Source organism: Bos taurus, chromosome 1 (genome assembly GCF_002263795.3).
Source record: "Bos taurus isolate L1 Dominette 01449 registration number 42190680 breed Hereford chromosome 1, ARS-UCD2.0, whole genome shotgun sequence".
NCBI lineage: Eukaryota > Metazoa > Chordata > Mammalia > Artiodactyla > Bovidae > Bos > Bos taurus.
Window position 1 is genome coordinate 101,511,666 of NC_037328.1, and position 144,179 is coordinate 101,655,844.

General features: G+C 36.0%; 1 protein-coding gene and 1 pseudogene across 1 annotated transcript; one reads left to right on the forward strand and one right to left on the reverse strand.

The window, feature by feature from the left end:
• Positions 1–11,088: 11,088 nt before the first annotated feature.
• On the forward strand, positions 11,089–89,490 carry BCHE (butyrylcholinesterase). Its single transcript, NM_001076906.2, is given in 4 exon segments — positions 11,089–11,198; positions 17,574–19,098; positions 76,217–76,383; positions 88,883–89,490. Coding segments are annotated over 3 exon segments (1,809 nt in total). The 5' UTR covers positions 11,089–11,198; positions 17,574–17,581; the 3' UTR covers positions 89,008–89,490.
• A 23,348-nt stretch (positions 89,491–112,838) lies between these two features.
• LOC112448261 (phosphomannomutase 2-like) lies at positions 112,839–113,677 on the reverse strand (annotated as a pseudogene).
• Positions 113,678–144,179: the final 30,502 nt, after the last annotated feature.

Here is a 144,179-nt window from a genome sequence, read left to right on the forward strand (position 1 = left end):
TAAATCCTTCACATACCGCTCTTATCCTAATGGTGAAGAAATGCCTTGGCAACACATGGGAGAAAATAGGATGAAAAGTAATCACTCCAATGAGACTTTGAAGATCTTGCTTTATTTACAGAGTGATCTCGTAAAAAAAGGATACTGTTCTTTACTTGGATAGGATATATATGTCATTACTAGCTATGTCATTACATAAAATGACATTACTGAAAACTCTGAGCTCATATTTGTTCTTTCTCACTTATATATATGTGCAATGTTTCTTATGGATTCAGTTTCATCTCTCAGTGGAGCCCTCTATAACTTGTCTTCAAATTTCTGAACATAAAAGACAGCACTATTAATAATTATGCAGAGAAAGCAAGCTGATACCAAGAATGTCCCAGGCAAAGCACAAGTCTGCAATTTGAGAAACCTGTCCCAATTAAATATTGTAAGATTCAAGAAAAAAAAAAAGGTTCTTACTAAAATGTTCTCAAAATACTGCTAATAGTTTACTTTCAAAATATCACAGATACTTGGCTGTTGTTAAGCTTGGATGTAGTGAAATTGTACACAATTTTCCTTGATGTAAGAATAGTAAGGTGTTAATTTCAATTATAATCACTAAAACATATGAACTATACTCATGATGTACAGCCCAGGAAGTCTCTGTTACTGTGTTTCATGGTTACCACAATCAGAATAATCTGATGTGGGAATGTGTGTGATTAGTTCAAGTTACATATCCCTGAATATGACATTCCAGATTTTCTATTCCTTAGACAAAAGATATATGCCTAACTTTCAAATAAATCACTCCATTGGCTATATCTGGCTGGAAAACCACTGGTTCAGAAAATACCATGGGGAAAGGTACTGGCAAATTCCTGTAAGAGGTAACCATCAATAATCGATGAATGGCTTCAAAAATTATTCCCAAATATACAAAAAATTTCTTCTTTTTAAAGCAGTGTACTTTCTGACTGTAACAATGAAACTTTTAGAGTAATAGGCACACTGTACATTTAAAATGTTTTTTGAGAAAAAATAGTCTACATATTTTGTACATTTATACATTTAATTATACATTAAAACAACTACCAAATTTTTATAAAGTATATAATAATAATACTATGTGCCAAGGGATTTACAAAGTACTGCCAATACAAACATATACAAATGACTATGCATTTTAGAAACAAATATAGGAGGAGAGTGACACAATAAAATTAACACTGAAAGAACAAGAATAAGGTATTTACTCTAAAAGCACTCCCTCTCTTTTTTCTCTGACCACTTACCTTGGCTTATTCAGATCAATTTAACTGAAGTAATCACTGAGTATAATAGTCACTTTAAAATGACTATTTGAGTGATATAGATCAAAAGACAGAGGAATAGGAAGAGGACTAATCATCCGTCCTTCCATACACATTGTCACTTCAAAAGTAATAGATTCTTGGAATACGGCCAACCTTCCTCATGACTGTTGTGATTGACCATAAATGTACTTATGTTTGCTTTTATAGTTTGATGTTTTTGAAAATCCTCCACCGATAGGCTATGATAACAGAGATTGGGGCATTTCTTATTTCTCTAAGACCAAGTAAGAAGATCCAGACTTTGATACTGTTGGTGAGACAATGTTATTATGCTTTGGGGAACAAAGAATGAGTAAAACAGAAATCAAAATGTTTTCTGGTTATTTATATTTATAAACTATAAAATAGAGCTATGCAATGATATAATTTATTATGTGATTTCCCATACATTTCTTTATGATTTTCCCCCAAATTTAATGAAATACACAAGGCAGGAATATATAGTCTCTCTTGAAAGTTCTTACTGTCTTTACTGTATCCACCTATATGGCTTATAAAAGCTTATCAGTTCAGTTCAGTCACTCAGTCATGTCCAACTCTTTGCGACCCCATGGGCTGCATCACACCAGGCTTCCCTGTCCATCACCAACTCCTGGAACATGCCCAGACTCATGTCCATTGAGTTGGTGATGCCATCCAACCATCTCATCCTCTGGTATAAAAGATTATACATCCACAATTTTAACAATTACTGGATAAAAATAATTTAGATGTGTGTATATATTTGTAAAAGAATACTCTGTAAGGGCTACAAACAGGTTGTCCTTTCAAGTCATGTTTCGACTTGTGTCATGTTGATTGTTTAAACAGAGTCAGAAATTTGACATTAGAATAATTATACAGAGGACTAAAGTGCTGTATGATGGATTTAAGGAGAATGCCAAAGGTAGAACCGTTACTTGAAGGCAACAAATTATTTTAATACAAGCTTTCTACTGGCCAGCAAAACAACATTCTCTATACTTAGGCATATACTCTGAATAAAATTCCTTTGTATGATAAAATCATTCTGTGAATGTGATCACCAAATATGAACAGACCGAAAAGCAATATTAAGATACAGATTGTACTGATGTAGCAAGATTTATTACTAGTTGCCTGATTATATTTAGTAACTGTAGTAATGCACTGGCAATCCAGTGCTTTGCTAATTAGTCAGACAATTTGGCATTACATTTGTTGAAAACCAGAGGTGAATGTCAGCAGTTGAAAAACAGAGGTGAATCTTAGCAGTCCAGAGATTTTGCCTTCTGCCTTTTGATTCTATTTCTCTGTAAATACAAGACGAATTTTGGCATTTGCAACGTCATCCTAGAGAAATAAGTTTCAAAAAAAAAAAAAAAAGGCAGAAAAGGAGGTATCATAGAAGACAGAAGATTTTCAGAAAAAATACAAGACTGAGGAGAGATTACCTTGGAGATGAAGGGAAGACCATTCTGGGGAAGATGCCACTCATTTCTCTTCTTTTAACTCTTGTTGCAGAGGTCTTGGCTCCAAAATGTGCTACTAGAATGATCAAAATTGTTTAATAAAAAGCTTATTTTTATTTAAGCATGTTACATGCAGTTTAGGAAGCTTTTCAAGCTATAGAAATAGAGAAAGAGAGCAAAGTGTCACTATTTCCAACTTCACAGATACCACAGCATAACTGTTTTATATACTATATAAATCTCTCTCTTTTTTCCTGTCTAAAGTCCAGCTCTGCATAATCTTGTAGCCAGTATTTCTCTTATTCTACACACACATATATTTGCTCCAGAATCATTAAAAAAAAATCAATGTTAGTCCCTACTAACAATTTGAGGATTCTCAGGAGGGATTTACACTTCACAAATATCTACCTTCCTAAAAGTCTTTCCTACGTGCATAACTCCCCCACCTTTCTACTCTTTAAGGTGATTCCCAAAATCTCTCGCTTTTCTTTACCGTTCATCTGCCTCTCATCTTATTTAACCAACCTCAACATAAATCTCTTTGCTCCAGCTTCTTCAAACTACAACTTGTCTTTTTTTTATTACCCTTAACTTGTTTTTCATAAAGTTTATATCTTTTCAATATTTCAGTATCACATGGTTGGCTTTGCCTCTTCCCAGTACTCTAAAACAATTAGTACAAAATAAAGTATATTGTTAGATCACCTGAAATGAGGTGCTAAGTGAAAATTTTGACTGCTATTTATTTAAATTTGACTTTTTATTTATATATATATATATACATGATGATAATAGGAACTACTAGTACACTTGCACTATTGAAAACTGGAAAATAGAGCAATGAAACGTTTAGAAATATCCTATACATTCACTAGGCAGTAATAACCACCATTAATATTCTAATACTTATCCTTCCAAATCTTTCTCTCTGTGTATATTTGTGTGTACACACCACAATGGAGTTGATTTTTTCATAGTATACTACTACCTACTTCTTTTAATCAAGATATTTTGCCACAGTTATTCTCATCTAATCTAATAGTCAGAATTATTTAGATTTCCAAAATTGACCCCCCAAATACCCTTTCTGATATTCAAACCCATTCCTAGCCTGAAATATGCTCTTTGCATCTGACAATGTCCCTTATGTGTGGTCCAGTCTTACATAGAAATTTTCTTTATTATTTTGTTGAAATAATTAGGATAGACTGTCCCACTTTCAGGAGTTACTGGATTATTTATTATGATATAATTAACTTTGCTCATTTATTTTCTTTATTTCATACAAAGTTTGTCAGATCTTCAAGCTTAATGATAAAAAATGCAATTCAATTAAAAAAAATTAGATGAACTAGGTCCTGTTTTGTTCCCAATATTCCTTAAATTTGGCCCTCTGCTTAGGTCATGAAATTCTAAATGTAATGTATGTGATTTTTAAGGAATATCAAATATGTAGTTCTCCATCAATCATATACTTAATAATTTTAATAACAGTTGTTAATTCTTGGCTGACCCAATTTCACCAAAGATTGTTATATCTTTTTTTTCTAACATATTATTCCTTCTACATATATTAGTTGTCCTTCTCTAAATTGGATTTGTCCCTCAATAGCAGGGCTATTTAGTTTTGTATTATATTTATCATACTGCTGATTGAATTCACTTGTATCTACAGCAGGTGAATTTCCATATATCTTAAAGGAGTCAGTTCAGTTCAGTCACTCAGTCGTGTCTGACTCTTTGCAACCCCATGAATCGCAGCACACCAGGCCTCACTGTCCACCACAAACTCCCGAAGTTCACTCAGACTCACGTCCATCGAGTCAGTGATGTCATCCAGCCATCTCATCCTCTGTCGTCCCCTTCTCTTCCTGCTCCCAATCCCTCCCAGCATCAGAGTCTTTTCCAATGAGTCAGCTCTTTGCAAGAGGTGGCCAAAGTACTGGAGTTTCAGCTTTAGCATCATTCCTTCCAAAGAAATCCCAGAGCTGATCTCCTTCAGAATGGACTGGTTGGATCTCCTTGCAGTCCAAGGGACTCTCAAGAGTCTTCTCCAACTCCACAGTTTAAAAGCATCAATTCTTTGGCACTCAGCCTTCTTCACAGTCCAACTCTCACATCCATACATCACCACAGGAGAAACCATAGCTTTGACTTGACGAACCTTTGTTGGCAAAGTACTGTCTCTGCCCTTGAATATGCTATCTAGGTTGGTCATAACTTTCCGTCCAAGGAGTAAGCGTCTTTTAATTTCATGGCTGCAGTCACCATCTGTAGTGATTTTGGAGCCCAGAAAAATAGTCTGACACTGTTTCCACTGTTTCCCCATCTATTTCCCATGAAGTGATGGGACCGGATGCCATGATCTTCGTTTTCTGAATGTTGAGCTTTAAGCCAACTTTTTCACTCTCCACTTTCACTTTCATCAAGAGGCTTTTGAGTTTCTCTTCACTTTCTGCCATAAGGGTGGTGTCATCTGCCTATCTGAGGTTATTAATATGTCTCCCGGCAATCTTGATTCCAGCTTGTGCTTCTTCCAGCCCAGCATTTCTCATGATGCACTCTGCATAGAAGTTAAATAATCAGAGTGACAATATACAGCCTTGACATACTCCTTTTCCTATTTGGAACCAGTCTGTTGTTCCATGTCCAGTTCTAACTGTTGCTTCCTGGCCTGCATACAGGTTTCTCAAGAGGCAGGTCAGGTGGTCTGGTATTCCCATCTCTTTCAGAATGTTCCACAGTTGATTGTGATCCACACAGTCAAAGGCTTTGGCATAGTCAATAAAGCAGAAATAGATGTTTTTCTGGAACTCTCTTGCTTTTTCCATGATCCAGCGGATGTTGGCAATTTGGTCTCTGGTTCCTCTGTCTTTCCTAAAACCAGCTTGAACACCTGGAAGTTCACGGTTCATGTATTGCTGAAGCCTGGCTTGGAGAATTTTGAGCATTATTTTACTAGCGTGTGAGATGAGTGCAATTGTGCGGTAGTTTGAGCATTCTTTGGCATTGCCTTTCTTTGGGATTGGAATGAAAACTGACCTTTTCCAGTCCTGTGGCTACTGCTGAGTTTTCCAAATTTGCTGGCATATTCAAAGATAAAGGAGCATTATGCCTGCAAATAACACTGAAATAACTTAGGAAAAATAATATTCAATATATGCACATACATATATATTTCAGATGAAGAAAGAGATCATGTTATTGAAAATATGTGAAAATAGTAGCATGCAGTGAATCTGGGGGCTTCCCAGTGGCTTTAGTGGTAAAGAACTTGCCTGCCAATTCGGCAGATGTAAGAGACAAGGATTAGACCCCACAGTCAGGAAGATCCCCTGGAGGAGGGCATGGCAATTCACTCCAGTACTCTTGCCTGTAGAATCCTATGGACGCAGGAACCTGGCAGGCTGCAGTTCATAAGGTCGCAGGGTGTTGGACGTGACTGAAGCGACTTAGTATGTATGCATGTGAATCTGGGTAAATGTATATGAGAGTTCTTTACAGTGTTTTGAAATTATGTCTAAATTAAAATACTATATTTCAGGAAACTGATAAACACATGATTGATCACAGTAACACCAAAATAGTTAAATATAAAGTCGTAGTTTATCAAGTGAAATGGAGAAACAGGAAAATACATAATCAGTTGTCTTTTAAACATAAAGCAGATACATTAGATCGCCAGTGGAAATATAAATTGATTTTATATATTTATAAAAATATAAATATAAAAAATATAAATTTTTCTCAAGAAAAATAAGAAATGTATAAAAATATCTATAATTGTTATGCCTATTTTTATGTTACTATTTCATGATAAGTTTAAAGAAATTTAACTTTACAAGAACAAAAAAAAATGAGTTAGGTAAATTATAGTACATTGTAAAAACAATACACAGGCAATGAAATTAAGGTGAAGAGTATTTATTTGATAGACTTTCAAATAGTATTTCCAATAGATATATTTCAAATAGTACTTATTTGAAAATAGACTATACAATATTACATTTGATGCTTTTCCAAATTAGCTAAAGTAAAAGGTGTAATTACATATGAGTAGATAGAAAAAGATAAACCATAAATATGAGAAGATAACAATTTCCTAAGGAGTCAGGAACCTGGCCTCTGCCACTTGGTGTGGTCTTTGAACTTCCTGAGTCTGTCTCACATAGGAGGCTAGTTTAAATATCTGAACCCAGGATTTTTAAAGAGCACCAAGATTGATCCTGTGGCATGCTAATGTACGCTTTTTTTGTCTGAGCATAGAACCAAGATTAATCAAGGGCTTGGTAAGACTAAATTTAGGTCTATTCAATAAATAAGATTATAAGCCAAGAAAGGTACTGCTTTTCTCTCTCTTTTCATGTTAAAAAAAATTAATTTCTCCTTTCTTTGCTCAAGCCCTGTGTAATTTAGTTTTAGAGCTTATTTCTTTACTTTGATCCTTTTTGTTTGCAAATTCCATGAAATTGGGCTTCGTATTTCCTCAGAAGCTGTGGCTTATTATTGATCTTCTAAGAGTCTAACCTTCTAGACTGTAATCAAATTTTGGGGGCTTATAAGCCTCTTTCCATAGCATTTTACACGAACTACCCATATCCTGGGCTTCCCTGGTGGCTCAGATGGTAAAGTGTCTGTCTGCAATGCAGGAGACCTGGGTTTGATCCCTGGGTTGGGAAGATCTCCTGGAGAAGGAAATGGCAGCCCACTCCAGTATCCTGGAGTAAATAGCATAGAGCTAGTTTAGACTTCCCATTATTCACCCTCCCTTAATTCCAAGAGATCTTTGCTTTATCATTCAGGATAAAAGAGGAACTGCCTGCAGGCACTTCCAATATTAGGTGTCACCAAACTCTTAAAGAATTATATTGCTTGTAGGACTGGAAACTTTTAAAATCTGTCAAGAAATTTACCTTTAAATACCTCACCTTGCCACATCCAGAGATGAATGTCTAGTGTCCTAACTTCAGAGACTTGTTCAGATTTATTCCTATCAAGAATATTTCTCCTTTTGCCAGAATTGTTAGAAGCCTATTCTTATTCAACAGTCTATTGAGGACCTCAGAAAATTCCAAAAACAAAATAAAACAAAAAACAAAAAAAATCTAACTACATTCTACTAGTTATGTTCACTTATTCCACTTCTGGGAAAATAGATTAAGAAAATAAACAAAAGTTGCAAAAATGCCAATTGTGAGTGTTTACATTTAAAAAATTAGAAAATACTTTCATTACCTGTATAACGTTTGGTAAGTTACTAAAACGCTTTCTGACTAAATTTCTTTAACCAAAAAATAGGGATAATAATAGTATTTACTTAAAAGGGGGTTTTGAGTTTTGAATGTTAATATATTCAAAGTCCTTAGAACAATGTCTGTAAGTAGTAGTGCTTGCAAATTATTTTATCATCATATAAGAAACAAATGGTGCAAGAAATTGTAGTATAATCATTGATAATGTATCGCTAGGTCATTAAAACATTTTAATAAAAATTAATATTATGAAATAAATTTTGAAAATAAGGAAAATTTTAATAACCTAATTATTGTTTTATATATGTCTGATTATAACTATGTTCATAGTTTTTTTTTTTAAGTAGAATGGAATATATCAAATGACCTTTTCCATCTCTGTGATACATAAAACATTGGGTATTTTTTGGTAACCCATATTTTTTTAGAGAAGGCATTGTTCTTGTAAAAAAGAAAGTATTAATGAAAGATTAGGGCATTTTCATAGCATGAGTATGCCTAATAAAGACTAATGTATAATGTGATATTACTATTTCCCACGCTGTGTCAAATCTCCTTCAGAGCTGCTATCTAGAAAACAACCAGATAAGTGGTAATTAAGTAACAATAAAATCTTAAAAGTAAAAACTCTGTGTGATAGACTAACTGAAAATGTTCATTCAAGACCATAAGTCTTGCCAGACCTTTAGCATACATGGTTGTAAAACCTGAGCGGTATTAACACCATTTCAACACTCTTGTGGTATTTGAGCAGTATTACTTAGGAGGCAGTCTCAACATTTAACAATATGATCATGAACCCTCAAGGGTTCTGTCAGGTAATAGAACAACCCTTGCCAAATAAGCTTGAAACAAAATTCATTTTGTGTGACTAAGTCCTCTTGCTGGGTAAGTGTGAAAAAATACTGGCATCACAGAAGTAGCTGCTATATGTTGAGCCACAAATGAATAAAACCTCCAATAAGACAGGCAAAAGAAATGCACTGAAATAATGCGTTAAATAGGATGGCATGTCTGAGGACTGGTGAGGGTAAATGAAATAAAAAGAGAAAAAATTGCCAGATTTTATCAGTTGACACTGCTAGTCAGCCAGTTTAAACATGTGTTAAAGATATAAGGATAAAAGATTTTATTGTTTACTTTCCTGTTTAAAGATGAAAATGAAATATATTAATATCTGATGTATTTTCATTGTGATGTGTTGATATTACATGCAGAATGTTCTCCTGCATTTGCTAACATCAAAAACATCACTCAATAACTGCAGGAGAATAAGATCAACCACATGTTAACCCAGAACATTGCAGTGCAGCTGTGTTGGAGAGAAGAAATTTGGCATTTCAATGAAAAAAAAGGCACATATATTAAACTAATCTGTTCCACATGGATTACTAGAATGACTATATTTTAAACAAAAATGCCATCACGTTACTATTCACTGTGTTGTCAGTGTACTGTTTTTGAAAAAAATCTTTTTTCCTTTAGATAAACCATTTACTCTGTAACTTTTGTGTTACTAGATTGTCATTACTTAAACTATATTCTAAATACAATATAAATCACTGTGACTGTGAAATTCATTGTCTAATAAATACCTCCCAAGGAGCAAATTTCCCAGAAAAGATTATTTAAAAAGGCCAAAGTGGTTGGTATCTTGGGAACAGTTGACATGGAATGACATCAGAAAAATCTAGGTTAAAATTCTGATGCCAATTCCTACTAGTGGTAAAAAATATATATAGCCAAGTTTCTGATCTTTAAGAGCTTCAGTGTCCTCATCTGAAAATGCAATTAGTAATATTTAACTTATATATTTGTTGAAATAAAATAAAACAAGTTATGTAAATTGTCAATTATAATGACTGACACAAGACAGTATTAATAACAAATGACAGTTCTTACATTTGCATATTTGAAATCTTAAACATGTTTTAAAAACAAAACATAGGCTTATCCACAATTACATGCCTACTGGTTAGTCCATGACAAGCCCCAAAGCGAGAGACTTAAAAGTGAAAGTGATCGTTTGTGGGAGATAAAGACTATAACTGCAATGAGAAGTCAGGCATTAAATGGTTCATAAAAAAAAATTTTTTATGTGTTTTTTCATTTGCCCGAAAAGCCAAGTCAGGGAAGATAAGGTTGAAAGATGCATATACATCCTTGAGAGTTCACGCAGTTTCAGCTGACAAGTGTGTTTTTCTATAAAGTATAGTGATGAATGTTCATTCTATTTTATTTTCCTCGTCTCAAGCAGAAATTTTGTGGCTTCTTACAACACTTGACTGCCTGCAGGGTCCCCAATTAGGAAATTATCAAAGCTGATATCTGTATGATTTACATGGATGTTGGGGTGTAGGGGCTGGAAGGACATACATATCACATTCATTCATTGATAAAACTAGTCTTTTGATTTTCATAGTTTTACCAGAATAGTTTCCTATTTAATTTTTTACACTTCTTTATAACTATATGTGAAGAAGGAAATGGCAACCAACTCCAGAACTCTTGCTTGGAGAATCCCATAGACAGAGGGGCCTGGCAGCCTACAGTCCATGGGGTGGCAAAAGTGAGTGGGACGCAACTGAGGGACTAAACAATAGTAACACAGCTAAGTGCTTGACACAGATTGAAGGTACAACAATTTCAACAACATTTCTTTAAAGCAACATATATATATTTAAATCAAAATCAGCATGAGAAAAATGTAGATTCCATAAAGGAGAATAAAACCTTAAAAGTTCTGGAGGTGTTTAAAAAGAAAATGAAAACAAACGATTAAAAAAGAAAAAAAAAAACCCTGTGTATTTTCTGTTCAATTTCAGTATCTGCTCTGTAGCTTTCTTTTTCTTCACTCTAGATGAGTGTCTGCAATCTTAAAACACGACTCCGGTAATACTTTTGTAAATGAATCACTACAGCATTCATACAATTAGCCTCTGAACAGATGTCAGAAAGTAAAGATTGGGTGCTTCTAGATCAAGTTGCCGCTGCCAACTCTCGCGAGCTTTGTCAGTAACTGTTGATTGTAATGTCAGTGCAGTCCAATTTACAGGCTGGAGCAGCAGCTGCATACTGCATTTCCCTGAAGTATTATATGATTTCCACTCCTTGCAAACTTTATCATCTTTGTTGCAGTGAGTCGGGTAAGTTGCTCCGAATTTACGTCTTCCTGTAGGGATGGAAGTTACCCTGAAGCTCATTCTGTAAGAGGAATGTGATCCCTTCACGTGTTTGTTGTGCCCCGTTGGTGCTCTGTGGGAGGCAGTCATTGGAAATGGGACAGATGAAGGGAGCAGCCACATACATCAAACCTTCTGATTATTCAGGAAACAGACTGAGTCCACTTAACTGCTAAGGAAACAATGAATTTGTTCAACTTTGTATAAAGGACCATAGCACTTAATGGGATCACCGCAATGTATGTTCCTAATCCACCCTCTAAGGGAAAACATTTTATGCTGTGTTTTACATTTAAATGCTCTGTTTGGTGAATGTCTCCTTAAAAGAGAAACAAAAGTGTTTATTGACCAATCTTACTCTCTATTTTTTTCTTTTTTTAAAGTGGTTTGAAATGAATAGTTCTCTTATTGTCTGGTTTTACAGAGTACTTAGCATTTTGCCATTTGAAACTTTAGCAAAATCAATTTGCAAAAGAAAGGTCTAAGTTTGTTTTGTATAAAAGGAAAGATCTACTTCTTGATTTGATTTACAAACTTTTGTCTAGTTTGCCCTGTTTATTCTTTTTCTAATATGTGTATTTATAGAAAAGTGTTTTACATTTGCTGTTATTTTTATTATTATAGAAATAATAGCAAATGCACACTTTCTGCTCATCCTATAATTTTGTAAATCTACCTTTATTTTGATATCAATTCTTATTTCACCAGAGGATTTAGCATTGAGTTTTTATAAAACAATATGAATGATTAAAAGTGAACTGAAATGTGAACAAAATTATTTCACTATTTATGATTTCTGTTTGTAATTTAAAAGAAAATAAAGTTATTCCTTCCAACTTTTTATGAATATATTGAATAATAATAAACTCAGGAGTTACTGTTACTAGTCTGTATAATGCCTTCCATAATATGAGCTATCTCATAGCTATGATAAATATAATTATATGTCACTTATGTAGTTATTAAGGATAAGCATGAGGTTTTAAAGAATTATTTTTACTTTAAATGACAACCTTTGGAATTCTCTGTGTGTTTGAAATAGAGTGGTCTTTTGGATGCAAATTAAATTTCTAATTGAATTTGCAAAGTTCTGTTTTGTTCTCCTAGACATATTATTGTCCTTAGTTTTTTAATTATAAGAAAATATTTGGTGAAACTCCAACTAAAAATCTTAATATATTTATTTGAAACAAAAATTTGTAATATATAGTGGAACTATACATAACATTGTTTTGTAATTTCCAAGTCTCCTGTAAATGTGTTAGCATATTTTCAGAATTTAAAAAAATAAAAAAGAAAGCTAAAAAAAGAAAATATAGGGATCTACTCCATATTTCAGCTTTTCAAATATAAGCAAATGATATCTTATTTACAGATTTAATTTATGCTTTGATTTATTTCTTGGTAACAATGAATAATGCATGCTTAAATTATATGTCTTCATTTTAATGCTTTCTTGCCAAAATCTGCTCATTCTTATCAAAACTGAACGGTTCCAAATGGAGAATTATAAATGAATAGATGTCAACCTAAGAACAGATTGAACTTTGCAAGAAGACCCAAGATATCTAATATTAAATGTTCAAATTATTCACACAATAAAAAGTTTGTAAAATGTTTTCCTCCTTGAGGAGAGTTATAGATCTGTGTTTCATACCTAATATAGTGTCTTCTATCTATACATCCTTTTAGTGTCTATTGGGTATCTGAAGGATCCCTGGAAGACAATGCTGTAGTTTATAAACAGACTTCCTCAATTCCCCGCTTCACTTAGCCTACAACAAAACAAGCTTTTTAGGTTTGATATAAAGGCTCAGTTGTTTTAATTGGACTATCTACATTTTAGTGGCCCTTGTTCTAGATCATATTATCTAGATGGCTCTTTTCCTACCATTTTAACAGTCTTTATTTTTATATAGAAGTATACATTCTACTAAAACTTTCTTAAAAAGACAAGAAAACTACATTCAGCGAAAACTATTAACAGGTTTTGCTTGACCATCCTTTAATAAGTCCTTGACTGCCCCATTATTTAGAAAATTTGGTTGATATCCAATTATGACAAATATATGGCAAATAAACAGCTTTTTATACCAATAATTTTATTATACTCATATCTTATACCATTGAATATTTTTAAAACTAGTCAAGGAATTTTGATACTACTTTCAAAATTGAATTAAAAATGCAAAAAAAAGAAAATACATTTTTAATTTTGAAAGTTTTTTTTTTTTTTAAGTTGAGAATCATTTCCCCAAATTGCCAGTAGATTTTGATATCCTGGAGCATTTGATAAACTTGGAACACTATAGTATTCATTATTTTCCAGGTTTGTCTCCCTCCTCACTCCCATCAATTTTCTTTTGCAATTCCAAACAAAACTAATGCCTTTAATCAAGTATTAAATATTATTACAATAAATTAGTTGATTTAAACTGAGTATTTCTAAATTCATTTACTCAGTTGTCCTTGGTATGAAAATTTACCCCATTCTTTGTGATAAACATGTTATGTGTTCTCAGAATTTAAATTGTTTAATGTACCAGTAGTCAATTTGCAACAGAATTTATAGGATGAAATAAATGAAATTTTGTTGAATACTTTAATTATTAATAAACACTTAGAGATACAGAGCAATAACATTTTTTAATCTCCTTTGTCTACTTTTTGATTGCTTATCATGTGATAATGTATATTAAAAACATAAACATCTCTTAATGGTAAAACTACAGTGCAGCATTTAGACTAGAAAATACTAGATTATGAAAAAAAAATTATTCTTACTTAAATAAAGGACTGCAGTGGCTCAGCAGTAAAAAATCCTCCTGCAATGCAGGAGACCCAGAGTTCAGTCCCAGGGTTGGGAAGATCCCCTGGAGGACGGCATGGCAACCCACTCTAGTATTCTTGTCTGGAGAACCCCATGGACTGAGGAGCCTGGCAGGCTACAGTTCATAGGGTCACAAAGAGTTAGACATGACTGAAGTGACTTAGCATGCATGCAAATAAATATAAACATATTAGCCTACACTAATAATGAGTATGCAAATAGAAGCATATGTTCATGCTAAAACCTAGATTTAATAATATAGTATTTAAAATTATTCCAACAGGTTAACACCAAGGTGAATTAGAATTATATTACCATTCTTGCTACAAACACAAGCTTATATGATTGAATGTTACTAATTACATTATTTACAATTACAAGGTGTAAGTACTTATATTAGTAATACCAAGGTGATGACTCATAGATATCACTGTTGAAAAAGAAAGATTATTACTCATATAAATCATATTATATAACATTAAGTTCTACTTAGCACAAAATATAAATAAAAGCATGCAAGTACTTATATAAATCAATTAAGTGACATGGAATGTTATTACAACCTTTTAGATGTTATAGCAGCCTTTCATAATACATGCAATGAATATTATTACATTTATTAATTACATACAAAAACAAAATATGTTGGTAGTAATTTTATATTCGCTATGGAATAAAATTAATAAACAATAGAATGAAAGTTTGAAAACTGTCAGAAACCAAAAATTATCAGGATCTGTTATATGGTTTATGTAAAACCAAACAAAAAGAATACAATCTTTATTAGACTTAGTAGAGATTGATTGAGCTAGGCCAAATGCCTACCTCCAATTTAGAAGAAATGTCTTAGGATTTATCAGAAGGGGGAAAAAATAAAACTGTAGTATGTGTTAGCAGTATCTCTAAAACTCCTAACTCTCTGAAATATAAAATTTTATTAGAGTCAAATTTGCTACTGCTGCTGCTATTTAGTCACCAAGTTGTGTCCAACTCTTTGTGACCCAATGGACTGTAGCCTCCCAGGTTCCTCTGTCCATGGGATTTCCCAGGTGATAATATTGGAATAGGTTGCCATTTCCTTCTACAGGGGATATTCCTGACCCAGGGATTGAATCAAGGCTCCTGAATTGGCAGGCAAATTCTTTACCACTGAGCCATCAGGGAAGCCTCAATTGTCAAGTTTACAGGCATCTTTATATTACCATGCTGTTGCTGCTGCTGCTGCTAAGTCGCTTCAGTCATGTCTGACTCTGTGCGACCCCATAGATGGAGCCCACCAGGCTCCCCCATCCCTGGCATTCTCCAGGCAAGAACACTGGAGTGGATTGCCGTTTCTTTCTCCAATGCATGAAAGTGAAAAGTGAAAGTGAAGTCGCTCAGTTGTGTCCGACTCAGCGACCCCATGGACCGTAGCCTACCAGGCTCCTCTGTCCATGGTATTTTACAGGCAAGAGTATATACCATGACATTATATTTATTATTTTTATAAAAAATTATATTTAATTTGATTATAATATCTAAATTTCATAATAGAATATATATAGTGTTAAAATATTATATACTTCAAAATATTTTATTGGTAATAACAGAGTCATTTATTTCAAAATTGAGAGCATAAAAAAATCTCATGGCTTAATTTTTTAAAGCCTTACTATTATAGCAATCATTATGTATAAATATATATGTGTATGTAGGCATAAACATGCAGATATAAGTAGAATTAGAGATAAATATATTTATAGACATAGCCATAATCATAGACAAAGAGACAGAGATAGCAGTAGAAATGGATATACATCTATAAGTACTGTACATTGAACAAAGTAGTGTATACAGTGGATTAGTTTATTCATATATTTTGGGGGATCAAAAAATACCTGTTGGTTACTAGCTGTCCTGTGAGCAGTGGTGAATGAGGCTCATTAACTGTGAGGATCATAGATCTAAGACAGTTATCTTAATAGGTAGTGCCTAAATCACTGCCTTCTAAGACAATCTAAAATTTAAGAAAAAAAATAAAAAATCTAATACAAATTCTCAGTGCTCACAGGATTAGTTTCATGGACACATAGTTTGGATTTATTATTACACTCTCAAAACATAATGAAGAAAACATTTTGTACATGTATGGAACTTTGCTATTGTTTTATGGATGAGAATCAGTGTTTGTATTTGACAATTTTAATCAGATTTTCTTTTTTTTCTCAGTTGTATAAAGATATTAGTTCTTTCAGATGATATCTGCATTACATTTTTCTATTCTTTGTCACTTAGAGTTTCAGAATGTGATTTAAATTTTTTTATTGAAAAGAAACTCAACTGTGCATTATGAATTTTAAATAAAACTTTGATTTCCCCAAATGTTCTTTTCATATTATTAAATAAATATTATTTCATGAAATGTCAAATAGTGATGATTTGGTAGGTATCAAAGATTACTTTTGCTTCCCCCACTTTTTCCAGTAATTCCTTAATTTTAATCTTCTGATTTCACTGTCCACTACCAAAATATAAGCAAATCTGACCATGCTAACACATTTAACCTCCCTAGTTGCATATGCTTTAATAAATTAACAGATTAAGACATGTATAGAGTCATCTCTGAGTGTAAAATTTCTTCTAAATTGATTTCTTCATCCACACATTACATTGTCAGTCAGTCTCTTCATTGACAATATAATTTAGGTAGAAAAACCCTTCATGGTTATTCAGTTCCAAAGGACTGGTATATATCCAGTCTTCTCTATTTCTGGTAGACCTTTATAGTGGTAGATTTGTTTGTTTTCACAATTTGTAGGATTAATGGCAGCTACTGCATTTTTTTTTGTTACTTAACATTTTATGAATTGCTTGTCCAAATTCTCTTCTGACCTTACATTATCCTTATGCTTGTACAGAGGAAAAAACCACTAAGGCAAAAAGGACCCCAGATGGGACTGTGGAAACAGAAAAAGACAGTAATAGGTCTGAAGATCCTTAGAGTTTCTTAACCTACTTCACAGCTCTGTCAAGAGCCAGTCAGCCATGATTAGAACTGTATATATATTCCAGAGAATATGTGAGCTTGTATTTCTTCCTCTAACCAAGGTAGAAATTTAATCTACTATATCTGTCATTAATAGACTGCCACTTAATGCCTGGTAAAATTGTATATATATATATATATATATATACACACACACACACATATATATACACACACACACAGATATGCCTTGGATGAATTTTCTCCTTAAAATACTAAATCTCTCTTTCTTACAGAGGTTTGTAAATGAATCTCTTCAAATTGAAATCATTTCTTTTTCCATTTCCATTTCACTCATTTCTTTCCTAAATTGAAAACTGAAATATGTCCAACCATTTTCTATTGTTTGTAGCAGTAACAGATTAATTAGTTTTCATAATTTACAGGATTAATAAGAACTGCTAAATTTTAGTTAATTATCATCAATAAAATATAACATTAGATCCATGAAGCTGTTAAAACTTCCTGCTTACCTCTCTTGCAGAAACCAATATGCAGAGCCGGAGTACAGTCATATACATCAGATTTGTCTTGTGGTTCCTTCTGCTCTGGGTACTCTTTGAGAAGTCACACACTGAAGAAGACATCATAATTACCACCAAGAATGGAAAAGTCAGGGGGATGCACTTGCCAGTACTTGGTGGCACAGTAACAGCCTTTCTTGGAATCCCGTATGCACAGCCACCTCTTGGTAGACTACGATTCAAAAAGCCACAATCTTTGACCAAGTGGCCTGATATTTGGAATGCCACAAAATATGCAAATTCTTGTTATCAGAACACAGATCAAAGTTTTCCAGGCTTCCTTGGTTCAGAGATGTGGAACCCAAACACTGACCTCAGTGAAGACTGTTTATATCTAAATGTGTGGATTCCAACACCTAAACCAAAAAATGCTACTGTAATGATATGGATCTACGGTGGTAGTTTTCAGACTGGAACATCATCTTTGCATGTTTATGATGGCAAGTTTCTGGCACGGGTTGAAAGAGTTATTGTGGTTTCAATGAACTATAGAGTGGGTGCCCTCGGATTCTTAGCTTTACCAGGAAATCCTGAGGCACCAGGGAATGTTGGTCTATTTGATCAACAGTTGGCTCTTCAGTGGGTCCAAAAAAACATAGCAGCCTTTGGTGGAAATCCTAAAAGTGTAACTCTCTTTGGAGAAAGTGCAGGAGCAGCTTCAGTTAGCCTTCATTTACTTTCTCCTGAAAGCCACCCGTTGTTTACCAGAGCTATTCTGCAAAGTGGATCCTCTAATGCTCCTTGGGCAGTGACATCTCGTTATGAAGCTAGGAACAGAACATTGACTTTAGCTAAATTTATTGGTTGCTCTAGAGAAAATGACACTGAGATAATCAAATGCCTTCGAAATAAAGATCCCCAGGAGATTCTTCGTCATGAAGTGTTTGTTGTCCCCTATGGTACACTCTTATCAGTAAATTTTGGTCCCACTGTGGATGGTGATTTTCTCACTGACATGCCAGACACACTACTCCAACTTGGACAGTTCAAAAAAACCCAGATCTTGGTGGGTGTTAATAAAGATGAAGGGACAGCATTTTTAGTATATGGTGCTCCTGGCTTCAGCAAAGATAACAATAGTATTATAACCAGAAAAGAATTTCAAGAAGGTTTAAAAATATTTTTTCCAGGAGTGAGTGAGTTTGGAAAGGAATCGATCCTTTTCCACTACATGGACTGGTTAGATGATCAGAGAGCTGAAAAGTACCGTGAGGCCTTGGATGATGTTGTTGGGGATTATAATATCATATGTCCTGCTTTGGAGTTCACCAAAAAGTTCTCAGATATGGGAAACAATGCCTTTTTCTACTACTTCGAGCACCGATCCTCCAAACTCCCTTGGCCAGAATGGATGGGAGTGATGCATGGTTATGAGATCGAATTTGTTTTTGGTTTGCCACTGGAAAGAAGAGTTAATTACACAAAAGCTGAGGAAATTTTTAGTAGATCCATTATGAAACGTTGGGCAAATTTTGCAAAATATGGGTAAGTGCCAATTTTTGTAATTGTTCTTGTTTGTTTTGTTTTGCTTAGCTTTGCATGTTCCCCAGTGTAGACTTCATTCAAGGTACAGAAACATTTTGATTATTTATTCTCTTCACACCTTAAGCTGGTTTTGTTTTTCATTATTTAGTACATTTCAGTTCCTTGCATCAGAGTGCTTAAAAGAAATAATCAAAGGACTTTTATGAAAAATATTTTCTGATTTCATTTCCAAAGCAGCATAAAGTACTTTAACAACGTTCCCCAAAGTTTGTATGGAACTAGATGTCCACCTTGCGAACAAGATGTCCACCTTGTCAAGTGCTTTTCAGCCTAAAAGTTCACAGTGTTCACATGTTTAAGAAGGAGCAGGAATATCTCTCTTTTGCTCATGCTCTTAAGCAGTGGTACACTGTTTCCTGATACACAAAGAAAGACATACCATCACAGGAAAATCAAAGGGCAGGATGGTATTCAGGTTGGTCCTCACATCACTCAAAATACAGAATTTGACATTTTATCAACGTTTTTTATTCCCTAATATGTTTGTTCAGAGGTTTTAGGTAACCTTGGTTGAACAAGAGCTGCAAGGCTCATCTTGTTTAGCTAAGCTGCTTTCCACTTGAGTAGTCACAAGGGTGACATTACATAATAAGAGATGCTACAAAAGAACATATTTTCCCTCATATGTTATAAATATTGTGATATTATCTCTTCAATAGTCAGAGGAAAAAATGCTCTTTTAATATCAATATATTTTCTATTTTTTAATACTTCATGTGTATAAAAAATAAGGATTTTGTAATAATGTGTAACCTCAAATTGAATTTTCTACACCAAAAATTTGTATCAGTGAGAATAACCAAAAAAATAAAAATTGGGGCATCTCTTTTTTTGAAAAATGCTTACAGAAACTCACAAACTGATTGATGCATTAATCCAATTTGTCATCCTATCTTTATAATCAAAAAGAATTTGGGGAATGATTTTCTTTCTGGTTTTATTTTCCGTCCTCCATTTGGTTTGTTTTTTATTTTATTTTTTAACTTTACAATATTGTATTGGTTTTGCCATATATCAAAATGAATCCACCACAGGTATGCATGTGTTCCCCATCCTGAACCCTCCTCCCTCCTTCCTCCCCATTACCATCCCTCTGGGTCATCCCAGTGCACCAGCCCCAAGCGTCCAGTATCATGCATCGAACCTTGGAATTCATTGTGTTGATGCTTCATGTTATTGTAGGTATCTTTCTACAAAGTATCTGTATTTTATAACTCCTCTCAAAATGTTTTGACACTTATTCACTGTATATAAGGCTAAAACTCTTCCATCTGGCATTAAGATGCTTCTCTAACCTTGCTACAACCCATTCTCCTTAGTACCTGTTTCTTTGGTAGAGGAATTATCACATGAATATCAAAGATTTCAAGTTTAACTATACCTTAGATCCTGTTCTTGCTGTGTGCCCTGTTTAGAAAATTTACCTCTCTCCTTTTTAATGACACAAGTCCTACTATTGTGTTGTTTTGACCAATTACATGTTTCATACAGAGTAACTTTAATTCTAAGAGTTGTAATTGCTTCAGACCTGTTTTACACTCCCAGAGAAACCATTGACAGTCATGTATCTAAATGCTATCTTTCATTTTATTCTGAGCCTCCTAAACTAGACTAAGATCTAACTTCTTGATAGAGAAGTTATGGTTTTATTGGATACTTATTGAAGTACTGACATTGGTATATGTCCCACTTCACAAATATTTAGATTCAGTAAGAACAAGTTAAAATTTTTTTAAGATATGTAAGCTATTATCTGTAGCTGTACAATATATTACACCTTCTCAACATCAGCCTAAATTTCTGCTTAACAAGGAACATCTTATTTCTAGAGCTACTTTAGAATTATGTATATTTCATTCTGTTCTCTCCCTCAAGGCTTTAATCCACATTAAATCACTTGAATATGTTTTTAATTCTGTCTGACAATTCTAGAGATTATAAATAATTTAGGGGAACTATTAAGGTAATTTAAGGGAAACATCAACATTTCTTCAAAATATTGATGCCTATAATTTTTAAAAGACTTATATCTTACATGTTTAAATCATCAAGAAATATATATTTTCTTATTTCACAATGGAGAACACTGAGAACGAGGTGAAGTATCTATGGCAAATGAGTGCAACAGGTCAAAGAAGAGAATATTTGATAATTAATGGAATAAAAGATTGTTTAATCCTAATTTACTTCTATGATTAGCATACTTTAATAGGGAATAAATGAATATTGAAAAAATTTTATGTAATAGTAAATTCACATGAACAAGATTAAAACCATAAAGATTAAAGTAAACTTTTTAGTGTAGTTCAGTCATAGATACCATTCAGCAAGATACCAATTTAACCAATGAGTTTCTTTATAGTCCATGCTTGCACAATTGGACAGAGATAATAATATGTCATATGCATTGCGATTTGACTTGATGGAAAACATAATGTTAATCTCCTGGTGTGCACTATATTTTTTCAAAGTATACCTATGTAATAAATACAGAAGCTTAGAATGATTAAATAAACTCCATGGTAACAAAGTTGGTTTAAGTGTCAGGTTGGGAAATCTACTCACATTCATTTGCCCACAAACATGATGTTTGATGTTCTCTTCCCAGGGAGATGCTCCCCCTTGGTTTGCCTCCACTCCCCATACCAAGGACATTTAACAGTATCTGGAGTTATTTTTTAATTTTTTTAAATTTTATTTTATTTTTAAACTTTACGTAATTGTATTAGTTTTGCCAAATATCAAAATGAATTCGCCACAGGTATACATGTGTTCCCCATCCTGAACCCTCCTCCCCCCTCCCTCCCCATACCATCCCTCTGGGTCGTCCCAGTGCTCTAGCCCCAAGCATCCAGTATCGTGCATTGATCCTGGACTTGCGACTCGTTTCATACATGACATTTTACTTGTTTCAATGCCATTCTCCCAAATCTTCCCACCCTCTCCCTCTCCCACAGAGTCCATAAGACTGTTCTATACATCAGTGTCTCTTTTGCTGTCTCGTACACAGGGTTATTGTTACCATCTTTCTAAATTCCGTATAAATGCGTTAGTATACTGTATTGGTGTTTTTCCTTCTGGCTTACTTCACTCTGTATAATAGGCTCCAGTTTCATCCACCTCATTAGAACTGATTCAAATGTATTCTTTTTAATGGCTGAGTAATACTCCATTGTGTATATGTACCACTGCTTTCTTATCCATTCATCTGCTGATGGACATCTAGGTTGCTTCCATGTCCTGGCTATTATAAACAGTGCTGTGATGAACATTGGCGTACACGTGTCTCTTTCCCTTCTGGTTTCCTCAGTGTGTATGCCCAGCAGTGGGATTGCTGGATCATAAGGCAGTTCTATTTCCAGTTTTTTAATGAATCTCCACACTGTTCTCCATAGTGGCTGTACTAGTTTGCATTCCCACCAACAGTGTAAGAGGGTTCCCTTTTCTCCACACCCTCTCCAGCATTTATTATTTGTAGACTTTTGGATCGCAGCCATTCTGACTGGTGTGAAATGGAGTTATTTTTGAGTATCACTTCTGGAACTGGGGTGGGCTACTAGCTATATAGAGGCCAGGGATGCTGCTAAACTTCTTACAATGCTCAGGATAGTCCCCCAGCAACAAATTATGCATTCCAGATGTCAGTAATGCCTAGATTGGGAAACTGCAGATTTTTACTCCCATATAACCCCAAAATCACATACAAAGAAAGTAAAAAGTAGAAATAAGAGTTGTAATTATCATTCAGGAAAGTGAATTTTCAAGTACATGGTTCATAAAATGTTTTAATGCCTTTTTCTCCTTAAAGAATGTTTAGTGTATGTTCTATTTCTTATTAGGACTAAGTTCAAAATAATTTTGAACTTTTCTTTGTGGTATTTTATTTTCCCAATGGGTTGTTTAGTAGTCTTTTATTTAACTTTCAGCTATTTGTATGATTTCTAGATAGTTTGTTGTGGATTTCTAATTTAATTCAGTTCTAGTTAGAGACTCTACTCAAGATTTTCCGTTTTGAAATATATTGAGAATTATTTTATGACCCAGATATGATTCATATGGGTGATTATTTTATGTGCTCTTGAAAAGAATGCCTGTTGTTACTTGGTATGATTAATTATTTAGTAAATTAATTAATTCATGGTTTCTCAGGTCTTCTAATGTTTTTGTCTACTTATTTTAAATACTGAGAGAAGGGTACTAACATCTTTCACTATAATTGTGATTCTGTTTATTTCTCCACTTAATTCTACTAATTTTTCTTTTACTATTTTAAATTTATACTATTAACTCCGTGCACATTTAGGATTATGTATTCCTGATTAGTTGACTTTTATCATTTTGAAATGTCTCTGTCCTGAAATTGACTTTGCCTAATATTAAGATAGATACATCAAGTTTCTCATGCTATGTTTGCAAAATATATTTTGTTCCATCCTTTTACTCTAACTCATCTAATTAAAAAAAAAAAAAGAAACCTTTCTTAGATTTAGCATGATTAACCCAATTGGCATTTAGTATAATTACCAATGTGTTTTGTTTAAATCTACCATCTTGCTATTTTTAATCCATCCTTCTTATTGCTCCTTTGCAACTCTTTCCTCTTTAATGTTTATGCTGTTGTATTTTTTATGGATGTTTAGTTTGTCTTTAATTTTTTCCCCAGTGTTTGTTTTAACACTAAAATTGTTTCACTTATAACTATCTACTTAGAGTTAATACTGACCTACTTTGCTGACATTTCCCACTTTCTAAACAATTCATGCTTCCTATTTTCCATTTCACTCTTAACTACTTCACAACTGTAAGAAATTAGCAATAAAGTTTCATGTATTCTCCTCATTTTTTATATTGTCCTATGTTTATGGAATATATAATATAAAATATCTCTTAAAATTGTATTTGTTTCTTACAAGTTATATTAATGTAAATTCATAAAATAAAAAGCATAGTCTTTTATGTTTACTTGTGTGTTCAGTGGGGTTTCCCTGGTGGCTCAGATGGTAAAGAATCTACCTGCAATTTAGAAGACCTGTATTCCATCACTGGGTTGGGGAGATTTGGAGAATGAAATGGCAGTCCACTCCAGGATTCTTGCCTGGAAATTTCTGTGGGCATATATCATTTCCAGTGTTCTTGACCCTTCCTATGGATTCTAATTGTCATCTGGAATTTTTTTCCTTTGTGCTAAAAAACATCCTTTAGAATTTCTCATTGGCAGTTTGAATAGTTACAAATTCTCTCAACATTTTTTTTTTTTAATCTGAAGATACCTTTATTTTCCTTTGATTGAATGAATTTTTTTTTAAAGATAGATTTCTGGTTTAATCTTTTTTTTTCTTTTTTTTCATCAGTTTAAAGATATGTCCCATTATCTTCTTGTCTCTACAGTTCTGATGTAAAGTGGACCTTTATTTGTATGATTGCCCTCTCTATACAATGTAAAAAATTTTTTTCTCTGGTTGATTTCAAAATTTCCTCTTTATCTTTGGTTTCAATTGTTTATCCATGGTATTTCCAAGAATGATTTGTCTAGGGATTTTGTCTTGTTTTGTTTTTGTCTGATGTTTGCTAAGCTTAGTAATTTTTAATATCACATTTGAGAAAATTTGTATCAGTATTCCATCAAATATTATTTCTGCCCCATTCTCACTCTCATCTCCTTCTAGAACTCCAATTATACATGCACTAGATTATTAAATTTTTTCCCGCAGGTCACTAAACTTCTGTTGCCTTTTCTTCAGATTTGCAAATTAGATACATTTTAAAATTTTCTCTACAAGCTCAATGACTCTTTTTGTATCATCTCCAATCTGTGATTGAAGGTAACCAATGAATTTTTTATTTCACTTATTTTAGTTTTCAGATTGAATTTTTTTCAGTAGTTTCATTATTTTGCTGAGTTCCTCCCTGTTTTCTATTTAGATATTATTCTTTAAGTTCCTGAACATATTTAAAATAGCTGCTTTAAGTTGCTCATTCAATATCTAGTTGATGGGTTCATGTACTGTTTTCCTATTTCTTTGCATGTCTAGAAATTTTCACATTTGTACTAGACTTTGTGGATGATGCAGCAGAAATTCTATATTATTTTAGTCTTCTCTGAAGAATATATACTTCCACTGAATGATGGTTGTTTGTTTTTAATTTTACCAGACAGTTCAATTAAGAGATATGTATATACTTCAATTTGTCTGAAGTATGTGTAGACTTTGTTTTATATTTTGAGTGAATCCATGAAAGGTCCAAAATATTTTATAGACTCGTATAGACGAGATACGCAGGTTCAATCTTCTGGGTCAGGAAGATCCCTTGGAATAAGAAACGGCAACCCATTCCAGTCTTGTTGCCTGGAGAATCCCATGGACAGAGGAGCCTGGCAGGGTACAGTCCATGGGGTCACAGAGAGCCGGACATGACTGAGCACACACATACACCATGGTAGAGATAGACTGGGTCTCCTTAATCTGAAGTTATGGCCTTCCACTCAGCTGGCCTGCATATTAATGAGATGAAAGCAAAGTGTTGACAACATTATACTAGTTATTCACTCTCCAGCTGTCCCATCTCTTCTGCTTTCAGCCATGCAGTCTCTTCTCTTTTCCCAGTCTCTCATGTACTTGCTCTGAATATATTCAGCCCAGGCCTCAGCCAAAGATGTGCAGGGAGACCTGTCCCACAGATTCTAGCTACTTCAATACCCCAGAATTCTTATTTCTGTTTTTTAGCCTCAGTGAAGCTACTGTACTCTGCTTAGGTTCAAGCTCCCTGCATCTTGGATAGCCAGTTATCTTCATGTGAGTAACCACAGTAAACATGGCCTCACCTTGAAGTACCTCTTCTCTCAAATAGCATAGACTTGTGTTGCCTGTTATCCAGTTCCTGAAACTCGTCATTTTATTGTTTAGTTTTTTGCTTTTGGTCCAGTATATACTTGTTTATGGTGGGACAGTTAATCCAGTTTCAATTATTCCATCATGGGTGACAATGAAAGCCCAACCCGATTTGTATTTTAAGAGAATCTTAACCTTTATGTACTTCATTCAGTTCCATGAAATTCATTTTTCCAGTTACTTTAAAAACACTTGTCAATTTCCAAGATATAGGTTAAAAAAACAACTTTTAAAATTTCATTTCTTTGCAAAAATAAAGAAAACGTTATCCTGTGAAAGCACTAAATAGTATTTGAATTTGGTATCTTTAGTTGCATGGTTTGAAATTCCTTATAAAATATATACAATATAACTTAAGCCTTAGCTAATTGGAATTAACTACCTATATGCATTTTGCCTGCTTTTGCTTTTCCCTCAATCCCATCTCTAAAATGAATTTAAATCTAGATCCAAATAGCAGGCATGTGCATCACACCCAGTATCCTATAATAGGAGATATTAAAATATCAATATAACATATATATATCCATCAGTTATTCAGCTAGTCAATACCTTGATGACCAATAGATTAGATTAACCAGCACTTAATGATGTATCTTCAGCACTACCTCAGTGATACAGGAAATTGGTGAAATCAAACTTGATTTGTCAAACAGACCAGAACAACTAAAGGAGGAAAATAAGCCAAAATACAATTAGTATAACGTCAGACAGAGGATGGTTATTCCTGGACCCCTCCAATTGCCTCCTGCTGCTGCAGAGCATCATTTGTTTACTGTGTTCTCTCTGGGTGCTATTTTCAGAATTCCTTCAGGGCACCGCCTCCAGTTGAGCTATTCACAGTGCAGTTACATAGCCTTCCCCATCATAAGTGATAGCCCTGATGTGTCCAGTGTTAATCTTACTAGGGATCCTTTGTGTATAATCTCAGCCAAGTGACTTAGCATCCCTTACTGTGTTTTCCTATCTGAAAAAATGAGGCTATAAATATACCTCCCTTACTGACATGTTGAAATAAACCTTATCATTGACAGGAAACTGCATTCCTCTATTTCATTAAAAAATTCTGTTTTTCCCCTACCAAGCATAAACTACTTCAATCTATTCGTATCTAAGTTTAAACTTGGCTTCTTCCTCCAAATGTGAAATTGTTTAACTTCCTGGCTCAGCATTAGTCAAGTTTTCAAACAAATAAAGGTAAACTACAAAATTGAGGCAATTAACTTTCTTCTGTCTCTTTGGTGAGAATTCGTTTATTCAGGATCCTCTAAATTGGTTAATGTTCCCTAATACTTTTTTTTTTTTTTTTTGGCCAGAAATAAATGGTATGACACAAATACTTTTTGTCCTATTTTGATGTCATGAAACCAAAAAGTTACTTAGCAAAGGATTTTTAGTAATCTCACAGCAGTATACCTGCTGTTATCCTCATGTGTCTTATTTATTTACTATTTATTCCCTTGGAGTGTGAGGAACAACTTTTTTACATAGGAATGAAACTATATTACTAAACTTTCAGTCCCCTAGTTTACTGATCTGTATAAAATAAATATGAACAGTTCATGACATTTGTCCTGGAAAGTAGATGAGATTAAATGAATGCTGAGTCATAATTTCTTAGTGCACAAGATTATTTTGAATAATTGTCGGCATTTAAAATAGGCTTGCTTCTGTGTACTAAATTGTAATTACAACCATCAGAAATTTACAGATTTGCCAGATTTCTAAAATAATGAACTTTATAGCTATATTCCAGATATATATAAGATGGGTATTACACATGTACTTCCATAACTTCATTATACTAGTAGGAATATGCTTATTTTCTAATATTTATATAAAGTTTATTTAATAATATTTAGTTTTTAATAGGTGTATTTCTCTTGTGTTTACGTATATATGACACAAGAAATAAAGTAATTGAAATAACACTTCAATTCCAGTTAATTTTCAAACAAATCTGTTTTCTTTGTATGTTCTTTTTCATCTCCTGGAATCATTTTATATTTTTAAAAGGTAATAGAAAACTGAAGAAAAGTTAAAAAGAAAATGTTAGTGGAGAACTAGTGCCCCTTTATTCTAATTCTCTGTATAGGGATGTAGCGTGCATCTGTTCTCATTTGATTGAGTTCATATCCTGTTACCAAGAAATTAATTTTAAAATTACACTTGAGTTTATTTTTATTTTATTTTTCAACTTGAAATATATATTCTAGGACTTAATTACAATATACCTCTTAAGAAGCAATTTCTTAAATATACTAAAATGGTAGCAGTTGAAGATAGTTTTAAAGTGAACAGTATGATTAAACTGACAAGGTATGAAATATATGTATGGTATTATTAGAATGAAAATTTGCTGAAATGATGACACTATCTAACATTTCTGATGAGAAGAGTGTGGTCCATAGAAGAATAGTGAATTGGAGCTAAGAGGTGACAGAACAAAGATTAACTATGACTCAAGACTATTAACTTTCATTTCCTTCTATTATCCATTCACCAGGCTGCCTTCACCATGAATTATTGAAAGCAGTCATTAAATATGCTTACGAAATGCATTTGGTTACAAACTTATAATTTTAACATGTTAGCATGCTGATACTTGCCTGGATAATGTTACAGAGGTAAGGACAGAGAATAAACTAAAATTAAACATCATGACATACACAGACAAGTTTAAGTTTGTGAAAGACTCATCTGGCCATCTAATCCAATTATTGTCAGGCTTGTAATTAGATTTTTTGACAGATAATAGTTCATGTGGCTTCAAGAGTGAGACAAAAAGTCCTTGCCCTCCAATTCTATAATTATTTGTGGTGCCTTATCGTAATTAACTTAACTGAAACATTTTGATGACTTTACAAAGAGGTCAGGGTTCAGATCCTCTGGGATTTATTTTATTGTTATCATGAATGCATCAATGTTGTATCACTTCAGATACTTTTCTCCGCCTTAGGAATTAGTTGGGAATAAAACAATAAATGTTGCCTGCAATATTCCTAAAAATACCTTAGTTTAACAAATATATTATATATGTAGGTGAAATATATATACATATATATGCATTAGGTGAAGGTCGCTCAACCGTGTCTGCCTCTTTGTAACACATGGACTATGCATTCCATGTAATTCTCCAGGCCAGAATACTGGAGTGGGTAGCCTTTCCCTTCTCCAGGTGATCTTCCCTACCCAGGGATCGAACCCAGGTCTGCCACATTGCAGGCAAATTCTTTACCAGCTGAGCCACAAGGGAAGCCCATTTTTGTGTTAGTGTAACCTATTTGAAAAGGAAGAATTATGTTACATGACAACTTAAACCGTTTCAGAGTGCAGTCATATTTTACCATCAGTGACAGTGGAATGAAAAGGAGAAACCAGATTCCCCAAAGAGCTACTACATCTACAAAAATGTTTGACTAAGTGTTTTGAAGTACTGTGGTATTAAGGGAGCTCATTAAAACATGGAAGATCATATTTATATTATAGGATCAATTTACTTAGATTAATGTGATTTGTTCTCTGAGTTTGCCCAAAATTTTTGTGTATTTGGAAAAATTATAACATTCAATCTGCCTGTAAATCCTAAATTCAATCTGAAATTAGAGTTAATCATTTTTTAAAAATCAAAGTCATATTTTCAAGAATGTACATATAAATACAGTACTTCAAAGGATGTGTCAGATAGAAAATAACAACTTCAAAAAAAACCAAAATGTGGCTTTAAATATTTTGTTGTTTAAAATACTATATTTTTCTGATTGTTCCAAAATCAGAAAATATTAAAATGTGTTTGGTTAGATTGATAAGTTCCAAGAAATTATTCTTGCTACAGTTTTTCTCCCAAGTCAATAACACTCAAGATCAGAGTTAACAAGCATAACTCCACTCTCTTAAATTTTCTGCATGTTAATATCTCTCCTGGACACCTTCACATTAGCATGATAAATACTATTAACCTGATGGGATAGTCTGTAAATTTTTTTATACATGAAATGTTAATATTAAATTTTCCACAGACCTCTGTTATGTAAAAGCAATTGAATCTTTATCTTATGCAAATTAAATTTAATTGCTTTTGATGTATTATTCTTTATGAATTGATACATAATAATATCTGTCTTATGACTAGATTTTAAAATAGTAGTTATAAGTTATATATTATCTGATAAACCATTATAAAACAATAACAATTATATCAAAAGTGTTAGAATTACATATTTTTCTTAAAAGCCATAATGCCAAACATGCTTTTGCTGGTTTGGTATTTATGGAAATAGGAAAAATTACACATTTTATGAAACTCCTTATAATAAAAGTTTGCATCTTTTATAGACCTACTAATCACAAGTTCATATTGTTTGTTTAGATAGGTCATTATGTTGATTGGTTTATTCATTCTTCCACTTAGTCATTCAACAAATATTAACATATTTGAAAGCTTATATGAACCAAGTATTACTTAGGTGATATGAATACAGTAGTCATCAAAATATACCCAAGGAAAGAAAGAAAGGAAAAGCAAAACACTGGAGGGAAAAAAAAATCCCAGAGAAAGTTTCTACCTTCAGGGGCCAAACAATCTAATAGAAGGAAAAAGACAACTAACAAATATATAATAAAATTTTATATTGACCAGATTTCTGAAAAAATACTAAGCATAATTAGGGATCTAGAGCCTGAAGTGAGTGGAATGTGACGATATTTGTAGGATTGCCATGAAAAGTCTCTCAAAAGTTATATTAGAGTGAAATGACAGAGTTAATCATGTGGATTTCCAGGAGAAAAATGTGATGTCAGTATCTTGGGAATAAGTTTTCTCCAGAGAAAAAGCAGCAAGGACATGCCCTAAGACTGAAATATTTAGGATGTTGCAGTTCCCAGGCGGTACAGTAATGAATCTGCTGGCCCACTGAAGGAGATTCCAGAGACACAGCTTCAGTCTCTGGGTTGGGAAGATCCCCTGGAGTAGGAAATGGCAACCCACTCCATATTCTTGCCTAGAAAATTCCACAGACAAAGGAGCCTGGTGGGCTACAGTCCATGGGGTCACAAAGAGACATGGCTGAATAACTGAACACAGACACAAGCTAACATACGGAAAGCCGGAAAGCAAGTGTATGTGAAGATAAGTGGTGAAAGGCAAAGTCTGAGAAGTATAGAGGGTCAAGATATATAAGATTTGGTGCTTAGATTGATTTTCTGGAATCTACTCTGAATGAAATGATAAGCCATGGGACGTTTGGGGCAATTGAGTGGCATAATTTGACTCAAACTTTATAAGTAGCTCTCTGACTCATAGGTAAATAAGGGTGAAGCAGGGAGAGGAGCTAGGAGACTCCTATTTTAACAATCCAGGTGATGTCTTGAATTAAGTATTACTGGCAAGGACTGTCAGGACATATTTTGAAAGATCTGATAGGTTTTGCTGACTGGATGTGCATATGAGATAACAAGTGGAGTAGAGGATGAACCAAGGTTTTTGATCTGAGTCACTAGAAGAACAGAGCTGCTGTTTTGTAAGATAGGGATGACTGCGTAGGATAGTGGTTGTGATTGTGTGATCAAAACTGCTGATTTAAACATTTTAAATTTAAGGTGCCTATTCTGTAGACAAGATATTCTGAAACTGAAGTCTGGGATTCAGGGGAGCGGTAGAAGTTAGAGATCTAAACTTTGTATATAATAACATGAAAATGATATTTAGAGCCACAGAATTATATCATTTATGGAGGCAGATATCTGAACTCTTCAGAGATTTGGAGGAAAAGAGTAACCATCAGAGGGAATGAGTAGCCAGTGAGTCAGACGGACAACTAGGAGAACAAGATATCTCTCAAGACCAATGAAGAAAGAATTTCAAGGAGGGTGTAGATATCTGCATCAAATATACGATACGTATAAGGGAAACTATATGAAACTGTATATATAGGTTTGTGGGTTTAGAATTATGGAAGTTATTGGTGAGTGACAAAGATACCTGATGTTTTGATGAAAACATAGAAACTAAAACCTTAGTGGAAAGCCAAAAAACAATGAGAGGAAAATGATTAGACATTGCAACTCGACTCATCTTTTTAAGAACTTTACTCTTAAGGGGAACTGAATCTGGGGATATGAGAATAAGAGCGAACAGGAGGGTTTTTGATTGTTTTTGCTTTTTTTGTGGTAGATATTGCAACATGTTTGTGTGTTGATGGCAATGGTATAGTGATTAATGTGACTAATTTTGTTTTATGTCAGCATCATAACCATCTACCTAATTTTATACTTTTACTTATTTTCTTTTGAGAAAACAATGCAGTTAAATACAACATGCACCCTTTGGATAGAAATCAGGCTGTCAGTAACTTGGATTTTGCAGAACACAAATTAAGGGACTCAAGAGATGGGAAGCAAAGGGAAAATAAAACCACAACCCAAATATTCTGAACATTCAGAAAAAAGGCTGTCGTGAAATACTTCTTTGATATTTATTCCACAGAAAAGATTGTATTTCATTCTTTAGAGTCTATGGACTTATAATGTGCCCTAAATTCTGGAAGAATTATTTCTTCATCTTTTAAGATGAGAGACAAATCAAAAGCAGCAGATTTCTGAGAGCTAAGGCAGGAAGCAAGCAACTTTACAACAAAACTAAGAGGTCACAGACTAAGTCAGACCAACAGCTGTCGGGGTGGGGAGCCTATAACCTCCGGTATGTAAGTGCCTGTAACTAGTGACAAAATATTAGCCTTTAGACAAAAAAAAAAAAATTGTGTAATGCTTTCATTAATGTGTCCTTTAACATCCAGGGAAGAATTACACAATATCCATTAGGAAAATTTTCTTTGTTAAAATTAATGTGGTTACAATAAAAGCAACTTAGCCCTTAAGGAATATGCCTCACACATGACCTATACATAATAATAATTTAGCCTAGTGTTGTAGTCTGGATATTCTTAAGAAGGTACAGTAGTTATTTGGATTAATAAATTTAAATCTATTGTAATATTCATGTTAATAACAACATTAGTTAAAAATTTATTAACTGCTAATGATAAGGACAGAGAGAAGGGACGAAGTAAGTGATTAAATAGTTAATACCACTAGGGTATTTTAAACAGAAAATATATAGGAAACCCCTGAAAGTTAATGATTACTCAAGAAAGTGGATTTGCTTAACCACAAAACCAAGCAAACATGCTTAGCAAAAAAACCATTCAACAAAAGCATGAGACATGCCCCCAGACCATAAAACAAGGTGGCATGAGACCCATGTTCTGCCCAGGGAACTCAGTTCAGTTAAGTTCAGTAACTCAGTCGTGTCCGACGCTTTGAGACCCCATGTACTGCAGCACACCAGGCTTCCCTGTCCATCACCAACTCCCGGAGTTTACTCAAACTCATGTCCATTGAGTTGGTGATGCCATCCAACCATCTCTGTCATCCCCTTCTCCTCCCATGTTTAATCTTTCCCAGCATCAGGGTCTTTTCAAATGAGTCAGTTCTTTGCATCAAGGTGCCAAAGTATTGAGAGCTTCAGCATCAGTCCTCCCAATGAATATTCAGGACTAATTTCCTTTTAGGATGGATTGGTTGGATCTCCTTGCAGTCAAGGGACTCTCAAGAGTCTTCTCCAACACCACAGTTCAAAAGTGTCAATTCTTCGGCACTTAGTTTTCTTTATAGTCCAACTCTCACATCCATACATGACCACTGGAAAAACCATAGCTTTGATTAGATGGACTTTTGTTGGCAAAGTAATGTCTCTGCTATTTAATATGCTATCTAGGTTGGTCATAACTTTTCTTCCAAGGAGCAAATGTCTTTTAATTTCATGGCTGCAGTCACCATCTGCAGTGATTTTGGAGACTCCAAAAATAAAGTCTGTCACTGTTTCCATTGTTTCCCCATCTATTTGCCATGAACTGATGGGACCAGATGCCATGATCTTAGTTTTCTGAATGTTGAGTTTTAAGCAAACTTTTTCACTCTCCTCTTTCACTTTCATCAAGAGGCTCTTTAGTTCTTCTTTGCTTTCTGCCATAAGGGTGGTGTCATCTGCATATCTGAGGTTATTGATATTTCTCTTGGCAATCTTGATTCCAGCTTGTGCTTCATCCAGTCCAGCGTTTCTCATGTACTCTGCATATAAGTTTAATAAGCAGAGTGACGATATACAGCCTTGACGTACTCCTTTCCCTATTTGGAACCAGTCTGTTGTTCCATGTCCAGTTCTTACTGTTGCTTCCTGACATGCATACAGATTTCTCAAGAGGCTGGTGAGGTGGTCTGGTATTCCCATCTCTTGAAGAATTTTCCAGTTTGCTGTGATTCACACAGTCAAAGGCTTTGGCATAGTCATAAAGCAGACACAGACGTTTTTCTGGAATGCTCTTGTTTTTATTTTTTTGATCCAACAGATGTTGGCAATTCGATCTCTGGTTCCTCTGCCTTATCTAAATCCAGCTTGAACATCTGGACGTTTCTGGTTCATATATTGCTGAAGCCTGGCTTGGAGAATTTTGAGCATTACTTTACTAGAATGTGAGATGAGTGCAATTATGCAGTAGTTTTAGCATTCTTTGGCATTACATTTCTTTGGGATTGAAATGAAAACTGACCTTTCCAGTCCTTGGCCACTGCTGAGTTTTCCAAATTTGCTGACACATTGAGCACAGCACTTTCACAGCATGATCTTTTAGATATTGAAATAGTTCAACTGCAATTCCATCACCTCCCCTAGCTTTGTTCATAGTGATGCTTCCTAAGGCCCACTCACACTCCAGATGTCTGGCTCTAGGTGAGTGATTATACCATCATGGTTATCTGGGTCATGAAGATCTTTTTTGTATACTTCTTCTGTGTTCTTGCCACCTCTTCTTAATATCTTCTTTCTGTTAGGTCCATACTATTTCTGTCCTTTATTGTGCCTATCTTTGCATGAAATGTCCCCTTGGTATCTCTAATTTTCTTAAAGAGATCTCTAGTCCTTCCCATTCTATTGTTTTCCTGTTTCTCTGCACTGATCACTGAGGAAGGCTTTCTTATCTCTCCTTGATATTCTTTGGAACTCTGCATTCAAATGGGTATATCTTTCCTTTTCTCCTTTGCCTTTTGCTTCTCTTCTTTTCTTAGCTATTTGTAAGGCCTTCTCAGACAACCATTTTGGCTTTTGCATTTGTTTTTCTTGGGGATGGTCTCAATCCTTGCCTCCTGTACAATGTCACGAACCTCTGTCTATAGTTCTTCAGGCACTCTGTCTATCAGATATAATCCCTTGAATCTATTTCTCACTTCTACTGTATAATCATAAGGGATTTGATTTAGGTCATACCTGAATGGTCTAGTGGTTTTCCCTACTTTCTCAATTTAAGTCGGAATTTGGCAGTAAGGAGTTCATGATCTGAGCCATAGCTCGCAGCCTTGTTTTTGCTGACTGTGTAGTGTTTCTCCACCTTTTGCTGCAAAAAGTATAAAATATAATCAATATGATTTTGGTGTTGAGCATCTGGTGATGTCCATGTGTAGCATCTTATAGTGTGTTGTTGGAAGAGGGTGTTGGCTATGACCAGTGCATTCTCTTGGCAAATCTCTATTAGCCTTTGCCCTGCTTCGTTCTGTATTCCAAGGCCAAATTTGCCTGTTACTCCAGGTATCTCTTGGCTTCCTACTTTTGCATTCCAGTCCCCTATAGTGAAAAGGACATCTTTTTGGGTGTTAGTTCTAGAAGGTCTTATAGATCTTCATAGAACTATTCAACTTCTGCTTCTTCAGTATTACTCATCGGGGCATAGACTTGGATTACTGTGTTATTGAATGGTTTGCCTTGGAAATGAACAGAGATCATTCTGTTGTTTTTGAGATTGCATCCAAGTACTGCATTTTGGACTCTTTTATTCACTATGATGGCTACTCCATTTCTTCTAAGGGATTCTTGCCCACAATAGTAGATATAATGGTTATCTGAGTTAAATTCACCCATTCCAGTCCATTTTATTTTGCTGATTCCTAAAATGACCTCGGTGAACTAAGTAAGTTAATAATCCACCAAAAAACACATAAAAAACCATAATTATAAACGTAGTTTGACCATGCAGAAACAGGAAAATTCTTCTGCTTATCCTGGAGGAGTAACTGATGATGGAAACATGACATCTACTTATGAAAGACAAATAAGTTCTTCTCCCCCCACCTGACTTTTCTTTGATTTTAAAACTTTTGCCCTCTAAGTTCTGTGGTATGGCATTTCTTGCCCACTTACTATTAAGCCTCACAAACATCCTATTCTAATAAATCACTTCTTACCTATCACTTGGCTCTTACTGAATTCTCTGCATTGAGACATAAAGGACTATGGTGCTGGAGCTATCCAGAACCCCCGAAATGACACCAAATTGTTTCTCTGACATGTGTCAGTTCTCTGCATGGGACTTCACTTTCATTAGGACAGACAACTTTCTAAGAAAGTATGATCATCAACAGGTGGTGACAAGGATACTGAGAGTATTTAAAGAACTTAAGCTGCTCAAAATTCCACAGGTATTAGTAAAAACCAGAGCTCTAGTTTGAGCCCTGTGGTCTGATAGAAGAACCCAGGTCCATCTTTTCCACACTTTGCTTCTTTTGTATTAGAATTTTTATGGATCAGTGCGAAAGGGAAAGAGCAAATAACTGAATCTTTTCTGCCCTTAGTTTCCTTATCTTTGATATGGGAATGCTGATAACTATCTCCTAGCTGTCATGGAAATCTGAGAAACTATGTGTAAAATATCTAACATATTTCTAGACACATAGTACTCTTGCCTAGAAAATCCCATGGACGGAGGAGCCTGGTAGGCTGCAGACCATGAGGTTGCTAAGAGTCGGACCCGACTGAGCGACTTCGCTTTGATTTTTCACTTTCATGCATTGGAGAGGGAAATGGCAACCCACTCCAGTGTTCTTGCCTGGAGAATCCCAGGGACGGGGGTGCCTGGTGGGCTGCCGTCTATGGGGTCGCACAGAGTCGGACACGACTGAAGCGACTTAGCAGCAGCAGTGCAAGTAGGATTAATGGATAAGAAACAGGATAACCAGTTAAGTTAGTACATATTGTTTAGTTCAGCTAAACAAGAAATATTTTTTTAATATAAGATTTCTCATAAATCCTCATGGGGCATACTTATACTAAAATAAAGTGATTACTTGTTTAGCTAAAATTCACAATTAATTTGGTGTTCTGTTTTGTTTAGTTTTGTTTGTGCTGAATCTGGTAATCCTAACAGGAAGTCAGATAGCTTAACAAGAATGTGAAGTAACCCAAGGAGCAAAGTTTGGTAAAGCTGAGAAAGGTGTCAGAAATTCAGTGAAAGTTCTGAAGCCAAATCTAGCCTCTGTATCCCGATACCAAATTGATTCTCAGAGACAGAGTTTTGGGTCAAGTGGAAAAGAATAGCTTTATTGCTTTGCCAGGCAAAAGGGGACACAATAGGCTCTAGCCCTCAAAACTGTTATCCTAACCTGGAGCGGTAGTGAGAAGTTTTATAGTAATGGTTCAAAGAGGGTATTATCAGTTTGTGGACATTCTTCTAGTTGGTTGGTGGTGAGGCAAGTGGGGGTTAGCATTACCAACTTCCTGGTTCTGACAGGTCTGGGGTCTACATTCTGGTGCCGAACATACTTTAACTGGGATTTCAGCATCTGCAAACAGCTCAAAGACATTGCTATGTGTATCCCTTGAGGGGGAACCAGGACACTGCCCCAAGACTGCTATATTGTTTCTTTTGACTATTCCCCTTCTGTTTCCACATCCCCTCCCTTCAGTAGTTAGCAACTGTTTCAACCTGCTCATTGGAACTCAGGGAAGGCCAAGGAGGCTGAGTGAAGCCAATTTCCTATAACCAAGAAATGGCGGGAAACAGAAAGGCTTTCGTGCCCAGCAGCCCCACAGGGCGTTTTACTTGGTATCAGGCCCACAGGTTGGTGAGAAGATGAACAAAATAAAAAACCAGATACTGAATTCTGTTGTGAGAATTCATTCTCACAACTGGCTCAGACTAGCAGGATTAGGGAATATGGGCTCTGAAGGGACTCATTGTATTTCTGTCCTGGCTATATTTCTCAAGGTTGGCTCTGGGGTTAGAGAGGCCTCAGTCTGCATGTTTAGGGTTTCCATTATAAGTGAGCTGAGGAAAGTAAAGATCAACATCATAAAGGAAATAGTTGGTCTAAATATTAACTTTATAATAGAAGCAAGACTTTCTTTCCCCTTAACCTAAATCTAAAGCTCTGAATATGCATTTGCTGCTGCTAAGTCACTTCAGTCGTTTCCGACTCTGTGTGACCCCATAGATGGCAGCCCACCAGGCTCCCCTGTCCCTGGGATTCTCCAGGCAAGAACACTGAAGTGGGTTGCCATTTCCTTCTCCAATGCATGAAAGTCAAAAATGAAAGTGAAGTCACTCAGTCGTGTCCGACTCTTCGCAACCCCACGGATTGCAGCCCACCAGGCTCCTCCGCCCATGGGATTTTCCAGGCAAGAGTACTGGAGTGGGGTGCCATTGCCTTCTCCAGAATATGCATTTACTTGTGTTTATTTCATTGTTTATTTTTGGATTTTTGTTTTCTTTTCTTTTCTACTTTAAGAAAAGATAAACTCTGGGGAATGAATGTTTCATAAAATATATTCATAAAGACTTTTAAATAGTATTAATGAAACCTGTAATAAAGAATGAGGGGGAAATGGCATAAACTAGAAAATATGTTATTTGTAGTTTCTTCAAACTAATTCTATTTATAACACTAGACTGCAATCTCAGATTTCATTTTTATTACCTCCAGGAATTATTTACAGTGCTCTATATACTCATAAATGTGTGTTATTAGAAAATAAACTACTCAGACCTTGTAATATAAGAGGTTTTCTTACAAAGTAATCATTGTGGAAGTTAAAGAAACCCAATAATTATAAAAATAATTAAAATTCAAGGATGTAGAAGTCCAAATCTTATCTCCTCCATCAATTTGGGAGTAGAGATATTCTATTAGTTATCCAGGCTTCTACTATGTATAATGTAAGTAAATTTTTTGATCTCGACCTAAATTATAGAGCCATACTGTATGGTTTATCCCTTTCCTTTATTACATTCTTTTTCTACCATTAGTACATTGGAGATCATTATTTATATGTGCCTGCATGCTCAGTAACTCAGTTGTGTCTGACTCTTTTTGACACCATGGACAGTAGCCCACCAGATTACTTGGTCCATGGGATTTTTCCAGGCAGAAATACTGGAGTGGGTTGCCATTTCCTCCTCCAGGGGTTCCTCCAAACCCAGAGATTGAGCCTGTGTCTCCTGCATTGGTAGGCGGATTCTTTACCACTGAGCCACCTGGGAAGCCCTATTTATATGCAACGACTAAGGAACTTTACAATGAGAAAAGTTAACTTCTAAATATGAAGTTGAACCTCATCTTTGCAGTTGCTGTTTCTTATGTGCAAACTTTTACATAAATTTTGCTTAAACCTGTTTATATTCATTTTTGTCAAATGACAAAAATAAAACAATTTAGTAATGAGTTTGGTGTTCAAGGGGAAATAATATATAGATTCAAGGGGAAATAATCTATAGACTGGGGGAGTACAGTGCCTTACAAGCAGTGGAGCCTTCTTTCCAAGGGATGTTTGGACAAGAGCAAGTTTTATACACTCTAGAAGCAGTAAGGAGGGGATAGAACATGACTGACTGGGGTTACATATATGAACTTACTTAGAAAGATCAAGGATCAAGGAAATAAATATGGAGCCCAGAACTGATTTGATGTTTGGAGATTGGCTACCTGGATGTACTGTTGACACTTGAACAATGCTGGGCTTACTGGGACTCAATTTCCTGTGAAATTGAAAAGCCAGTATAATTTATAGGTATCCTCTGTATACATGGTCTACAGCCTTGGATTCAAATAATGGAGGATCTTGTAGTACTGTAGTATTTATTATTAGGAAAAATTATTCCTATAAGTGGAGCTGTGCATTTCAAACCCATGTTGTTTAAAGGTCTAAGAAATCTTTGAACAAGGATATTACAGTATATTTTTGTCTCTTCAAACAGATTATTGATAAAATTGTGTATTCCAGAGTTAGTACCAAAATGTTAAGAATGTATAAAGACTAAAAATATTTACTCATATAAATTTGTTTGTTCCTGATAGAATGATGTGGTCCTTTATCTGTTCTTGAAAGTCTCTATTCATAGAATCTTCAGGATCCACCTTGCAGATATTTTGAACTCTTGAACTGAGCTTCAATAAAAAAAAAAGTCTCTAGAGAATGACAGGTGAGAATAAGAGAAAAGAAAGAAAGAAAAAAAAAATAGGAAGCTTAAGTTTATCCAGTTTCTATCTTTGGACTAATGTGTTCACATATATTAACACATTTAATTTAATTTTCATAGTAAATTCATTTAGAAGGTATTATCTCTCCTAGTTAGATGAAGAGAGATGGTGAATTAAACTGGGCAAAATCAAATGCTAGATATGGTATGAAGTGGGCTTCTGACAAAATTATCTCTGAAACCAAAGCTGTTTTTTCCCACCTGGTCACATGGCCAAATTGCCACTCTATATTTTACTGTTTACTATTATTTTTAAATCCCTATTGCCTATAGTGTCCAGTACTTACAGTTCTGTGTTTAAGCTGAAATTCCACGCACTAGGAAGATAACAATGGTTATTCATGTATCCTACTATATTGTTGAGGGACTAAGAATTCTAAGTTATCAGATTAAATTGTCTTTATTTCAAATTTAGAAATTGAATTTTTAATACTGAAAAGAGTAACAGAATTTTTGAAGAGCAAATCAAAATGATGTCTTTTGTGATTTGAGTTTTCTGTTTCTTGGCAGATGCAGATAATTTATTTATCCCCAGAAATTACCATTGTTTTTTCATTTTATTTTAAACCTCTCTTGTTTTTAAAATAACTTTATTACTTTTCAGTTTATCCTTTATTCATGAATTCCCTTTCCACATTTACACTCCTCTATTTACACATATGTGGGGCATTTGTTCATGAATATATAGGTGTTGTTGCTGGCCAAAAGTGTGGCTTTCTCTGCTCACTCAAGTCAAATAAAAATTATGGAGACAGAGTATGGAGGAAATAGAAAGGTGGCTTTAATTCTCAGTTTGCAGAGAGGGGAATATAGTAGGCTCATGCCTCAATAACTGTGCCTGATGAGGAGTCTAGGGATTTACATAAGATAAGAGCTCACAGTCAGGAGTCTATGAGGAAAAAGGTGTTAGGATCTTTATTTCTTCCTCCTGATTGTTTCAAAGAAAGTTATAGGCTGGCATCAGTAACCCAGTAATTGAGTCTGGCAGTCCGATGGCTCTGAGGCCTTCTTTCTGATATGTAAAAAGAACTATAAGGGAAAGAGTGTTGTAAGGGTAAACACCAGATAAAGGATATATTTTGCATAGAGTCAAAGGAAAATAGGTGCAAAGTGTAGTTCCTATAGAGTTAGGGGGCAGAAAAAAGCAAACTTAGTTACAGACCCTTAAAAAAAAAAAAAAAGCTAGGAATGTTCAGGCCTGCTCACTGTTCTCAGGAGAAAAAAAAAAATACCCTTTTTTTCCCACTATCAATGTAACAGTGTGTCTTCACTTTTATCTCAGACTCATGTCCTTTGATATTAAACAAGAAGAAGAATTAGACCTCCACTGGCATGGGCAGAATAATTTCTGATGTCAATTCTTCTGTGAGGTTTGTAACTGCCTCTTAAATGGAGAGATCTAAATCCCTCCTCTTTAGATTCTTTAGCAGTTTGAGTCTTTGAGCCAAATTGTTTCATTTCTCAGTGGTTATATTATACTAGTTAAATTCAACATTGCTACTGTTTTCATGTGTGTGCTAAGTTGCTTCAGTCCTGTCTGGCTCTTTACAACCCCATGGATGGTAGCCCACCAGGCTCCTCTGTCTGTGGGATTCTCCAGGCATGAATACTGGAGTGGGTTGCCATTTTCTTACTCCAGGGGATCTTCCTGACACAGGGATTGAACCTGTGTCTCTTATGTCTCCTCTCCTGCCACGTTGGAAGCTGTATTGGCCCACATTTGGCTTAAATTCAAAGTGTTTTCAAGGCTGCATCCCTTCTGGAGGCCCTAAGGAAGAATCAGTTTCTTGCCTTTTCCAGATTCCAGAAGCCACACAGATTTCTTGGCCTGTGGGCCTCAGTCTATCTTCAAAGCCAGCAACATTGGGTTGAGTCTTTTTTAAAATGCCATCTCTCCAGTTCCCCACAGCCAGGATTTTGTTGTTGTTCAGTCACTAAGTTGTGTCTAACTCTTTGTGACCTCATGAACTGTAGCCCACTAGGCTCTTCTCTCCATGGAGTTCTCTAGGAAACAATACTGGTGTGGGTTGCCATGCCCTCCTCCAGGGCATCCTCCCAACCCAGGGATCGAACCTTTGTTTCCTTCAATGGCAGACAGGTTCTTTATCACTAGTATCATTCATGGCTGATATTAAAAATTAAACATTTATTGTATCTACTTTGGCTATCAATTGTGTTCAGTTCAGGTCACTCAGCTGTGTCCGACTCTTTGCAGCCCCATGGACTGCAGCACACCAGGCCTCCCTGTCCATCACCAACTCCCAGAGTTTTTTCAAACTCATGTCCATTGAGTCGGTGATGCCACGCAACCATCTCATCCTCTGTCATCCCCTTCTCCTCCTGCCTTCAATCTTTCCCAGCGTTAGGTTCTTTTCAAATTAGTCAGTTCTTTGCATCAGGGTGCCAAAGTAGTAGAGTTTCAGCTTCAGCATCAGTCCTCCCAATGAATATTCAGGACTGATTTCCTTTAGGATGGACTGGTTGGATCTCCTTGCAGTCCAAGGGACTCTCAAGAGTCTTCTCCAACACCACAGTTCAAAAGCATCAATTCTTCAGCACTCAGTTTTCTTTATAGGCCAACTCTCACATCTATACATGACCACTGGAAAAAACATAGCTTTGATTAGACGGACTTTTGTTGGCAAAGTAATGTCTCTGCTTTTTAATATGCTCTCTAGGTTGGTCATAACTTTTCTTCCAAGGAGCAAATGTCTTTTAATTTTATGGCTGCAGTCACCATCTGCAGTGATTTTGGAGACCCCAAAATAAAGTCTGTCACTGTTTCCATTGTTTCCCCATCTATTTGCCATGAACTGATGGGACTGGATGCCATGATCTTAGTTTTCTGAATGTTGAGTTTTAAGCCAATTTTTTCACTCTCCTCTTTCACTTTCATCAAGAGGCTCTTTAGTTCTTCTTTGCTTTCTGCCATAAGGGTGGTGTCATCTGCATGTCTGAGGTTATTGATATTTCTCCCAGCAATCTTGATTCCAGCTTGTGCTTCATCCAGTCCAGCGTTTCTCATGATGTACTCTGCATATAAATTAAATAAGCAGGGTGACAATATACAGCCTTGACTTACTTCTTTCCCTATTTGGAATCAGTCTGTTGTTCCATGTCCAGTTCTTACTATTGCTTCCTGACCTGCATTCAGATTTCTCAAGAGGCAGGTGAGGTGGTCTGGTATTCCTATCGCTTGAAGAATTTTCCACAGTTTGTTGTGATTCACACAGTCAAAGGCTTTGGCATACCCATAAAGCAGAAGCAGATACTCTCTTGTTTTTTCGATGATCCAGCAGATGTTGGCAGTTTGATCTCTGGTTCCTCTGCCTTTTCTAAATCCAGCTTGATCATCTGGAAATTCATGGTTCACGTACTCTTGAAGCCTGGCTTGGAGAATTTTGATCATTACTTTACTAACATGTGAGATGAGTACAATTGTGCAGTAGTTTGAACATTCTTTGGAATTGCCTTTCTTTGGGATTGGAATGAAAACTAACCTTTTCCAGTACTACAGCTTATTTTTATCATTGCTGTGAAATAAATTTCAGTCAATTTATCTTATAACTCTTGAGTAAAATGTAAAACAAAAAAATGCAGTTAATTCAACTGGTGTTTTAGTCAGAGGTTTAATATTAATCATGAATGAGATGTCTCTGCTTGTCCAGAAGTTTCCCTCAGTCTTATATTGACCTTGCCACAGGTTGCCCTTTGAGATGAAAGCACCATACAAGTTCTTCATTTAATGTTATACTGAAGAACAAAAAATTTGAAAGAGATAACAGCTTACATAAAAATCTGCTAAGAAAGCCAATGTCTAATAGCTTGCTCTTAATTTCAAGTGGAGAAACTTGATTCTCCAAATGGCCACTAAAACAGAGCTGATGAACATAATGCATCGTTATTCCCAATGGCATTGTGACTAGTCCTGTTTGTCCTAGTGTCACAACCTAGCTTCTAAGCCATAAACTGGTGACAAAATAATACCCCAAGGACAAAATGGGAACAAATGTTATGAAGTGATAAAGCTATGCAAATATTCAGCGAATCCCTTAAAATACAACATTAGCCCACAAATGAAGAAATACGTATCCTGGAAAACCCACACTTTTCCAGGAAAAACTATATAGTGTATATCAAGATATTTTGATATGGTTTTTCCGGTAGTCAGGTACAGATGTGAGAGTTGGACCATAAAGAAGGCTGAGCACTGAAGAATTGATGCTTTTGAATTGTGGGGCTGGAGAAGACTCTTGAGAATCTCTTGGACTTCAAGGAGATCAAACCAGTCAATCCTAAAGAAAATAAACCCTGAATATTCATTGAAAGGACTGATCCTGAAGCTGAATCTTCAGTACTCTGGCCACCTGAAGCGAAGAGTTGACTCATTTGAAAAGACCCTGATGCTGGGAAAGATTGAGGGCAGGATTAGAAACAAGTGATAGAGGATAAGATGGTTTGATAGCATCACCAACTCAATAGGCATGAGTTTGCGCCAACTCAGAGATAGTGAAGGACAGGGAAGCCTGGCATACTGCAGTCTATGGGGTTGCAAAGAGTTGGATATGACTTAGTGACTGAACAAATAACAGCAAAGATATTTGGCATGGGCATAATCCTCCTAGTAGAGACAATATGGAAAAAATTCATAAACTTTTTGCCTATGAATTTGAATTTGCTGCTAGAAAATCACAAATTGAACATAAAAAAAGCTTATCTATAGCTCATATTGATTATAAGAATAAATAAAAAACCTAATTCTTTTCCCCCGGTTTTATTGAGGAAAAATTAACATATATCACTGTATAGGTTTAAGATATACAGCGTGATGGTTTTCTTTATATATTTTGTGAAATTTTTACCACAATAAATTTAGTCAACTTCCATCATCTCACATAGATGCAATAAAAAGAAAAGAAAATATCTCATTGTAATGAGAAATCTTGGGATCTATTCTCTTCACTTTCCTATGTATAATATCATACAGCAGTTGTAATGTTTTACTAATATATCTTATAACTAGAAATTTGTTCCTTTTAACCTCTTTGCTCCAATTCTCCCTCCCCATTCTCTGCCTCTGATAACCACAAATCTGATCTCTTTTTATCTGAGTTTGGTATGTTTTTGTTTTTGGATTCCAAGTATAAGTGACCTCATACAGTATTTTTCTTTCTCTAACTTATTTTATTTTGTATAATGCATTCAAGGTCCATCCATATCATTGCATATAGTAAGATTTTCTCTTATTTTATGACTGACTGATATCTTATTGTGTATATATATGTGTGTGTGTATGTAGGTGTGTGTGAGTGTGTGTATATATATATATATATATATATATGCATATATGTGACGGTGGTGGTTTACTTGCTAAACCATGTTTGACTCATAACCCTATGGCAAAGTAGCCCAGCAGGCTCTTCTGTCAGTGAGATTTCACAGGCAAGAATACTGGAGTGGATTGCCATTTCCTTCTCCAGGGGATCTTCCTGACCCAGGGATCTAACCTGTGTCTCCTGAATTGCAGGTGGATTCTTCTACCTACTGAGTCTCCAGTGAAGCCCGTGTGTGTGTGTATGTATATATGTGTGTATATATGTATACACACATATGTATATATACTTCTTTATCCATACATCCATTAATGGATATATGTTTTTAAAAATTTAGTTAGCAAGAATATAGCCTACCTAAAACTCATTATTTTTGTCTCCAAAATAAATCTCAATTTCTACAATTAGTGTGAAAGTACAGAATGAATTTAAATCACCTAATACAATGTCTATCATAGAATAAGCATGACTAATAATGGAACATTTTAATATTACTAATAATCATAAACATTAAAAATCTTCTTAAGAACGCCCAGTACTATTGACCACTATAAAATGCTAAACAAATAGGAGTATTTCCAATAAACTATGTTAACAACATAATTTTTATCTAGACAACACCATTTTTTTTTAAAGTTTGACTATGAAGAAATTTAATTAAGGGCCAAGCTCTACTAAACATGCTAAAGTCAGATTTTACTATAATAAGTTTAATCATAAAAGCCATACCAGTTCTCTTAGGTAATTTATGTATATTTTTATATTATGTGCTTTACATTGGCAGATACTGTAAATATGAAAATATGCTACTCTTAGATTATAAAAATGCAGTTGTATAAGTGAAATTAGTTGTAGGGGAATTTACTTAACACATAATTGTCTTAAGGTATCACTGATAAACTTATGCTAAATATGAGCAATGGATTTAAACAGTTATGCATTTGCAATTGTATAGATATACACAAAACGGCAAGTGACATATTTTAATACACCTTGAATGTCAAAAAAATCTTTAAAATCTACTCATTCATCCTAATTTTTTATTGAAGAAGTGAAAGTGTTAATCAGTCAGTCGCGTCCAACTCTTTTCAACTCCATGACTGTAGCCCACCAGGCTCCTCTTGTCCATGGAATTCTCCAGGCAAGAATACTGGAGCGGGTTACCATTCCCTTCTCCAAGGAATCTTCCCAACCCAGAGGGTCAAAACCAGGTCTTCTGCATTGCAGGTAGATTGTTTACTGCCTGAGCCACCAGGGAAGCCCAAATTCTTATTATATAACAATAAACTAAAAGTACCATGTATTTAAGTTGTTATGTCACACAAGAGACCTACAAACATTCAAATTTGATGATAGTTTGATGTCTTGACATAAAAGTTGAAAAATTCTCATAAAATTTTTAAACTGAAACCACATGGAAATTGGTTAAGGAATTTTTTAACCTGGACTTCAGTATTTAAATTGATTGACAATTTTATCCATCCAGCCTCCAAAATAGTCCACAGATAAATAAAGGATAAACATTTTTATAATACAGAAAAATTAAAGTTCATAACAGTTTTGTCTTCTAAAATCTAAGTACTAAATAATATTATGGACACCCATTTATCATAATAACAAATGATTTCATTATCAACTTGAGAAAACTTGTGAATTATATGTTCTTTAATATTAAAGGTAAAAATAGTCTTTAGCTTTCTTAGTGATGAAATAATAAATAATACATGTAAAGTCGAGAGGAATAAATAACTGTAATTCACCTCTCCATAATTGATGATAGTTTTCTTTTTTTCCTACATTTTACTCTCTTAACCACAGATAAGTTTATAGTCAAGATTTTTCTGCAGTATACATGTCTGTTTTGTAGATATAAATGGCATTTTGGAAGAATATTCATAGCAGTCTAAGTGCTTTCAAAATGGCCTTCTTGAGTTGTAGCAGAAATAAACTACAATATTGTCATAGTCTTTGAAATTAAATATTTATTATGTTTATACAATAAGAAAAAATGGTATTTGTTTAATATAGAATGTATTTCCTAATGACAATCTTATCATAATGGATTGATTACATAGCATTTGTTCACAAAATATCACTGGTATATTAGAAATTCAACAAACCAAAGATTACTTTAAAAATTACAAATGTCTTTCACTGTTTCCTTATACTGTATGTAACTAGAATAGAGAGATTAGGTATATATTTGACAGTCTAAAAATTTTCTTGAAATTGATTTTTCATCAGCATTTATGAATTCTTAAAGGGCACCTGACATATCTATCATTCCTTTTCCAATAGTTGGTGTCAGAATACTTAATGTTGTTTAAAATAGGTAGGATTATATTACTTGGTAGTCAGTTTTTCTTAATGAAATACAACTCAAAAAAAACCCCTTAAATCGTAAAAATTTTTCTCTGAGTAACATACTTTTAAAAATCTAATCAAATTTAATATTGATAGGAGTCATTTTTAAAATTAATATCTCAGTGTCTTCTGCAGTGATAACTGGTTATTGAAAGCAATTGTAGCTATTTTATGAAAATATTATAATGTTCCAGTCAGGGAGAATTTCAACTCTATTTCCTAAGGAAACTTATTGGGCAAATAAGCTTCTAAAAAATATTACTTTGCTTTAAAGGTAGCCTTTATCATGAGAAATTAGAGCAAAAAATTTTTAAAGGTCTTATATTATGTCAGAAAAGTAGACAAACATTGTAATTCAACTATAATTTACCTTAATCCATAGGACTTTCATTCTGACTTTATTTGTAAAAAAAAAAAAAAATTACTGGAAATTTTTAATAAATTAATGTGAGGAACCTAATGAAACATTTTAGTTCCACTGTAGTATTTACCTCAAAAAATAAGTAGAAATGAAATTTATATGCTATTTGAGTTTCTGTATCCATTCCACCAACCACAAATATAGTAATGCTTTCTTCAGGAAAATATGATAGATCATAGTTGCTTAAAGTTTTGATAATATCTATTCAGAGACATAGGATCATTCTTTATTTATAAAGTGAAGTCGCTCGGTCATTTACGACTCTTTGTGACCTGGTGGACTGTAGCCCACCAGGCTCCTCCGTCCATGGGATTCTCCAGGCAAGAATACTGGAGTGGGTTGCCATTTCCTTCTCCAGGGGATCTTCCCAACCCAGGAATTGAACCTGAGTCTCCAGCATTGCAGGCAGATGCTTTAACCGCTGAGCTACCAGAGAAGCCCATGTTCCCCACACGTTATAGTATTCTATCAAGCTATTTTTTCTAACAACTGAATTTTTCAGAATCAATCAACACACCCAATTTGGTTATTAAAATAATCAGAACAATATTTCATGTACTTTGACTACTATTTAGGCAGATTAAAATAAATTACATAATCATTATGCTAAAGATATGATTATACCATTATTTCAGCATCTGGTTCTGGTCCCTTTTTGTTGTATCCAATGTTATGAACTTAAGTGATGATTTAAAAAAAAAATCAAATGGTTTATGTTAAATTTTATCTCACTTCTCTTTTAATATTTTATACTCTCATTCATTGAACAAATATTTATTGAGCAACAGTTACAAACCAGGCAATATGATAAACACTGTGGAGTCAGTAGGAATATAGTGTAGAAGAAATTGCAGACTTACTAGCAGGAGGTTACCACCTTCTTCTGGAAGACAGCAGCAAATAAGTAATGTACCATAAGGACTATACCATGCTTAACTGCAGACTTCTCAGACCAATCCTAGAAACCTTCCTGAAGGAGACAAACAAGCCTTTGGGAAGGATAGTGGTTTTTTGTTTGTTTGTTTGTTTTCCCTTTAAGGCCATGCTGTATGATATGTGGACTATCACCAACCAGGGATTGAACTTGTGCTCCTTGCATTGGGAGCACAGAGCCTCAACCACTGGGATTCCAGGGAAGTCCCTGGGAATGTTAATTTGTATTTGCAAAGATCCAGAGGTGATAGAGGGCTTCCCCTAGTGGCTCAGTGGTAAAGGATCACCTGCAATGCAGGAGACACAGGTTTGATCCTGGGTGAGGAAGATACCCTGGAGAAGGAAATGGCAGCCCACTCCAATATTCTTGTCTGGGAAATCACATGGACAGAGGAGTCTAGCAGGCTACAGAGTCCATGGGCTTGCAAACTGTCAGACGCGACTGAGTGACTAAACAGTGATAGAGTGAGAGAAAGTAAGAAAATGAGAGGGTGACAGGCAGGAAGGCCAGGCATCTCCAAGTGGAGGAAATGGGCTGCAAGTGTCAGACATTTCTTTTTGTCTCTCCCTTAAGCGGCTGTTGCTGCTGCTAAGTCGCTTCAGTCGTGTCCAACTCTGTGCGACGCCATGGACGGCAGCCCACCGGGCTCCCCCGTCCCTGGGATTCTCCAGGCAAGGACACTGGAGTGGGTTGCCATTTCCTTCTACAATGCATGAAATTGAAGAGTGAAAGGGAAGTCGCTCAGTCGTGTCCGACTCTTAGCAACCTCATGGACTGCAGCCTACCAGGCTCCTCTGTCCATGGGATTTTCCAGGCAAGAGTACTGGAGTGGGGTGCCATTGCAAGGGCAGGAGGAAACAAACTCTCTATGGAAATGTTTTTCTTAAGCTATGTTCATGAAACTATATATTTGCTTTGGAATTTTCCTTTCTTTGAAATGGTTCCACCTAAGACTAACTTTTTTTTTTTTTTCCTTTTTCAAACCTTGGGCTGATAATAACTCAACAAACCAGTATTCATATCAATTGTTTTATGGCTGGGGGATGATACACCTCATGCCATCCTATCTCAAAAATACATATTGTGGGAGAGGAACCCGGTGAAACTCCTTCAGCCTTGAGGTGTCTCTCTTATCTGATTAATAGCTTTCTAACAGACATAAAATAGCTTGCTATAACTAGGAAGAGTGGGGCACTCTCTGTCCCCCTTCTGATGTCTCTGTCAGAAGCATCTCTGTCACTGTTCTTACTTAAATAAAACTGCTACCCAAAAGGTCTTCAGTGATCAAGCCTGGTCCCTGATCCCGAAGCTAAATCTTCAGAGATCACAAATCCAACATCATTCACAGTAAGCTATCAAAAGGAGGTGCAGAAAGATATGATTCTAGAGAGGTATGGATGAACCAGGTTATACTTTTGCAAATTCCACCAGTTATGGATTATATTCTAAGATTACCATGTGGAAACATTTTGTTTGTTTAAATCAGGGAATAATGCTTATCGACTTTGAATTTTAGTAAGATCATTTTGTTTGCAAAGGAGAGAATGATCTAATGAGTCAGAAAGGTGAAAGGGAGAATAATTTGGAAACATGTCACAATCACTCGGAGCAGAGGCAGCATAGTAATGGTCTCAATTAGCAGGGTTTCATTGGAAATGAAAAGACTTGGTAGAAGATGGCTTTGAGGGCTTCAGTGGACATCAGTCAAATTGTTTGGTGATTACTTAGGTATGGAGAGAGAAGTAAAGTAAATCAAGGAATGTTACCTGGTTTTCTGACTTGACTAGCCAGGGTCTTTTACTGAATTTGAAGCATGTGGAAGATAGGGTTAGATTGATGAGTTCAGTCATTTGTACGCTGAATTAGTGCTCAGGACACATCTATGGGGATATGTTGAGTAGGCACTTGGATATAAATAATAATTTAATTAATCAAACTGGATGTGATCACTAAGATATTTTATGTAGAATGAGAAGCCTATTAGGTGTAGGACCTGACAATCTCCAATGTTAGGGAGAAAGAAAAGGTAAAGATGCCTACAATTCAGAGTAAGAAGGAATGACTAGAAAATTAGAAGGAAAAAATAAGAAATTTGTGGTGTTTATAAAGGCAATGAAAATTAGTTTTCAAAGAGAAATGTGAACAATTGTTGAGCAGGGGCTAAAAATATGACCTTTATAGTTAATAATTTAGGTCATTGGGTCATCTGTGCTGTATTTTAGATCTTCCAGAATCATATGAAGATAGATCAAGTCTGCATATCCCATCTGCCTATATACATATGACTGTGCAAGCATCGAGTTAAATATTCAAAACACATGACAAGCCATATTATGTCACTAAGGAATGTAACCTTGTTTAATAATCTCTTTGAAAATATATTTTTGTTCCTTTAATAATCTATACTGACAAATATACTAATCATATTACTACTTTTCCCAAACCTTCAAACCCCATAAACTGTTCTTTCTGGGATTCCAAAATTCACTACCATTTCAACTTCTTGAATATTTCCTTAACTCCGGCTTTGAATGATGTCTGGCGGATTCTAAAGATTCTATTTCACCTTCAGTCTGTTCAACTGATGGCTGTTTTTATTTCACTATTCTTGTACCACAGAGTTGTATTTATATCCACCTGACTAGTAGTTACCATTTTTAAAACACTACTTCTCCCTCCTCTCTCACAATATTTCAATTTACTTGAAGCAGATTCTGTCAGACTATATTGTACTATGCTATCCACTCCCCGTTTTTGCTGTATCATCCTCTTAAATTCTGGTGAATCCTATTCATTCACTGGAGATTTTTAGCATCTAGCTTACCTTCCTTCTGTCTACCGTAAGTCATATAGGCACTTTTAATCATTTTAGTGTTCATACTAATAACCTATCCAATGTTTTGACTCCTTTATCTCAATATTTCTCATTATCAAGAATCAAAACTTTATGTCTAAATATATAATTGTGGGCTTCTCTGGTGGCTCAGTGGTAAAGAATCTGCCTACAATGCAGGAGACATGGGTTTGATCCCTTGGTCAGGAAGATCCTCTGGAGAAGGGAATGACAACCCACTCCGATATTCTTGACTGGGAAATATGGACAGAAGAGCCTTGCGGGCTACATTTCACGGGGTCTCAAAGAGTAGAACACGACCAAGCAACTAACACTTTCACTTTCATCTCATCTCTAAACGTTAGTGATTCAAAACTCAGCTCTTGACATGTTGTCTTTTCTCTATGTATTTATTCCATAGATGATACCACGCAGTTTCGTACCCACCATCTACATGTGAATGGCTTTCAAAGTTATATCTGCAGCCCAGATCTTTGCCTGAACCCCTGGACATAATGTACCTATCCACTTAAATATATAGTATCATAAACTTTTTATAGCCATAGTTTTCTTTTAATATTTCCTTCCAAGGTTTTCCCATTTCAGGTAAAAACCACTCCATTATTCTACTTTCTTATGCCCCAAACTTCAAGAACTATGTTGCTGTCTCCCTCATCATTCCCCACATCCAGTTTGGTGAATTCTGTTAACTTGACCTTTAAAAAAGTAACCAATCACGCATTTCCCTGGTTGCCCAGGGCTTAAGAATCCACCTTGCAATGCAAGGGACACTGGTTTGATCCTTGGTCTGGGAAAATTCCACATGCTGTGGAGCAACTAAACCTGTGTGCCACAACTACTGAACCCTCATTCTAGAGCCCACGCTGTGCAACAAGAGAATCCACAGCAATGGGAAAACCTTGCACCTCAAGGAAAAGTATCCCTCGCTCACTCCAACTAGAGAAAGCCTATGCATAGCAACAAGGACCCACCACAGTCAAAAAATAAAAATAAATAAATAAATCTTTTTTTTTTTTTAATGTAGCCAATCAAAATTCTCATCAAGAGTGCACACTGTTTACAATTACTAATGTCCATTCAGTTCAGTTCAGTTCAGTCGCTCAGTCGTGTCCGACTCTTTGTGACCCCATGAATTGCAGCACGCCAGGCCTCCCTGTCCATCACCAACTCCCGGAGTTCACTCAGACTCACGTCCATCGAGTCAGTGATGCCATCCAGCCATCCTCATCCTATGTCGTCCCCTTCTCCTCTTGCCCCCAGTCCCTCCCAGCATCAGAGTCTTTTCCAATGAGTCAACTCTTTGCATGAGGTGGCCAAAGTACTGGAGTTTCAGCTTTAGCATCATTCCTTCCAAAGAAATCCCAGGGCTGATCTCCTTCAGAATGGACTGGTTGGATCTCCTTGCAGTCCAAGGGACTCTCAAGAGTCTTCTCCAACACCACAGTTCAAAAGCATCAATTCTTCGGCACTCAGCCTTCTTCACAGTCCAACTCTCACATCCATACATGACCACAGGAAAAACCATAGCCTTAACTAGATGGACTTTTGTTGGCAAAGTAATGTCTCTGTTTTTGAATATGCTATCTAGGTTGGTCATAACTTTTCTTCCAAGGAGTAAGCGTCTTTTAATTTCATGGCTGTAGTCACCATCTGCAGTGATTTTGGAGCCCAGAAAAATAAAGTCTGACACTGTTTCCACTGTATCCCCATCTATTTCCCATGAAGTGATGGGACCAGATGCCATGATCTTCGTTTTCTAATGTTGAGCTTTAAGCCAATTTTTCACTCTCCACTTTCACTTTCATCAAGAGGCTTTTTAGTTCCTCTTTAGTTTCTGCCATAAGGGTGGTGTCATCTGCATATCTGAGGTTATTGATATGTCTTCCAGCAATCTTGATTCCAGCTTGTGTTTCTTCTAGTCCAGCGTTTCTCATGATGTACTCTGCATATAAGTTAATGTCTATTACATATCTTTTAATCTAAAATAGTCTTAAATATAGTCTGGCATTTGTGTGTGTTAGTACTCGTCATGTCCAACTCGTTGTGACCCCCTGGACTGTGGCCCACCAATCCCTTCTGTCTATGGGATTTCCCTGGCAAGAATACTGGAGTGGGTTGCCATTTCCTTATCCTGGGGATCTTCCCAACCCAGGGATTAAACCCAGGTCTACTTCTTTGCAGGCAGATGCTCTAATGTCTGAGCTATGAGGAATAGCAGTCTGGCTGGCTATTAGGTGATTAAAAAATCGTTGTTAAATTTATTAGGTATTACAGTGTTTTGGATAAATAGAAACAATGTCTTTTTTGAGAGGAGGAAGATGCATCCTGAATTGATTAGGTAAAGAATGTGATGTCTCTACTATAGCATAAAACAAACAAATAAATAGAAAGAATTAGAATATATGCAGAAATTAACCAGTCTTGGCTACTTCCACTGCTACTACTTAGGCTCAAACCAACCTCATCCCATAGCTGTGAAAAGAAGGGAAGTGAAAAGCAAAGGAGGAAAGGAAAGATATAAGCATCTGAATGCAGAGTTCCAAAGAATAGCAAGGAGAGATAAGAAAGCCTTCCTCAGAGATCAATGCAAGAAATAGAGGAAAACAATAAAATGGGAAAGACTAGAGATCTCTTCAAGAAAATTAGAGATACCAAGGGAACATTTCATGCAAAGATGGGCTCAATAAAGGACAGAAATGGTAGGGACCTAACAGAAGCAAAAGATACTAAGAAGAGGTGGCAAGAATAAACAGAAGAACTGTACAAAGATCTTTATGACCCAGATAATCATTATGGTGTGATCACTCACCTAGAGCCAGACGTCTTGGAATGTGAAGTGAAGTGGGCCTTAGAAAGCATCACTACGAACAAAGCTAGTGGAGGTGATGGAATTCCAGTTGAGCTATTTCAAATCCTGAAAGATGACGCTGTGAAAGTGCTTCACTCAATATGCCAGCAAATTGGGAAAACTCAGCAGTGGCCACAGGACTGGAAGAGATCAGTTTTCATTCCAATCCCAAAGAAAGGCAATGCCAAAGAATGCTCGAACTACTGCACAATTGCACTCATCTCACACGCTAGTAAAGTCATGCTCAAAATCTCCAAGCCAGGCTTCAGCAATACATGAACCGTGAACTTCCAGATGTTCAAGCTGGTTTTAGAGAAGGCAGAAGAACCAGAGATCAAATTGCCAACATCCACCAGATCATTGAAAAAGCAAGAGAGTTCCAGAAAAACATCTATTTCTGCTTTATTGACCATGCCAAAGCCTTTGACTGTGTGGATCACAATAAACCGTGGAAAATTCTGAAAGAGATGGGAATACCAGACCACCTGACCTGCCTCTTGAGAAACCTGTATGCAGGTCAGGAAGCAACAGTTAGAACTGGACATGGAACAACAGACTGGTTCCAAATAGGAAAAGGAGTACGTCAAGGCTGTATATTGTCACCCTGCTTATTTAATTTATATGCAGAGTACATCATGACAAATGCTGGGCTGGAAGAAGCACAAGCTGGAATCAAGATTGCTGGGAGAAATATCAATAACCTCAGATATGCACATGACCCCACCCTTATGGCAGAAAGTGAAGAAGAACTAAAGAGCCTCTTGATGAAAGTGAAAGAGGATAGTGAAAAAGTTGGCTTAAAGCTCAACATTCAGAAAACTAAGATCATGGCATCTGGTCCCATCACTTCATGGCAAATAGATGTGGAAACAGTGGCTAACTTTATTTTTCTGGGCTCCAAAATCACGGCAGATGGTGATTGCAGCCATGAAATTAAAAGACACTTGCTCCTTTGAAAGAAAGTTATGACCAACCTACACAGCATATTAAAAAGCAGAGACATTACTTTGCCAACAAAGGTCCATCTAGTCAAGGCTATGGTTTCCAGTGGTCATGTATGGATGTGAGAGTTGGACTATAAGGAAGACTGAGTGCCAAAGAATTGATGCTATTGAACTGTGGTGTTGGAGAAAACTCTTGAGAGTCCCTTGGACTGCAAGGAGATCCAACCAGTCCATCCTAAAGGAGATCAGTCCTGGGTGTTCATTGGTAGGACTGATGTTGAAGCTGAAACTCGAATCCTTTGGCCACCTGATGTGAAGAGTTGACTCATTTGAAAAGACCCTCATGCTGGGAAAAATTGAGGACAGGAGGAGAAGGAGACGACAGAGGATGAGCTAGTTGGCATCACCAACTCGATGGACATAGGTTTGGCTGGAATCCGGGAGTTGGTGATGGACAGGGAGGCCTGGTGTGCTGTGGTTCATGGGTTTGCAAAGAGTCAGACATGACTGAGTGACTGAACTGAACTGAACTGAACATGTATTTTTGCATTAGCCTCCTGTCTGGTATCTATTTTCTGTGTTTGTTCAACTCCTATCTGTTCTCAATGTAGCAGCCAAAAGAAGCTATTAAGTTTATCAGGACATGTTAAGTCTTTTGTTCAAAGTGCTTCATATATTTTCATCTTACTCAGAATAAAATGAAGTATTTTACACTGGTTTATAGGCCCCTTGAATAATCTCTTCTCCAACTTCATCTCCCCTACCTTTACCACCTCCATTCCACACCAGCCACACTGATTTCCCTTCTGTTTTGAACTTCCAGGGTAAACTCCCATTCTAGATATAGTCAGAAGATTTGCACGGAGTTTCCTTCAGTGGTCTCTTTTCCTCCTTCTCTAGAGAAGCATGTGAATATAGCTTTCATTTTCTTCAGTTCAATCCAAAATCACCTTTTCAATAGAGACTTTCCTGGTCACCTTACCATATTTTCAACTTTCTGCATACTAAATATCTCCTTCTTAGTTTCTTTTTTCCCCTTAGTTTGTACTATTTAACTGGTTGATCTTATATACCCTCTCTTTATTTCTCTCACCAAAATACTAGCTCCAGAAGAAAAAAGAGTTTTATTTATTTTGTTCAGAACTGTATAATCCAGTACCTGGAACATACTTACACACATAATAAGCAATAAATAATTGCTCAATAGTGAATAATTGAATAATTAAGTGGATTCTTTTTATCTTCCCTGTATTTATAGCTTTCCAGAGCTTTAAATCTCTTCCCTCCTCCTTTCCTATGTGCTTCCCTAAGTAAGATTATCTTATCTCTATGATGTTAAACATCATATATACACTCTTGTGATTTTTCTTTATATCTCTGTAAATATCTCCTATATTTACAAAAGTTACTTAAAACCAAAACCTTTGCTCACTAGGAATCCTTACATTTTCCATTGCATATCAGCAAATTCTATAAGCTCAATCTTCAAAATATATCAGAAGCTAACTCAGATAATACTATTCTCAGTTAAAAACCTAATCTATGTCAGGAGTGTGACTGGGTTTCCTACAATAGCCAGCCTCCCTGGTTCCACCACTACCTCTCTATAGTTTATTCTCCTCAATGTGGTTGCAATTATCTTTCCAAGATGTAAGTTAGATTTTATCACTGCCTAGATAATAACTCTCCAGTGACTTCTTATTTTATATAGAATAAGATCCAAATTTCTTATTGTCTAAAACAGCCTATATGACATGTTCTTTGTCTACCTTGGTTAAAATTTTCTCCCTGCTCACTATACTTGTCAATGTAGTCTCCTTGATACAAGTTATTTGTATGGATAACTAGTCTCTGAGAAGTTGAAGAATTCCATGTAAGTTTAACCCATTTTAGTAGTAGATTGTGGTCACAAAACCTGTGGTTACAAATCAAATATTATGTGTTCCCTTGGATTGTAATGTCACACTGGGACCAGGTTGAGGACATCCACTGAATTAGATAAAGCGAAAAGTATGTACTTTTGTGGAGGTTAAACATAGTGTGGCCTCACTGAGTTGAAGGGAGAGGTAGAATGCTAAATATAGGTTTATACACAGTGGCTGAGATTTCATCACTAGGGTCAAACAAAGTGCTTTGGATGAAGAATATGGAGACAGGCAGGTGAGTTCACTACATACTGGAACAATTAAAACAGAGTGGGTAAATTTGTTAAGAAGTGAATAGAGGCAGAAAGGAAATTTAAGCTTGGAACCATGAACCTTATAAAAGGCTATACCTGGGGAACCCAGAATCTGAATGGCAATTTGATTTCTTACTTACTACAAACCTTTGAGTAGCAAGGTCTTATTTGCCTCTGGAATATTGAGTCACAGTGATAGCGCTTTTAATGATAGAGAATAGGACATCCATCTTCATCAAAGTTTCTAGATAGGTACATGCAATTTTTAAAAGTCCTGCAAATAAGTCTGGCATGATTCCAGATGGATGTGTCTCCTAATTACCATTATTTCCTTCTACCCTTATTTCCCTTTCCATTGAGAATCGCTGATTTATGTTATAAGAAGCAGAAATATTTTAAATTATTTTTCAAACTACATCAATCAGGAAAGGTTAAAAATATAACAGAAAATGATGGCAGTAGCTAAAGAGACACAGAGTAAAAAATAAATATATATTTAAATTAAAAGCTATATTATGGATAATTGTCATCATTGCACAGATAATGTAAATTACTGGTATGTGAGTGTCTGAAAGAATGTACCTTCCAAAAAAGAGTTGTGTTGACAATATTTAAAAGTACAAATACATTTAAAAGATGCAGTGCTTTTAATTACTTTTCAATCCTGAACATATTGAAATAAATGATGCTGAAAATCTAAACACATACTTTAGTATGAACTTATTTTACCTCCACAAAAAATTTTTATAGAGGCCTTTTTTTAAGGCCTCTAACAAACAATGATGCATCAGAAATAGCATGACCTTTAGACAAACACATAGTTGAATTTTGAAAACCATGTTTACCACAGAGTTGCCAAGGTAATTAATTCTGTGTCTCTGTTTCCTGAATAAAACCTATCTCACATCTTAATTGGCAAATCTTGTCCAATAACTTGTGGATCCTACCGTGAGAAGTTGCAAACAGCAGCCAGAACGACTCCGGTGGTTACAGGATAGTGTGGGTTTTGCCTTCGCCACTGCCGCCATCTTCCTCTTCATCATCATAGATTCAATTCATTAAATATTTTATTCAGATTCAAATATTTCTGTGAAATAATGTATAAATATTTCATATTTAATTTACAACTACTCTACATAAAATGCATTAATATCCCTATATTACAAATCAACTAACAATTGAAGAATTTAGGCAAATTGCTCAAGATCGTGAGCTTCCCAGATGGCGCTACTAGTAAAGAATCTGCCTGCCAAAGCAGGGGACATAAGAGATCCAGGTTGGATCCCTGGGTCCTGAAGACCCCCTAGAGAAAGGAATGGTAACCCATTCCAGCATTCTTGCCTGGAAAATCCCATGGACAGGGGCGCCTGGTGGGCTACAGTCCTAGGGTTGCAAAGTCAGACAGTGAAGCCACTTACCATTCATGCATGTCATGAACCACACAACCAGTAAAATTTTAAACAAATACTTTCCCACCTCATTTTATGATATTAAAATTCTCTTTAAATTATGATACCTGCAATAACACTTTAATACTAGTATCAAAGCAAAAACAAAAACACCTTTGAAACATAAGATTATATTGTTGGCAGAAATATTTGTCTTCTTTAAAAATCTACCATTTTCTATGCAGAAAATAAACATTTATCTCACCTCTCAGATTAAGGATATTTTAATAACTTTAATTTCAAAAATCATATTTATATTGCTAAGTCACTTCAGTCGTGTCCGACTCTATGCGACCCCATAGACAGCAGCCCACCAGGCTCCCCCGTCCCTGGGATTCTCCAGGCAAGAACACTGGAGTGGGTTGCCATTTCCTTCTCCAATACATGAAGGTGAAAAATGAAGGTAGAGTCGCTCAGTCCTGTCTGACTCTGAGCAACCCCATGGACTTCAGTCTACCGGGCTCCTCCATCCATGGGATTTTCCAGGCAAGAGTATTGGAGTGGGGTGCCATCACCTTCTCCAATATTATATAGGTTTCATAATTTATATTTCAGGTTTCATAGTTCTGTAGTCATGTAAATTGTTGACAATATGTCTCATCATAACAAGATAAAGATATCTGTAGCTCTAATCATAAAACAATACAATTTAATAGGAAAGGTATTTTTAATCTTTCATTACCTTAATATTTTTGCATAAAATTCATGAAATAGTGTCCAAGGAAACCTGTATTAAATTAACAAATTATTACATCATACTTCCTTAGTGAAATAATTATCTTTGTAGTTTTTGTTATTGTCCATCTGCCACGGACATAAGAAATAGAATCTTGTGAGTGACTTAACTGTAATTCTCAAGTCATTCGGAAGTCATATTCATCACTGTCACTGAGAAGAGTCCAGAAGGTATTGCCTGGGCTGTATTTAGCATCTATGAGAATTGCACAATCCATTGCTTCTCATGTTTGTCTTTCTAGGTAAAAGCCAGAAAGCTGTAGCCAAGAACCAGTGCTGGAAAGAAGGTTTACTTTCATTACCCGTCCTCAGTTTGTTTCACTTCTCCTTTCCATGACGCAGTAGCCAGTTCTGAATTATTGCATGCTCTTTAAAGACATTTGGCCATACTGCTTATCTTTTCTTCATAGTAAATATAAGTACCTGAATTTTTATTTTATTTTAGTACCTGAATTTTTAATAATGTTACTTTACTTCTAGTCCATCTTCACTCATTAAATTGATAAATCTCTGTGATCAGGAACTTTATCAGTCTTGTCACTGCTATATCCATTGCCCATGGAGTTCCTGCTGCACATTGGGCAATAAAATTCAGTAAGTGAATGACAAACAACTTCCTTAAAAAAAAATAGATTTGATATTTTATTGTGGATTAAGGAAAATTCAACATAACATTGGCTATCATGTGACACATCTCCAGATAAGAAAACCTCATTGTCTCAGGAAGGAAGAGATTATCTTTAGTCTGGAGGACAAAAAGAGGTGTTTGGGTGAGGAGATGAATGTATCTGGCTTCAAGTAAAACAAAGATGTGTCAAATTGTCATAAAGAGAATTTGGATATATTCTTTGTGGACATAAACCAGGGAATCTTTGGGTAAAATTCATAGATATGTCAATTTAGCTTAGCATTAAAAAAAGCCCCAAACTACTCTTTGATAAAAAGTGAAAAATAGCTGCAGTGCCTGGAATTCTGGAAGGGCTTTAATACAAATATGTTTTATCAACTAGAGTTAGTAATGAATAAAGTTGTCGGGATTTGGAATGAACTTTTCCAGAATCTGACACACACCCCATGATGTAAAACGAACAAACAAGAAGACCTTTAAGCAGATATTTTATGCAGAATGAAATACTGAATAGGAGATGAAACAACATTACCTCACGGAAATTTCAACTTTATTTAAAGATCATAATATTTATCTCTGAGTAAAAAAAAAAGTTAAAATTATTTAATTAATAAAAAAGCTAGGAAAAGTATCCAGAAAAGAGCCAAAACAATCTAAGAATAGAAAATCTTTGATTATAAAATATTTCCAACTTCATGCCAATAAAATACAAGGCTTTCAAGAGAAATAATTGAGATAAGGATATCATAAAGAGCTTTCCTCATGGCTCAGACAGTAAAGAATCTGCCCTCAATGTGGGAGATCCAGGTTCGATCCTGGGTCATGAAGATACCCTGGAGAAGGGAATGGCTACCCACTCCAGTATTCTTGCCTAGAGAATTCCATAGACAGAGGAGCCTGTTGGGCTACAGTCCATGGTGTCGCAAAGAGACAGATACAACTGAAGTGACTTAGTATGCATGCTTGCATGGGACATCATAAAAGTTTTAAATAATTGAAAATTATGAAAATGATTATTTTAATTTACTAATTAATCAATTAATATGATAAAAGAAGTATTAAAATAGCATTGTTTTTTATATGGTAGATAGCAAACATATAGATTTAATATCAGTTGGATCAAAGGATTTTACCTATTAATTGGATTATACAAAATTGATATTAAATAAGATTATTTTATTTATATAATCATGTTAATAATTAGAAATTCAGTATGCTTTGGTGCTCAGTTTGAAAAATTCATTAATCATGATTTGGGTCTATTGTGTACATATGTGTATTACAATAAAGCTTACTTAAAATATTTATTTCTCCAAAAATAATGTCACTGCTATCACTGAAGCTTAACTTGGCATATTTTTTCCTTCATCTTACTTTCCTTAGAATCAATGTCCTGTAAATAAAATCAAATATACATGGATATTTTAATTTTAGTTTGCAATGTATCATTCATCATATTACCTAAATGTGTGTGTGTGTGTTTGTGCTTTGTACTCAAAATTACATTGGGTTTTGGTACAATCAATCTAATGGTTTACTTACGTAAGCAAGCCCTCTGGTAGGAAAAATCTTCAGCAAGCCGCTTTTATTGAGTACAGACTGTGCTAGGCTACAGGAATGAACAAAACAGGCATGTTATCTACTCTCATGGAGTTTTCCAACCTAATGGAGTTGATTATTCAAACAAAGGAACCTCAAGTGAACGGTGATACAATGAAAAATGTTTGAATTCAAGAAGAAGTATTTTATATACTCAAAGTCTCCCATAAATAAAAAAACTTGCAATTAAGTTTTTATGTAAATTTCTTAGAGTATTTGATTTCCCAAGTCCCTTCTAATGTTCAAGTGTTCCCTTAAAATCAACCTATTTTAAGGATTGCATATGCTACTACAAAACTCAGTTTCCAGGACTTTTTCTTGGCATTTCCTAGGTTTATTCTTGAAACTGTGGGCTTGTTGCCATCAACTTTATGGCACAGATTAGAGCAAACCGACATGAAGAACAAAAATGGTAAAATTTGGAAGACTCAAAAGAGAAGCCAGTGTGTTTCAATTTTGGGGTTATTTTCTCATCCATGATTAATACTAAGTCTGAACTCATTAAAAGAAATATACTCTGTTGACACTTTGTAAAAGTGCATTTGAACTTAATACAGACTATTGCCCTTCTGGGATTAATATGATTGCATCCAAATGATAGCAGTTGCTCTGATGTCACTGGAAGACAGATATAGGTACAAATATAATGCATTTTCACATTAGAAATTTGGCAGATTATCTGGATGCACTTGCAAAGCTAATAAAGAAAAGAAAGAAGGCAGGAGGAAGGGAGGAAGAGAAGGAGAGAGGGAAGAAAGAAGGAAGGAGAGAGGGAAGAAAGAAGGAAGGAGGGAGGGAAGGAAGGGAGAGAGGAAACATTTTTGCTTCTCTTTAAATCAATCTAGTATTCAGTCCAGTTCATTTTTCTAGAGAGCTGGAAGAGGCTAAACATTGCCTGGTGTTTCTCTGTAACTCTCTAGCTAATTAAGCCAACCCTTCTGTTGAAACAATGCAGAGGAAAGAAGAAAGAATAATCCTCTAAACCATGAAAGCTTTGTTCATCCATCATATCAACCATCTAGTGAGAATCTTAGAGATCTTTTGTCTGGCAACCTTTTTCCCTTTCAACTGACAAACAACTGAAGCTGTGCTGTGCAACCTAATTGCTAAATGCAAACTGTGTTCTGGGAATCAATTTGTTTGCGTGATTCTATCCAAATACTTTAGTGAAGCATTTAGGAGACTGGGTTAAGTACAAAAATCTCTCTTAAATACTAATTACAATCTAAATTTTCCTATAAAATAATAGAAAATGTGCTTTAAAATGGGCACCTGACTTTTAGTTATATATTTAGAGGAAAAAAAAGAAACGATGTCTCAGCAAAGGTGAAAATGTGTTGGAACATACAGATTTGGATTAAGAAGAGTAGCATGTTTGTGTGTTTTTAAGATATTTTGAACTTTTTATTTTCCCCTTCAATATGATCGAGTTGAACAACACTGATTGAAAATCTGTGGCAATTTCTTTATTCAGTTCAGTTCAGTCACTCAGTCGTGTCCAACTCTTCATGACCCCATGAATTGCAGCACACCAGGCCCCCCGTCCATCAATTCCCGGAGTTCACTGAAACTCACATCCATCGTGTCGGTGATGCCATCCAGCCATCTCATCCTCTGTCGTCCCCTTCTCCTCCTGCCCCCAATCCCTCCCAGCATCAGAGTCTTTTCCAATGAGTCAACTTTTCACATGAGGTGGCCAAAGGATTGGAGTTTCAGCTTTAGCATCAGTCCTTCCAAAGGAATCCCAGGGCTGATCTCCTTCAGAATGGACTGGTTGGATCTCCTTGCAGTCCAAGGGACTCTCAAGAGTCTTCTCCAACACCACAGTTCAAAAGCATCAATTCTTTGGTGCTCAGCTTTCTTCACAGTCCAACTCTCACATCCATACATGACCACAGGAAAAAACATAGCCTTGACTAGACGGACCTTGGTTGGCAAAGTAATGTCTCTGCTCTTGAATATGCTATCTAGGTTGGTCATAACTTTCCTTCTAAGGAGTAAACGTCTTTTAATTTCATGGCTGCAATCACCATCTGCAGTGATTTTGGAGCCCAAAAAAATAAAGTCTGAGACTGTTTCCACTGTTTCCCCATCTATTTCTTTATTAAGTGCTAGTAAAAAATAAAAATGAAAAGATCAGACAAGGTTCTAACAGTCAAGAAGTCTTACCTTTTATGAAATGTTCAGCTTTTAGACCAAAAGTTTTTTCTTACTTCCCAGGCATCCATTTCATAGTGCCTATCTATCTATATTATATAATAATTGGCCTCTGCTTATTGCTAGAGCTGAAACCTCATCCCATGTTCTGAATGCCTCCAGTTACTACAGTTACTAATTATTTTTAAAGTTAGAAGATGATGTGCAGCTAAATATATCTCATCTTCCTAATGGCATTTTTTTAACTGAAATGTAGTTTGTTCCTTTTTATTAGTGCTGACTGAAAATAAATCTTCCTCTTTTCTTCCTTCCCCAGAAAGTTTAGATTATTGGTGTATTTTGCCTTTTGATCAAATTTGGTAGCAGGATTATTTAATTTATATATTTCTATGGGACTCTTTAGTTCCCTCTTTTATCTTGCCTTCTCTTTTCTCTTCTCTTTCTCTTATAAAAATTCTGAATTCCTATTTCCCTGTGAAGTTGAGAATATATCCCAATTCACTAGTTAAGAATAATGAGATAATAAAATTTAAGAACCAACTTGACCATGGATCCTGTTTATGTAGTATATTTAGATGGAAGAAATAATTTTTAGAGAATTGCTGAATTATTGCAAACTTTTACAGTGTAGTAGTTCAATCCTGCCACCCTGGGTACCCATATTCCTGCCTTGAAAAACAAACCTGTCGAAGTAAGGAGGAAACTTAAATTCATGAAGCTAGGGAATGGTTCTTCAGTAATTACTTCTTTCATTTCCACAGTTTTCAATGAAAATGTCAGGAGATGGGGGAAACAAGTACCAAAAGTGAACTAAATTAAGACATTTGCATTAAAATATAATCCAAATTGTAAGTGATCCACTTATAAAAAATGCTGTATGCCCAAGTAAATTGTTATAAACTCTATATTGCTTTAGTAACATTTTTTTTTTTGACCTTATTACCTCCAGGGAGAAAACAGTACAGTCATAAAAACCTTTCTGATAATGTATAGTGCATCTGGATGGAAGAAATAAGACTTGAAAGAGTTGAGATTCAGTCTGTGAACAGGCTTAAGAGTAACTCATACACATTGCGACCTTCCATTAGCTCATGTAGGACTTTGAAGTGAAATGTATTATTGCTTTAGGCACTTGAAGAATCAATGTACATCTTGGGGTTTTTATTCTTGAAAGAGTAATGTTTACCATACATTTTTATTCATCTTAACCCAAGAGAATAAAGTGAATTTCTCTTTTCATATAGTACTGTGAAAAATATTTAATAGCTCATATTGAATTAATTCAAAATATATCCAAAGTAATGAAGGTTATTCACTTAGTTCTCATTTCAACAAGCATTTATTGAGCATATACTTTTTGCTCAGGATTATTTCAGGTACTGAGCATACAAAAATAAATAAGATATGATTTATTTCAGAGCTCAATATATAATTGTTATTATGTAATTTGGCACTGTTACAGTGAATTGCAATAATATGCTACTATGATATATTTTAATCTTTATGTAAATGATATTTGCTCAATTGGTTTTGGCTTCCTTAATATTTGGGCTTTCCAAGTGGCTCAGCAGTAAAGAATCTGCCTGCAGGCCAGGAGACCTGGGTTCCATCCATGGGTCAGGAAGATCCCCTGGAGAAGGACATGGCAACTTGTCTGGAGAATCCCATGGACAGAGGATCCTGATGGGCTACAGTCCATAGGGTCACAAAGAGTTAGACATGACTGAAGAGACTTCGCATACACACAGGTACATCCTAAATATTTAAGTTGTGTAATACACACACACACACACACACACATATATATATGTAATATACAATAATCAGAAGACAGATTAACCAGAATGTATACATTTGCATGTATATTTTTGAAGAAAACTAGTTTACATTATTTCATTCATCATTGGAGCTTCATCATGGAAGCTTGTAGAAAATCATGAGATTCAGGATAAGAAGTTTTATAAAACTAATTAGCCTAGGCTATAACCTTATAAATTAAAATGCAATCAGTATCCTTAAATTACTGGAATGCATTTATGAATTAATAGTTGTTTTAATATAATTCAGTGGTTATTAGACAATTTTATTTGGTTATATAATTAAGAATAATTGTTATAATTTATTTAATTTAAGAAAGCTATCTTTGGGTCAGTTTTTAAATTGTTCAGATTTTCAAACACTTAAACACAATTAGTAGTGCAACCTGATCAATTTTACAAATGTTACAGTCACAGAAATTCTTCTGGAAGGAATCAAAAAACTACTTCAAAATATATTTAATGCTTATTTTTATCCTAATAAGTTTACCATATGCAAGATGATATGGAGAATATGACCTTGCAATAAACAAGATGGTATTTACCCTTTTCTGTTTGTTATCCTTTTCTGTTTCACCTGTGTCTCCATATTTACTTAAAATAATAGATTCTGTTGGGAATACACATTCCTTTTTATATGCATAAATATGAAGAGTAAATTTGTTTACTATATGAAAATTGCTTTGTCTGTTCTTTATATAAATATGTCAGTATAATAGAAGCAACATGTGAACTGTTTCAAGTACTGCTCCCACTACTAATCATGATACTCACTGAATGTCTCCTTTTTTGAGCTCAATTTTGCTCAGTTGCTTCCTGATTTTTTTTCTAAGGGTCCTAAATCTGAACATCTCACTTTTAAAATATAGATCCTTTAGGCACAGGCTATATGCTATATTATCAATTGTTTTTATTAAATGCTGAATTGCTATGGTAAAAAAAGAATAGTGTACATGTAAGGGGCATGTAAAAACTGTTGCATGGTGTCTTACAGCCATAGTGAAAATTTATTTGATGCAGAGTTTCACATTATTTAGCTTAGCATGTAGGACACTCAGCTGGTGTCAAAGACTTTCTTATTGTTGTGAAAGGGTGGGGGAGTCTTGTGGGACTGAGTCCTTTTCTGTTGGATCTAATGCTCTGTCCAGGTAGTATCAGAATTGAATTAAATTGTAGAACACTCAGGTGGTGTCAGACTAGCTTATTGTCTTGAGAAAAGTGTTCACACAGTTAATGTCTAAAAGGGTCAGTAGTGAAGTGTTCTATGTGATAGAAAAGGAGACTAACAGGAAAGAAATATACGGTAAAGAAAAGCTGCATTTTTCCCCCTGCATAGGAAGGGAAAAATCTGACATTCTTCCTAAAGACCTGGGAAGAGTTGAACTCATGTTATTTTCCTCCAAGTATGCTCTTCTGGATGAGTTATAAGCTGGAATTAAGATAGGCATGAGAAACATCAACAATCTTAGATATGCAGATGATATCACTCTGATGGCAGAAAGCCAAGAGGTACTAAAGACCCTCTTGATAAGGGTGAAGGAGGAGAGTGAAAGGACTGGCATAAGACTAAATATTAAAAAACCAAAATCATGGCATCCCAGCCTCATTACTGCATGGCAAATAAAAGGGGAAAAGGTGGAAGTAGTGACAGATTTCTTCTCAGGCTCCAAAATCACTGTGGACGGTGATTGCAGCCATGAAATCAGAAGACGATTCCTTCTTGGCAGGAAAGGGATGACAAACCTGTTTAAAAGCAGAGACATTACTCCTCTGACAAAGGTCTATATAGTTAAGGCTATGGTCTTCCCAGTGGTCATGTACAGTTGTAAGAGCTGGACTGTAAAGAAGGCAAAATGCCAAATAATTGATGCCTTTGGACTGTGCTGCTGGAGAAGACTCTTAAAAGTTCCTTAATCAGCAAGGAGATCAAACCAGTCTATCTTAAGGGAGATCAACCCTGAATATTCCGTGGAAGGACTGATGCTGAAGCTGAAGCTGAAGCTTAAGCTCAAGTATTCTGGTCATCTGATGTGAACAGATGACTCATTGGAAAGTCCCTGATGCTGGGAAAGACTGAGAGCAAAAGAAGAGGGTGTCAGAGGATGAGATGGCTGGATGGCATCACCAATGCAATGAACATGAACTTGGGAAAGCTTCAGGAGTTGGTGAGGGACAGGGAGGCCTGGTGTGCTACAGTCCAAGGGGTCACAAACAATCCGACAAAACTGGGCGACTGAACAGCAGTAGCAACAACATGCTCTTCTTACAGGATTTCCTATTTGAATGATGGCAGCTCTGTTAATCCTCCCAGTTCCTCAGGCCAGAATTCTTGGAGTCATCTTTGACTGTTCTCATTTCTCTCCACTTCTAATTCATGGCCAGTTATAAGGACTCACCCTTCAAAATATTTGCAAGCTTTGAGCACTTCTCTCTATTTCTGCTACTACTTCTGTGGTTTCACACAACCATCATCTCTCACATAAATTATTCCTGTGGTCTCCTAACTGATCTCCCTGCTTTTACCTGTGGATTCTCTGCAGTCAATACTCAGAGATAATCTTTTTAAAAAGAATAAGTGAGATCTTGTCCTTTATTTGTGCAAACCTTCCAATTGCTTCTTCTCTCCCTCACAGCAGATGTAAAAAGATTATAATGTCCTACAGGTAAATAAATAATATCACCTTCTACTCCTTCCTCCCTGACTGGCTTCACTTGAGTCACACCCTCCTACTAAGGTTCTTGGAAAACTCCAGGCACACACCTGTCTCACTAGCCTTTGCTTTCTGCTTTTGTTAAAATACTCTTCCCTCAAATAAATTGCATGGCTCACTCTTATCCTCTGTCAACTCTTCACTTAAGTTTCTTTGTTTTCAAATATTGCAGAGTTTCCCTACCCAGAGTCTTCCAAAGTCAAGGTTAAGGCACAGCCCTTCAGACTGTCAACGTGTCCCAAGATTTCAGATCTAACTTGCGAGTTCAGAGTCCACATGCATTCCCTCAGATTTGATAATTCACTAGAATGACTCATAGGACTTATAAAAATGCCATAAATTACAAATAACAGTTTTAATATAGCGAAGGTCTTCCCTGGTGGCTCAGATGATAAAGAAAATCTGCCTGTAATGTGGAATACCTGGGTTATGAAGATCCCCTAGAGAAGGACAAGGCAACTAACTCTAGTATTCTTTTCTGGAGAATTCCATGGACAGAGGAGACTGGTGAGCTACAATCCGTGGAGTCACAGAGTTAGACACAACTGAGTGAGTAACACACACACGATATAGCAAGAGCACATAGTTCAGAACCAAAGTAAAAGATACAGAGAGCAAGATCTACAACTAACAAGCTTCCAGATAGAAATCTTCAACATCCTCAGAGACACTTCATCTTCATGGCATCAATTGTGGTAATGTGCACATGGAGAACTGCCAACCCAGAAAACTCACCTGACCTTGAGGTTTAGTTTTATTTGGGTTGCATTAGAAAGTCATGGCACAGTCAATTATTGGCCAAGTGGTTCAATTCAATCTTTAGGCCCTTCCTCTTCCTGGAGCTCAGGCTGATATCAGTTGGCTCAAAGTCCCAACCCTCTAATCACTGGTTAGTTTTTCAGGGGAGGTCAGTTCCTTCCCTAAGATTATCAGTGTGTGCAGCCCCACCCTGAGTCATTGCATTAGCAAAAGCCATCATGTGCACAACATGAATCACCCTGTTAGTATAAACTATCAGGTATGGTGCAAAATCCCAAGACTTAGAGGTTGTCTCACGAGGAAATTTGGACAAAGTCAATCAAATTCCTTATTATACACTCCCTACCTCTGCCCTCCACACACACACACATACTTAACATACTCATGATTTCCTATCATCCCCACTTTCCGCTTTATTATTTCTAGGAGCTATTACTATCCAACATACTATATATTTTTCTTTTATTATTATTATTGTCTATCTTTCTCAAGAATGAAAACTATATGAGGTAGGAATTTTTTTCTGTTTTTGCTGTTGTTGAATCTTCTGTGATTCAAACAAGTTTGACAAAGTATGCTCTCAATTGATATTTGTTTAATGAAAGAATAGGTTTAATCTCTAAATTCAGATTCTTTTATAACCCTTCTATTCTTTAAATTGAAATATAGTTATTTAAGCATGACACGACAGAATATAAATCCATGAATATTTGCATATAAGATATTATCCACTATATAGTATATCCTCGTGCCCTGCTTATGATTGAGGAATATTTCAGGTGGCCTTTCAGTTTACAACTACTAATCATGACTTCATTTTACTAGATTGTAAAGCACACTAAAATATATTCACTTTAAAATAACTGTATAGCACGGGGAACTCTGCTCAGTGTTATGTGGCAGCCTGGATGGGTTTGAGGGAGAATGGATCCATGAATACGTATGACTGAGTCCATTCAGTGTTCACCTGAAACTATCGCAACATTGTTAATTGGTTACACTCCAATATAAAATAAATGCTTAAAAAGGAACCATATATCTTAGTTAGAAATAACCATCTCTGAATTCTTAAAGGAATCTTAATTCCTGTGTTAGGATTGGGTAAGCAGTATTGGAATTTGTATTTCTAAGAAAATTTGATACATGAAGTTGAGTATATCCTAGCTCTTCATACCAGGCACCCTGAGTCAGTTAATTTCTTTTTAAAGATTCTATTCATAAAATGAATAGAAAATGTTCCAATACCCATGATAAGCAAGCAATTTTCTGTAATACAATTGTTCAAACGATATTCTGCATTTTTGGTTAAATAAACCATGTTTTAAAACTTTTCAATCTTACATTAGAGGAAAAGTGCAATGAATGATCTTTAGACTACTTTTGTATAACACATATTAGGAAAAAAACCTGATAACAAAAAGAGAAGAGATTTCTTTATATGATGGAAAGTATTGCATATTTTCACTTTGAGGTCTTAATTTTGTAATCGGAATATAAAATATTTTTTTTAAAAATAGCAAAGTCAGATCAGATCAGATCAGATCAGTCACTCAGTCATGTCCGAATCTTTGTAACCCCATGAATCACAGCACGCCAGGCCTCCCTGTCCATCACCAACTCCCGGAGTTCACTCAGACTCACGTCCATCGAGTCAGTGATGCCATCCAGCCATCTCATCCTCTGTCGTCCCCTTCTCCTCCTGCCCCCAATCCCTCCCAGCATCAGAGTCTATTCCAATGAGTCAACTCTTTGCATGAGGTGGCCAAAGTACTGGAGTTTCAGCTTTAGCATCAGTCCTTCCAAAGAAATCCCAGGGCTGATCTCCTTCAGAATAGACTGGTTGGATCTCCTTGCAGTCCAAGGGACTCTCAAGAGTCTTCTCCAACACCACAGTTCAAAAGCATCAATTCTTCGGCGCTCAGCCTTCTTCACAGTCCAACTGTCACATCCATACATGACCACAGGAAAAACCATAGCCTTGATTAGATGAACCTTTGTTGGCAAAGTAATGTCTCCGCTTTTGAATATGCTATCTAGGTTGGACATAACTTTCCTTCCAAGGAGTAAGCATCTTTTAATTTCATGGCTGCAGTCACCATCTGTAGTGATTTTGGAGCCCAGAAAAATAAAGTCAGCCACTGTTTCCACTGTTTCCCCATCGATTTCCCATGAAGTGATGGGACCGGATGCCATGATCTTTGTTGTCTGAATGTTGAGCTTTAAGCCAACTTTTTCACTCTCCACTTTCACTTTCATCAAGAGGCTTTTGAGTTCCTCTTCACTTTCTGCCATAAGGGTGGTGTCATCTGCATATCTGAGGTTATTGATATTTCTCCCGGCAATCTTGATTCCAGCTTGTGTTTCTTTCAGTCCAGTGTTTCTCATGATGTACTCTGCATATAAGTTAAATAAGCAGGGTGACAATATACAGCCTTGACGTACTCCTTTTCCTATTTGGAACCAGTCTGTTGTTCCATGTCCAGTTCTAACTGTTGCTTCCTGACCTGCATACAAATTTCTCAAGAGGCAGATCAGGTGGTCTGGTATTCCCATCTCTTTCAGAATTGTCCACAATTTATTGTGATCCACACAGTCAAAGGCTTTGGCATAGTCAGTAAAGCAGAAATAACTGTTTTTCTGGAACTCTCTTGCTTTTTCCATGATCCAGCGGATGTTGGCAATTTGATCTCTGGTTCTTCTGCCTTTTCTAAAACCAGCTTGAACATCAGGTGTTCACGGTTCACGTATTGCTGAAGCCTGGCTTGGAGAATTTTGACCATTACTTTACTAGTGTGTAAGATGAGTACAATTGTGCAGTAGTTTGAGCATTCTTTGGCATTGTCTTTCTTTGGGATTGGAATGAAAACTGACCTTTTCCAGCCCTGTGGCCACTGCTGAGTTTTCCCAATTTGCTGGCATATTGAGTGCAGCAGTTTCACAGCATCATCTTTCAGGATTTGGAATAGCTCAACTGGAATTCCATCACCTCCACTAGCTTTGTTCATAGTGATGCTTTCTAAGGCAGGATGTTTACATTTATCTTATAATTTTGAAATGAAAATTATATACTGTTTCAGAGGGTTTCGCAGTTGGCTCAGTGGGAAAAACATCTGCCTGCCAATGCAGGAGATGCAAGAAATGTGGATTCAGTCCCTGGGTCGGGAAGATGGAGGAGGAAATGGCAACCCACTTCATTATTCTTGCTGGGAAAATTCCTTGGACAGAGGAGTGTGGTGTGCTACAGGTCATGGGTCACAAAGTCAGACACAGCTGAGGGACTGAACATGCACAGCACAGTGTTTCCGAATTTTGTACCTGGAAAATATATTGCATTTTACAAAGTTTTTAATTTATACAAATAAGAGAATTGTTTCTCTGGTTAAGTTTTAGTCTTTGGAGGTTTTTTCAAATTATAGAATAAAATGTTTCATCACTTCAATAGCTATTTCAATCACTTTTTGAAAACAATATCTGCATCCATAGGCAAAGGAATTTTATTATCTCTGAACTACAATTTGGAATGTCATGAGTTATTTCATAGGACAAAGTTTGTTAAATGAACACTGGCAGTGCCATTAGTGCTTCGCTCTTGAACTCAAGTACAAGTCAGCTCTGTTTAAGTCACCATTTGCAGAAGCCAGAAATGAATGTGCAGTTAAAATGGTGCCATAAGTTAATTAGAATAGAATTAGAAGGAAAGTGGGCTATTTAGGAACATAAGAATTGCTGTACCGAATCACACCAGTGGTTCTCCTGGTTTAATATCCAGCCTCCAGCAGCTGTACTTGTTAGTTTCTAAAGCTTTAAAATAAAAGAAAAAGACTACATAATTCACCTAGACAAGTGTGCCATCTGTGATCTGGAGAAATTTTCTTCCTGACCTCTTTCAAATAATACCCTAAAGCAAGAGGGTTCAATCGTGTTATGATATTGGTTTAGCTTGAATAGCTCTGGTTTTTAATAATTCTTATTAAATCATCCAGTTCCTACATAAAATCAACCAGTTCATCACGAAGCTATTTATCTCTATAGCTCTTGACTCATGGTTGAATATGTCTGCATCTGTGATAAAATAGGAACTTGTGGTACTTATTCAACACAAGTTCTTGATGGCAAAATCTGCCTCAGATAACCATGCTGATGAATGCCTGCTTTTCTTTCCAAATTCTAGGGGTTCACAGGCTTTTGGCAAGAAAAAAAAAAGAGCTGACTTGTACTTGACTTCAAGAGCGAAGCACTAATGGCACTGCCAGTGTCCATTTAACAAACTTTGTCCTATGAAATAACTCACGACACTCCAAATTGTAGTTCAGGGATAATAAAATTCCTTTGCCTATGGATGCAGATATGTTCTATCAGTACTCCCAAGTTTCTGTCAATAATATATTGAAGTTGTGTCATTAATGGTGAAGAATTTTGTGTGGTATACTTTTAGAAAAGTTCAGCTGGAGATTTTCTTATATGGTTGTGCTTAAGTTAGAAAGGGATGAACTGCATTTGCCTGTCACTTTAATCTTTTTTTTTTTTTTTTTTGATATCAGTCTCAGTGACTACTTTCTAGGTTTCTTGGTTATTCTAGATACCACCTCTAGGTTAGTAATTCTAAACTATTATGTTTATACTAAACCGTCAGGCCAAGAATCCCTCAAGAATCCTAAATGCCTACAAACTAAAGTCTAAACCATTTTCCTAGATTGTCAGATCTTATTGCTATAACACTAATATCTTAAAGCTATTATTCTAATAGAATCTCCTCTTAGAGTCCAAGAAAATAACTTTTATTTTTCATTGCTATTTGAACTAGGAGGAACACAATTTTGTACCTTTTTTGTTTTAGTTCCCTTTCTTTAGTTTTCCAAAATTTTCATTCTGGTTCAGTTTCTTTTTTTTTATCCTTACTAAAGGTAAAATTGCATTTCTTTAGGTAATTTCATTTTCTGACAAGTCATGTTTATGCTTGATTTAGGCTACCAGATATTGTTGGTTCTTTGTTTTCATGGATGTCTTTTCTTGTACTTCTCTGAGGGAAACTACGTTTTCCATATGTATTTGTATTTCTAAAGCCTAGAGCAGTGTCAGACTCATAAAAGTTGCATACAAATATATTAAAGGAAAATCTTTAGAATCACCAGTAACTATCCAGATAGTCACTTCCAGAATGTTTATTCTTTGAGTTTCTGTTTGTGTGACCTAGGCAATAATATATTATTGAATCCTACAAGGTGTAAATGAACCAAAAATCGTAAATTTCTGAAAAATTGAGTCAAGCACTATTGATTTAAAAATCACAATTGAAAATATGGGAAGCATCAGCATGAAAACAGTATCTGAAGGTTCTGAATTGGTTTTTACACCTGATATTAAGAAATGAAGCAAATTCCAGGCAAAAGTAATACCTAGGCAAAGACAGGAGGTGAAATAGAGAAAGAAATCATTAAGAAAGTGTCCCTAATTCGTGTTGGCTGGCTTGCAAAGAGATACCCGAAAGTAAGCTTGGGAATGTGGGTGGCATGTTCACTAATCTTTATCTGATCTCACAGGGGAATTATTGAAGGATTTTTAAGTAGTGAACAAATTTATATGAATGAAAGAACAATTTAAAAGTTAGACCTAGAGTAATACAGTTATTACATACCAAGGAAATAAGCAATCAGTCCCAAACTTAGATATATATGTTCAAATGTAAAGAAAATATTATTATTTTAAAATAGAATATATTTTTCTTCCTATATGTTAAGCATAAATATGTGTAAAAATTTCATCTTTAAATTTTAATTCCTACAATTTTAACTAACATAGTGCTTCAAGGTACTGAAAACATTCAACTAGTTCTTTTATGCTTGATATTATCAAGCAAATCAACATTTTTCTGACTTTTTAGAAGCTCTTATTGATTTCTGAGAACATTATATATGTCTGTGTGTATACACACACCCACACACACACCCACACCCACCCACACACACACACACACACACACACACACACACACACATATATATATATATATATATATATATATATATATATAAATCTATCAGTGATTTCAAAAGAACTATAATGCCTCTCTATTTTTTTAGAAATCCGAATGGGACCCAGAACAATAGTACAAGATGGCCTGTCTTCAAAAGCAATGAACAAAAGTATTTCACCTTAAATACAGAGTCACCAAAAGTAAATACCAAACTACGTGCTCAACAATGCCGATTCTGGACACTATTTTTTCCCAAAGTTTTGGAAATTACAGGTATTTGTTACTTTTTTGTTCTGTTAGTATTTGGTTAAATAATTAGTTGTGGGCTATGTAAAAGAGGAAAATGTTACACAATCCAGGGCAGGGTGATAATGTTCATCTGCGAATTTACAGTTAATTGATTCCACTGTGTACATTATTTAAAGAAAGTAAAACCAGGCATTTTCTCTAGAAGAAAATGAAACCTAATACTGGAACTAAGATAGGGTGATCTTTCTATTCAGCAAATTTTTGTGGAATTATTTAATAGAAATTGAAAAAGTAAATATATAAAATAAACAGCTTATAAAACTGAAAAATTGAACTAGTATAAAACTAAATACAATTGATAATCCAAAAGAGGCAAAAACAAATTTAGTAATACATTGATTGATTTTTAAGGGGAAAAAATCTCTAACATTTATATATTTAAAAACATTATCCAAATATTTCTAAATATTCTGAGCTTGGAAATATTTAAGACCAGAGACATACATTATATAACATAATAAACAAGTAGTAATTTAGTTAGCTATGCTTCAGAAAGTGATTACTTAGATTTATATAAGGAAATATTAAGAAAATGGTTCAGATCATCATTTATTTCAAAATTCACTAGTAAAATATTTAACTAAGCTCAAACAATCAACTTGAGTGATTGCATATTCTCTAAGAAAAATGACATACATATACAATCCATTGCCTTTTGTTGTTTGTTTGCTTTGTTTTGTACTTTTAATGCCCAGCTCTTTATAACTGATGTGGCTCCTCAAGTCTATTTTCTATATTTTTCAAATAAAAGTAATTTACTTTCAACCACTAGACATACTGCTAACCAGTTACTTTAGACTTTACCCTCTGTTTCTCATAATATGCCACAATTTTCAAGCTATATTTTAGATATAACTATATAGCAGCTGTTTTAGTTTCTTCTTTAGAGAGGTTAAGGGTTAGTTTCAGGCAAATAAGGACATTTCAGAGTTGTATTTGAGTGTTTAATATGCTTTTTTATTTTCTCAGACATTACTCACCAAAATTATAATTACAGACTCCACCTGTTTGGGAAGCATTACTTATAGACCAGTTCTCTGTGTACTCCCAAATGTTCTGTGACACAATATACAGCAGAGATGGGCTTCTGCATCCCTTGGCAGAGCTACAGTGCTGCCCTCGTGTCCTCTGGGTGTGAATAGCAATGAGGTAACATGCATAATCTGCCAGGAGACTAGAAGAGGTACCATTTAACATATCACAGATTATATAGTCTCAATCTTTACTTAAAATATCAGTATTTTGAAATGGGAGGATCATAATTTGAAGCAAAATAAGCTGAGAGTAGGGGAAATTTTTAAATGACTACTTTATTATAAAATCAACTTAGTCGTTCAGGTTCAAGCACATGTGGTCTATTGCAGTGTGTGTGCGTGTGTGCTAAGTCATTTCAGTTGTGTCCAACTCCTTGCAACCCTGTGGATGTAGCCTGCCAAGCTCCTCTGTCCATGGGATTCTCCAGGCAAGAATACTGGAGTGGGTTGCCATGTCCTTCTCCAGGGGATCTTCCCAAACTACGTATCAGACCTGTGTCTCTTAAATCTCCAGCCTCCATTGGCTGGTGGGCTCTTTACCATTAGCGCCACCTGGGAAGCCCCTACTTTAGTTTATTTGTGTATAAAATAAAATTTCAATATCAGCAAATTTTGAAGACGTACTTCAAAATCTCTATCTCTAAATACCCAACTTCTATAAAGCAGTTGAATAAATCAATTCCTATGTTTTTGGCTAGATGCTGCTCTATCCTACACAGGGATGAACAACTTCCTAATGAAAAGAACACTGAGCTGTATGGAAATACATATCTCACTCTGGGATACTTCCAATGTGCCTTGAAAACATATTTTATATTTATCACTATTTTTTCAGATAATCACCCAAAAGGAGTTTTATGAAATATATTTAATAAATTTTAAAATAAATGTATGACATAATTGTTATAATATCAACAAATTATTCATTAGTAATAACAATATTTATACTTAAATAAACATAGTTAGTTTGAAATGTCATGTCTTTGAGTTTTATAAGCAAATAATGTCAGAGAAGGCAATGGCACCCCACTCTAGTACTCTTGCCTGGAAAATCCCATGGATGGAGGAGCCTGGAAGGCTGCAGTCCATGGTGTCGCTCCAGGTCAGACAAGATTGAGCAACTTCACTTTCACTTTTCACTTTCATGCATTGGAGAAGGAAATGGCAACCCACTCCAGTGTTCTTGCCTGGAGAATCCCAGGGATGGGAAAGCCTGGTGGGCTGCCGTCTATGAGGTCGCACAGAGTCGGACACGACTGAAGTGACTTAGCAATAGCAAGCAAATAATGTTGAGGGATTTAAATATTAAGAAGATATGTTCTTACCATACTTTATAATTTTCAAGTCATAAAACTTTAAACATTTTACTCTTCAATATTCTGAAAATAGGGTTCTTCAGATGGCTTAGGCTGAAGATTTTATGGAAATACTCCTTTTGGTTTTTTAAAAGCAAGTAAACTTCATAAGCAAAGGAAGATTTCAAAAAATAAATACTGAACAGGACTTCTTAAAAGGAGAAATGTTTACTTCACTCACAATGGAAGTACAATAAGCATAAGTACCTACTGAGCAGTTATTTACATCTGAGTAGTAAATATGCTCAAACAATCCTTAAGATTTCTTTAACACACAGATTCTAACACTTAACTTCAGACTATATTTCAGCACACACCTATGGTCTTATTGCAAGTACCTGCAAGAAATAAAATACACTATTTGTTTCAACTGTTAACAAATTCAGATTTTTGTTGCTAAGAATATAACTACAATATTTCATAATCACAAGAAACGGAAGTAGAGAAATGACCCAATGTTGATGAAATATCAATATTTTTCAATAAAATTGAGGAAGTAAATTCATATAAAGGGAAAAAATTGACCTTCGCATCTTCTCAGATTAAAAAAAAAAAACAGATCCAATTATTCCTCCTTTGGCCTTTGAATAAATCATGAAATACTGCTTGATACAACTAAAGAAGACTAATATAAATTTAAGAGCTGAGATATTATTCTGATTGGTCACATTGGAATCTCATATTCTGCTACTGGCTAATTAGTTAGCAAGAATGCAAAAAAAAAAAATGGTATAGTGAAAAGGTAGTTTGAAGGAAAAATATCAAGCAATTTTCCATATTTGACTTTTCCATGCCTTGTTAAAAGCAAAACAAAGCAAGTTCAGTTCAGTTCAGTCACTCAGATGTGTCCAACTCTTTGCAACCCCATGAACCGCATCACGCCAGGCCTCCCTGTCCATCACCAACTCCCAGAGTCTACCGAAACCCATGTCCATCAAATTGGTGATGCCATCCAACCAGCTCATCCTCTGTCATCCCTTCTCCTCCTGTCCTCAATCTTTCCCAGCATTAGGGTCTTTTCAAATGAGTCAGCTCTTCTCATCAGGTGGCCAAAGGATTGGAATTTCAGCTTTAACATCAGTCCTTCCAATGAACACCCAGAACTGATCTCCTTTAGGATGGACTGGTTGGATCTCCCTGCAGTACAAGGGACTCTCAAGAGTCTTCTCCAACACCACAGTTTAAAGGCATCAATTCTTCTGCGCTCAGCTTTCTTTATAGTCCAACTCTCACATTCATACATGACCACTGGAAAAAGCATAGTCTTGACTAGACAGACCTTTGCTGACAAAGTAATGTCTCTGCTTTTTAATATGCTGTCTAGGTTGGTCATAACTTTCCTTTCAAAAGCAAGCGTCTTTTAATTTCATGGCTGCAACCATCATCTGCAGTGATTTTGGAGCCTAGAAAAATAAAGTCAACCACTATTTCCACAGTTTCCCCATCTATTTGGCATGAAGTGATGGGACCAGATGCCATGGTCTTCGTTTTCTGAATGTTGAGCTTTAAGCCAACTTTTTCACTGTCCTCTTTCACTTTCATCAAGATGCTCTTTAGTTCTTCGCTTTCTGTCATAAGGGTGGTGTCATCTGCCTATCTGAGATTATTGATATTGCTCCCAGCACTCTTGATTCCAAATTGTGCTTCCTCCAGCCCAGTGTTTCTCATGATGTACTCTGCATATAAGGTAAATAAGTAGGGTTATAATATACAGTCTTGACATACTCCTTTACCTAATTGGAACTAGTCTGTTCTTTCGTGTTCAGTGTAACTGTTGCTTCCTGACCTGCATACAGGTTTCTCAAGAGGTGGGTCAGATGGTCTGGTATTCCCATCTCTTTCATAATTTTCCACAGTTTATTGTGATCCACACAGTCAAAGGCTTTGGCATAGTCAATAAAGCAGAAATAGATGTTTTTCTAGAACTCTCTTGCTTTTTCGATCATCCAGTGGATATTGGCAGTTTGATCTCTGGTTCCTCTGCCTTTTTTAAAACCAGCTTGAACATCAGGAAGTTCACAGTTCACGTATTGCTGAAGACTGGCTTGGAGGATTTTGAGCATTACCTTGGTAGTGTGTGAGATGAGTGCAACTGTGTGGTAGTTTGTGCATTCTTTGGCATTGCCTTTCTTTGGGATTGGAAGGAAAACTGACCTTTTCCAGTCCTGTGGCCACTGCTGAGTTTTCCAAATTTGTTGGCATATTGAGTGCAGCACTTTCACAGCATCATCTTTCAGGATTTGAAATAGCTCAACTGGAATTCCATCACCTCCACTAGCTTTGTTCATAGTGATGCTTTCTAAGGCCCACTTGACTTTACATTACAGGATGTTTGGCTCTAGGTGAGTGATCACACCATAATGATTGTCTGGGTCATGAAGATCTTTTTTATATAGTTCTGTGTATTCTTTTCACCTCTTCTTAATATCTTCTGCTTCTGTTAGGTCTCTACCATTTCTGCCTTTTATTGAGCCCATATTTTCATGAAATGTTCCCTTGGTATCTCTAATTTTCTCGTAGAGATCTCTAGTCTTTCCCATTCTATTGTTTTCCTCTATTTCTTTGCATTGATTGCTGAGGAAGGCTTTCTTATCTCTCCTTGCTATTTTTTGAAACTCTGCTTTCAAATGGGTATATCTTTCATTTTCTCCTTTGCTTTTCACTTCTCTTCTTTTCACAGCTATTTGTAAGCCCTCCTCAGACAGCCATTTTGCTTTTTTGCATTTCTTTTTCTTATGGATGGTCTTGATTCCTGTCTCCTGTATAATGTCATGTACCTCCATCCACAGTTCATCAGGCACTCTGTCTCTCAGATCTAGTCCCTTAAATCTATTTCTCACTTCCACTGTATAATCATAAGGGATTTGATTTAGGTCATACCTGAATGGTCTAGTGGGTTTCTCCACTTTCTTCAGTTTAAGTCTGAATTTTGCGATAAGGAGTTCATGATCCAAGCCACAGTCAACTCCTGGTCTTGTTTTTGCTGACTGTATAGAGCTTCTCCATCTTTGGCTACAAAGAATATAATCAATCTGATTTCGGTGTCGACCATCTGGTGATGTCCATGTGTAGAGTCTTCTCTTAAGACTAGAGTTATTTAATGATCAAAGTAACTGTTCTATTTATCTCACTGTAAAAGCATATGGAGACTTCACAAAACCCAGCCTGAGTTATCATGAAAATGAAAGTTGCTCAGTGTGTCCGACTCTTAGCGACTCCATGGACTATACATTCCACATGGAATTTTCCAGGCCAGAATAGCCTTTCCAACCCACAGATCAAACCCAGGTCTCCCCCATTGCACACAAATTCTTTACCAGCTGAGACACCAGGGATGTCCAAGAATACCAGAGTGGGTAACCTCTCCCTTCTCCAGTAGATCTTCCTGACAAGTTTATCATAGTTCACTCTATCTCACCACACACCTCAAATTATAACAGGGAAATTATTGTTTATGATTTACTCCATAAAGAATTATTAATCCCTTTGCAATTTTAATAACTGATTGAAGAACTGGAAGATAAGCAAGTAAAGGGAACAGAAGATATTTTTATGATCTCTTAAAGCACAGGAAATATGTTATTTTTTATTGTAATGTTCAGTACCATTCAGTATCAATATAATTAATGTCTTCTACCTTCATCTTGATTAACAATAACAGTAACTTCTCTTATGTTCTGTCCTAACTCCTCAGACTTGGCTAGTTAGACTTAGCTCACTCTTTTTTAACTGACAAGACAAAAAATTGTTTAATTATTATCCTTCTTTCTGTAGGGAAGCCTGCTGACTTTTCCCCAAATGAAACAAATGTGGGCAAAACAAAGATCATAAAAATCCTGAAAAAGTTGTATCAGTGTGTTATTAAATTACTGGTATTGATCTAGGTCTACAATGATTCAATAAAGAGCGAAGTTAGGAAATAATTTTTGTAACAAAGGCAGTAAGTTCATTTCCAGAGCTCCCCAAAGATGCATATAGTTTAATTCCAAAATGTACACATCATCTCAATTATCCCTCATGGCAACACTGCAAAATAGGGATTACCAACTCCATTTACAGTTGGAAAATTAATTTGAAAAGCTAGTTTCTTTTATACTAATATCATAATTGGTCAACTGGAATTTCAACACATGTCACTCCAAAGCCTATACTGAGGTTCTTTTCTTTATTTCACAATGCAGCACCCTGTTAACTACAAAACAAATAGAACTACATCACAATGATGATGATAAATCTATAGCCACTTAAGTATAACAGTATTCCAGTTTGGGAAGAAAAAGAAGGAGGGGAGGAGAAAAAAAATTCTAATTTTGGTTATGATTTATGACATAGGACTAAGGTTTTTTTTTTATTGTCTTTTCATTAGAGTGTATTCAGTTGCTTTAGATTCTGTTAGAAAATAATTAAATGTTTTGTACTATATTGTCTCAATCAATATTCAGTAATTCTAAAGGGAAAATGTAATCAGATTTACAGAGCATTTTGACATTAGAAAGTAAACTTTGAGTAAGTAAATTGTATAGATATTTGATTATGACACAAGAAGAAATAAATTTATCTTTATATGAATCAATGGATTTTATATAATTCCATGAAGAAAATCAGATATAAGACCTTTTCTATAAATATTAAAATTCATCATCTAAATGCTAAATTACTAGTCATTTATTTGTTATACCAAAAGTTTTATCGTTTCTAAACCAGTCGTTTATTTGTTATAGAAAAAGTTTTGTCGTTTCTAACCTTATTTTGTGTAAATAATTTTAAAACAGCATTTAATTATCATAAAAAAGAACAGAAGAGTGAATCATTTGGTAGGATATTTAATATGTTTCTTCCACATTTACTGTTTTTTGATTCTTTAGAAAAGTTCTTTTATTCACTTAAAAAAATAGTATAGCCATTGACCTTTTCAAAGGCATTTTACCTAAAAATAGGACATTTTTGTCCTATAAACGCAAATATAAATGCACAAATATTTGTCCAATGTCCAAGCACTGTGAACATTTCAAACCTAAATATATCTTAAATTACAGGGGAATCTCTTAATGACATTAAATATTTTGATTTTCATTTAACAAAAAACAAATCACTGAATGTGCTCCATTGTTAATAATATGAAGACATTTTTATGTATACATTATAATGTAGTATGAGATCACATGAACATTCTTCTCCTAATTAGCACCTTACAAAGTTATAATTAATTTCAAAAATTCCTAACTGGAAAGTATATAATAAAAATTGTCAGTTTTTATTTTCACAATAGTTGAAATAACTTAAAATTTTGTTTTTAATTTAATGACTGTAGCTCAGCATCCTAAAGACTTAAAAAGTGACAGAACTACAAATATATAAAAGACCTATAGATTTAAATAAACCATCTTCTAGCTTTACTCAGTTCAGTTCAGTCGCTCAGTCATGTCCGACTCTTTGTGACCCCATGGACTGCAGTACGCCAGGCTTCTCTGTCCATCACCAACTGCTAGAGCTTGCTCAAACTCATGTCCATTGAGTCGGTGATGCCATCCAACCATCTCATCCTCTGTCGTCCCCTTCTACTCCTGCCTTCAATCTTTTCCAGCATCAGTGCCTTTTCCAATGAGTCAGTTCTTCATATCAGGTGCCCAAAGTATTGGAGTTTCAGCTTCAGCATCAGTCCTTCTAATGAACATTCAGGACTGGTTTCCTTTAGGATGGACTGGTTGGATATCCTTGCAGTTCAAGGGACTCTCAAGGGTCTTCTCCAACACCACAGTTCAAAAGCATCAATTCTTTTGCACTCAGCTTTCTGTATAGTTCAATTCTCACATCCATACATGACTACTGGAAAACCATAGCTTTGACTGGATGGACCTATGACAGCAAAGTAATGTCTTCTCTTTTTAATATGCTGTCTGGGTTGGTCACAGCTTTTCTTCTAAGGAGTAAGCATCTTTTCCTTCCATGGCTACAGTCACCATCTGCAGTGATTTTGGAGCCCAAGAAAATCAAGTCTGTCACTGTTTGCATTGTTTCTCCATCTATTTGCCATAGATCCAGATGCCATGATCTTAGTTTTCTGAATGTTGAATTTTAAGCCAGCTTCTAAATTCTCCTCTTTCACTTTCATCAAGAGGCTCTTTAGTCACTCTTCACTTCTGCTCTAAGGGTAGTGTCATCTGCATATCTGAGGTTATTGATATTTCTCCTGGTAGTCTTGATTCCAGTTAGTGCTTCATCCAGCCTGGTATTTCTCATGATGTGCATATAAGTTAAATAAGCAAGATGACAATATTCAATCTTGACATACTCCTTTCCCTATTTGGAACCAGACTGTTGTTCCATGTTCAGTTCTAACTGTTGCTTCTTGATTTGCATACAGATTTCTCAGGAGGCAGGTCAGGTGGTCTTGTATTCCCATCTCTTTAAGAATTTTCCACAGTTTGTTGTGATACACACAGTCAAAGTCTTTAGTATAGTCAATAAAGCAGAAGTTGATGTTTTTCTGGAACTCTCTTGCTTTTTCAATGATCCAAAAGATGTTGGCAATTTGATATTGGTTCCTCTGCCTTTTCTAAATCCAGCTAGAAAATCTGGAATATTGCCAGAGTCCAGCTCCAGCAGCCAGGGAATCAGCCGGAAGGGGTGAGCAGTGTCGGCGGATGATGATATAGCCTCTTACTCATAGTGTGGAACTACATGTTTATTTCAAGCTTCAGGTTTTCTTTTATACTTTGAGAAAAGCATTAGGTCAGTGGTTTGACATTTTTAGATTTCTCCCACCCAGATTTATTGTCTCCAGAAATCATTGTTGTTCTACAGAGTTCCAGCTTCAGGGATTCTCTCAGAATCGGCGTTACTATCTATTATCTACTTTCTCTTATGTGTTCTATACTTAACTTGTGATTACATTGTAACTCATGCTACATTCCTCAGTTTATTTCTTATTTTTCTAAATCCTGTTTGCCCCTAGCATCTTAACATCACTATCTCCTAAAAAGGCTTCTAGCTATTCTTAATTATTCCTAAACCCAAACTAAGCAAACTTCTTTTGCCATAAATATTTCCCTCACAAACAGGTCTCAGATAACAGTCCTTCCCCTGGCCTCAAGCTGCGGCCTATGTGCTCATCCTGGGACATTCTTTGTAAAGATCCTTGAACAAATGTCAACGGTTATTTTATAGATTATTTTCCGGGCACAACTGCAGAAGGCTTTGTGCTTTCTCATGCTTCTCTCAAGCACCTTAACATTCTTTCCAGCCAACTCAACCGAAGAAAGGAAAAAACAAATCAGAATCACAAGGCCTAACTCCTTCATCCCGGGGCCGTGCCTGCAAGATGAGGAGAGGGTGTTGGGGCCATGCCTCCATTTGGTCAGTAATGCCTAATGCAGATCCTGACAGAACATCACAGTTCACATACAGTTGAAGTCTGGCTTGGAGAATTTTGAGCATTACTTTGGTAGCACGTGAGAAGAGTGCAATTGTGTGATAGTTTGAACAATCTTTGGCATTGCCTTTCTTTGGGATTGGAATGAAACCTGACCTTTTCTAGTCCTGTGACTACTGCTGAGTTTTCCAATTTGCTGACATATTTAGTATAGCCCTTTCATAGCATCATCTTTTAGGATTTGAAATAGCTCAACTGGAATTCCATCACCTTCACTAGCTTTGCTCATAATGATGCTTTCTAAAGCCCACTTGACTTCGCATTCCAGGATGTCTGGCTCTAGGTGAGTGATCACACCACCATGGTTATCTGGGTCATGAAGATAACTTTTATATAGTTCTTCTGTGTATTCTTGCCACCCTTTCTTAATATGTTCTGCCTTTTTGAGGTCCATACCATTTCTGTCCTTTTTTTGTGCCTATCTTTGCATGAAATGTTCTATTGGTATCTCTAGTTTTATTGAAAAGACTTCTAGTCTTTCTCATTCTATTGTTTTCCTCTAGTTCTTTGCACTGATCACTGAGGAAGGCTTTCTTGTCTCTCCTTGCTATTCTTTGGAACTCTCTTTCAAATGGGTGTACCTTTCCTTTTCTCTTTTGCTTTTCACTTCTCTACTTTTCTCACCTATTTGTAAGCCTTCCTCAGACAAAGCCTTTTGCATTTCTTTTTCTTGGGGATGGTCTTGATCACTGCCTCCTATACAATGTCATGAACCTCTGTCCATAGTTCTTCAGGCACTCTGTCTATCAGATCTAATCCCTTGAATCTTTTTGTCATTTCCACTGTATAATCATAAGGTATTTGATTTAAGTCATACCTGAATGGTCCCATCACTTCATGGGAAATAGATGGGGAAACAGTGGAAACAGTGTCAGACTTTATTTTTGGGGGCTCCAAAATCACTGCAGATGGTGACTGCAGCCATGAAATTAAAAGACACTTACTCCTTGGGAGAAAAGTTATGACCATCCTAGATAGCATATTGAAAAGCAGAGACATTACTTTGCCAACAAAGGTCCGTCTAGTCAAGGGTATGGTTTTTCCAGTGGTCATGTATGGATGTGAGAGTTGGAGTGAAGAAAGCTGAGTGCCGAAGAATTGATGCTTTTGAACTGTGGTGTTGGAGAAGACTCTTAAGAGTCCCTTGAACTGCAAGGAGATCCAACCAGTGCATTCTGAAGGAGATCAGCCCTGGGATTTCTTTGGAAGGACTGATGCTGAAGCTGAGACTCCAGTACTTTGGCCACCTCATGAGAAGAGTTGACTCATTGGAAAAGACTCTGATGCTAGGAAGGATTGGGGGCAGGAGGAGAAGGGGACAACAGAGGATGAGATGGCTGGATGGCATCACTGACTCGATGGACATGAGTCTGAGTGAACTCCAGAAGTTGGTGATGGACAGGGAGGCCTGGCGTGCTGCAATTCATGGGGTTGCAAAGAGTCGGACACGAATGAACAACTGAACTGAACTGAACTGAAATTAATGGTTTAGTGGTTTCCCCTACTTTCTTCAATTTAAGTCTTAATTTGGTAATAAGGAGTTCATGGTCTAAGCTCCAGTCAGCTCACAGTCTTGTTTTTGCTGATTGTGTGGAGCTTCTCCATTTGTGGCTACAAAGAAAATAATCAATCTGATTTTGGTATTGACTGGTGATGTCCATTTGTAGAGTGTTCTCTTGTGTTGTTGGAAGAGGTTGTTTGCTATGACCAGTGCTATCTCTTGACAAAACCTCCTAAAACCTTAAACCATGAGAGTACTACAAATATATTAAATACCTATAGATTTGAATAAACCATCTTCTGGCTTTATTACATCTATTTATATTAGGAACTTAAATATATGATTTTAAAAGCCTGTAATTTAAGAGCTTCTATTGTTTACAATCTTTATTCTTTAATATAATACACTTCAAATAAATCAAAATTTCAAGTTTTTTTTGTATTACATAAACCCTTTTTGGTTCCTTGTCTCATATTATTTCTGGTAGAAACACTCCTTTCCCCTGACACATACATACACTTTGCAAACTGCTGAAAAACAGAGATTTTCTTGGTCATCTTTCTAATTTTCAAAGCAGTTAATAAACTTCTATGTTACACTATTTTTAATAAACTCTTTTCAATGACCAGGCTTTGTGCGTAATGAAAATATATTCATACAGAAAGAATGTAAGATCTATGTAGAATGCCAATTACACAGTTCTCCTAAAGAATTAATAATACATATTTATATATGAATATTTTCATCAGAAATAATACTCTGCTATATAATTAGATATGTAAAATATATGTATTAAATGAGATTTTTGCTATGCTTAGGGGAGTCTAGAAAACAATATTTATGTATCTTCTCAGAAACTATAGCAAAAATATTTAATATAATTTTACATAATATACAAACTGATGTGTGTTGCATTTTATGTTGAATACATCTTGTATGTATATGTAATTTTCAATTTCATATAGTATATTTAAAATTTATTAGTTTTTTCATGTAGTGAAGGAAGTTGATAATAAATAATGAATTAAAAGATCACTGTGCAGTGTGCTAGGAGAAAATGGTATCTGAAATCAAAATTATTTTTTAATTAACCAACAGATATTGAAATGTAGATTAACACAACTCACTCCGTGTTTTACAGGAAATATTGATGAAGTAGAACGAGAATGGAAAGCAGGATTCCATCGCTGGAACAATTACATGATGGATTGGAAAAATCAATTTAACGATTACACTAGCAAGAAAGAGAGCTGTGCAGGTCTCTAATTAATAGATTTACCTTTTATAGAATGTTCGTTTTCCTGTAGATCAAGGCAAAACTATCATTGGCTCTCTTACACTCCTGGTAAGAAAGCTATTATGTATAAAACAAAAATGTCAAAAGGATAAAATCGATTCCTCTCTTCTTTCACTTAGTATTGTACCTAGCATTCCAAAACCCAAATGGCTAGAACAAGTTTAATTAAATTTCACATTATAAAGTATGACAATTAATTATATGCATATTAAAACAGTTTGCAGCTTCAAACTCTCTCTTTCCTGAATAACTTTAAGAAAGTATTTCCCTAAAATGTATCTGAGTTGTTTCCAATCTCCAACTGATTTGTATTACCACTGATAAAAGATATTTTTAAAAAATGGGTGGGAGGTCTTGAAACATTACATACTGTGATTTACAATATTATTTCCTTTTAATTAATTTATGCATTTAATGTTAATATGATATATTAAAACAAACAAAGTAATTGGCTTCTTTGGTTTTTCTTTTATATGAAGGCAAGAGAATTTATTTAAGAGAATCTTAAAATAAGAGACTTGGTCACTTGAAATTACCTAATGATAGAAACAAAATGTCACAACCAAAAGACAAAATGTAAAAGAATATAATTACTTGTATTTTGAATTTTTTAAAGATGTGTATGCTTATAGTCTTAAAATTATACTCCTGTTTCTTCAATTTTTTTCTTTCTCACTTCCTCACTCGTCAACTGTCCCAAACATGTCCACATGTAAATTACTCTTCCTGTAATTCAAAAACTATGTACTCTCTGAAATATCCCTTGACTGGACCCAGATATATCAGGATTTTAGTAAAGAAATTGTTCAATTTCAAAAAAGAAATGATTATATTTTTTCAGATAAATTATATTGTTTTAATAATATTAAAAATTACAAATTTGCACTTACTAACTTTCATGACAAGGGAATGCATCCCATGAATAAATTCATTGTCTTTCATTAAAGGGGAGATGTCAGGGGATTTTAAATCCCAGGAAAAAGCAGCACTGTTTTTGTTTTGTTTTGCTGTTTTTCTTGTCATTTCTTTTTTTCTTTTTTCTTTACAATTTTATTTGTTTTTCAGGCTGTGCTGGGTCTTCGTTGTTGTGCAGGCTTTCCTCTAGTTGTGGCATATGGGGGCTACTCTTCTTTGCAGTGCCCAGGCTTCTCATTGTCGTGGCTTCTCCTGTGGAACACAGGCTCTAGGGCACATGCACTTCAGTAGTTGTGGGACAGGGGCTCAGTAGTTGTGGTTCCCAGGCTCTGGAGCATAGGCTCAGTAGTCGTGGTACAGAGGCTTAGTTGCTCTTAGGCATGTGAGTTATTCCTGGATCAGGCCCGTGTCTCCTGCATTGGCAGGTGGATTCTTTACCACTGAACTACCAGGGAAGCCCAGGGCAGTGTTGTTGATTATGCTAATTAAGCACTGAAAACTAGTACTCAGTATAAAGTGAGTCTATCAGTCTGCAGACTGTCAGCAGAAGCAAATCTCATTATTCATTGGTCATAAGTATCTCTATGCTGCTGCTAAGTCGCTTCAGTCGTGTCCTACTCTATGCGACCCCACAGACGGCAGCCCACCAGGCTCCGCTGTCCCTGGGATTCTCCAGGCAAGAACACTGGAGTGGGTTGCCATTTCCTTCTCCAATGCATGAAAGTGAAAAGTGAAAGTGAAGTTGCTGAGTTTTGTCCGACTCTTAGCGACCCCATGGACTGCGGCCCACCAGGCTCCTCAATCCATGGGATTTTTCCAGGCAAGAGTACTGGAGTGGGATGCCATTGCCTTCTCCGAAGTTTCTCTATAGTTAGATCCAATAAATATAGATCTGCAGTCCTCAGTGTGTCAAAGATCATGGTATTTTATCAACTTCAGCTGATCAAAAAGAGTTGTTATACATGTCAAGTTAATTCATTTCAGTGGTGCTATAAATGGACATTTTATTTTATATTTCTTCCCTCATCTTGAGGTGAATAAAAAAGCCACACATAAGATAGCCAAATATCCTGGTTTTCTATTATATAACCACCATCTTGGTTTCAGGTGCCATTCTCCTAGGATCTATTATGTTTTTCTGAATCAGTTGAGTGTCATTTTGATGTAGAACACTCTTATTTATAAAACAACTAAATGATGCCTGTTCAACAGCATTGAGGACCCTTTAAAAGTTCTCTTGATGAGAGTAATAATGAATAAAACATAACCAATGTTTGTAGAATACCTATAAATTTTCTTATATGATTAGTCCCAGTCATAAGAAAAGATACCATGGTCCACTTTGTCCTACCTTGGACAACCAACTGCTTCATTCTTGAATTTTACCTAGAATACCACTTGACTTATTCTGAAGCTTTTATCCGTGAGTTTAGTTTGCCTTGCTCTGTCTTATACCTGATGCAAAATCTCATCATTAGAGTCACCAACTGATGAGATAATAAAGCAGCAGGAGTGAAAGAATGATTTGAGAAGTGAATGTTAACACAAGTAACCATGTACACACCACATAAAACCCGCCCCAAAAAGACTGGTTTATTTTCCAGACATTTTCTTAGCCTAGTTTAATTCTTTATGGTTACCCTGAAAGGTGAAAAAATCCAAATTCCCATGGCAATTAACTGCCAGTGCCTTGATATTATCAGATCCATCTCTAGATTCCCAACTGGGAATGTTTGCCAAGTACCATTACACTGGTTAGATGCTTGCTGACTGAGTGATTGGATGGGAGGATGAGATACAGCCGAGCTCAGTTCCATTGTGTAGCAGGAAAATTACATTGTGAGTCCTCCGAGAACCAGGAAGAAACATGACAAAAGTAGAAGAAAAAGATTGAGGGAGGTGTGTGTAGGAGGAGAGCCTTCACTGAATTTGTCCAAATAGACTATCCTATGTATGCAGGTCAAGAAGCATCAGTTAAAACTGGACATGGAACAACAGACTGGTTCCAAATAGGAAAAGGAATATGTCAAGGCTGTATATTGTCATCCTGTTGACAATATACATCATGAAAAATGTACATGATGAGAGTACATCATGAGAAATGCTGGGCTGGAGGAAGCACAAGCTGGAATCAAGATTGCCGGGAGAAATATCAATAATCTCAGATATGCAGATGACACCACCCTTATGGCAGAAACTAAAGAGGAACTAAAGAGCCTCTTGATGAAAGTGAAAGAGGAGAATGAAGAAGTTGGCTTAAAACTCAACATTCAAAAAAGTAAGATCATGGCATCCGGTCCCATCACTTCATGGGAAATAGATGGGAAAACAGTTGAAACAGTGGCTGACTTTATTTTGGGGGGCTCAAAAATCACTGCAGATGGTGACTGCAGCCATGAAATTAAAAGATGCTTACTCCTTGGAAGGAAAGTTATGACCAACCTAGACAGCATATTCAAAAGCAGAAACATTACTTTGTCAACAAAGGTCCATCTAGTCAAGACTATGGTTTTTCCAGTGGTCATGTATGGATGTGAGAGTTGGACTATAAAAAACCTGAGCTCAGAAGAATTGATGCTTTTGAAGTGTGGTGTTGGAGAAGACTCTTGAGAGTCCCTTGGACTGCAAGGAGATCCAACCTGTCCATCCCAATGGAGATCAGTTCTGGGTGTTCACTGGAAGGCCTGATGCTGAGGCTGAAACTCCAGTCTTTTGGCCACCTGATATGAAGAGCTGACTCATTTGAAAAGACGCTGATCATGGGAAAGATTGAGGGCAGGAGAAGGGGACAACAGAGGATGAGATGGTTGGATGGCATCACTGACTCAATGGACATGGGTTGAGGTGGACTCCAGAGGTTGGTGATGGACAGGTAGGCCTGGCGTGCTGCAGTTCATGGGGTCATAAGGAGTTGGACATGACTGAGCGACTGAATTGAACTGATGTACTTGAGAGTTTCAGCAAAGAAGAGGTGATGAGATAGAATTGTAGATATGTATAGTAGGTAATTTCACATTGACATTTGGGTATTTAATTCAATGATTCTCAACTTTAAACCTTGACTACATGTTAGAATCTTGGAGTGGAATCTAGACATCAGTATTTTTAAGTTTCTCAGGTAATTCTGATTTCAGCAAGTGGGGTGGGGGTGCAATATTCATACTGTTTTAGTACTCACAAGCAAATAACCATAAAACTTGCAATTTAACATGAGAAAGAAATGTACTTATTATTGATATCTGAGGACCTAATTGTTTTTCTCTGAACAAGGAACTGTAGCAGATATTACTGAATGCATAAAATAAATTTGGCACACACAGTTTTTTCAATGACCTCCACACCAGAAAGGTATCCTTTCAGGATGTCATTTTTATCATAAATATATACTCTGAGAGGATGTTTGAAAAATAAGAAAGAGTACATGAAATACATAGAATATTTTACAGTTGTTCATTAACTGCAGTTATTTCTGAAGATCATCTTTTTGTTTGAGCTAACCCAAAATTTGCTTCCGTTTCCCTGGTGGCTCAAATGGGTAAAGAATCTGCCTGCAATGCAGGAGACCCAGGTTCAATTCCTGGGTCGGGAAGATCCCCTGGAGAAGAGAATGGTGACCCATTCTAGTATTCTTACCTGGAGAATTCCATAGAGGAGTTTGGCAGGATACAGTCTGTGGCATCGCAAAGTTGGACATGACTGAGTGACTAACACGACACACAGAATTTGCTTACTTGACACTAAGTAACAATAGCAATTCAGATGCAAGATGACTAATCAGACTTTTAATTTTTGTTTCCCATCACACTTTTCATTTTATTTTTAAAAATTTTATTATTATTATTATTTTTTACTTTACGATATTGTATTGGTTTTGCCATACATCAGTATGCATCTGCCACAGGTGTACACGTGTTCCCCATCCTGAACCTCTCTCCCACCTCCCTCCCCATACCATCCTTCATTTTAAAAGTACTGACTGTTTTGTGAACTCTCAAAAATATGGACAAGTAATCATTCTTACCAGGTTCAGAAAGATATGCTACTAGGATTAATTACATAATAATTATTAAACTAGGTAGGTGAATACAAAGACTTGCTTTTCTCCTCAGAAGCATTTGCAGACATCTTTTGCTTGAGGCAATTACTATATTACCTTGTTTTTCTGAGTTAGACATTCTAATTATTTTTTATATCCTTCAATGGTTAGGGAGAAAAAGCAGGAGCAGAGGGGATTTATCAAAGAAGTCTCTGGATAATAAACTATAAAAATGTATTTAACAGTGTAAAACACCATTCTAAAATGCTTGAAGTACATATATCAAGAGAATGATTTAAAAATAAGAGAGATAGAATGATCTATCAATCTATCTATTATCTATCTATCATCTATTAAGGATAACCGCTCCCAATTTTAGTCAAAGGGAGGGATAAAAGCCAGAGGAATGCTACTAGTATACCTAATACAACCTGGAATATAAATGCAAAGTCATTGCCTTGACCAAGACAGCCTTACTGTTCCCCTCAGGTTGACTAAGCTTTAGACAAATTTCTTCCTGGCTGTGGGCCTCTGACTTCCAGTTTCTTAAGAGAATTTGCTTCAGAAATCTTGCCATTGTAAATTCTTTCTCTATCCCTTTGAAATGTATATAAATCTTTCAGCCTCTTGTCAGTTTTACTACCCATGAAATGTCTTTCTCAAGGACCTGGGAACTATTACTTTGAAATTAAACATTAAAAGAGATAGTGCCTCCATCACTCAGTCTCAATGGGAAGATAGGAGCCTGACTTCTTTGGGAGCCAATTAGCAAACACTGATGGCTTAATCCCAGAAGAAAACATTGCAAACTCAAGAATAACTCTATGTGCTCAACATATCCCTTTGGTCAACCCTCCCCCAAAGTCTGCCAGTACTTTTCTACTAGCTCACCTCAACACGTAAAAACCTTCACATCTTTTATTTCAGAGAAGTTGAGTTCAGTCTCTCTCCCCATTTGAAACTGTTGTTATTGTTGTTCAGTTGCTCAGTCATGTCTGAGTCTTTGCAACACCATGGACTGCAGCAGGCCAGTCTTCCCTGTCCATCACCATCTCCCGAAGTTTGCTCAAGCTCATGTCCATTGAGCTGATGATGCCATCATCATCCAACCATCTCGTCCTCTGTTGCCCCCTTTTCCTACCTTAAATCATTCCCAGCATCAGGGTCTTCCTAATGGTTTGTCTCTTTGCATCAGATAGCCAAAGTGTGGAAGCTTCAGCTTCAGCATCAGTCCTTCCAATGAACATTCAGGACTGATTTCCTTTAGGATGGACTGGTTGGATCTCCTTGCAGTCCAAGGGACTCTCAAGAGTCTTCTCCAACACCACAGTTTAAAAGCATCAGTTCTTCAGTGCTCAGCTTTCTGTATAGTCCAACTCTCACATCCATACATGAATACTGGAAAAACCACAACTTTGCCTATACAGACCTTTGTTGACAAAGTGATGCCTCTGCTTTTTAATATGCTGTCTAGGTTAGTCATAACTTTTCTTCCAAGGAACAAGCATCTTTTAATTTCAAGGCTGCAGTCATCGTCCACAGTGATTCTGAAGCCCAAGAAAATAAAATTTGTCACTGTATCCATTCTTACCCCATATGTTTGTCATGAAGTGATGGGACAAGATGTCGGTGATCTTTGTTTTTTGAATGTTGAGTTTTAGGCCAGATTTTCCACTCTCCTCTTTGACCTTCATCAAGAAGCTCTTTAGTTCCTCTTTGCTTTCTGCCATAACTGTGGTGTTATCTGCATATCTGAGGTTATTGATATTTCTCCCAGCAATCTTAATTCCCCAATTGTAATAACCTTGAATGAAGTCTTTATTGACTGTTAAACTTTGTTCAGTGCAGTATTTACTTTCACAGCCTAAACTAAAATTCAACACTTCTTAAAGTGCCTAGGGCACATTCACATCTATATTCATATTCTACTACCATATTAGAAAATACAAGTATTTTCTTGCAGCAGATATTCTTCAGAAAGGGTGATTCCCTATTGAAGAGGGGAGTAAAACTTTAACTTATGAGGTTTTGACTATATACTTTTTAGTAAAGTTTTTCTGATATCTTTTAGACTTTAGTCACATATGATAATTTTCATTCTTACGTTAATCTTGATATTTTGGCATTTTTTGTTTTTAGCATTTCTTAATGTTTCATGATAGATTCTTTTTTCTTCTTGACATCAAATTTAAGTTTTCTTGGTTATATTCTTCTCCTCATAGAATGGCTGAGGACAAATGAATTCACTCATTTGCATGTGGACTTTGTTTTTTCTTCTTTATTCTCATCTTTTTTTTTTTTTTCTTTTCCATGAATGCAGAAAATACAGATTCTTGTGTTGTGGTCTAGGAATCACAGGTGACATAAAGGACTGTGTATATATTTTTAATGCAAATTTTCATTATACTGTTAGGCCTTTGGAATGAAAAATAATATTTTCCAAGAAAAAAGGTATCATGCAGAATAACAAACTTCAAGAATCATACTTGCAAGGACCCCTTTGAAGACACTGTGTGTAATTTTATTTTTGCTAAAGACAGTTTCCAGAAAGACAGGAGTTTCAGGAAGAGCAAAACTTAGTTTAGTTTCTGTTTTTCACTGCATCAATGGAAATGAGTCTTTAGTCTATAGCCTCAGGCACAAAACAACATTTTAATCCAAGAGGACTCTGCCTCCCTCCACTGCCTTTAAAGACATTCCACCAATTTTCTTTAGTTGAAATGTGCTATCATTGTTTTACAACATTGTAATATGCTAATTTTGAAGTTACTATCTTTGTGCAAGGTAATAAGTGAGTAAAAGCTCAAATCCTAACATCTGCTGTGGCATTTCAATTTTAAACCAAATGTGTGTATAATATTCTCTTTGGTAAGTGAATTAACATTTTCACATAACCATGAAAGATAAAATTTTAATAATCTCCCTTGCAGTTTTCTCTTTGAAGTCATGTGCAAAATATTAAGTGAGAAGAAGAACAGAACACTAGTTCTTTCTTATAAGATTATTGAAGTCTTCAAAGACAGAGAGTGAATACCATGTCCTTCTTCTCAGCTCACCTGGAGTTACAGTTCTCAGGTGAGTCACCTCTCAGTCCTGAGAGGCAGCAATTTACTTAGAGTAGATTGAAGTCTACAAAAAATGCCTTAAATTCCAGAGCACCCATGGTTCTTGATCAGTGGTTGACACTGCTGTACAGAATTCTACCCTTTAATGCATATTTTTCAATGCCTGAAAAAACTTTTTCTAGGATGTCTTTCAATCATCTTTTCAATCTCTTTTTGACTGTCACTATACCTCAGGATAAAAAATATTCCAACTATTATATGCTAATGTCTTAATGAAAAATATTTTATTTATCATATTACATTATCACTCCAAGTCATGTCATTTTCAGTAAAGTAAGTCTGTCTTGGATCCCATCTACAGAAATGGAGTATTAGAATATTTGGGGACATCGTCCCATTAAAGTTCAGGCAGAGGGAACAAATGAGAAGGTCCTATGGAGATCTCCTCACATACTGTGTTTAGGGAGCAGGTAAGAGGTCTAAGCTGCTGGAAGAAATAAGGGAGGGTGATAGGAAATGAGGTGGGAACTGAAGAGAAAGGCAGATGGCAAGTCATCACAGGGCATTGAGCAGATTGAGTAACACAATCATGATCATGCTTTTTTTTAAGAAGGAGCACTCTCATTCTTTACAGGCTAAACTATAAAAAGGCAAGAGTGGGCATAAAGGAAGCTGTTTAATTATCCAGGTAAGAGAAAAGAATGGCTTGTAGTTAGTAGCTACTGAGAAGTACGAGATATATTTATAATATTTGTAAGCAATAGCCAAAAGGATTCACCAAAAGACAGAGGGGAGTAAACAATAAATATAAGATTTTCTGCTTAAGTACCTGGTAGAATGAATTTATCATATTCTGAGACAGGGAAAGTTGTAGGTCCTACAGGTCTAAATAGAGAAACAACAGTTCATTTCAGGGTATGCTGGCTTTCAGATGCTTATGAGGTATCTAAGAAAGAAAAAGAGAAAACACCTCACTGAAGGAGAGTAGAGGGGAGATTTCTAGGTTAGAGATATGCATAAAATTGTTTCCAGCATAAAGATGGTATATAAAGCCATGGAACTCAAGATTACCTAGAAACTGAGTGCAACTATGAACTGATCCAAGTCAGCACTCCAGCACTGAGACTTAATTTGATGTTCAAACCTGTCAATTTTATAAAGTTCCCTGCTTATTACCAGACCTTTCCCTATCCTTAAGTTTCTAACCTTGATTCCCATTCATCTGTAGTTCAACAAATTTTTTTCTTCAGGAGAAGTAAACCAAGACTTTTTATAGATGAGAAAATCTTTTGGTGTCCTCAAAAATAAATGAATATTTGGTTCAATTTATAATATCACCATTTAAATATATTTTACTCAACTCCATAGAATTCTCTACAAAATGAAAGTCTATGAGCAACTAGATTCTTATTTTAATGCTTATAATCTGTATCTTCTCTTTGTGTATTTTGCAAGACTTGCATGTGCATGCAAGCATACATCTAATTCATAGGCTAAATAATGGACCCCCCAAATGACAGCCACTTCCTAATTCCTGAAATTTGTAAAGGTGGCCTTATATTTCATAAAATAATTTTGTAGAAGTGGTCAAGTTGAAGACCTTGAGAGAAGCAGGTAATATTGTATTATCTAGGTGAGCAATAAATGCAATCACGTGTATTCTTACAAGAGAGACGCAGAGGGAGACTTGACACACAGAAGAGAAGGCAATACCACAGAGGCACAGTTCTGAGTGACACAGCCACAAGCCACGGAATGCCAGCACCCACCAGAAGTAGAAGAGACAAAGAACAAATTCTTCCTTGGCACCTATGGAAGGAAGTGTGGCTCTGCCAACTACTTGGTTTTGACACAATGAAACCAATATCAAATTTCTAACCTCCAGAACTGTGAAAAAATTAATTTCCATAGTTTAAATCATCAAGTTTGTGTTAGTGTATTATGGCAGCCATAAGAAACTAATACATGAGATTAAATTTCACCAAGATCAACCTAAGTATTGTTTATCTAACATTACTTTCCCTAGATTTTCAAAGATATTTTCAAGCTGCAAGTTAATATGTATCTTAATTTGGTGAAAGTTCTTATGTGTATCTATTTGTTATTTCTGGTCTGGCTCCTTCATTCTCACCACCTGTAGTCCTACTATACACAGGTCATATTACCTGAATCTGTCTCACTTTAGCTTCATTTTAATCTTACTTTATTCTTTTCCTTAGAAATACTATAATTTGGGAAATTTTCCAAGTGTTTGTGCCTCCTCCAAGATTTGTCTTCTATAACTGATCCATTATTTTTATTACCACAATTATTATTAACTGTTACAATTTTTGCATCTCATATATTTTTACTTATTTAAAGTTTTTCTCTCATCATCCATTGTTATGATTTCATAAGTGTAAAAATTCCTTTAATCTTTAAAGATAATTTTTATATATTCATAAATATTCTAAAAATTTCCTTTATTTTTGCACTAGCAGAATTTCAAAAGCAGTATAGATTTAGATATAGTTAGTCCTTTCAAATGAGTCATCTTTTCATAGGTCTAATATAATACTATGTGATATAAATATTGAAATAAATTTTGACAGAAGTAGGTGGGGATTCCTGGTCTATTCCTTCAGACACAGGCAAAGGAAAAGGAGACTTTATAGTTAATATTATTTTCATTTATCAGTGAGGAAATCCAATATCTGGCACCATCTAAGAGGTAATTCTAGTGGAGGGCCGTGCCACAGAAGGGATATTTCTTGAATTCTACTCCAAGATAAGTGTGATAGCAACTTAGCAGTGTCCTATTTTTTCATTTTTCTTGTTGGCTTTATTTCACATATTTTTCAACTTTGCTTGGTAATGGGAAACACCAGAATTCACCTTTAGAGGTCCGTTTGGTCTTTGTCTGGCTCAGTCGTCAGTGTGAGAAATATGATTAATTAAAATGTTAAGAGCCTAAATTCTGTTGACCTGTATTTTGAAAGTTTTTTAAGATCCTAAAAGAGTAAAGGTGTATAGTGAGTGTTAATTGTGTTCAGCATGTCCGACTCTTTGTGACCCCACGAACTGTAGCTTGCCAGGCTCCTCTATGGATGGGATTCTCCAGCCAAGAATACTGGAGAGGACAGCTATTCCCTTTTCCAGGGGATCTTCCCAAAGCATGGAGTGAACCTAGATCTCCCGAATTGCTGGCAGAGATTCTTTACCATTTGAGCCACCAGGAAAGCCCGTAAAAGGGCTGGAATTATGAGTGACATCTGTGCAGAAAGTCATAAGCTAGAAAAAGAAGAAGAAGAAAAAGAACTTTATCCTTAAAATCTGTCAGTAAATCAGTATGTCAGAAATATTTCATTAGAAACTCAAAGAGATATATCACACAAGAACAAGTAACTCTGCTATAGTGATATCAACTGATGATCACAATATTGGGTATTAATTGTTCTGTACAAAAGACAACTGAAAATGTATCAAATAATAGTCGTAAGAACTAGAAAATTATTTTAACTGGATCAGAGTACTACAGTTTTCTTTTTGAGTAGCACTTCCATCAATAATTTTATTTGCTTGTAATAGAAGCTCAAAAACTGTCAGATATACCTTCTATAATATGCAGCAGCATTTGAAGACTCCTTTCATTTTTCACTGAGATATTTTCAATTAAAAGTCAAGAGGCATTGTGCTGCTAACTCGGAGTTGGAATAAATCAACTCAGGACTCAGGTATAGTAAATTCAACAAATGCTTCTTCCTTTTATTGCTTTAACGTAGCACTCAAGATGAACAAGTGGGGACCACAAAGCTAAGAGATTGTAGGTGCCGTAATTAAATATCAAAATGTATTTTAAATATAATAATATTTGTCAATAATGAATGAAGGAAATAATGACCTAATTTGGAAAAAAAATTCATGGAACAGATAAAAACTGTAAGCAAATATATTACCATTAAAAAAAAAACAAGTAATTATAGATTCAATAATTCAAAGCACAGATAAAAGAATTCAGGAAAGAAATGATAGGTAACAGATTAAGAGTTAGCAAAGGACAAAACAAAAGGAGGAAAAAAATAAACTCTCAGGTATGATGCTTACACTAAGAACATCATAAAAGAAAATGATCCTGTTTGAGAAGACACCAATGATATGACAGGATTGAAAAATAAAATAAAATAAAAGCAGGAGTAAAAGGAGAATAGAAGAGATTGCAAAAGAATATACAACACAATCAGCCTGCTAAGAGTGAAAACTGAAATAGATCAAAAAGGAATTGATGATATAACTCAGGGAGAAAAGGATGTTAAATACAACTTTTCGTCTGTAAATTGAAAAATGGCACTATTTCTCAGGGTGGAAAATATGTTAGAGTAGTACAGAATCTTAGGACTTCTCCAAGACTTTAAAAAACTTCTTTGTTAGAATGATACATAAATGTCCACTAATAGGGAGGTGTTAAAGCTAATTTGGTTTATTCAGAAGATAGAATACCGTGTAGCTATTTGATGAGGTAACTAACTCCTTATGAGCTGATATGGAAAGATCGCCATGATTTTTTTTTCCACCAAATTTGAAAGAAAATAATGTGAATAATATTAAAGATGAGCTATGATTTCTATTTAAAAACATTATGTTTGGTACCTATGCTATAGATGCTCTCTGAAAACATGTTTTAAAACTATAGCAGTGAATACCTCTGGGGAAGGAACTAGATGGCCTGTGATAGAAATGTCAGACTAAGAGTTATTGCTCATGTTCTGTCTTTAAGTGCCTTTTATACTCTGTAGCATGGGCATATATCACCTATTCAAAACAAATAATAACATGTAATTGTAAAAAGGCAGGCAAACCTGTTTAATTATTTGCAAGGAAAAATTATACAATAACAACAATAAGAACTGAATACCCATACTATTGTTTTTGACAGGCATTGTTCTACAATACAATAGATGATGCTAAATAATTCCATCCAACGTGAATACTTTCAACTACTTAAACTGGTATTTTGCTGCCAGTTCATCCTGGAAGATCCATGAAAGCAGTGCTATTCAAAATTTTATGTTTGGCAAAGAGATTTACTAATGTCCTCCAATGTCTATGGATAACTGGAACATCTGCCCTTAACATTTCCAGGCCAAAATGGCTCTCCCATTCTCTGTGGTGTGGAACTCTGGGATCTCAACCAAGGCATTGATTCTTTTACAGGAAAAAAAAATAGTCAATATAACTCTTTAAAAGAAAATACAATTTACAGTTCTTAATTTCCACAATTAACTGTTAAAATGAGTACTTACTGTTTGCTTCAATCAGTATTAAATGTATGTATTAATATACCCCGGGTTTTTTGAACAGATGAAATGGATATGAGGACTTGCCCCAAACCCAGACCATTTTGTCTTCTTATACGATAAAGGAGAATAAGCCCTTAGATTTGAGTACCAACCACACCCACACAGAATTTCGTTGGATCTTCATATTACCCATACACATTCCCTTTGTCTCTTTGTCTGTTGATAAGGTACAAGAGGAGGTTAACAAAAGGCATAAAGTCACAATTCCATGCCCAGGTATGTTCTTTTTCATATATCATGTCTGTTTTCTGATCAAGATAAAGGCAATTTTCCTTAGACTGTTCACCATACTGGTTTCTGTAGTTTCTGAAAAAAGCAATTATGACACTTACATATAAAATACTATAGTTGACATTTTTTTGCTACATAGCAAACGTTTCTCAAGAAAGCAGTGCATTAATTTACATTCTGTTGCAAGTTCCTTATTTACATTTCCAACTACTCAGAAGGTCTTATTTGATAACCAGTGATAGTATATGCCTGGGATATGGTCGCAAATGGTCCCCCAAGTCCATGTTGTAAATGTGAGACGAAAATGACAAGAATGAGAACGTTACATAGATATCTGAGGAAGAACATTCTATATTAGTGCAAAGACCCCAAGGTGAAAATAAGCATTGTGTGTTTGAGGAAAAGACTAGAATTAGAAAGAATAGCATGAGCCATAGGAGATAAAGTTGAATCATAAGAGCTCTAGGATTTTGCATTTTATTATAAATTCAATAGAGAGTTATTAGAAGGTTAATAAGTGAAGGAATGACATGATCCAATTTAGAAATTGAAAGGTCACTCTGACATCTCTGTGGCAAAGATTCTTAGGATAGGTGGTCCAAGCAAAGCAGGGAGACCAATAAAGAAGCTATTAAAATAGTGCAGATAAAAGCTTGAAAGGTTTGAATTTGGAATATGCTTGGAAGGTGAAATCATCAGGGCTTTTTAGTGGATTGAGTATGGGGTATGAATGAAAGAAAGACTTGAGAATGACTCCAAAATTTTTGATTTGATTAACTCAGTGTGTTGTGGTGCAGTGAGGTGGGGCAGCTGAGATCAGGAAACTCAGGAAGTGGAACAAGTTCATTAGCTGAAGGTGTAAATCAAGTGTTCCCTCAAATAGGACACACAATTCATATTGCCTATGCTTAGTAAGTCCCATACTCCTTAGGAAAAATTATTAGATCTTCATTTTAAACAAATTTTTCTTTTCATTTTTTAAATTAGGGGAAGGTATGATAACATATTTACAGGAGACTTGAAAAATACAGAACAAAGTTACATATAGTTCCACTATATATTACAAATATTTTTAAGTATATAAATTAAGATTTTTCATTGGAGTTTCAATATCAAACTCTCAAAAATTAATAACATAAATAGAAAAGTAGAAGGATACAGTGGACCTGAAAAGCACTATGAACCAATTCAACATAATTAAGCTTTATACAATTTTCACACAACAGTAGAATACAAATTCCATTTAGGTTCCCATAGACTGTAAACTAGGAGACTCTAAAACATATCCAGGGATATAAAACAAGGTGCAAATTTTTCATGATTTAAAAGTACCAATATCATGCAGTCTGTTCTCTTATCACTGTGGAATTAGAAATCAATATTGAAAGATATTTGAAAATAACCCACATATTTTCAAACTCAATGTGACATTTACCAAGAGAGATCCTTGATTTAGCTTTTTAAAGCCTAAATAAAGTTAAAAGACAAAAAACACAGAGTGTGATTGTAGAGAAGAAAGCATTTAAATGAAAAATTAATATCAAAATGAGAGATCAACATCAAACATATTTTAAAAACCCCATGTATTTGGAAAATAAATGTCCTCTTTTAAATGAGGGGTGGATATAAGAAGCCGTAATAAGGAAAATGAGAAAATACTTGTAGCAGAGCTTCATTTTTGATCCAAGACGATCTCTCCAACCACATCTCTAGTTGATCCTAACAAACATATGTAAATTCCACTTTCCAAAACAAACCTACTGTTCCATATTTCTTTGTCCAAACTACCTACATCCAGATACTTTCCTTATGAAGTATTACACATCTTATAAATCTCAAGTATATGTCAATTTCTTTCTATTGTTTTCCTTGATCCTCATCAGGCACACTGCCTCCCCTCCAATACTATCACTTCATTTTATTTGGACCTTTTAGGAGAAGGGATCACATTGGCATTTCCATCAGCTCTACTATGAGTTCCTCAATGGTGAATCTATCTCTAATTCATATTAAGATTCCTGGAAACTTGCCCAGTGCATAAATTCTCACTCCAGACAAATTTTCTTACACACTTAATGCTGAAAAATAGCTCACAATATTTTAGACCCACCCACATATCTAACTCTAGTATTTTTGGACTTCCATGGTGGCTCAGACAGTAAAGCATCTGCCTGCAGTGTGGAAGACCTAAGTACAATCCCTAGGTTGGGAAGATCCCCTGGAGGAGGGTGTGGCAACCCACTCCAGTATTCTTGCCTGGAGAATCCCCATGGACAGAGGGTCGGGGTGGACCACTGTCCATGAGATCTCAAATAGTCAGACATGACTGAGCAACTAAGCACAGCACATATCTAAATAGCAATCCCTCTCTCTACATACATCTTCAAGTATGTACGTATGTTTGGAGCATCAAAGGTTTAATTTAAAAACTAATAGCAGATATAAGATCTTTTTTTTTTATTAAAGAAAACCTCATCTTAAACAGTTTTATTATTATTGAAGAAACATTCTCTTCTGTACTAGGAAGAAAAATACTATTTTCAAGTTTCTCGATTCCTACTCCTTCGTTGGTAGTAAATATTACATGAAGGAACACATTATTTTCATATTAAATTTGTGCATTTGTAATTAAACCAAAATGGTTTCCTTGCAAGTCACAGATTTGAGTCAAGAATCTGACAGTGATTCAGGGGCTGAGAGGCAATGAAAGCAGTGAGTCTGGCTCAACTTTGGGCCCCAGTGCAGACAAGGATGAGTGCCAGCTGAATGAGTATGTGCTCTCCCTCTGCTTCTTTTTACAACTGTGGGGGCACAGCCAAAAATCTGTAGATTGCTGGCAGGCAAGCAGAGCCAATCCAAGCACCTGTGTTGCAAAACTCAGCAATTATGTGATTGCCATTACCAATCCATCTGTGAGGATGGTTATTTGCCACATGTCAGTTGACTCATATGAGGTGAGTTGGAAGGGAAATTCCATTAGATATGGAGGACAGCAAAACTAATAGATCATTTATTCTTTTTGATTGAAAAAATATAGTGAACATTGATGGAAAGTGAGAATTATACAAATGATTGGAAGAGATTAGTAATGGCTATTTTGTGGCAAATGGAAAAACTTCAATTTGAAAGGCAAAAGTAAATAATATTGTATCATTTGAGGAACAAAGCTTTTACTTTATGTGTTACATACCTTACATCACACACCTGGTGGCTCAGATGGTAAAGAATCTGCCTGCAATGCAGGAGACTCGTGTTCAATCCCTGGGTCAACAAGATCCCCTGGAGAAGGGAATGGCAGCCCACTCCAGTATTCTTGCCTGGAGAGTTCCATGGACAGAGGAGCCTGGCAGGCCCCAGTCCACAGGGTCATGAAAGAGTGGAATACGACTGAGCGACTAACACAGACACACAAATGTGGACTTGCCTGGTGGCTCTGTGGCAAAGAATCAGCCTGACAGTGCAGGAGGTGGGTGTTCCATCCCTGGATCAGGAAGATCTCCTAGGACAGGACATGGCAACTCACTCCAGTATTCTTGCCTGGGAATTCTCATGGACAGAGGAGCCTGGCACGCTATAGTCCATGGCGTCTCAAAAGAGCAGGACACGACTTAGTGACTAAAGAACAACGACAACAAAAACACACAGATGAAGTATCAGAGTCATAGTCCAGTATAGAGATAAAAGAATGATGTCTTCCCAAAGAATCTAAAACATTTAGTGAAGTTCATTATCTTAGATTCTTAAATAACAAAATCTCAATGGCTGAGACTCAAAAAATTCAGACTTTGTGATAGTAGATCTTGTCTAAGCTGAAGTTGGGCTGCATTATGGGAACAGTCTTACTAAAAATATCAATAATGTAAAAAATATCTATGGAAAAATATTGAATCCTCTTTTAAGTACAGACATGTTTAGCATATTTTGGTCTGTGAATATGTGAATAATATGCAAATTTAAAGTTACATACTAATATCAATTCACACTTATATACACTGAGCATGTGATGTGCCCTGGATGAAGTGCTACAAGCATCTTATTTTGCTTCTCTTGAATCTGTTAAAGGTCTATAACTGGGGCTTAGAGTAGTTACCCATTTTAACCATTAAACAAAATGACCTGTTTAATATTCTCTAAAATAGTTTTACTTCCTTTATATTATTTTGTGGCACAATTCATAGTGGTGCCTATTATGCAGTTCTTGATAAACATCTCAGTCCCTAAGCTATTGAGACAGTACAATCCGATAATACTGTATTATGAAGTACATGCAGAAGACTGTACTAGCTGAGAAAATCAATAGAACATAAAATACCCATGGGATAGGTCAATGAGAAATCTGAAGGATAAAAACAATATTTGTCATGATACGGTTCAGGTGGGAAATGATAAATTTGAATTTTAAGAAGCAGGGTTTCTGGCCAAATCTGTTAGATGACAAAGATAATATGTGCTTCCCATCTATTTGCTTTACTCACTCACTTTTAAAAAGGCATTTATTTATTTATTTATTTTTTTCACTCTCCCCGCCCAGGGCCCGCCCAGGGCCGAGCCGCTGCCTTTCGTCATCCCAGGCAGGGCCCCAAAAGGGCATTTATTAAAGCAAATTCTAAAGAACACACACCAAGTATCTCTGAGTAGTAAGAATATACATAATTTATATTTTCAGATTTTGCTCTTTTGTATTTAAAAATGAATAGCTATTCATTATGAAATTAAAAACTTCAAGGAAATGTTTGAGATGACCCATTGCAATCAGTGAGAAAGGTGCATATTGAACTTAGAAGTTGAAAGGTAAATGAATTTAAAGCAATGTAAAATACTATCTGAAGTATACTAGGAATAGAGATTCTTCTAGACTCTCAAGTGCATAGAAATACTAACTGAGAATGCATGCTTAATGTGAGCAAGTTCTGTTTCATTTGGTTTTTATTTTTTCCCAGTATTTCATTGGGATAATTTTCAAACACACGAAAAAGTTGGAAGAATTTTTCTGTTAAAATACATATATGTACTATATCAGTGCAGAAATTAATATTTCACTCTATTTGTCTTATCACATATCTGTTTGTCCATATCCATCTACACATCCCTCTAACCATTGATTCATGTATATTATTTTTTGATGCATTTCAAGCAAAGTTACAGACACAGTACAGCCTCACAAAAACCTTAACATGCACATTATTAATCAGAGTTCAATATTTATTTACAATGCTTTTTTGTTATTGTTGTTGAGGTATATATTTATATACCTTTTTCAGCATGAGAAGAGGTTGTTTCAGCAGCAAGACTGAACCAGGAAACAGTCCAAGTGACTAATGACAAGAAAGCTCTAATGACAGTCATTTTGGTGGTTCCAGTTCTTTTTCTGAGGTTTGGACATATGAGGCCCTTGGTGACCTGTAAGTTACCCTTATATTCTATTCTGCTAATATTTTTTTCTTTTTGATTAAATGGTTTACAACAAGCTTGTTATTTGCCAGTAAGAGTTATAATTATCATATTAACTATAGGTAGACAATTTTGATCAGGAAACTCCTTTACACCCACATTGCAGTTATATGACAATTTATTAAATGTGGAACTCAACATTTCTAACTATAATCTTACATGTAATTAATACTGAATTTATTGCCTCCTTAATAAATGACATGATAGAATGACGAGTTTCTTTTAAAACAAGGAATTCCTTCTTGTATCCCTTAGAAGTAGCTGAGAGAGCAAAAGAATTGAGAAGTATTAAAGAACCATTTCATCTTCATTTAAATTACTATCCATTTTATCTTCTCCACCCCATTTCTATGAAACATAGAAGGCTGTATGTCTGAGCTCTTATGTCATTGTTACTAAATGTAGCTTTTGGACACTCCAAGAGATTGACTCCAAATATGGTATTTTCTTGCTGCAAGTAATGTGCATATGAGAGGCAATAACTCATCTCTGCAAGCTCTAATTTCATAATAATTTATTCCAAGGCCTTGGCAGCTAATGCTTCAGTCACTATTAATAGAAAACTGTGCAAGTAGTGTAGGTGGTACTTTCAGTTTAGTGGTGCTGTAGTTAATTTCTTTAATTTATAAGGTATTTATAAATCTCATTTTTGCAAAGCTGCTGAAACTGTGTAGGCAGAAACCAGTTATCTCCTTATCTCATAGCCTTCCAAATTGTATCTTCTGTAGCCTACATAATCACTTGCACTCCTCTCACTAAATCTGTGTGACCCCCATCTGTTACTTTGTATCTTATGAAATAGCTAATTATTTGCATGGCTTATGACTAAGAATTGTTTTGTCATTCCAATTACTCTACAGCAGATTTTTTTTTTTTTTACAGAGGGTGTGGTACAATTTCAGATTTGTTGTTGTCATTGTTGATGTTTAGTCATAAATCGCGTACAACTCTTTGTGACTTCAAGGACTATAGCCTTCCAGGCTTATCTGTCCATGGGATTTTCCAGGCAAGAATACTGGAGCAGGTTGCCATCCCCTTCTCCAGGGGATCTTCCCAACCCAGGGATCAAACAGCATTGGCAGTCGGATTCTTTACAGCTGAGCCATCAGGGAAGACAATTCAGATTCCTGAGCTCTATATCAGCCCAGTTAAAAATGTCTATTTCATCTTCATGAATTTGCCTCAGTTATATTTGGAAATCCCTGTACCCTCAAAGCCTCCTTTACATGATGCTAGTACCATATCAGTTTTATCACCCTCAGTGTTTGTATGGTATATCTTTTCTCATCTTTTTACCTTTCCATGTTATAATAAAACTTCATTTCTGCTTTCTAACATTGAATTTCATATCATTTTTTCACTTATATTTTCTTCTTTTGATCCAGTTACAATGGAAAACCCATTCCTAGCTTGAGGGCCATACAAAAATAAGCAGTGTGCCAAATTTAGCATCACTTGGCATTGCTCTGCAATACAGAATAAACTTAATCCTATCTACAATGCTGGATTCAAAATTCAGAGTTCATTTTTATTTGCTCACTTGGTATTTATTGATTATTCAAATTGGGAAAAGTGCTGCAAAGTTGCAAAAATAAATAAATAACACAAGTGAAAGTGAAAGCTCAGTAGTGTCAAACTGTTTGTGACCCCATGGACTATAGCCTGCCAGGCTTCTCTGTCCATGGAATTCTCCAGGGCAGAATACTGGATTGGGTAGCCGTTCCCTTCTCCAGGGTATCTTCCCAACCCAGTAATCAAACCAGGGTCTCCTGCATTGCAGGCAGATTCTTCTCCAGCTTACCTATGAGGGAAGCCCCCAAAATAACTCAAGCAGGACTCTATGTATTAGAAATATGTATTGGAAATATGTATTATTTCCAAAAGGAGAAATAATACATTTAAATGTGTAGAAAATCCAATATTAAATGTGGTAAGTGAAAAAGGGGTATTATGGTAAATACTGGGCACTGATTTGAAGTTTTTTTTGAAAAGGAATTTGCATGCAGTAAAAACCACAGGTGTATAGTTTGAGAAGTTTGACAAATGTGTACTCCTGTGTAACCACCATCCCAGTCAAGGAAAAAAGGTATCTCATTACCCTGAGAAAATATAATTTGCCCCTTTACAATCAAGCGTTCACCAAGATCAACCATTACTGAGATTTGCCTCAAATTAAATTAGTGTTTTGTGTATGTAAATAAAATCCTACTGTATGCCCAATAATAATGATGGATTTGTCTATTTCTCTCTTAGCTCCAACAGTTATTACTTATGATTTGCTGAGCTCTGTTATTAGGTACAAACCATTTAATATTTTTAGATCCTTTTGTTAAATTGATTCTCTTACAATTATAAATATTCATTATACCTGGAAATACCCTGTGTCCTGACATCTACTTTATCTGATATAAGTACGGTCATGTCAGTTTATTTTATTGTGCTTACATAGTATATCTTTTCTGATGCTTTCACTTTCAACTTTCCTATGTTTAAAATTCATCTCATGTATACTGCATATGAAGTCTTTGCAGGTGGCTCAGTGGTAAAGAATCTGCCTGCCAATGCAGGAGACCTGCTTTCAATCCCTGGTTTGGGAAGATCCCCTGGAGGAGAAAACAGCAATCCACTCCAGTATTCTTGCCTGGAAAATTCCATAGACAGAAGAACCTGGTGGGCTACAGTTCATAGGGTCATAAACAGTCGGACATGACTGAGAACACAGACACACATACTGTATATAGACAGAATTTTGCTTATTTATCCAATTTGTCAATCTTTGGCTCTTAATAAGAGCACTAAGTACACTTATATTTTGTATAATTAGTGATATTTGGGGGTTCAATTGTACCTTTTTACTATTTTCCCTATTTTTTGTCATCTGTCCTTTGACTACTGTTTAGCCATCACTGCCTTTAGTTTGCTGCTTTTCATTTCACTTTTTTTAATTTTGAAGGGTCACTGCAAATTCTCATAAATTCTATGAGAAAAGTTGCCTCTGGATGGTTGTGCCTAGGAATCACTGAGAAACAACAGTCCCATGTAGAGCAAACAGAGTGGTTGAGCCAGGCAGACTACACAGGTCAATGTGTCTTCTTTCTTTCCCCCAACTCAATACAAGCTAAGAGAAGACTGAGTCGCAAATCCACGATAAAGCAACTGACTGGGGCCTGGGAGGCAGAAGATGCAGAGCACAGGCTCCCCCAGACCAGGATTCAGGTAGGTGATCCCCAGGAGAGTCCACTCTAAGGACTGAGGCTGGCCCTCAGTACCTATTTGTAGATAGTTAGTGGGTCTCAGTTGTTCCAAATACTGAAAATTGATGTGTGAACAATGACCTTGGGTGTTCTCTTCAGCTGTGTTCTAGACTGGGACCTTGTACGGCCTTCCATTTTCACAAAGAACTTGTAGAATGTGGAAGGGAAGAGAGAGGGTTCCAATCACAGCATGTCTCACCCCTTAAGGCAAAATCTAGTGAGGGCCTGCTGAAGCTGAAGCTCCAAAACTTTAGCCACCTGATGTGAAGAGCCAACTCACTGGAAAAGACCCTGATGCTGGGAAAGATTGAGGGCAAGAGGAGAAGGGGGTGACAGAGGATGAGATGGTTGGATACCATCAATGAACTCAATGAACTTGAGTTTGAGCAAACTCCAGGAGATAGTGAAGGACAGGGATGCCTGGTGTGTTGCAGTCCCCAGGGTTGCAAAGAGTCAGACACAGCTTAGGAACTGAATAACAACAACAAGGGCCTGGATGAACACCTTTTATTAAAAAATCTTCAGTGAGGTGAATTGCAGTTCCTATTGCTGTGGATTATCCAGACTCTTATCTGAGAAACCAGAGGTGAATAATGATATTGGGAAGCCAGCCAGGTCCAATAAGAAGACACTTTTGGTGAAATTTAACACCCCAAGGTAGTTTCTTCAGACCTGGGACCAGAATGTACATCCAAGGGAAAGACCATTCTGCTGGTGCCAGTTCTCTAGCAGAGGTTGTTGGTTTGGATTTCCTCCCATCCCCATGGTTACCGAGATCCAGATGGGCTATTCAAGGTGTGGTGAATATAGAACTGATCCACCTTCTAGGAGAGCTGAGTGCAGACTAGTTGGGGTCAGTGGTCACTTGGTGGGTCCTCTGTCAGCAGTCCATGCTGAGGTCTACATCTCACAAACAGGGTGCAGGATCAAAAAACAAAGACTGCATGCAGTCTTGAGCTTAATACTACCTCTGTGATCAGAGTGGTCTCAGTTTCAAAGCCTCATCTAGCTGACACTCGGGAGGATGTTCCATTTTAAAAAGTGCTTTTACACTTTTGTCCAAGGCTTAGATTGTTTTAAGTGTCCTGTCCTTTCCTTCTCATCTCACATCCCCCTTTCTGTTATTGATGTACAATGTCCAAACATAAACATCAGTTGCATTTATCGTATGGCCTATGAAGAGGGAGGGTACAGGCATATTTCTTCTTTCTCCCTCTAGAAGGATAGGAAGTTTCTCCCAAACCCATGTGTACTGTGATTGAAACTATGGAATTGGGGGATAAAGTCTATGGGTGAGGTTATTCCTTTGCTCCATTCTTGACAAGTCTTTTCTTCTCTTGTCTTGCCTTGGAGATGGAGGGCATCATGTGTTTCAGGGTAGAGAGTGTTCTCCTGGCTGACTGGGGATACCACTGTCAGGACTCATGAAATGACTGACCCTGTGGAGAGCCTGGCCTGGACTGGGGCGCATGAGCATAAGAGGAAACCTCAGTTTTAGCCACTGAATGACCCTGTCAGCTTCCTTGTCTTCCCATGGGGAAAAGGATCATTAGGACAAGAACTCTTTAAGGATCTCGCATGTGTCCTCAGGCACAGACTTGGTGTGGCCTGTGGTTCTCAGATCTGTGACTATCTCATGGTATTTCCTACTTGCCATGGTTATGTCTCCAAAGAGAGAAACAGTCTTATAATCATGATTTTCTGCACATCCCAGGAAACATCTCTTGTTCTAGCTATCAGGAAAGACATGAAAGCTGATCTGGCCTCCTAACAGAAAATATGAGATTTTTATTTGCAAACTCTTTCTCCAGATCTGCTACATCTTTTTTGTCTTAACTTTTCTTCATTAGTAGTGTACAAAGAATTCCGTGTGTTCTTTGGGGCTGCAGCTTCTTTCAATAGAGGACACATTCACATCTCATTTAGAATTTCATTAAAAATACCCCTTTTCTTCAGGAGATTCATTTCTGCAATGTAGCTCAGACAATTGATTAAATCTTGGATTAGGGCCTCACCCAGGTGACCTTGAATATTCTGTTTGTATTAGAATTACCCATCTTTGTATGCCACCAAGCCATTTCCTGAAAACACATAATCATATCTTTTTTAACCACATCATTTTCCAGCTTCTCTTGCACTTTATCAAAAGTCAACCCACCTATTACTCAGATTTTGATCTTCTGCCTCAATTTGTGCAGAATGCCATTTATTTCTTTCATAGTTTCCTGGCAAGAGGCCAGAAAGGTCAAGGAGGGATAAGATGGTGCCAGGAACCCTCAAACCCCTAGTTTCCATCTCTCCTCCCTTACTTTCTGTTAAATTAATGAGATAGTAATAGATTGTTTTTACTATTCCACTCTACCTCCTATGCAGAATTTTGTTTTTCACTGTTTCAATTAGTTTTCTACTGGTTAATATAGAGATGACAATATGCTCCCTTAACTTTTCATCTCCCTGGAATTAATATCTAATTAATTCACACAAGGCAATAATTATTTTCAGTCTCATTTTCTTCTGTTGGATCCACTTCCTGTGATGACCCTTGCAACCCTGCTCTGTTAGTTCCCGATTCTCTTAAGTTTTGTTTTCCTTAAGTCTTGTTTTCTTTATTTTACCTTCTTTTTTGAAGAATATCTTCACTGTATATACCATTCCAGGCAAATGTACTTTATTTTTTTAAGCACTTTAAAGATACCATTTCATTGCTATCTCTCTTCCACCAGCTGTCCTGTTCATCTTCTACTGTATACATTGCTTGTTCTCTTTCTTTCTCTCCCTTTTTTCTTTTTTCTACCTCCCTTCTCTCTTTCTTACTGGGTGCTTTTGAGATATTTGCTTTTTATATCATTAGTAGTATTTTCACCAGGCTGAGACCTGGTGTAGTTTTTATTGTATTTATCCTGCTTGGGATTTCTTTCTTCTTGGCTCCTTGGACTGATGTTTTTAAAAGCTTAAAAATTTTATTTGGTGTTAATATTTTTTCTTCCCATTTTTACTTCTCTTCCTGGGACATCAATTACATGTATATTAGGTTCCCTGCATACAAACAGTTCTGTTCCAAGAGGACATTCGTAAGTCCAATTTGTTGGTTAAGTCCAACAAAATTAGTCTAGGTACCCCACTATTGGCTATAGTATTGCACCGTAATAGGGTTTGTAATACTTTTCACACAAATAATACAGAAAAATAAACATAAAAAAATAAAGAAAGCATTTTTAATCTTACACTATGGTACCTTGAAAAGCACAGTAGTATAGTACAAGAGCTGGCATCCAGTGAATAGGCAAGAAGAGCTACTGACTGGAAGAGGGAGAGGTGGTGTGCTAAGGTAGAGCTGAAGGATTGTCAGCAATAGGAAATGGAGGACAATCTGCAATTTCGCTTGTGCCTGACACTGATGGCACAGGTTCCGGTTCCTTGCTGGAACAAGATGCATGCTCACAACTTCAAGAAGGTTCGTAAGTTTAGGTTTGTATTTAGACTGTTTGTTACTATCACCACCTAAGTCTCTGTGGCTCTATTTTTTCAAGCTTCCTTTCTATATCTGTGCTTCAGATTAGATTAGTTTCTATTTACTGATCTTCAAGTACATGTTCTTTCTCTATATTGTCATTATTCCCCTCCAATAATTTTATTTCAAATATTGTATCTTTTTAGTTCCAAGATTTATATTTGGTACTTTTAAGAGAGATTTCAATCTGTTCTGAAACTCCTTACCTCTTTAACATTCGATTCATCTTTGGCTATAAATTATTTAACATATCCCCAACAGTAATTTTGATGTATTTGGCTGCTAATTCAAACAAATGCACCATCTGAGTATCTTTTTCTATCCACTTGCTTTCTACTTTGATTATAAATTTAATTTTCTTGCCTCTTCATATATCAAAAAAGTTTTAAGTCTATGTAAAACACTATTCTGAAGGAGATCAGCCCTGGGATTTCTTTGGAAGGAATGATGCTAAAGCTGAAACTCCAGTACTTTGGCCACCTCATGAGAAGAGTTGACTCATGGGAAAAGACCCTGATGCTGGGAGGGATTGGGGGCAGGAGGAGAAGGGGACGACAGAGGATGAGATGGCTGGATGGCATCACTGACTTGATGGACGTGAGTCTGAGTGAACTCCGGGAGTTGGTGATGGACAGGGAGGCCTGGCGTGCTGCGATTCATGGGGTTGCAAAGAGTCAGACACTACTGAGTGACTGAACTGAACTGAAAAACACTGTTGATGATATATTGAAGAAAATCTTGATTTTGTTACCTTCATCAGAAGAATATTGAATTTTCTCTACCTGGCAGTTACATTATCGGTGAATCTCTCTGTCTTGTGAAGCCTCTTGTTTTAGGCTTTATTAGGGTGAATCTATGGGCTTCCTGACTTTCTGCCTTGCAAGTAATTTATTTCTGTTTTTTGTTTCTTTACAAGTTATGTTTAATCATGACACTATTTCACATTACCTGGCTACCCTATGCTGGTTTTGTTACTTGGTTGCTTTCTTTTTTGCTTGTTTTTATTGTTTTGTTTCTTTTGAAGAATGGTCAGGAGATAGGACTGTGTCTTTGTTATCCTTTTTTATACTATATTTGAGGCAAGTTAATACAATTGTTTCAGAGCACACTTAACTCTGAGCAATGAAACTGAATCTGGCTAAGGGATTATACAGATACATATATAAATTTTTTTTTGACTTGGGCTAAGGCAATGGCAACCCACTCCAGTACTCTTGCCTGGAAAATCTCATGGATGGAGGAGCCTGGTAGGCCCCAGTCCATGGGGTCGTGAAGAGTCGGACATGACTGAGCGACTTCACTTTCACTTTTCACTTTGATGCATTGGAGAAGGAAATGGCAACCCACTCCAGTGTTCTTGCCTGGAGAATCCCAGGGACGGCGGAGTCTGGTGGGCTGCTGTCTATGGGGTTGCACAGAGTCGGACATGAGTGAAGCAATTTAGCAGCAGCAGCATGGGCTTCCCAGGTATTCCTAGTGGTAAAGAACCTACCAGCCAATGCAATAGACATAAAAGACACAGCTTGATCCCTGGGTCTGGAAGATCCCCTGGAAGAGGGCATGACAACATAGTCCAGCATTCTTGCCTGGAGAACCCCATGAACAGAGGAGCCTGGCAGGCAACAGTCCACAGGATTGCAAAGAGTTGGATATGAGAAGTGACATAGCATGCCCACATGCAGGGTGAATCTACATTTACTCAGTTTTTCCTATACAAATGTAGCTCCATATTTTGAGGAAGACTTTTACTCCTGAAACATTGACCCATCTATATTTCACTGGAATTCTTGAGTTGTTTGATATATGAGCTGTTCAGACACTTTTAAAATTTTGATATACATTCATCATTTTTTTTTTTAGTATGCTTTTACTTTCTCGTGTAACAAGAATTTCCAGGCTCATCTCTTCCTTTCCCTGTACCACATCTATAATCAGTCAATGGGAAGTTGGAAATCAGCCATAAGGAGTTTTGTTTCATTTCAGTTACTAATAGTATTTTAAAACATAGATCTGGATATACTTGTATTGATGATGCATCATTCTTTATGGGCCCTTTTCAGGGAAAGAAATAGGAAAAAAAATTAATGAATTCAAGGGTATTTATACTTCTGGCCATAAAACACTACTCTTAGAATGACCCTGCTGCTATAAACAGCTTAAAAACTATATATACTTCAACAGGTTTCAGACATTAGAAAACAGCCAGAATAGGACTGTGATTCTTGAGAGAAAGAAGACAAATAAGTAAGACTTATGCTTGATATACATTACTTTCTGAAGTCAGTTTTCTGAGCTATGGTGCAGGGAAAGAGAAGCCAAACAAAGCTGAGTAATCTCAATCAGCTGAAGAGCCAGAGTCAGGTGGAAGGAGGTGGAGAAAGATTAACGTGTTGGAAAAAATACTGGGGAGAAGATAGTGCAGAGACAGAGGTTCAGAGAACTATAGCGAGGTCTTCTTGAATATTTATCTTATTATTTATCTGTACATGAATAGGGAAACATTCCATGAAGCTAAACAAATCCTAGAGCTCAAAAATACCAAAAGCAGAAACACAAAGTTAAATACTTTACGAGGCCTTGGGGATAGTACACAACTTTAGAAGTTGAGCCAAATCAACTATAGACTAAAGATTTCTCTGAAGTTGCCTTCACAAGGCTTAATAGCCATCCCCAAGGGATCAAATTTCTTTTAAGCAGCTTACATACATGCTAAAGAAACCTCCAAGCTTATTAAAGAAATAAAATCTATTCACCCAACATAAATATCATAATTTCTAAGATTCAATACAAAATTACTACATATGCAAATAAGCAGGAAAAATAGGATCTATAACCAGCAGGAAAATGAATCAAAAGAAAGAGATGCAGAAATGGCAAAGATGACATTGTATTAAAATAGCTAATGTATGTGTCCCAAATGCTCAGAATAAAACAAAACTATGAACATGAGGAGGAGAGAACTAGAAGATAGCAAAAAAGAGCAAAAATTTAAGACTGAAGACTGTAAAACTTTTAAAGTTGCTAAACAATATTTGAAATAAACAGTACACTGGATGATATGAACAGCAGATTAGATGCCACAGAAGAAAGATCAGTGCATTTGTAAACATAGTAATAGAATGGAGCACAGAGGGAATCAGACCTGAAGGTGGAAGAAAAAAAATTTGAAGAAATAATGATCAAGAAATATTCTAATTTGAATTCTAATGGTGAATCTGAAGATAGAAGGAGTTAAATAAACTCAATCAGCATAAATATGAAGCAAAGCACATCAGAGTCATATTTTGAAAACCACTGAAAAATTGTTTTAACCTTTAAAATTCAGTATTAATAAAGATTTAGTAAAAACCTTTACGTGTCAATGAACTATGTTGAATCTTTACTAGATCAGTTTGCTTGCCAGAAAATAACACAAGGGTCCAGAGTAGAAAGTAATTACGAGACCAAAGTATAAGAAGTAAGTGCTAAAATAAAGAAATGATAATGTAGACAGTTAATAAGGAGTTATTGACCAATATTTGTCCACTCTAAGGCAATATCTGTTTTCTTCACTCTATTATTTAAATTAATGGATCTTTAATGCCTTCATATTTTCTTTGTGAGTTTAGATTTGTGAGGAGCTAGAACTGAGAAAATTCCATGAACATCTATGATATAATGATGTACTATTTTTAACATGTCATTTAGCAAGTCATTTAGCCTTCCACAGTGATAAATGCAAAGAAATAGAGGAAAACAATAGAAAGGGAAAGACCACAGATCTCTTCAAGAAAATTAGAGATACCAAGGGAACATTTCATGTAAACATGGGCACAATAAAGGACAGAAATGGTATGGACCTAAGAGAAACAGAAGATATTAAGAAGAGGTGGCAGCAATACACAGAAGAACTATACAAAAAAGATCTCCATGACCCAAATAATACAATGCTGTGATCACTCACCTAGAGCCAGACATCCTGGAATGTGAAGTCAAGTGGGCCTTAGAAAGCATCACTATGAACAAAGCTAGTGGAGGTGATAGAATTCCAGTTGAGCTATTTCGAATCCTAAAAGATGATGTTATGAAAGTGTTGCACTCAATATGCCAGCATATTTGGAAAACTCAGCAGTGGCCACAGGATTAGAAAATGGCAGTTTTCATTCCAATCCAAAGAAAGGCAAAACCAAAGAATGTTTACACTACCACACAATTGCACTCATCTCACACGCTAGTAAAGTAATCCTTAAAATTCTCCAACTGAGGCTTCAACAGCACGTGAACTGTGAACTTCCAGACATTCAAGCTGGATTTAGAAAAGGTAGAGGAGCAAGAGATCAAATAGCCAACATCCAATGGATCATTGAAAAAGCAAGAGTTCCAGAAAAACATCTACATCTGCTTTATTAACTATGCCAAAGCCTTTGACTGTATGAATCACAACAAACTGTGGAGAATTCTGAAAGAGATGGGAATACCAGACCACCTGACCTGCCTCCTGAGAAATCTGTATGCAAATCAAGAGGCAACAGTTAGAACTGGACATGAAACAACAGACTGGTTCCAAATAGGGAAAGGAGTACGTCAAGGCTGAATATCGTCACCATGCTTCTTTAACTTATATGCAGAGTACATCATGTGAAATGCCAGGCTGGATGAAGCACAAGCTGTAATCAAGATTGCCAGGAGAAATATCAATAACCGCAGATATGCAGATGACACCAACCTTATGGCAGAAAGTGAAGAGGAACTAAAGAACCTCTTGATGAAAGTGAAAGAGGAGAGTGAAAAAGCTGGCTGAAAACTCAACATACAGAAAATTAAGATCACGGCTTCTGGTCCCATCACTTCATGGCAAATAGATGGGGAAACAATGGAAACAGTGACAGACTTTATTTTGGGGGGTCCAAAATCACTGCAGATGGTTACTGTATCCATGAAATTAAGACCCTTGCTCCTTGAAAGAAAATTTATGACCAACCTAGACAGCATGTTAAATAGCAGAGACATTACTTTACCACCAAAGTCCATCTAGTCAAAGCTATGGTTTTTCCAGTAGTCATGTCATGAGAGTTGGACTATAAAGAAAGCTGAGTGCCAAAGAATTGATGCTTTTGAATCGTGATGTTGGAGAAGAGTCTTGAGAGTCCTTTGGACTGCAAGGAGATCCAACTAGTCCATCCTAAAGAAAATCAATCTTGAATATTCATTGGGAGGACTGATGCTGAAACTGAAACTCCAGTACTTGGGCCACCTGATGTGAAGAACTGACTCATTTGAAAATACCCTGATGCTGAGAATGATTGAAGGCAGGAGGAGAATGGGATGCCAGAGGATGAGATGGGTGGTTGGATGACATCAATGACTCAATGGATATGAGTTTGAATAGGCTCTGGGAGTTGGTGATGGACAGGAAGCCTGGTGTGCTGCAGTCTATGGGGTCACAAATAGACATGACAGAGCAACTGAACTGAACTGAACTATTTTTAGCATCTCCTGGAGTTGCTACAAAATTAACAATGCCACATATATGAAATAAAGAGTCTTGCTCTTTGAATTTGCTCCTTGAGCAATATTGATTTTAAAAATTATATCAATTACACAGTGGCATTTAATGAGTTGAGACTTTTCCAATGATATTAACCCTCTAAAATCATGTATACAAAAGGAGTTTTCTAAATACATTTTAAGTTTTCCTTACAGCACAATACTTTTTTAAAAAATCTAAATATGTATGCCTTCCACTATCTATTCACCTACCCATCCATTGATCCATTTACATTTTTTGAGAAAGCTACATTGATTATAATACCTAATTACTGTGCAATTGTGTAAACTATTCCAAATTAACTAAGAAAACATAAACATGAATATTTCACTTAGCAGTAGTCTAATAGTAATCACAAATCTCATTTACATTAAGTTTTATGAATGTATTTATTCATATCATTTCATTAGAATTTCACAACTGTGTCAGGGAGAAAACTGACATGACTCCCATTTTCAATATGGCAAATATAACTTACAAGGAAAAGAGATTTCCCTAAGGCTCTAGTGGCCAGTATTGGACTTGAAATCAGCTATTTTGGTTGGTCTTCCAGTGTTTTTTCTAATAGAAAATGTCTTTGGAAATAGCTGCAAATTTGAATACTGCCCATATATTGATTATACATTCACTAAAAGTACAAATTTTATCATATTTATATCATTAAATTAAATATACAATTAAATTTAAGTACATGTATTGGTTTTTCTATGTGAGTAAATCTCTTAACATTGAAGTGTTGTCACAAGAACTAAGGAACCACAATAGTAATGAACACTGATTTAGATAGTAAATTAGATTTCTATTGCTACATAATCAGTTGCAAATATAGCAACTTATAATTACATTTTTATCATCTCCCAGTTTTGGTAGGTCAAAAATCTGGCAAGACATAGGTTAAATCTCAGTTCAGTGTATTACAAGCCAAGATCAATGTTTCAGCAGGATTACAATTAAATCTAGGGCTTGGGGTCCTTTTTCATGATTACTAACTATTGGCAGAATTTATTTCCTTCTCATGTTTACCATGTATTTCCTCCCATCTTCAAGGCAACAATAGTAGGTTGAACTTTTCACCTTCTTCAAATCTCTCTGATTTATCTTTATCCACACATCTCTGTCTTCCTTTTCTGCTTTTAAGAGCTCATGTGATTGCTTTCTGCCTACCTGGATAATCCCAGATAATCTTTCTGTCTTAAAGTCAACTGATCATTAACCTTAATTATAGCTCCAATGTCTTTTCTCCGTGTAAGGTAACATATTCATTGACATAACACCAGGAGCAAAGGTCATGGGGACAAAATTCTGCCTAACATAGAGATACTTCCTGAGAAGAAAGAGCTATCAAATAAATTTCTGTTTGTAAATATACAGCTTTATCTATTTAAATTTAAGCTTTAAATGTTAAAAAGCAAATTGAGATTAAAATTCATTCCAAAAGTATTTATTTGGTGCTTAATAGCACAGTCAAGAAATATATATTTAACACTTGGTGTTGAACAGTACTGGGGCTCTCCAGGTGGTGCAGTGGTAAAGAATCTGCCTGTCAATGCAGAAGACATGGTGATGTGGGTTCGATTCCTGGGACAGGAAGATCCCCTGGAGTAGGAAATGGCAACCCACTCCAGTATTCTTTCCTGGAAAATTACAAGTACAGAGGAGCCTGGGGGTCTACAGTCCACAGAGTTGCAAATGTGTTGGATACATCTGAGCAACTGAGCACACACACAAAGAACAGTACTACAAGACAAAAGTCTATCTTCATATCATTCTTTCCCTGGTGGGTAACAATATCTGACAAAGGAATATGCTGGATATACATCTCAAAAATAATCATATAGTAGATGTTACTATCTCTCATCCCAAAGAACTCTCCATATATAAAGAGTAATTTCCATACAAATTCCCATGAAAGTGAAAAATACTGTATTGCTGTGGCAAGAGATCATGGTGTATAAAGATAAAACGGCCAAAGACAATCCTAGAAAAGTAAGCAAGAATCAGATCTTTGAAAGAAAGCTTTGAAAAACTGATTCTAAAACAGGATCTTGATCAAACAATTTAAAGGTTTTTTTATGGTCTTTTTCTCTTTGTGTAAATTGAAAACAAGCATTAACTCTTCTAAGTCATATTAGGGTTGGGAGATAGGAAGAATAAGGAAATATCATTGATATGTGTACCCTGTCCAATGATGCTGTTGTTGTTTAGTCGACTCTTTGTGACCCCATGGACTGTAGCCTACCAGGCTCCTCTGTTCATGGAATTCTACAGGGAAGAATGTTGGACTAGGTTGTCATTTCCTTCTCCCTGGGATCTTCCTGACCCAGAAATCAAACACATGTCCCCTACATTGGCAGGTGCATTCTTTACCTCTGAGCCACCAGAAAAGCACTAAATGGTCGAATACATTATAGGTAATGTTAAATAGATAAAGTTAAGTACTTTTGGTAAGTTTCTATTTGTCTATGAAATTGTGTAGTATAGGTAATCACCTGTTTTGTCAATATGCAAATTAAATCTCATGGTCCTTTATCAGATTCATTATCATGAACAAGTATAAATTTTTTCTGTGACCCATGATCAGACCCCAAGAAGATTCTTTAAAATTGCAAAATTGGTGAAAGTAGTATAATTGAAACTATCACTGCAGATGGTGACTGCAACCATGAAATTAAAAGACATTTACTCCTTGGGAGAAAAGTTATGACTAACTTAGCATATTCAAAAGCAGAGACATTACTTTGCCAACAAAGGTCCGTCTAGTCAAGGCTATGGTTTTTCCTGTGGTCATGTATGGATGTGAGAGTTGGACTATAAAGAAAGCTGAGCGCTGAAGAATTGATGCTTTTGAACTGTGGTGTTGGAGAAGACTCCTGAGAGTCCCTTGGACTGCAAGGAGATCCAAGCAGTCAACCCTAAAGGAAATCAGTCCTGAATATTTATTGGGAGGACTGATGTTGAAGCTGAAACTCCAATACTTTGGCCGCTTGATATGAAGAGCTGACTCTTTTGAAAAGACCCTGATTCTGGGAAAGATTGAAGATGGGCAGAGAAGGGGAAGACAGAGGATGAGATGGTTGGATGGCATCACTGACTCAATGGACATGAGTTTGAGTAAACTCCGGGAGTTGGTGATGGACAGGGAGGCCTGGTGTACTGCAGTTCATGGGGTCCCAAAGAGCCGGACATGACTGAGAAACTGAACTGAACTGAACTGATTTCATAATTAGATACATCTGAGCAGTTCTTTTTACTCTTCGAAACACTCTCATGCCATCCTATTGTACTTAATGACAACTTTCTCAAAAGCTCAGAAGATTTTGTATTTTTTACTCTGCCTATTTCTCCAACCTTTTCTCATATCAGTTATCCATCCTTTCTGTCTTTGCTACATTAACACTGTCCTTTTTTTTTTTTAAGTATATAGTGATACATACTTATTTTCACCTCAGAGACTTTTAACATTTTAATCTTCCACACATACTTCAGCCCAATTAACTCATAATGATCATTCAAATTGCAAAACAGTGTTCTCCCTTCTTTTCTTTTTTCTTTTTTTTAAATCATTATTAGGTATAGTGATTTTCTTTCATATAAAAAAGTGGTTTAAAACTGCCTCTTTATTTTTCTGTGTTGTGGACCATTTTAAATAACATAGTCATGTTCTTATTTTAAAAGTTTGATAAAATTGTCTTTTTTGGTTCCAAGGATTTGGGGAGAGTAGCAGCAGTATTCTTGTATTATTTATTAAATGATGACTTTGCTTCTGCTTTTTTATGTTCCTGCTTTCTGAAAATCTTAGTAGATTGATATTGGATATCGAACATCCTGGGTAAATGCTTTAATTTTTCTGACATCCCACTTTCCATCTCTTTTTTGTTGCTTTTCTACTTTACAGAAACTTTGATCAAATTATTTTCTCAGTCTATTGGAATTTTACATTTGTGCTATACTATTGTAAACCCTGAAGGTCTTTCTTGTTCTCTAAATGCTTTTATTTATTACTTTTTATTTATTTACTGTCATTTATTGTGATGCTATAACTCTTTTTTCTTATGCAATATTTGCTCTTCTTTAGAATGCTATTAAAATTTTTTAATAATTGTCTGCTTTCTTAGTAGCTCTCTTTTTCTATTCCTCCCTTTCTCCCTTTCTCTTTCTCATTGTCTGTTTCTTTTAATTGGAGTATTTCCTTCAAGTATATTTTAAGAGTGAAAGTGAATGCAAAATTAAAATTTCCACATATGTATACCTATGGCTGATTCATGTTGATGTATGGCAGAAATCAACACAATACTGTAAAGTAATTATCCTTCAATTAAAAATAGAAAAAAATAAACTTATGGGAAAAAAAATATTCAGGTCTAATGTCCAAATCTAGTCAAACCAAATGTAGGAGATTTTAATCCTCCAAAGTAGTTAATATCTCTTAATTTTATTGCTATATTTTGTCATTTTACTTTCTAGAGTAGTTTCTAAATATTGGAAAGAAATGCATTTACAACACAATTTTCTAAATTGTATGTCTGATCCTTAACATTCTATATACAGAAAGTACATTCCATAGGTGATCAGTTTTCAATCAGCTTCTTGATTAGCAAAGAAGCTAAAAAAGAGGCATATCAATGCTCATGGATCCTCATGTTAAATTTTTGGCTCTATTGAAGTGCAATGCATAAATGCCCCAAATCTTCACCCTTGCCATGGCCACATAGTGAGCACGGTGTTCTCCTCTTCTTTTCTGACTTCATGACATGATTTTTATACATGTGATTATTCTGGCTAATGGAATACAGGTGAAAGTATCAATGAGTCAATTCTGAGCTTAGACTTAAGAAAATTTTTATTTCCTTCAGAAGAGATCCCTTGGATATATACTAGTCAGGGCTCTCACAGAAACAGAATCAATAAGATGTATGTATATTATTTATATGTATATTTAATCTATGTTGTATATAACATTATTATATATAATATTTATAATTCCTTAATATATAATATAGTAGTAGTAGTAGTCAGTCATGTCCAACTTTTTGTGATCCCATGGCTTGTAGTCCACTAGGCTCCTTGGTCCATGGGATTCTATAGGCAAGAATACTGGAGTGGATTGCCATTCCCTTCTCCAGAGGATCTTCTCAACCCAGGGATCAAACCTGGGTCTTCTGAGTTTGACATATAATATATATATATAGGGAAACTAGCTCATATGATTATGAAGGCTGATAATTCCTAAGAGCTGCAATATACAAGCCAATAGTTTCAAGACTCAAAAAGAATCTATGTTTCAATTGGAGTCCAAAGGCAAGAAAAGACCCATGACCCAGCTCATCGTAGTCTCAGTGAAGAAAGAGCTCCTGCTCACCTTCCAGTGAGCCTCTCTGCTCTACTCAGAACTCCAGCTATAGAAAAGGATATGGCAACCCACTCCAATACTCTTGCCTGGGAAATCCCATGGATGGAGGAGCCTGGTAGTCTATGGTAGGCAATGGTAGGCCATGGGGTCGCAAGAGTCGGACATGACCAAGGGATTTCACTTTCACTTTTCACTTTCATGCATTGGAGAAGGAAATGGCAACCCACTCCAGTATTCTTGCCTGGAGAACCCCAGGGACAGAGGAGCCTGGTGGGCTGCCATCTATGGGATCACACAGAATTGGACACGACTGAAGTGACTTAGCAGCAGCAGCAGAACTCCAATTGCTTGAATGAAGATCATTCACATTGGAGAAGGGAATCTGCTTATCCAGTCTATTGATTCAAATGTTAATCCCATCTGAAAATATCCTCACAGACACACTCAGAATTGACCAAATATCTGGCAACCCCAAGCCCAGTCCATTTGACACTTAAATTAACAAATATAGCTTGGTCACTAGGACCTCCACAGCCTAGACCCCAAAGAACATTATTAAAATAGAGCTGTCCAAATCAGGCCTAACCAGGCTGAGAGTCTGAAGCTAAGGATAGCCTATATCATAAAATTCTGGAAATCCACAGAAGTGTGAGAATAAGTTTTTTGTTTATTTTTTGGGGGTGTGTTAAACCATTGAGTTGTTAGATCAGTTCAGTTCAGTCGCTCAGTTGTGTCCAACTCTTTGCGACCCCGTGAATCGCAGCACGCCAGGCCTCCCTGTCCATCACCAACTCCCAAAGTTCACTCAGACTCATGTCCATCGAGTCGGTGATGCCATCCAGCCACCTCATCCTCTGTCATTCACTTCTCCTCCTGCCCGCAATTGCTCCCAGCATCTGGGTCTTTTCCAATGAGTCAACTCTTCACATGAGGTAGCCAAAGTATTGGAGTTTCAGCTTCACATCAGTCTTTCTAATGAACACCCAGGACTGATCTCCTTTAGCATGGTCTGGTTGGATCTCCTTGCAATCCAGGAGATTCTTAAGAGTCTTCTCCATCACCACAGTTAAAAAGCATCAATTCTTCTGAGCTCAGCTTTCTTCACAGTCCAATTCTCACGTCCATACATGACCACTGGAAAAACCATAGCCTTGACTAGAAGACCTCTGTTGACAAAGTAATATCTCTGCATTTTAATATGCTATCTAGGTTGGTCATAACTTTCCTTCCAAGGAGTAAGCATCTTTTAATTTCATGGCTGCAATCATCATCTGCAGTGATTTTGGAGCTAAAAAAAGTAAAGTCTAACACTGTTTCCACTGTTTCTCCATCTATTTGTCATGAAGTGATGGGACCACATGCCATTATCTTAGATTTCTGAATGTTGAGCTTTAAGCCAACTTTTTCACTCTCCTCTTTCACTTTCATCAACAGGCTTTTTAGTTCCTCTTCACTTTCTGCCATAAGGGTGGTGTGATTTGCATATCTGAGGTTATTGATATTTATCCCAGCAATCTTGATTCCAGCTTGTGCTTCATCCAGCCCAGCGGTTCTCATGATGTACTCTGCACATAAGTTAAATAAACAGGGTGTTGATATACAACCTTGACGTGCCCCTTTTCCTATTTGGAACCAGTCTATTGTTCCATGTCCAGTTCTAACTGTTGCTTCCTGAACTGCATATAAGTTTCTCAAGAGGCAGGTTAGGTGGTCCTGTATTTCCATCTCTTTCAGAATTTTCCACGGTTTATTGTGATCCACACAAAGGTTTTGTCATAGTCAATAAAGCAGAAAGAGGTGTTTTTCTGGAACTCTCTTGCTTTTTTTGATGATCCAGTGGATATTGGCAATTTGATCTCTGGTTCCTCTGCCTTTTCTAAATCCAGCTGGAACATCTGGAAGTTCACGGTTCATGTATTGCTGAAGCCTGGCTTGGAGATTTTTGAGCATTACTTTACTAGCATGTGAGGTGAGTGCAATTGTGCAGTAGTTTGAGCATTCTTTGGCATTGCCTTTCTTTGAGATTGGAATGAAAACTGACCTCTTCCAGTCCTGTGGCCACTGCTGAGTTTTCCAAATTTGCTGGCCTATTGAGTGCAGCACTTTCACAGCATCATCTTTCAGGATTTGAAATGGGTCAACTGGAATTCCATCACCTCCACTAGCTTTGTTCAAAGTGATGCTTTCTAAGGCCCACTTGAATTCACATTCCAGGATGTGTGGTTCTAGGCGAGTGATCACACCGTCGTGATTATTTGTGTGGTGAAGATCTTTTTTGCACAGTTCTGTGTATTCTTGCCACCTCTTTTTAATATCTTCTGCTTTTGTTAGGTCCATACTATTTCTGTCCTTTATTGAGCCCATCTTTCATGAAATATTCCCTTGGTATCTCTAATTTTCTTGAAGAAATCTCTAGTCTTTCCGATTCAGTTTTTTCCCTCTATTTCTTTGCATTGATCACTGAAGAAGGCTTTCTCATGTCTCCTTGCTATTCTTTGGAACTCTGCATTCAGATGCTTATATCTTTCCTTTCCTTCTTTGCTTTTTGCTTCTCTTCTTTTCAGAGATATTTGTAAGGCCTTCTCACACAGCCATTTTGCTTTTTGCATTTCTTTTCCATGGGGATGGTCTTGATTCCTGTCTCCTGTACAGTGTCACGAACCTCTGTCCATTGTTCATCAGATACTCTGTCTATCAGATATAGTCCCTTAAATCTATTTCTCACTTCCACTGTATAATCATAAGGGATTTGATTTAGGTCATACCTGAATGGTCTAGTGGTTTTCCCTACTTTCTTCAATTTCTTTCATAGTCTGAATTTGGCAATAAGGAGTTCATGATCTGAGCCACAGTCAGCTCCTGGTCTTGTTTTTGCTGACTGTAGAGAGCTTCTCCATCTTTGGCTGCAGAGAATATAATCAATCTGATTTTGGTGTTGACCATTTGGTGATGTCCATATGTAGAGTCTTCTCTTGTGTTGTTGGAAGAGGGTGTTTGCTATGACCAGTGTGTTCTCTTGGCAAAACTCTATTGGCCTTTGCTCTGCTTCATTCTGTACTCCAAGGCAAAATTTGCCTGTTACTCTAGATGTTTCTTGACTTCCTACATTTGCATCCCAGTCCCTGATAATGAAAAGTAAATCTTTTGGGGTGTTAATTCTAAAAGGTCTTATAGATTTTCCTAGAACTGTTCAACTTCAGCTTCTTCAGCGTTATTGGTGGGGGCATAGGCTTGGATTACTGTGGTATTGAATGGTTTGCCTTGGAAACGAACAGAGATCATTCTGTCATTTTTGAGATTGCATCCAAATACTGCATATTGGACTCTTTTTTGACCATGATGGCTACTCCATTTCTTCGAAGGGATTCCTGCCCATAGTAGTAGATATAATGGTCATTGGAGTTAAATTCACCCATTCCAGTTCATTGTAGTTCACTGATTCCTACAGTGTTGATGTTCACTCTGCCATCTCCTGTTTGACCACTTCCAATTTGCCTTGATTCATGGACCTAACATTCCAGGTTCCTATGCAATATTGCTCTTTACAGCATCGGACCTTGCTTCTATCACCAGTCACATCCACAGCTGGGTATTGTTTTTGCTTTGGCTCCATCCCTTCATTCTTTCTGGAGTTATTTCTTCACTGATCTCCTGGAGCATATTGGGTACCTACCGACCTGGGGGGTTCCTCTTTCAGTATCCTATCATTTTGCCTTTTCATACTGTTCATGGGGTTCTCAAGGCAAGAATACTGAAGTGGTTTGCCATTCCCTTCTCCAGTGGATGACATTCTATCAGATCTCTCCACCATGACCCGCCAGTCTTGGGTGACCCCACATGGCATGGCTTAGTTTCTTTGAGTTAGACAAGGCAGTGTCTGTTTGATCAAACTGGCTAATTTTCTGTGATTATGGTTTCAGTGTGTCTGTCCTCTGATGCCCTCTCGCAACACCTACCGTCCTATTTGCGTTTCTCTTACCTTGGACGTGGGGTATCTCTTACCTTGGATGTGGGGTATCTCTTCATGGATGCTCCAGCAAAGCACAGCTGCTGCTCCTTACCTTGGTCAAGGTTGCCCCTCCTGACCTTGATCGTGGAGTAGCTCCTCTCGGCCCTCCTGTGCCCGTGCAGCTGCCGCTCTTTGGACATGGGGTAGCTCCTCTCGGCCGCCACCCCTGACCTAGTTGTTAGATACATAGTGATAATTAATGTATACTTCTAACATTTCCCTATTATATAACTGGATAGCCAAAATATTTGTGAGAAGGCCAAGCACAATGCCACACTAGTGCATTTAATTTGAAGATCACTACTGATATCTATATGCACTTCTTTATTTTGAGCCTTTACCACATTTGCTGTGTTGGAAAGCACACATGTGCAGTTTTATGTAGGAGATAGTACAAGTATAACTGTCAGTGTATATCCCACATGTGATTGAAAGTAGTGTTTTAAAATGATGAAATAAGCTATTGAAGCACTACTGAAGCAATTTTATTCTTTGTTTTAAATGTGGCATTTCTTTGTAAGCATTTATTTTCTGCTCCTGGTTTTCAGATGTAGTTTCTCCCATAATTTATGTTAAGCCAACCAATTTTCTGTTCCTATACTTGTCATCGCTTAATGGCTTTTTGATAAGTGTGTTATGACAACCATTATCTAGTCTTCAGGAATCTGATCTGTCACAAGTGCATTTCTAAAAATATCAGTTGCAATGTCCCTTATTTCTGCTGCACTTATTACGAAGTCTATGGATGTGTATGCCATGTGTTTCTGACACAGAGTGTTTAATTAACCTGAAGAACATTTGATGATACCTGAACACTATTGGAAGATCTTTCTTAAGATGAAATAAATTTTCTTTTGTGTCAATTACACCTAACCTCAGGTACTCATAGGTCAAATTCTCTTTAAGATAAAGTCTAGTAGCAATCAAATCAAAGATTGCAAGCAGATAGACACCTGGGTTTAATTGCTGTGTTCACTACTCTGTAGTCATGTGATAGCAGACAATGCTTTATATCTCCAGCCATTTGTTTCTGCAGCTTAATGACTTGCTTAAAGGTAGCTTATGATGATTAAATGAGATAACAAGTAGCAGATTATTTAAAAGTGGTAAGTTGTTCCATAATGGCATTTATTCTTTATATTTTTACTTACAGAGAGCTCTTTTCATATAAAGAGAGGTTCTTAGTGCAATCTTATTGTGACCTTGCTTTAGAAAAAACTTTTACTACTGAAAATGTCCAGTGGCACCTAACTTGTCAGTCAGTTCAGTAGCTCAGTCATATCCAACTCTTTGTAACCCCGTGGTCCACAGGATGCCAAGCTTCCCTGTCCATCATCAACTTCCAAAGCTTGCTCAAACTCATGTCCATTGAGTCGGTAATGCCATCCCCTCATCTCATCCTCTGCGACCCCTTCTCCTCCTGACTTCAGTCTTCCCCAGCATCAGAGTCTTTTCCATTGAGTCAGTTCTTCACATCAGGTGGCCAAAGTATTGGAGCTTGAGCTTGAGCTTGAGCATTAGTCCTTCCAAAGAATATTCAGGACTGATTTCCTTTAGAATTGACTGGTTTGACCTCCTTTCAGTCCAAGGGACTCTCAAGAGTCTTCTCCAACATCACAGTTCAAAAGCATCAACTCTTCAGCTCTCAGCTTTCTTTATGGTCCAACACTTACTTTCATACATGACTACTAGAAAAACTATAGCTTTGACTAGACGGACTTAGCCAGCAAAGTACTGTCTTCTCTTTTTAATATGCTGTCTAGGTAGGTCACAGCTTTTCTTCTAAAGAGTAAGTATCTTTTAATTTCATGGCTACAGGCATCATATGCAGTGATTTTGGAGCCCTCAAAAATACAGATTGTCACTGTGTCTATTGTTTCCTTATTTATTTGCCATGAAGTGATGGGACTGGATGTCACGATTTTAGTTTTTTGAACGTTGAGTTTTAAGCCAGCTTTTGAAGTCTGCTCTTTCACTTTCATCAAAAGGCTCTTTAGTTCCTCTTCATTTTCTGCCATAAGGGTGGTGTCATCTGGATATTTTAGGTTATTGATATTTCTTCCAGCAATCTTGATTCCAGCTTGTGCTTCATCCAGACCAACATTTCACATGATGTACTCTGCGTAGAAGTTAAATAAGTAGGGTGACAATATACAGTCTTGATGTACTCCTTTCCCAATTTGGAACCAGTCTGTTTTTTCATGTCTGGTTCTAACTGTTGCTTCTTGACCTGCATAAGATTTCTCAGGAGGCAGGTAAGATGATTTGGTATTCCCATCTCTTCAAGAATTTTCCACAGTTTGTTGTGATCCACACAGTCAAAGATTTTTGCATAGTCAATAAAGCAGAAGTAGATATTTTTCTGGAACTCTCTTGCTTTATCTATGAATTAACAGATGTTGGAAATTTGATCTCTGGTTCCTCTGGCTTTTCTAAATCCAGCTTGAACATATGGTATTTCTCGGTTCACTGAGGAAGAAAGCCTTCCTCAGTGATCAATGCAAAGAAATAGAGGAAAACAATAGAATGGAAAAGACTACATATCTCTTCAAGAAAATTAGAGATACCAAGGGAATATTTCATGTAAAGATGGGCAGAATAAAGGATAGAAATGGTATGGACCTAACAGAAGCAGAAGATATTAAGAAGAGGTAGCAAGAATACACAGAAGAACTATACAAAAAGGATCTTCATGACCGAGATAACCATGATGGTGTGATTACTCACCTAGAGCCAGACATCCTGGAATGCAAAATCAAGTGGGCCTTAGGAAGCATCATAATGAACAAATCTAGTGGAGGTAATGGAATTCCAGTTGAGCTATTTCAAATCCTAAAAGATGATGCTGTGAATGTGCTGCACTCAATATGCCAGCAAATTTGGAAAACTCAGCAGTGGCCACAGGACTGGAAAAGGTCAGTTTTCATTCCAATCCCAAAGAAAGGCAATGCCAAAGAATGTCTAAACTACCACACAGTTACACTCATCTCACACGCTAGTAAAGTAATGCTCAAAATTCTCCAAGTGAAGCTTCAACAGTATGTGAACTTAACTTGTTCTAGTTATGATAACAATAGGAGAAGAAAATTGCAGAATTATGACTCAGTGAGTACATATAAAACTATATTAAATAAATACCTCTAACAGACAAACCATTTTGTTATTCATAGACATTAGAATTTCTAAGTAAGAAACTGGCTTCAAAGTTGGCTCAATGGTGAATAATCTGCCTGCCAGTACAGGAGCCACAGGAGACACAAGTTTGATCCCTATCCCAGGAAGACCCCGTGGAGGAGGAAATGGCAACCTACTCCTGTATTTTTGTTGGAGAATCCCATGAATAGAGGAGCCTGGCAGGCTACAGTCCACTGTGTTGCAAACAGTCAGACATTACTGAGCAACTTAGCACACACGCACTCTAATTAAGACACTGATGATATGTTGTTATCAAGGTCAGTAGTACTACTGTCTTATCCTTTGGGGAAAGACAAAAAAAAAAAATATGTATTAAAATTTGTTGTTTTATTCTATTCTGCAAAATACAAGGGTAAACATTTTTTGAACTGAAGATATAGTATAAATATGGAGAAAAGTAAATCTGTACCTTGTATATAATAAAAGTAACATTTATGGAGAACTGATTGTGCTCTAAGTATTTGTTACACATTTGCATATTAATTAATTTAAAACTCACAACAAGCCTATGAAGCAGCTATTTTTGTTATCCCATTTTATAGGTAGGAAATACAAGTGCCAAGAATTTGTGTCACTAATCTGAAATCACGCAACTGGAAAAGAGCCAGTGTAAAATAACCAATACAATTCACTTACATCCATGTCCAGCCACTTATACATTGACATTACCCTAACATCCTCCACTCTGCACATTTAAATCTAGTATTCCACTTTCAAACCAAAGTTTCCTGATATTTAGTTGTCTCAACAATTTATCTTTCTTTTAAAATTACAAATATCTGCTATTAGATCAGAAAATAGAAAAAGCCTTATTCCTCTCTGTTTGTTGCTGTATATAGTAAGTCCATGATTCCCAAGTGAAATGTTCACCAATATCCTTCAATTCATCCCCAGTAAAATTCCACATGGTGCTAAAACAATGGGCATTTCAAATCTTCTTATCTAAGTAATTACCACTCTCATTACCTCTTACTTGAGAACTACCACCATCTCACCACAAGAACCAGAAATACTTGATAATTCAGAGAAAACTGATTTTTCTTCTCTACACATCTCAAAAGTAACTCCTTAACCTCTCCCAGCAAACTCATTCTCTTTATGTGTTACTTAACTCTGAATACTATTAGCATATGTTTTCTTCCTCCAGATAGACTACTAGAAGTCATTGTTTACACTTCATATCCTCTCATCTTCCATTTCCATCGGCAATCCTTGTGATCTTACCTCTTACAGATCTCTAGAACGCATCTCTTGTTCTCCACACTCTTGTCCCTAGAACAAGCTACTACAATCTCCTACCCGAGGTATCACAATGCAATCCTGTGAATGTGTCCCTCTGCTTCCACTCTTGCCCATTGCTACTAAGGCAAACAGTTCACAAAACAAGTCTAATCAACTCAAGATCCTTACTCAAAATGCTACAAATTTCTAACAAAAAACTTAATAGAATTTGGCATGATATTATGTTAGTCTTAGTTTCTATGTCTTACACAGTGGTTTTTCATGTGATGAACTGAACCTCAGACTTCACCACTGGGCCTTTTACATGTTCTTTCCTCTGTTTTAAATGCACTTTCCCCTTCTCTATGTGTTCATTTCCTGTTATTTCCTGATATCACAATTTAATTTCCTCTCCCCTAGTCCCCATGATAGGTCTTTCCCCTACTCCATGGCATTGTGTAATTTATCTTCACAGATCTTATTCTATTGTAACTGTAATGTTACATGTCTGTGATCATTTTATTAATATCTGCCTCATCAACTAAAGAATTGAAAACTCCACAAGAACAGAGATAGTGTCATATATTGAGTCTTGATATATAAAGTCCTTAATAAATATTTGTTATTTAATGGATTGATCTATATCAGTGGTTGGTAGAAGTGTTCTTTATTGTAAGCATTTTGAACTTCTGAACTTCAGGATGGAAAGATAATAAATTTGTATTGTTTCAAGCCACCAGGTCTGTGGTAATTTGTTACAGCAACAGTAGAAAATTAATATACTGGTGTAGCATTTTTAACTATAGAACTTATTTATAGCACAGAATTATAATTTTCTGCTTGTTATGTCTCCCACCAGATCTTACCTCCCAGAAGAGAGGAACACTTCTTGAATAAATACCCTGAGTAAACTGCACAATGCTTGGCATATAAATTGACAGAATGAAAGAATAAATTCTCTTCTAACAGTCTATTAAATAGGAATGACCTTTCACACATAGTGGCAAAATTTTTATTACTCTTTCATTTGGAGTAATTTTTGTGATCACTGAGATGTTGCTGGTGTGTCTCTTTGAAAAAAACAAACAATAAAACTTACTTCTCTTGGTATTCCTTTTTCTCCTTCATGGTAATAAATGTTTACTTCAAGCAGCCTTTAACATTTTTTTTTATACATTCTAATGACAATGTAAATTAATTATTAAGAAGAATAAGAAAACACTATAATATTCCTGTTTTTCTATAACAATGACTTTTTAAGCCATAGTTTTACTTCTTTTTCTGATTTTAAGAAGCTTTATTTTCTCAAAAAAAAAAAAAATTAAATTTTCCAGTGGTCAGTTCATTTACAAACACCTGACAGGTGAGGGATAACTAAGAAAATTCAATCATACATTAAGCAATGTGCTACAAACTAAAATAGATGCAGAGTTAAGTGTATTTCTTTACTGCGGGCCCAGGGCTAGAATGTAATGACTTACAATACCCACATGTGTGGGTGCTAAGTTGCTTCAGTCAAGTCTGACTCTTAGCAATGCCATAGACTGTAGCCTGCAGCCCATGGAGTGTATTGCCATGTCCTCCTCCAGGGAATCTTCCTGACCTGGAGATGGAACCTGTGTCTCCTGCAGCTCCTGCATTGCAGATGGATTCTTACCTCTGAACCCTGGGGGAAGCCCCCATAATATCCACATCCAAATGCAGTTGTATTGCAGATATTTGAAGTAGAATAAGAACTTAATGAAGAGAAATATGAGTAAAAATCCTTATAGCAGATACAAATTTAAATGTCTACCATATCTTGCAGCCATGTCCATCTATATCTAAAATGACAGCAGTATATTCATCAGTTCAGTTCAGTTCAGTTCAGTCACTCAGTCGTGTCCAACTCTTTGTGACCCCATGAATCACAGCACGCCAGACCTCTCTGTCCATCACCAACTCCCAGAGTTCACTCAAATTCATGTCCATCGAGTCGGTGATGCCATCCAGCCATCTTATCCTCTGTCGTCCCATTCTCCTCCTGCCCCCAATCCATCCCAGCATCAGGGTCTTTTCCAATGAGTCAACTCTTCGCATGAGGTGGCCAAAGTATTGGAGTATCAGCCTCAGCATCAGTCCTTCCAATGAACACCCAGGACTGATCTCCTTTAGGACAGGCTGGTTGGACCTCCTTGATGTCCAAGGAACTTTCAAGAGTCTTCTTCAACACCACAGTTCAAAAGCATCAATTCTTTGGCACTCAGCTTTCTTCACAGTCCAGCTCTCACATCCATACATGACCACTGGAAAAACCATAGCCTTGACTAGATGGACCTTTATTGGCAAGGTAATGTCTCTGCTTTTTAATATGCTATCTAGATTGGTCATAACTTTCCTTCCAAGGAGTAAGCGTCTTTTCATGGCTACAGTCACCATCTGCAGTGATTTTGGAGCCCCCCAAAATAAAGTCTGATACTGTTTCCCCTGTTTCCCCATCTATTTGCCATGAAGTGATGGGACTAGATGCCATAGACTCACCTTAATCCTTTCCAAAACATTCAAATAAGCTTTTATACCTGTGCCTTTTTGTCTTGTAGTGCTTCATCTGTTTGTGTAATATTATATTAATAATAAAATTATAATACAAATGTAAGTGACAGAGCAAATTTGAGAATAAATGCAGCATGTAGTAAGTACACACTCCAACTTACAGGAGGAGATGGCATGGGATCCACGAGATAGCAGGCTCTTATCCCAAGTCTGCATTGGGGCCCTGTGAAATGAAGATCCATAGAGGGGCAGTTAACCAACTAATTAAGTGGAGATTGCTTACTAGAGCCACTACTCAGAATGACCTTCTTAATGTTTCTCTGTTTTCTATCTGGAAATTTCTTACTTTTCCTTTATAATTCAGTGTACATTTTCCCTTCTCTGGGAGGGTGTCTTCAATGTTACCAGATAGAATTAACAGAGACAGTATTTCGCTGTTCTCTCAGAGTACTTATACTTTTTGTAGTACTTATAATTGGTAATGGTCAGTCTATTATTTGTCTTCTTTGGAGAAGTTTCTATGATCTACAAAGAACGGGACTGTATTCTATACATTTTGCATCCCACTGACACCAGCATAGGCCTGCTTTTAAGCTAACAGACGATTAATAATTTTTTGTAGTGAGTGAATGACATTTTAGATATAAATGTATGCTGGATAAAGATTGGGTTCATGCATTGGGGAAAAATTGTTAAAATAAAGTAAACATAAAGGAAAGGCATTGTAATGGATATTTGAGTGAAAGTTTTAGGTTAGAAAATGATTTAAAGGAAAAAAAACAGATTTGAAGCAAAGAAGAACTGAATTCTACGCTTTCATTTATACACACATTGTTGTATATTAAGCAGAATCAGTACTAGGAAAGTCTTTATAAAACTGTTCAGAGATATGGGAAATGGGAATAAAATAGAATGAACCAATATGATTTGGGAGGCTGAATTATCCCTACATTTAGCAAGTATTTATTGACCTGATTCTTACTGGTCTTAATGAGGTTTTGAGTTATCTGAAAGTAAGGAGGCTTTGATTATAATGTAGTGGGTTGACAAAAAATAATGAACTTGGAAGGCATTATGAAGGCAAAATAAGCCAGAGAGAGAAAGACAAACTTTGCATCATATCACTCATACATGGAATCTAAAAAATACAATAAACTAGTGAATATAACTAAAATGAAGACTCAAAGATATAGAGAACAAATTAGCAGTTACCAGTGGTGGGGGAGGGTCAATGTAGGGGTGGAGGTGAGGAGGTACAAATTATTATGAATAAGACAGGCTCAAAAATGAACAACACAAGGAACATCACCAATATTTTGCAATAACTATACATAGAAGGTAACCTTTAAATTGTATAACATTTTTTAAAAAGGTCATTGGAATTTTAATAGAGAAAAAAGTAAGTTAAAGAAATGATAATATAGAGGTATGGGATTAACAGATACAAGCTACTGTATATAAAATAGATACAGAAGATTAAGAGACATGAACTATTATGATAAAATAAATAAGCTAAAAGGATATATTGTACAATACAGGGAATGCAACCAATACTTTATTGCTGGGAGCGAGCTCCACCTGTGGCAAAGGTCCTGAGGAAGGAGGCTCGGCAAAGGCAAAGGCGGGATCGAGCCTCAGGAGTCCCCCTGGAAATTCTCAAGCATCTACCCTCAAAACCAGAGTCTGCCTACTTTCTGCTTTGTGCTTTCACCTACACCTCTGACTTTACAGGGGGCTATCCCCCACTACCTCTCTCTGAAAAAAAAAAGAGTTAACTTACAGCTCCAGTTAATAAAGTTCCTGGGTGTGATAGTGTTTCAACCTACAAACTCCTTTGGAAGTCCTCTAGCCTGCCTGAATAGGTTTTTCCGGCCACATGTGATTGCTCAGAGCCTCCCAACTGTGAGAGGCATGAGATGTTCTAAACTGTCTAAATACAGATTCCTTTGAGCAGTTAGATTGATTAGAAATTATATTGGTGAAGGGTTTTTCACTTGTTGGGCCAATGTTTGCTGCTAAGTCTCCATATCCCTTACCTGCTGTGTCCCTGGCAGTGTATTGATTAATATAATTGGTGTAAGTAGTAGCTTTAATATTTGTAACCTTGGACCCTTGAGTTAATTCTTTTCTTGTTATAGCCCACTACACCTTTGCCTATAGGAATGCAACTTTATCTAATGCTTTTGGAGGGTGGCGCTTGACTTTAGAATAATCACCTTTAGAGAAAAATAAGTTTCTTAAAAAATTAATAGGCCTCTTGGCCAGAAGATGATGCAAATCACCTAAGCTTTTGCATATGATAAGTTTGCAGGAAGAAAGCCTGGCTTACTGCATGACTCTACCCCTTCCTCCATTTTCCTCTATGCATAACTTAAGGTATAAAAACTACTTTGGAAAATAAAGTGCGGGCTTTGTTCACCGAAACTTGGTCTCCCCATGTCATTCTTTCTCTCACCTTCTGGCTGAATTATTCAGCCTCTTTTCTCCACTGAATTTCCTCACTGAGCTATCCTTATTTAACCACTCTTTTTATCTTTAATTAACATTTAAATAAGCTGTTGTTTCCTGATCGCTGAAGCCGTCTCCCCTTCGAATTCCCTGGATCCACTGGGGCTGGTCCCTGGCACTTTATAATAACTATAAATGGAATTTTCCTTTAAAAATTTGAATCACTCTGCTACACACCTGAAACGTAATATTACATCAAGAATACCTCAATTAAAAAAAAGAAGTGCTGATATTGCCTGAGTGTTTAATCATAAAGGGTAAATAAACATATAAGAAAAATTTTAATCAAATATATAAAAGAAAATAGTGACTTTCCTGGCAGTCCAGTAGTTAGGACTTTTCCTTCCAATGCAGAGGATGAGGTTCAATTCCTGGTGGGAGAGCTAAACTCTACACAGCTTGGGACTAAAAAAACAGAAAGAACATAAAACAGAAGCAATATTGTAACAAATTCAATAAAGTCTTTAAAAATGGTCCACATTAAAAAAAATCTTAAGAAAATATATGAAAGAGAAAACAAAGAAATGCACAAGTTAACCTTCTCCAATTAAATATAAATGAATAGATAACATTAGGTATGGTATTTAAAAATTTTAATGAGCAGAGAGCATGAACACTGACAGAAAAGACACAAACCAGTTTGTCCAATGGGAGCTAATCCACTCTTTAGTATACCTGGATATGGTATTTCCCTCCTCTTCAGTTCAGTTCAGTCGCTCAGTCGTGTCCGACTCTTTGCGACCCCATGAATCGCAGCACGCCAGGCCTCCCTGGCCATCACCAACTCCCAGAGTTCACTCAAACTCATGTCCATTGAGTCAGTGATGCCACCCAGCCATCGCATCCTCTGTCGCCCCCTTCTCCTCCTGCCCCCAGTCCCTCCCAGCATCAGAGTCTTTTCCAATGAATCAACTCTTCACATGAGGTAGCCAAAGTACTGGAGTTTCAGCTTTAGCATCATTCCTTCCAAAGAACACCCAGGACTGATCTCCTTCAGAATGGACTGGTTGGATCTCCTTACAGTCCAAGGGACTCTCAAGAGTCTTCTCCAATACCACAGTTCAAAAGCATCAATTCTACGGCACTCAGCTTTCTTCACAGTCCAACTCTCACACCCATACATAACTACTGGAAAAACCATAGCCTTGACTAGATGGACCTTTGTTGGCAAAATTATGTCTCTGCTTTTGAATATGCTGTAGATACCAATTTATTTTTACTTATCTGAAAATGTTTGGGATAATTTCAGTCTCTACTTTCAAGAATTAAATTCTTAACACTCAGTGTCTTCTTTATTTAGCTCACTATTCTATTCTTCTAGGCCAGGTGTTAAGTCATCTACTTAGACTTTGAACTTTCAGCAGTTTTTAATAATGCTGACTTTTCAGAGCTTTTCACTGTAATTTAAATTACAATTTTCATCAATATTTCTTTTCTGTATTATATTGTGCTTAGTGATATTAGGAAATATAATTACTCTTTGGTTGAAAAATGCATGGTCCAGTAAATATGAAAAAAATTTTATTCTGCTCTGTCAAAAATAGCTTTCAAAATAGAGCTAAAAATATAGATTTTTTTTTTCAAAATACTTTTATGCTTCATGAAATGATGTCTATGTGTATTTTCTCTTTTTTACTAACAAAATCATCTGTTGACATGTTTCAATATGACAATATTTTGTGAAAGTTTGTGTTTCTTTAATAAAAGAGAAATCATATTATTTAGAAAATAGTAAATTTATAAGCTGTAACTTTAAACAATGAAAGAATAATTTCAATTGACCAATTTAACAGTTTTCAATACTGTTATCATTGAATTAATTACTTCTATTAAAATGACTGCTATTAAAGACAATATATATATATAAACATTTCAACTTAAATTCTATACTTTTTCTTAATAAAATAATAGATTAACTAAAAGTTTAATTAAAATATTTAATGAGCATATGATTTTTTCAATCTGTCTGCAACCCCATTCACTCATCCAGTTCTAAAATAAAATCAACATATAATGAATAAACTCATAGGTATATTGAAGTTAAAGAAGTGAAGTTGCTCAGTCGTCTGACTCTTTGCAACCCCAAGGATCAGGCTCCTCCCGTAGAATTTTCCAAGCAAGAGTACTGGGGTGGGTTGCCATTTCCTTCTCCAGAGGATCTTCCCCACCCAGAGATCGAACCCGGGTCTCCCACATTGTAGGCAAACGCTTTACCGTCTGAGCCATCAGGTATATTAAGTCACTGTAAAGAATCAGAATGACTATGGAGCTAGCTGACTTTTTAGTGTTAAATTGCTTTAAAATATAAACCTGTTAAATGGACTATGCCAGTTAAAAATGAGATGGTCAGATATAGGATCATAGAAAAAGCATTTAGAATTTCAGAGTAAAAAGTAAACAATGTCCACTCTAGAGATTCTTAGAAAAAGGAGAATTTGTCCTCTTATTTAAGCTGTTTAGATCATGAACAAGTTCCACACAATCATAGTGATGGTTTTAGCAACCTATTTTAACCTCCCTTAAATAATGAGAGAGTCTGACCAGGACAAGTTCATTACAACTCACCAAATCTTTGCATGCATTTCAACATTTCTCAGTCCTCTGCCAACTAGGCAATGTGACTTATTCTGGGCCAGTTGTTTGTGAGCAGTGATGTGTGTCACTTTCAACTGTATTTTTTAACATTGGATGTATATTCCTCCACCTCTCCTAGAAAGAAATGAACCCTAGTTAAAGTAAGTCACTGAGGTTTTAGGGGTTTTATGTGACAGGTATCCCAGATTTTCTAAATTTTGCTCTAGGCCACTTTGCTTTTGCAAAAGACCTACATTAGTACCTATTTTCACTATCCTAAAGCAATCCAAAGAGGATTTTGGCTTTTATAGAAAAAGTAAAAATAGCATTTTCATGTGTTCTGTGGACAGTCTTTGAAGATGGGAGTATGCACCCTGAGCTGTGAGAGTGGCGCCATCCAGCCCCTTCTTGGGGAACTGCACTCAACATCTCAGCATCAAGGCGCCTTGCCATTGAGCTGCGTCTGTGATCATCTGTGATTTATCAGGATTTTTTTGTGTGTGTGTGCACTGGTTAGATGTGTCCTACAGTGACTGCTTCTTTGTTTTATGTCATTGCAGATTTGAAACATTTTATATAGTAGGAGAAACCTATACCACAGTGTATAGTGGCCTATCTGCCTAGTGTGCTAATTTACATTATTATAATTTCATATTCACCAAATAAAAAATATAATTTTGCTCCACATATAATTATTTAAGTAATTAATTTAATAGTAATAATTATCTCAAAATAATGTGTTGATCAGGCTATGAAGATTCTTGTAAATGTGACAGGTACATGACTTATTGTCAGTTCAATACACTGGTAGTAAATTTTTATGCACATCAGTTTTCTTATTTTGGTTAGTTTTAGTCTTTCAAAAAGATAACTATTTCTCCTATATAAAATATAAAGTTTAGAGCCTAAAATACTGAGTTTGTTTATCAATAGTACCGGACCTTGTATACACAGAGGCTCACCTCCATCGTGGTAAAATCTTTTTACACACTTTCACTCTCCCATTGCTGCATGCATTTTTCATTTAATAGCTTTTCACTATATACATTTAGAAAAGCATTTGTTAAAGTCATAGAAGGATGTATAAAGATAAAAATAAATAACATTTTCTTTTTATCCAAGTAGAACTAAATATTATTTAACTGAGCTTAGGAGTTTAGTTTCTTGCCCTCAAATGCTATAAAAGCACCAACCTCAGAAATGATTCAAGTGCATAACATCACAGTTCATCTTTATGTTTAACCTTTTTTCTCAGTACACTTTAAGTACATTTTTACATGTTCTGTTTTTGGTTCAAATAGAATTTTCAGTAACTCAATGCTCAGGATTCTCTTTTCTAAGCCAACCATCTCTTTTAGCCTTCTTTATATATCTTATTTTCCAGACCATTTAGTATTACCATCACTCATGGCTGAGCTCTGGATTCTTTCCAGAGTTTTCTTTAAAATTTATACCATCAAATTCTCAGAATAATTTAAACTTGATACACACACAAAAAAATCCGTGTTTACTGACATACTTGCCACTCAATGGCCCAACACTATTTTTCCAGGTAGAAATAAGGCCTAAGAAATATTATCATTTCACAAATAAGATGCCTTGCTTTCAAAAAGTAGTTCCTATAACAAGGTGCTGAGATCACAGTATTACAGTGCATTTAAATATCTTTATGTTTTTCCACTGACATCAAAGTGAATTCAAAGTATTGAAATCTGGTGATCTTGCCCATTTATTAAATTTGGCTTGTGTTTATAGAGATGCTAAGTAACTGCAAAATACTAGGGACTTCCCTGGTGGTCCTGCAGTTAATAACCCACCGTCCAATACAGTGGATGCAAGTTCAATCCCTGGTGATCCCAGGTAGGGTAACTAAGATCCCAGATGTCATGGGGCAACTAAGCCTGTACTCCTCAATTACTGAGTTCCCACACTCTAGTATTCCCAGGTTGCACTAATGGTAAAGAACCCACCTGCCAATACAGGAGACTTAAGAGATGTGAGTTTGATCCCTGGGTTGGGAAGATACCCTGGAGAAGGACATGGCAACCCACTCAAATATTCTTGCCTGGAAAATCCCACAGATAGAGGAGCCTGGCAGGTTATAGTCCATGAGTCACACAGAGTCAGACACAACTGAAGTGACTTGTACACACACACACACACACACATACTCTAGACACCAAGGGCCACAAGAAAGATTCTGTGTGCAGCAACTAAGACCCTACTGTGCCAAATAAATAAACATATATATATATAGATAGATAGATAGATAGATATATTTAAAGTAAAGAAAAATGCAAGATACTCAATTTTAAGTATGATTTTTATTCTACATAGCTTGAATACTATTTTTAGTATAATCTTAAGCTTTTTTTAAAATAAACTAGTTTACTTATTTTTTTGAAATAATTACTCTTCTTGATTTG